The sequence below is a fragment of the Notothenia rossii genome, assembly GCF_949606895.1.
Source record: "Notothenia rossii genome assembly, chromosome: 4".
Classification (NCBI taxonomy): Eukaryota; Metazoa; Chordata; class Actinopteri; order Perciformes; family Nototheniidae; genus Notothenia; species Notothenia rossii.
The window spans coordinates 94,038,392-94,182,570 of NC_136902.1; the positions used below are offsets into that span (position 1 = coordinate 94,038,392).

Consider the following 144,179-nt stretch of genomic DNA (forward strand, 5'->3'; position numbering starts at 1 on the left):
TACATGGTGGGGCCAGAGGTTACATGGTGGGGCCAGTGGTTACATGGTGGGGCCAGTGGTTACATGGTGGGGCCAGAGGTTACATGGTGGGGCCAGTGGTTACATGGTGGGGCCAGAGGTTACATGGTGGGGCCAGAGGTTACATGGTGGGGTCAGTGGTTACATGGTGGGGTCAGTGGTTACATGGTGGGGCCAGAGGTTACATGGTGGGGCCAGAGGTTACATGGTGGGGCCAGTGGTTACATGGTGGGGCCAGAGGTTACATGGTGGGGCCAGAGGTTACATGGTGGGGCCAGTGGTTACATGGTGGGGCCAGAGGGCCAGTGGTTACATGGTGGGGCCAGAGGTTACATGGTGGGGCCAGAGGTTACATGGTGGGGCCAGTGGTTACATGGTGGGGCCAGAGGGCCAGTGGTTACATGGTGGGGCCAGAGGTTACATGGTGGGGCCAGAGGTTACATGGTGGGGCCAGAGGGTCAGTGGTTACATGGTGGGGCCAGAGGTTACATGGTGGGGCCAGAGGTTACATGGTGGGGCCAGAGGGCCAGAGGTTACATGGTGGGGCCAGAGGTTACATGGTGGGGCCAGAGGTTACATGGTGGGGCCAGTGGTTACATGGTGGGGCCAGAGGGCCAGTGGTTACATGGTGGGGCCAGAGGTTACATGGTGGGGCCAGAGGTTACATGGTGGGGCCAGAGGGTCAGTGGTTACATGGTGGGGTCAGTGGTTACATGGTGGGGCCAGAGGTTACATGGTGGGGCCAGAGGTTACATGGTGGGGCCAGAGGTTACATGGTGGGGCCAGAGGTTACATGGTGGGGCCAGTGGTTACATGGTGGGGCCAGAGGTTACATGGTGGGGCCAGTGGTTACATGGTGGGGCCAGAGGTTACATGGTGGGGCCAGAGGTTACATGGTGGGGCCAGTGGTTACATGGTGGGGCCAGAGGTTACATGGTGGGGCCAGTGGTTACATGGTGGGGCCAGTGGTTACATGGTGGGGCCAGAGGTTACATGGTGGGGCCAGAGGTTACATGGTGGGGCCAGAGGTTACATGGTGGGGCCAGAGGTTACATGGTGGGGCCAGAGGTTACATGGTGGGGCCAGAGGTTACATGGTGGGGCCAGAGGTTACATGGTGGGGCCAGAGGTTACATGGTGGGGCCAGAGGTTACATGGTGGGGCCAGAGGTTACATGGTGGGGCCAGTGGTTACATGGTGGGGCCAGAGGTTACATGGTGGGGCCAGTGGTTACATGGTGGGGCCAGAGGTTACATGGTGGGGCCAGAGGTTACATGGTGGGGCCAGAGGGTCAGTGGTTACATGGTGGGGCCAGTGGTTACATGGTGGGGCCAGTGGTTACATGGTGGGGCCAGAGGTTACATGGTGGGGCCAGAGGTTACATGGTGGGGCCAGAGGGTCAGTGGTTACATGGTGGGGCCAGAAGGTCAGTGGTTACATGGTGGGGCCAGTGGTTACATGGTGGGGCCAGAGGTTACATGGTGGGGCCAGAGGTTACATGGTGGGGCCAGTGGTTACATGGTGGGGCCAGAGGTTACATGGTGGGGCCAGAGGTTACATGGTGGGGCCAGAGGGTCAGTGGTTACATGGTGGGGCCAGAGGTTACATGGTGGGGCCAGAGGTTACATGGTGGGGCCAGAGGTTACATGGTGGGGCCAGAGGTTACATGGTGGGGCCAGAGGGTCAGTGGTTACATGGTGGGGTCAGTGGTTACATGGTGGGGCCAGTGGTTACATGGTGGGGCCAGAGGTTACATGGTGGGGCCAGAGGTTACATGGTGGGGCCAGAGGGTCAGTGGTTACATGGTGGGGCCAGTGGTTACATGGTGGGGCCAGAGGTTACATGGTGGGGCCAGAGGTTACATGGTGGGGCCAGTGGTTACATGGTGGGGCCAGTGGTTACATGGTGGGGCCAGTGGTTACATGGTGGGGCCAGAGGTTACATGGTGGGGCCAGTGGTTACATGGTGGGGCCAGAGGTTACATGGTGGGGCCAGAGGTTACATGGTGGGGCCAGAGGTTACATGGTGGGGCCAGAGGGTCAGTGGTTACATGGTGGGGTCAGTGGTTACATGGTGGGGCCAGAGGTTACATGGTGGGGCCAGAGGGCCAGTGGTTACATGGTGGGGCCAGTGGTTACATGGTGGGGCCAGAGGTTACATGGTGGGGCCAGAGGTTACATGGTGGGGCCAGAGGTTACATGGTGGGGCCAGAGGGTCAGTGGTTACATGGTGGGGTCAGTGGTTACATGGTGGGGCCAGAGGTTACATGGTGGGGCCAGAGGGCCAGTGGTTACATGGTGGGGCCAGAGGTTACATGGTGGGGCCAGAGGTTACATGGTGGGGCCAGAGGTTACATGGTGGGGCCAGTGGTTACATGGTGGGGCCAGAGGTTACATGGTGGGGCCAGAGGTTACATGGTGGGGCCAGAGGTTACATGGTGGGGCCAGTGGTTACATGGTGGGGCCAGAGGTTACATGGTGGGGCCAGTGGTTACATGGTGGGGCCAGAGGTTACATGGTGGGGCCAGAGGTTACATGGTGGGGCCAGTGGTTACATGGTGGGGCCAGTGGTTACATGGTGGGGCCAGTGGTTACATGGTGGGGCCAGTGGTTACATGGTGGGGCCAGTGGTTACATGGTGGGGCCAGAGGTTACATGGTGGGGCCAGAGGTTACATGGTGGGGCCAGTGGTTACATGGTGGGGCCAGTGGTTACATGGTGGGGCCAGTGGTTACATGGTGGGGCCAGTGGTTACATGGTGGGGCCAGAGGTTACATGGTGGGGCCAGAGGTTACATGGTGGGGCCAGTGGTTACATGGTGGGGCCAGAGGTTACATGGTGGGGCCAGTGACATTTCACCGGCCCGTACCCTTAATGTCTACCCCTGCATGGGCACTGAGGATCTAGTCTATGGCTAAACCACCGTACTGTGGCCTTTAGACGAGCTGTAAACGTGCGTGTCTCTGTCTCTGTCTCTCTCTCTCTCTCTCTCTCTCTCTCTCTCTGTCTCTCTGTGTGTGTGTGTGTGTGTGTGTGTGTGTGTGTGTGTGTGTGTGTGTGTGTGTGTGTGTGTGTGTGTGTGTGTGTGTGTGTGTGTGTGTGTGTGTGTGTGTGTGTGTGTGTGTGTGTGTGTGTGTGTGTGTGTGTGTGTGTGTGTGTGTGTGTGTGTGTGTGTGTGTGTGTGTGTGTGTGTGTGTGTGTTCAGGACGCTTCAGGGGAGCCGCTGGTCGTCCCGTGTTCCGGCAGCGAGGATCTGATCCAGGGTTACCTCTTCAAACGCTCCCGCAGGAAAACCAAGACCTGGAAGAGGTTCGCACACACCTAGATATATATTCAAATCTGCAACTACTCGTTGTGTGTGTGTGTGTGTGTGTGTGATCACAAGGAGATTTTATTTCTTAACATTTTTGCTCTAAAATATCTTTTATCTGGAGATTTCCCCACTTTTTTCTAATTATTTTCTATGAGATATTACAAATGCTTTCTTTTTAATATAACGACTCCTTCTTGGAACAAATCAACTATTTATAAACATTTCTGCAGTTTTTTCTAAATTGTACCTACTTTATTTTTTACAAGTGAGTGTGTGTTCGGGGCCTTTCGATGCCGTGCATAACCCCTCTGTAACATGTATAATATTAGTATATTGCAGTATTTAACCCTTTAATGCAGGGGTGTCAAACTCAAGGCCCGGGGGCCAAATCCGTCCCGCGACTTCATTTTATGTGGAACCGCAAGAGCTTGCAAAGAATATAACACGTATATTACACGGTTGCATGCCACTTTACAGAAGCAGGTTGCCCATAAACTACATGTCCCACAATACATCTCGTTTTGTGACATGCACCCTGAAGAGACTTGCAATTATTTGCCCTGGACTTCTGCTTTCAGACGTAGTTAATTACTAAGTTATTATCCTATCCAATAATAAACCAATTCAGAGGCAATAATGTAATTTATTGTAATTATTTTATATATATATTATATATTTATATATGTATATTTATATAGTTACAACCGGCCCTCTGAGTGCAACCTTTATGTGAATGTGGCCCGCGATGAAATTGAGTTTGACACCCCTGCTTTAATGTACCGTTTGAACTTTCAGATGCTGGTTTTCCATCAGAGACAACCAACTGATTTACAGAAAGTCACACAAGGTAAGAAGACCAGTTTATTTTCTGTCTCTTGCTTTGATTGTTTCACATCAATAAGAGAGAACTCGGTCACTACTGTGTGATATCCTCATCTATCCGTGCTGTGGATCGTCTCTGTACGTATTTGTATAAATAGTTCTCACCGCAATCATTTCATTCTGTCTTAATGTACATTATTTAATTTCATATTCTATTCACATGTGTATAGACTTCTTGCACTGTTTTGTATTCACTCTTTTGTGTTTTATCATATATGTTGCATTGTTGGAGGAGCTCAGGTCAGAAGAGTTTCATTTCCATTTCTACCCTGAAGCTGCTGAGCACATGATGATCACACCTTTGAGTCTTGAGTCTTTAGCTCCTGTGGTCTGTTCTGCAGGAGGCGTCGGTGGTTTTGTTCGAGGATCTGCGACTGTGTGCCGTCAAATCTCTGGAGAACATCGACCGGCGCTTCTGCTTGGATCTGCTCTCTGTGCAGAAGTGAGTCCTGATGATCAACCAGCTTTAAAAATAACATGTTATTATTATTAGAAAAGTCGGTACCACTTTACAATCAGACTACCCGTATAAAGGGCTTACGAATAGTTTGTAATTCATTTATTAATTAGGTTGTGAACACTTTATAAATCATGAATAAGCTTTTATAAGACGTGAGATAAACAGGGCAACTGTGACTGGTCGCTTGCCAAATAGTGAGCACACATCTATCTGTACTGCTCAGCCTTATATTGGCTACCTAGCTTACTTCGTCTCCTTCACCAGCTAGCATCCTTGGTATCTGTTGTTCACCGAGTTGATTCTCGCTAGGTAGCCAATAGAAGGCTTAGTCCTCTTGCCAAATAGTGAGCCTGTGTTGATGAAGAAGACGAAGTAAGCTAGGTAGCCAATAGAAGGCTTAATCATCTTGCCAAATAGTGAGCCTGTGTTGATGAAGAAGACAAAGTAAGCTAGGTAGCCAATAGAAGGCTTAGTCATCTTGCCAAATAGTGAGCCTGTGTTGATGAAGAAGACGAAGTAAGCTAGGTAGCCAATAGAAGGCTTAGTCATCTTGCCAAATAGTGAGCCTGTGTTGATGAAGAAGACGAAGTAAGCTAGGTAGCCAATAGAAGGCTTAGTCATCTTGCCAAAGAGTGAGCCTGTGTTGATGAAGAAGACAAAGTAAGCTAGGTAGCCAATAGAAGGCTTAGTCATCTTGCCAAATAGTGAGCCTGTGTTGATGAAGAAGACGAAGTAAGCTAGGTAGCCAATAGAAGGCTTAGTCATCTTGCCAAATAGTGAGCCTGTGTTGATGAAGAAGACGAAGTAAGCTAGGTAGCCAATAGAAGGCTTAGTCATCTTGCCAAATAGTGAGCCTGTGTTGATGAAGAAGACGAAGTAAGCTAGGTAGCCAATAGAAGGGTTAGTCATCTTGCCAAATAGTGAGCCTGTGTTGATGTATGAAGACTGTTAGAACTGGTTTATAAATGGTTCCTAATGATTAATAAAGTCTTTACAGCCTAATTCATAACCTCATGATGAACCCTTTATACACACTTCTTCTCCCTGGCCTTCTAGTCAGAGCGGAGCACGACTCCTGACTCCTCCCTGTGTTTTTTATATATCTGTTGTAATGTATTGTCTTTTATTGTGATTGTAGTAATGTGTTTTTATTACATGTAAAGCACTTTGGCTCCACCAAAAATCGCTTTTAAATGTGCTTTATAAATAAAACTTGATTTGACTTTATGAATCCCTTATAAGGGTAGTCTTATTGTAAAGTGGTACGTAACGTTTTACATGCAAGGAATCTGCTCTGGTGCACGGCAACGTCACAGAAAATGCAAAATAAAAGCAAGTATTGCAAAGAAAAATCTAGAAACACAAATAAAAAAAATCAATAAATTACAAATTAAATAATAATTAATGCTAATCAGAGAGTTTCATTTAATTTATCATTATTATTATCACAGCTGTTATTATTGCTTTCATTAAATTTAGGAAGATATTTATTATTATTTATTTTTAATTGTAATGGTTTTTATTTATTGTACACTCTTTTATTTTCATGTTAGACATAATGCATAATATACACATTTATTTATTTTGATTCAACATCATTTCTATTGTTGTTGTTGTTGTTGTTGTTGTTGTTGTTTGATTGTGCATCTCTTGTATTTGTAATGTATAGCTATGATGCTGTTATATTGTGTTTTCTCAGGAGCTGTGCTCTGCAGGCGGACTCTGAGGAGGTGAAGCAGTCGTGGCTCGAGGCTCTGCAGGGGAGCATCGACCTCGCCTACAGACAGGTACAGACAGACAGACAGACAGACAGACAGACAGACAGACAGACAGACAGACAGACAGACAGACAGACAGACAGGTACAGACAGCTACAGACAGACAGGTACAGACAGCTACAGACAGGTACAGACAGACAGCTACAGACAGGTACAGACAGAGAACAGACACTCAGGTACAGTCACTCAGGTACAGACACTCAGGTACAGACACTCAGGTACAGACACTCAGGTACAGACAGACAGGTACAGACAGCTACAGACAGCTACAGACAGCTACAGACAGACAGACAGACAGGTACAGACAGCTACAGACAGGTACAGACAGACAGCTACAGACAGAGAACAGACACTCAAGTACAGACAGAGAACAGACACTCAGGTACATACATTCGGGTACAGACAGAGAACAGACACTCAGGTACAGACACTCAGGTACATACACTCAGGTAGAGACAGAGAACAGACAGGTACAGACACTCGGGTACAGACAGAGAACAGACACTCAGGTACATACACTCAGGTAGAGACAGAGAACAGACACTCAGGTAGAGACAGAGAACAGACAGGTACAGACACTCGGGTACAGACAGAGAACAGACACTCAGGTACAGACACTCAGGTACATACACTCAGGTAGAGACAGAGAACAGACACTCAGGTACAGACAGAGAACAGACAGGTACAGACACTCAGGTAGAGACAGAGAACAGACACTCAGGTACAGACAGAGAACAGACAGGTACAGACACTCGGGTACAGACAGAGAACAGACACTCAGGTACATACACTCGGGTACAGACAGAGAACAGACACTCAGGTACAGACACTCAGGTACAGACAGAGAACAGACAGGTACAGACACTCGGGTACATACAGAGAACAGACACTCAGGTACAGACAGAGAACAGACACTCAGGTACAGACAGGTACAGACACTCAGGTACAGACAGGTACAGACAGACAGACAGCTACAGACAGACAGAGAACAGACACTCAGGTACAGACAGAGAACAGACAGGTACAGACACTCAGGTACAGACACTCAGGTACAGACAGAGAACAGACAGGTACAGACACTCGGGTACATACAGAGAACAGACACTCAGGTACAGACAGAGAACAGACACTCAGGTACAGACAGGTACAGACACTCAGGTACAGACAGGTACAGACAGACAGACAGCTACAGACAGACAGAGAACAGACACTCAGGTACAGACAGGTACAGACACTCAGGTACAGACAGGTACAGACAGACAGACAGCTACAGACAGACAGAGAACAGACACTCAGGTACAGACAGAGAACAGACAGGTACAGACACTCAGGTACAGACAGGTACAGACACTCAGGTACAGACAGGTACAGACAGGTACAGACAGGTATTGTATCCTCTGCAGACCATTAACATGCACTGAACCTATAACTCACTACAGGAGAGGGGAAACCAAATGAGAACAAGATGATGGCCTCTTTAAAAAGTTCCTAAAGTAATGAAACGTCCCTCCCACGTGTTCCTCTCCAGCCTAAAGAGGCTCCTCCCCCTCAGGGTGGGGGCGACTCCTCCCCCGGCCCCCCCCCTCAGAGGCAGTCTGTGCTGGGCGAGGCGTTCAGGGCCCCCGGGAACATGCTGTGCTGCGACTGTGGAGAGGAGGAGCCTCGCTGGGCCTCCATCAACCTGGGGGTCACCGTCTGCATCCAGTGCTCCGGCATTCACCGGTCTGTATACTTTATATTATATAGAGTTTAATATTCACTATATACACCGGTCTGTATACTTTATATTATATAGAGTTTAATATTCACTATATTCACCGGTCAGTATACTTTATATTATATAGAGTTTAATATTCACTATATTCACCGGTCAGTATACTTTATATTATATAGAGTTTAATATACACTATAGTCACCAGTCTGTATACTTTATATTATATAGAGTTTAATATTCACTATATACACCGGTCAGTATACTTTATATTATATAGAGTTTAATATTTACTATATACACCGGTCTGTATACTTTATATTATATAGAGTTTAATATACACTATATACACCGGTCTGTATACTTTATATTATATAGAGTTTAATATTCACTATATACACCGGTCTGTATACTTTATATTATATAGAGTTTAATATTCACTATATACACCAGTCTGTATACTTTATATTATATAGAGTTTAATATACACTATATACACCGGTCAGTATACTTTATATTATATAGAGTTTAATATACACTATATACACCGGTCTGTATACTTTATATTATATAGAGTTTAATATTCACTATATACACCAGTCTGTATACTTTATATTATATAGAGTTTAATATTCACTATATACACCGGTCTGTATACTTTATATTATATAGAGTTTAATATACACTATATACACCAGTCTGTATACTTTATATTATATAGAGTTTAATATACACTATATACACCAGTCTGTATACTTTATATTATATAGAGTTTAATATTCACTATATACACTGGTCTGTATACTTTATATTATATAGAGTTTAATATTCACGATATTCACCGGTCTGTATACTTTATATTATATAGAGTTTAATATTCACGATATTCACCGGTCAGTACGATATTATATTATATACATAAAAAAACATATACTATTATTATATTATCATGTTTGATACACACAGTAAAAGAAACATGGGACTACTTTGGGTGAAAAAGTTGGTAAAAAATGAATATTTGGTTAAAAAACTTTGATATTCGGGTAAACATTTCAATACATCTCAAGAACATGTCTATAAATATGCAGATCATGTTAAATGTGTGAATTTCAAAAGTAATCAAACAAAATATGTCGTGTTTCCAGGAGTCTGGGAGTTCACCTGTCCAAGGTGAGGTCTCTCACTCTGGACTCCTGGGAGGCAGAGCAGCTGAAGGTAACACACACACACACACACACACACACACACACACACACACACACACACACACACACACACACACACACACACACACACACACACACACACACACACACACACACACACACACACACACACACACACACACACAATATGAAAACAACACACTTAATGTATAATTTAATTTGAATCTTCCCATTCCTCTTCCTCCTCCTCCTCTTCCTCCTCAGCTGCTGTGCATTCTGGGTAATAACGTGGTGAACAGGATCTACGAGGCTCGATGTATGGATGAAGGACGAGTCAAGCCCCGATCCGACAGCTCGAGGTGAAACAAACGTCTCACCGTGACATCCCGTGTGTTTGAGTCTCCGCTCCAGAGGCTCGTCTGTCGCTATGCATTCAACCCTTCAGGGCGGGTTCGTGAGACGATGAGTTTTCAAACTAAATGAATAAGATGAATGTTTTCTTGGTTCCAGATCAGAGAAAGAGGCGTGGATCAAAGAGAAATATGTGGAGAAGAGATTTGTGCAGAGCAGCTCAGAGGGAGCCGGTGAGTGCAGCAGGAAGGAAACTCATTAAAGGGTCATTCGTTTTATTTAGTGTTCAACAATCAACACCGTTTAATCCAGCAGAGGAGAAGAGACGGACATTCTTCACAAATGCTTTTTTTTTTTAAAATAACTTAATATTCGGAAAAAAAGTATTTTATGAGAAAAATAATCTGAATATTTTTTGGATAACATTTTGAATACTTTAAGAAAATAATATTTTTTTGGGAGAAAAGTTGCGAAATATTTTGTTAAACTCAGAAAAAAGAACTTGAATATTTTGAGTAGGGGAAAAAATCAATATTTTGGGGATATTTTTCTTGAGTGAAAATAATGAGATTAATAATCTAAATATATATTTTTTTAAATAAATCTTTGGGACAAAAAATATTCAGAAAAAGAAAAAAGCTGAATATTTGGACTGAACATTTCATTTGAAAAAATCTCAAATATTTTGAGACAAAAAATTCACTGAAAAAAACTTTGGACTAATAACAAAAACAAATTTCTCAGGTACAAAAAAAAGACATATTTTAACGAAAAAAGAGCGAAAATATTCTCAATACTTTTTGAATAAAAATATGTTTGAATACTTTAAGAAAGAAAAAAATCTCATTAATTGTTTTGATATTTTTCTTGAGTAAAATAATCTAAATATATATTTGTTAAATTAATCTTTGAGTCAAAAAATTCCAAAAAGCTTAATATTTTGACAAATATTTTTGAACTGATAACAAAAGAAGGTTTTCTCAGGAAAAAAAACTATATTTTAATGAAAGAAATAAACTTTTGAGACAGAAATATTCTTAAGTCTGCCCTCAGTGTCGCTGCCCCTCCCCTCTGGAGCTCACCCTCCGTAACGCCCCTTCTCTGAACATCTTCAGATCAACCCTGAAAACTCATCTGCTCAACATTAACTCACTCCCCCCCCCCCCCCCCCCCGCAATGCAACACTTCCATTCCTGCCCCCTGTTTCACGTCTTGTCCTTATATGTTTCTTTGTCAAGCGACCTTGGGTTAATGAAATGCGCGATATAAATTAAAGTTATTATTATTAATACTTTAAGGAAAAAAAGTACTTTTTTGAGAGAAAATGGCGAAATATTTTTGCTAAACAAAGAAATACAAAAATAAAACATTTGAATATTTTGAGGAGGAAAAAGATAAATGTATTTTTTTTATATTTTGACCAAAAAGGTTTTGGACTGATAACAAATACAAGTTTTCTCAGGAAAAAATTGAATATTTTGAGGCAAAACTATTCTCAATTTTTAAGTTAAAATATATTAAGTGGAAAAAAGTGTTAGAAAGAAAATAAAGGCTTAGTATTTAAAACACTCTCTGTGCTCTGTATGATTTCTAAGTGCATTTATAGTTTACTCTGGATGGGCGTCAGTGATAGCGATGATCTTTAAAGGCTCAACAATCCTCCAGTCACATTAAATCCAGTCATAATCTCTCGTCACGCTGCAGGGAAGGCGGAGGCCGGGCGGCGTCTGTACCGGGCGGCCATGGCGGGGGATCTGGTTGCCATGGCAGCGGCGTTGGCCGAGGGGTCGGAGGTCAACGGGAGCATCGGCGAGGAGGGGGGGGGGGCGTACCCCGCTGATAGGAGCCGCTATCGGGGTGAGCAGGAAATATATATGAATATACAAGTCCTGGATCCAATACCCAACTAATGTAAAATATATGATCATTAAAATGTGTATGAAGTGTTGATATCTTACTGTGAGGAAAATCTCACTGGTCACTGGCTTGAGCTTCAATCTCACGATCCATTAGCCTCTCAAGAATCGAAGCATTCATCCAAAATCTCCACATTCTGACTTTTCTTCAAAATCTCAAAATCCTGACTTTTTCTCAAAATCCTGACTTTCTCAAAATCTCAAACATCTGATTGTTAATAATCCCTGGTCCCCGGCTTGAGCTTGAATCTCAGGATCCATGTATCTGTGATCCTCTCCAGAATGGAAGGAGTCATCACATACAGAGCATCAACTAGTTCCTGAACAGTGTCCTTCACATGCTGATATCCAAGAGAGGGAGATACACAGTCACTAGATGGAGGAATAGAAAGCAGTATTCAATGTTTAGTGTCTTAGATATCTTCAAATGTATGTTTGACTTATTTGTTTATTTATGTTCTAAATAAATATCGAGTATGTTTCAAACATGTTTTTCAGATGTTATTTTACATGTTTTTAAGAATGATATTCAGAAGTGTTATTGTGTGTGTGTGTGTGTGTGTGTGTGTGTGTGTGTGTGTGTGTGTGTGTGTGTGTGTGTGTGTGTGTGTGTGTGTGTGTGTGTGTGTGTGTGTGTGTGTGTGTGTGTGTGTGTGTGTGTGTGTGTGTGTGTGTGTGTGTGTGTGTGTGTGTGTGTGTGTGTGTGTGTGTGTGTGTGTGTGTGTGTGTGTGTGTGTGTGTAGGGCTCTCTGCTGGCCTGTGAGTTCCTGCTGCTGAACGGAGCCAAGGTCAACCATCGAGACCTCCGAGGACAAGGAGCGCTGCATGCTGCTGCCACCGCGGGACACACCGGGTACACACTCACTCACACACACACTAGTGCTGCACGATTCTTGCTCAAATGTGAATCCCGATTTTCCTCCATAAGAATTGAGATCACGATTCTCATCGTTTCAATGAAAATATTTATTGCACTCTTACTCTTAGACGTCACGTGAGTACAATGAATTGAAACAGACAACATTTGTCTCTCTTGTAACAAAAACATAACTTTGTCTTTAGTCTGTAGTTGCTGAATACTGAACAAACATTACTACTCTCAAAATGTGGCACCTGGAGCCAACTACTGTGTCTTTAAACTAGGGGTGCACCGAATGGGAAAGTCTTGGCCGAAACCGATACCGAAAATAGGAAACAGTTGGCCGAAAACCGAATGCCGAAAGGCCGAAAATGATTAATAGAAATATATATATATATATATAATGTATACATTTTTTTACCAATGTTGTTCAGCTGCCTGATTATGGAAAAAGACATGATTATGGCAAAACTTAACTTAAATAATAATCACTAGTATGGGTCCATAAAACATTTATTCAGCACTTTTGAATGCATACAGTACATTCATTCCAAGTCAAGTGAATTTTCTTTTCTCTGTAGGATAACTAGAACAAAGTGCATTCAGAACAAAGCCAAGGTGCTTTAAAATAAACATCTAGGCCAGGAGGCCTACAACAAAATAGTGTAAATAAAGACTGTAACAGCCAGGCCTTCAACAACAACAAATGCACCTATAAGTGCATGCATACAAATGTGCAAACTGGATAAATCCACACTATTTACAAATGAAATTACAATTGAATTTCAAGAATCTGTAAATAAGGCTGTCTGTCCTCATAAGCAAAGTAGTAAACATTGTATAAAGATACATAAAGTGAAAACTGGATACAAAATCCACAATCAATTACAAATTAAATTACAATTTCAAGAATCTGCAAATAAGGTGGTCTGTCCTCATGAGCAATGTAAACAACATTGTATCATTTAGATACCGAAAGTACAATATATTGAACAGTGTGCTGCTGTCATTTCCCCCTAATGATAACCTGAGATGGTGAATTATAACTCACAATGAAATTGTTCAGGAAAGTGGGTATAGAGTAGACATGTAGAACTAGATAAGCTTATGATAAGCCAGCCTTGTCTACTTATTAAGGAAAAGTGGGAGGTTCTTTTTAATGAACAGTAGCTTCTCTGCTTTATCAGCCATAAGTCTGTTCCTCTTCTCATCAAGCACATGAGAGGCAGCGCTGAACAGTCTCTCGCTGTCAGTGCTTGTGATTTGATCTTACTCCGCATATTTGTCCGGGTGTTTTGATTTCAAGTGGTGGAGTAATCCCGAAGTGGTGAAAGTCTTTGCAGTTACACCCCCTCGAGAAATGTCAGCTGAACACGTTTTACAAATCGCAATCCGCGCCTCTTTCTCTGATATTTTTAAATATCTCCAAGCGGCAGACATGTTGGCTGTGAGCCAGCCGCGAGCATGGTCGCGCGCCGTGCTTGTCGCCGCGTTTTGATTACGTCATCACAACAACACGTTAGCTTACCAACGTAACCCTGTTCCCTGACATTCTGTGATATTTCTTCGGTGCCAAAACCCTTTCAGCCGAAAGGGCCTTTTTAACCATTTTCGGCCGATAATTTTCGGCGGCCGAATATTCGGTGCATCCCTACTTTAAACCGAGACCATCAAGATCAAAGTGCTTGACTTAAATCCAAGTCTCAGTTTCTTGGAGCAAAAACATAGAGTAACTCAAATGAATTTGACAGCCAACTACTGTGGCTCTAAACAAAGTGCTTGACTTAAACTCAAGTCTCTCAAAACATACAGTAACTCAAATAAAGATATTGTTGCTGCCTGAGTGCTGAACATACAAAATATAATGTTTGCAGCTTTATAATAACAAAATGTAAACTTTGCAGGAGCAGCTGTCCACAGTGGACACCCAACTACTGTACAACAACACCAACCTGTTTGTTACAGGGAGGAAGGCACTTACTCAAAATACCTCACCACACACAGTGCTGAATATAAAAACAAAACAGTCACAGCTTTAGAATAATAATATTAAAAAAAGCCTAGCCGGCTAGCACCCAGTCCATCTACTGCACTTTAAGGTTCGTGTACTGGAGAAAACATAAACTTAAACAAAGTGCTAGACTCCACTGAGTAGTAATGTCACTGAATCAAAAGGATTAACTTAAATACTGCAGTCAGTACTGAATATAAAAAGGGAACAGAACATGAAGTTACAGCTTCTGAATGAATGTGAGTAAAGCCTAGCTGCCTAGCTGCCTAGCTGCCTAGCTGCCTAGCTACTAGCACAGTCCATCTACTGCACTTAAAGGTTCGTGGCTAAGAACACCCACATGTCGACATTCTGAGGTTTCAGGGAGGAACGCTGGCAAGTTACGATGTTCCCCCCTGGACTGAAAGTCGTTGTCTGGGGGTTTGATTTTTTTCTTTTTTCTTTGCTAACGCATACTGTATCTTATGGAGACGTTGCAGGTGATTTAATGGTTTGTGGTGTTACCTGACGTCGTTGCGACGATGCGAGAACAATGCTTACAGTGGACGACTTTTTGTAAGTCATCATCAGGATCAAATCCCCAAAAGCTCCACACACTGGATGAATGTGGTCCTTTGTTCTGCACAAGCACAACTTCCCTCTCACTCTCGCCAGAGTCGCCACCGGGATTTTCATCGGTGTTGTTGTCATTGTCCTCGACCTCCTCGTCACTCATCTCTGTTTTTCTTGTACTACTAGTCGCTCTCGTCACTCTTTGCTAATCAGTGCTAATGCTAACGCTTCTGTAAACATACTGCCGGCTCCTTCCCTCACGTGCTGCAGTCAGTGAGTGTTGCCAGGTATACTTATTATAAGCCACATTGGGCTTATCTTCTGTGAAGTTGCTTGGTAGTAAGTAATAATGGTTGTTGCGGTTGTGAGCTTGTAGATATTTATTTACAAATAGCCGACCCGACATTATAGGTTTAAAGTGCTCATGTTCTTTTGCGCTTGTTTTCATAGACCTGGTTGCTTATTCCTTCCGCAAAAACTGGCAGCGCTAGTGGCTGCAGCGTTAACACTGCATGAGAGGAGGAGAGACAGACAGAATGCATTTGCATGCCATCATGGTACTTTAATGTTAAATGTATAGAGTATATTTGCTTTACATCGTTTAAGTATGATTGGCATTGCAAGTTGGTATTATTCAAAAGCAAAATAATAAAAAAAATAAAAATCAGCATGACGTCATAGTATCGCCGTAATTTAGAAATGAGATCGCATAGGTGTCTGAATCGAGATCACGATCTTTTTTGGATTAATCGTGCAGCACTAACACACACACCAAACAGCAAACTAGAAACAATTTAGATGTGACATCAAAGGCAGGAAATTGAGCCTTAAAAGTGTTTGAATGTACCGTACTCTTTAAATGCTGTATACACACACACTCTGAATAAAGTGTGATAACCTCCTCTGTTCTGATTGGCTGCTGCAGTCAGGTGTGTCTGCTGCTGAAGAGAGGAGCCAATCAGTACGCGGTAGACGAGAGGGGGCAGGACCCATTGGCCATCGCCGTGGAAACAGCCAACGCTGACATCGTCACGCTGTGAGTCATCGCCCTGAAAGTATCAATAAAAAGAGTTAGTTAGCGTGGTTAGCCTAGCTTAGCATGAACACTGGGAGCAGGGGGAGACGGCTAGAGCAGGGTACTGCAGGTGGTCCGTGGAAAAAAGCGAAATAAAATCCACTTTTTATTATCAAGGACTTTCGGGGACCACCTCATATGTGACTTTCTCTATCGAAATCAGTCGCATTGACCCCAAGACACATTTTGAGTTGTATGCCCTGTTGGAGAGAGGAGATTCCTAGCTTTCTAATGATATCAGGCACTGGGGTAGTGGTCGTTGGGCTTATCGGACATTTGAACGGGACGGAGCAAAACGAGAAGCATCCGGACTTACTGGAGACGGAAGGAACGAGGTATTTGCGGTCCACAATGACAGAGAAGAGACTGTCAGTGTGGCTGTACTGAGCATTGAATCAAAACGCACTAAAGCTTTGGATCTGGATCAGTGTGTGAGGCGTTTCTCTGAACAGATGGTAATCGCTGCATCATAACAGTGATTGACAGCTGATAGGAATAATATGATTGTTAATATTATCATATTAATTCAGACAAACATCGATGAGACAGTTAATGAATGTACTTATTGCAGCAGTCTGCATAGATTTGGTACCCCTGCTGGTCCAAGAGTGAAACAAACTCATTCAGTTATTGTTCAGTTAAAATCCTTTAAATGACGTCTGCCACCTTATATATTTATATTTAAGGCTTTACTGATGTTCCACAATAATGTCACCAAATGTTATTCAGTTAAAATATGAATATTGTGGCTTTCCAAGTTAACATTGATTGATATGACTGAGATTAAATCAGCATATACTTCTGCCAGGGGAAGCCACCCCTCAACATCTCCTGCCCCCCTCTGGCCACCCCATGCATATGTTTCTAGATCCGCCCCTGAGTAGGCTATATTTTTCATTTTGTTTATTTAATAAGTTAATTTCAGGACAACTTTGGGAATTGTGTTTGTTTGTTTTGAGATTTAAATAGATTTTGAAAGTGGAGATAGAGAGAGAGAGAGAGAGAAGCGGCGCTGTCTGCTTAGTTGCAGCACAGTAACTAAAGTAGGTCTAAGCATAGCGGTAGTTTGTAGTCTGCCCGTTTTGTGCGTGCACTGCACGTGCACGCTTGTGCCATTGTTTGGGATGACCTCATTAAAATAGCGTCCGCCGTCCTCTTTGAGAAACATACACAACGCAGACAGACACCGCTCACAAAAGCATCAGATGGGCTTCAATTTACTTTTGATTGTCTTTAATTAACTATAAAACAATATCTGCGTTTTAACACTACGTTTATAAATGTAATTATTTTCACGGTTTGCATAAGAGGTGGTCTGCATAAACAAAAGGTTTGAGAACCCCTGGGCTAGAGCACTTGGTGACATGAATTAATATTTGATGACTTTAGGAAATCATTAAATCCATCTTTCTTTATAAATGTTAACTTCCAGACGTTACTCCTATGTTTCAGACTTCGGATGGCCCGGATGAACGAAGAGATGAGAGACTCAGAGGGAGTGTTTGGAGCTATACGTCAGTACACACACACACACACACACACACACACACACACACACACACACTATCACTCTCTCTAGTTGATTTAGCACGGTCAGTACACACACACTGACACTGACACTGACACACACACACACACACACACACACACACACACACACACACACACACACACACACACACACACACACAGGCTCACACACTAACACACTCAGGCCCATTCCCAAACTACCCCCTACACCCTACCCCTACACACTCCCCCTCCGTTTGTGCGTTCACGCGGAGGGTCCGCCATATTGAGGGCTGTTCCAAACCAACGAGTGTGGAGCGGTGTGGAGGGGGAGTGGGCTATCAAGCCCTCAAACAGCGAGTCTGCAGCAGTGCTGACTTGAGACCGGTCTCTACCTGACCGGAGTCACGCTGTGTGTGTCCGTCAGGAAACAAGCTGTTAACAAGTAGTTCCAGCAAACATCCACTGATAAACTGCGATGTTAACAACCTCATGATAACCTCATATGTTTTAACTTAGGATCATACCTGTGTTTAGTCTAGAAAAAGGTAAATGTGTGCATTTTATTATAAAGTTGGTTATATTTACAGACTGTTGCAAAAACTAAGAAGCTTATAAACATCAGGTTTAAAACTAAAAGAGCTTTACAAAAAAGTAACACAATGAAAGATGTTTGGAGTTTTATTTGAGTTATTCATTTAAACTTTTTGTCTAAGAGATGCTGATTTGAAACCGTTGTTACATACAGTTACGGCATTTCCTGTTTCTGCCGGAGAGAGGGGAGGCCGTCCCAAAGCTTGCTGCTGTATTTACTCCCTCCATCTGACAGGAGGGAGCCTCGTTGAGCTGAGTGTGGCTACAGACGGAGTTCACTCCGTCACGGAGGGGGAGTGTGTAGGGTTTGGAATTGGGCCTTACTCACTCTCACTTACATTATATCCATAAATCTGTGTTTGTTTTCTCAGGGGACGACGAGACGTTTCAGGATATTTTCCGGGACTTCAGCGACATGGCGTCCCACGACCCCGAGAGGCTCAGCAGACGGAAGTTCAGCCGCGAAGGACAGGAGGAAGAGGAGGAAGAGAAGAGAGGAAGACGAGGAGAAACGGTGAACAGTGTTAAAAAGACGACGCAATGACAGAAACTTGAAGCCCGACAGAATGCAGACCCGAAAACAGACGAGTCGTTAACAGACGAGTTGATAACAGATGGCTCGTTAACAGATGGCTCGTTAACAGACGGGTCGTTAACGGACGAGTTGATAAGAGACGGGTCGTTAAGAGACGTCTCGTTAAAAGACGATATTCATATTGACGTTTAGAAAAGTTGACTGACAGCTACACGTTTCTAAAATGCAATGCTGAAGATAGTGCTGTGTAGTATATTCTTTCACACCGTGTTCTGTACGGTTGGTCCTGGGTTCATCAGCTCAGACATTCATTTCATTATCTGCATTTCCTGTTACTCCTGTGTTCTGATGAGCATCACTAAGGTCATGTTTCCATTCAGTTTGAGTCATTGTTTTGCAAAAAGGAAAGGCTAACGGAGCGCGCGTCCATCAAGTTCCATGGAGCTAATGAACTTGGTTACAGCCGAGTCTCGTCTGAAGGTCTCGCTGTAAACAACTGTTTATATTTGAAGACAAAAGACAGTCTCACTTTAAATGGCGTTTTACAAGCGGACGACTTTTGGAGAAATGTTACTTTGTTCGAGACCAATTTGTGTGATTCTCCAGATGTGGAAACACAGAGGGTCAGCCTGTGTCAGAGCTTTAAGATACCGTTAGCAGGCGCCGAGCTAACTTATAAGATGTTCGTTAGCTGTATAAATAAAAAGCCACTTGGTTGTTACGTATGTAGTCAAAAGAAGATAAGAGTCTACACATCCCACGGCTGCTTCGACGGATATCGTGTGGAAGACGTCGACGAGACACAAAGATAATCTCAGTTTGATAAATGTTTCATTTGTTGTTTTGCCTCTTGTGAAGGCATCTCTTCGTTGAGTGTGATCGGAAACCACTTTTTGATCTGATTCACCGTCAAGTTGGTGTTTGAAGTGTCTGCATTACGAGGCGTCTGAAGAGGCTTGTGGAAGAAAATGGAAGAAGACAATTTTCATCGCTAAATATTTTATGAATCAGAAATTTCAAAGCAAAGAAATCCCCAAACTGGGATCAATAAAGTGCTTCTGATCTTAACGAGGCCCTGTTCTGCTTTAAGGCGCGTTCCCTCTCCTGTAGTTCTGTAGGTTTCATGTCAATGGTCTGCAGAGGCTAAAATCCCTGTGTTTCCTCCAGAGGGAGTCCCCCCCCCTGCCTGATTGGACTCCTTTGTTTACCTCCTGAACACAGTGACATCACTATGTAACACTCACGCTCCTATTGGCTGGTGCTCTTAACACATTGTACGTGATAAGGGGCGGGACATATCTTAGTGTATCACAACAGAGCCGGCCAGCTGACCAATCAGAGCAGACTGGGCCCATCTTGTTACATTCCAGTTGATGTACTAAGTAACCATACATGACATGAACGTGACATGCTAGCTGTTTCCCTTTACTTCCAGTCTTTATGCTAAGCTAGGCTAACACGTCCTGACTCCATGAAAAGCATATTAACTAAAAACTATTCCTTTATCCTGTCTTTTGAACACAGTTACTGAAACCCCTCACAGCTGTTTGTTGTTAATGTTATTTAAAATATGAGTAACTCAGGTCAGTAAGAACCACTTCTGTCTGATTAGATCAGCTCTCAGTCTGTAGGGACTTGAACCCGAGGGTCGCCGGTTCACGAACGCCCCCCCACCGCAACACACTGTACAATGGCTGCCCACTGCTCCTAGTACTAGGATGAGTTAAAGGTCTCCTATCATGCAACATCCACTTCTTCATGTCTCTTCTACATCAACACGTGTCCCCTCTTCTTCATGTCTCTTCTACATCAACACGTGTCCCCTCTTCCAAGGTAACCCCCCCCTTATCACCTGAATCTCCTCCTAGAGCACCATTGAGTTCTTTGTAACCAAATCTCTCTCAGAGGGGCGTGGGGAGGGGCTCCTTATTTTCATCTAAAGTAACAGACAGAGAATCAGCACTTTGGAAACAGGGCTGAAACAGAGGGGATTATGGGTAATGCTGCAATGATCTGTTTGGTGTTTCAGCCAATCAGAGACAGGCTCTGGATATATCTGAGAGCTGATATATTGATGAAGAAGAAGATGGTAGGGGACCTTAAAGTCCAGAGGGTCCCATGGTGTGAGTGCTACTGAGTACATGATAACAATAAAGAGGGTTTGAATTCCTCTTTTAGCTTTTATTCAATATATTTCACGTAGAAACTCGTCTCAAAGAGGCTCTGACTGCTGATCACTGGAACCTTAAGGCTGTCAGGTGTATTGTTTGTGTTGTCTTAATAACAGCCAGATGTTTATTTAGTTTTATTTCATGTTTTCTTTGTCTTGTGTTCAGAAAGGGATCTAATGTGTGGAGTTGTGTTCATGTTTCTCATGGATTGCAGACGCTATCAGTGTGTTTTACAGAAACAGAATAACGGGAGGCCATTTCCACCTCGAGAAGATCCCGTTCTCCAAACACTGATTTGGTATGAAAACAATGACTTCTCAAAATGATGTCAAAATAATCACTAAAACGTCCAAATTTTGACTTGAATTTGTATGAAAACCATATGTTCAGATATCAATTCATTATCTGGAGAAGGTTTGTCACGATAAGGATCTCTTTCTCTCTAAATTGGTGGAAATGGGCTTAAAAAAAACTTTCTTTGACTGAAAAATGTTCTTATTTCTGTATTTGTAATAAAGACTGAAGAGGAAGGACAGACTCTGGACCAGAGCTGATCTCACAGCTGCTGCTAAATAACCTGAACATAATAACACATCTTATTTATTAGTAAATGTTCATGTTTAATTCCTGACTGTTTCTAATGTGATGCTTAATAAAACCTTAATACGTCCTGATGTCTGTCATTCATTCAGTGTCCAATATATATAGGTAACGTAACCTGTAAGAAAGAACACTCAATTATGTTCAATTTGATAAATATACAACATAATAAGCCATTATTTCAATTATATTTGATGCATAATATATATTAATTGTTAATTCATACATTTATATAAATTAAAGGGTTGTCAACAAGTTAATTTTGATAACTGAATATGAGAGTAATAAATGAACACATAAAAGGCCTTATTTAAGAGTTGTATGCTATATCAGGGTGTCCGCGGGGTCTTAAAAAGTATTAAAAGTTGATAAATCAATTTAGCGAAAATTAAGGCTATTAAAAAGTATTTAAAAGTATTAAACGGCATTTTCCAAGGTATTAAGAAGGTTCAAAGCAACGACAACATGAAACACCCTTTAATTTACTGAAACGACATGTCGGGAAACCCCCCAAGGCGGCTCCATGCATAGCGCGCCGTAAAATGCTGCTTATTATTTTAAGTTTCGTTGCCTTGCTCCGCTCTGTGTAGGGGGGGGGGGGGGGGACTAAACGACTACGGTAACGGGTCCCAAGGTGGGTAGACCGGCATACGCAACGCTCTGGGGGTCCAACGGCTCCGTGTGTGCCCTATATGATCATTTTCTGATAACGATGAAATAGCCCGCCTCCCTCTCCCCACGTCTCCTGCTGCCGCTGGGCTGTCAGAAGAGCGGGAGGAAAAGAGAGGCAGTCACCGTTTATTAAATGTTCTTATATTATTATACAGAGAACAGAGTCGTTATCAATTTGTTTTCAAGCTCAATAAATAACAAAAAAGACCTCTGACCGGCACTTTTCTAATTTTGTACGGAAGATTTAAACTTTAACGGACATGTTGACCGGCAGAACATTTTTTTGACGGAAACTGCCTTACGGTCCCCTCGTTCCTTGGAAGAGGCGGAGAGGTGGGTGTTTTTCATCTGCCGGTGGACTACCTGAGAGATACAGCAGGAGAACACGCCGTCCACCGCGGAGAATAAACAGAAGGGCAACCATGGCAACCATGCTCCGGGGTCTTCTTCGCTGCTTTTGGTGTATTTCGGGTGGCAGCAGCGCCACTTACAGGCCTGACATATGTACTACATCGTTTCCAGCATTTCCAGCTATCTAGTGTGAACGGACACGTTAATTAATCGAATGCGTGTGAACGGAAGCCTTTTTTGCGCTTGCGTATGCGTTTTACCGTATGCTTCCTCGTGGGGCCGGGGTCTAAGCCAAACTATATCCGGTCACAGAGATCTGCTATTTTAAAGTAAAGTCAACACATATAGACCCTAAATATAGTCTATATTAAGAACGAGAAAATTCTTAACATATATATCCTTTTTTGTAAACATATGACAAATGTGTGAGGGTGATGACGTCAGAGCATCGTCCTATGTGCCAGGGCTTAGCCCCGGACAGCCCCAGCCCCAATCCAATGTAACTGGTTAGAACTCAAAGTTGCGATGAGGTCTTAAAATGTATGGAAAGGGTCTTAAAAAAGGTCTTAAAAGGTATTAAATTTGACTTCAGGATTCCTGCATATACCCTGTATATATAGATATTTTATTAAGGTTAGGGTTATGATATTAATTATTTAACAAAAAATAACACAAAGTCCTATTTAATATTTGTTTCATACATTAAATATATATTACTATAGTTATATATTCAGTACAATTATAAGGTTGTCGAATTAATGTGTTAATTCTGATTAAAAGAAGGAAATAAAGCGTAAAAACCCACTAATGAACAAATAATAGGCCTTTTGTTTAGATGTTTTATTCTATATTTATATATATTATTAAGGTTAGGGTTATAATATGAATTATTAAAATACATTTAAAAAATAACACAAACCCCTATTTATTTATTTTTTACATTAAACGATATATTACTATAGTTATATATTCAGTACAATTATAAGGTTGTCGAATTAATGCGTTAATTCTGATTACATGAAGGAAATTCAGTGTAAAAACAAAACCCACTAATGAACACAATAATAGGCCTTTTGTTTAGATGTGTTATTGTATCTTTTTTAGGTTGTAATTTTACTTAATCTTTACTAATCATTAAAGTTAAAAAAAACATTAACACATGGCCCTAATTAAAAAAACACCCACTAATGAACACGTTTTTATTTTAATTTAGATCAATCTACCTGTTCTGATTCTAGCGTCTGAGCAGTGTTGGGGTAGTCCTTAACAAAGTGAATACTTAGTCTTACTTTACTAAATGACTCCCTGCTTCGGTTATCTCATCTATGGCTTACGGTTAATACTGATTTATGATTTGATATGGCTGTGGTTCAGTTCTCGTCTTCTAGCCTCTGCTCTCAAGTCTTTAACGCCCCCCCCCCCCCCCCTCCAAAACCGTGTATTGGTACGACCAAGGGTGTAACTTTGGTTTAAGAAGTGGGGGGGACACAAAACAGGGGGTCCTCTGCAATGAAACATTGTTCTCGATTTAATTCCATTTCCTGCCTTTCTACAAATATATATTAGGGACTATGGTGTTAACTAATCCAAGAAAAATGTGTAGTTTGTATAATGAGTAGTGCTGCGTACCGGTACGCCGAACCGGTACTGGACTTGTAAAAAGTTTCGGTTCAAGTCCGGTTAAAACCGGAACGTCAGGAACCGGTACTTACTTATATTCTCTTTTGTGTTCTAAAACATCTAAAACCTTCCATAGATCGAGAAATTTGCGCTGAGAAAAGACGAAAAACATTGTTTTGGCTTCTGATATGGCGGCCATTACTGAGCTCACGAAGTCTCGCAAAATATCGCAACTGCTCGCGAGATCTGTGTGATGTCAAGGGAAGCTGGCTTAGACATAGTGGACACTGACAGCGTGGGATGCTGGTTGCCATATTTGGTAGTGTAGCTAAGCTAACTCCTTTCTATGTATGGTGATATAGTGTCTGCCGAAAGAGCAACACTTCACCCAGACAATGTCAATATGCTGTTGTTCTTGAACAAGAACACACAGACTTGTACTCTTGCATATTGAGTCTTGTATGTACATCACTATGTATGTAGTTGTGTTGTGTAGTTAGTAACACATGTAGAGTTCTAGAAAAGACATGGTGTAGACACAAGTTGGAAGGGGGCACAATAAACCTGACGAGTTTGAATTTGAGTTGATTATGAGTTTATTTTCAATTGATAATTAGCTCACAATAAGTTCACTTTAGTTACTCACACCACTTGACGCAAGTCCGGACTTATAAGTCCGGACCTGAACCTGAACCTCTGGACTTGAGTCCGGACCTGAACCTGAATGTGAGTCCAGGTACACAGCACTAATAATGAGTGTGCAAACTTATCTATCCATGAACCTGTTTTATTTGTGATGACCTCACATCCTATAGGGGGGTCCGGGGGCATGCACCCCCGGTAAGATTTGTTTCTTTAAATTGAAGTTAAAGGCATCAATCTGGTGCACAAATTAAGAGATTTATGGATACAGCTCTCTCAACACTCATATGAAACAGAACTGTATATATTTCAATACTCCAAAAGCCATAATATGCTCACAACCAATAACACATCATTGATATACTCCTCTCTCCTATCTTTATCTTACCTAGTCTGCATTCTTTCTTTTTATTTATGCATATTTTACTAATCACTTCCCTTTCAAACTGTGTTTTAAATTCTTTACTGACATTGGAATTATTTTTTAACTTATTTTGAACAACTATATTAAATAGATGGAAATATTTGTTTAGACCAAACCGTTTGAGACCCGCTGAGATAACTTAGACTAAAGTTTACAACATAATCACTCAGCGAGTCCTTTACCTCCCTGAGCTGACGTTATCTCAGTCCGACAGGAGAGGACTCTCCCTCTCCTTATTGTTGAAACAGCTTCTAATCTCCGTTAGCTCCGAGCTAGCACCAGATGCTAACAACAACCCCCGTAACTCTCTCTGTCTCTCTCTCTGTCTCTCTCTCTGTCTCTCTCTGTCTCTCTCTCACACACAAAATGCGCTCCTGCCACACACACACACAGACGCTCCTCCGTGACGATGACCACAAAAACACATTTGAAAAGTTGGGGGGGACACAAACGGGATTTTGAAAAGTGGGGGGGACATGTCCCCAGTGGAAATTACGCCTATGGGTACGACCCAGATCTAGCTTTCCCAAAACATCCATAAAACAATCTCTGCTTCCGATAATGAAGGACGAATCAAATCATCATCGAACCAGTCCAGGGCCGTAAAGAGGGGTCAGATTAAAATGCTCTTTATATTGAGATCGACCTCTCTCTGTGCTTCATGGCTGAGGTAAGACGCCCTGCTGCACTCAGCTCGAGGAGCTTTAGTTTTGTTCCCAACAAAGTGTTCTGATAGAAATGTATATTACGTGTCTCCAGCACATGGCAGTTTTATCCAGAAAATGCTCATATTTGTACTCTCTGTGGGCTGGTTTTGATTACCATGAGTAGAGATTGGATACAGAGAACACAAGATGAACATTATTACCTCAACTGTGGACAATTTATTTTCAAATAAATAAGAAATCTGTCCAATCCAAATGATCCAGAGTCCCTTAAAACTTCCAAATCAACCCAAAATTCATCACAATCAGCCACCAGAGAGCACAGATATAGCCACTTTCTGGGTTAAACTGCAACCCTCAGCGTCCTCAATGACCAAGCGATTTCATTTGGCTAAAATGCCATGAATGGTATTTAACACGAATGATGCTAATTGTGCAAAATCCCCAACATGTGCAGGTTAGCATCCAGAAGTTTCTATGTGCTGGTACTTCTTTAACCCACATGGTGAACTGCCCCCCCCCCCTCCTGTTCCCACTCTAATTGGTCCGATCAGGACTTGAACCAGTGGGGAGACTTTTTTCCCAGGGAAGTATTCAGAAGTCCAAAAGACTCTGAACGCAGCATCTTGTTGAAACTTGAATTGCAATCTATATCTATAGACTCAAAAACACGTAAATCAGTGTAAAGCAAAACGTTGGGGTTGTCAACATCTCGGATCACTTCAGGACTCTATGATAAGCTTTGGATCCTTAACATGTACTCAATGTAAACAGGAATGTTGTCGACTGTAATAGAAACATTTTGTTTCAGTCCTCATAAAAGTAGATGGATTTATGGGTCCAGATTTACAGTCTTATCATATCATCAAAACTTTTAGTATTCAAGACTGTAAAGTTTATGGAGGGACTGTGTCTGGGAAGTCATCTTTTGATGACTTCCCAGACACAGTCCCCCCCCCCACACCTGCTGATATTAAGAAAACGCTGCCTGATCTCTGCCTCCTCATCCTCAGAGACCAGCAGCACAGGTAGGAACTCTTTGAAACAGGAGTCATGGAATATATCTGAGATGTAAGGCTGAATGAATATGCCACAGCTCGACTGAGCCTTCTATTCCCATAGCACTCAGTAGGAATGATTTTATGTGCTTTTTTAATGATAAAATTGTTACTCTTAGAAACAAAATGAATGACCTCTTGCCTTTGACCAGTATAGTGTTATCAACAGCTCCCGGAAACGTAAGTTCTAATATTACACTAGATAGTAAACTAGAATGCTTTTCAGCCATAAACCTTGAACAATTAAATTCAATGATTCTCTCTTCTAAACCATCAACGTGTATCTTAGACCCGATTCCAACTAAGCTGTTAAAAGAAGTTTTTCCATTAATTAGCACTTCTTTATTAAATATTATGAATATGTCTTTATTATCAGGCTATGTTCCACAATCATTCAAAGTAGCAGTGATAAAACCGCTTCTTAAAAAGCACAACCTCGATCCAGAGGTTTTAGCCAACTATAGACCTATTTCTAATCTTCCGTTCCTCTCAAAGGTTCTTGAGAAAGCAGTCGCAAAACAGCTGCGTGATTACTTAAAAAACTATGATTTATTTGAAGATGTTCAGTCTGGCTTTAGAACACATCATAGCACAGAGACAGCTCTGGTTAAAGTCACAAATGACATTCTAATAGCCTCAGACAAGGGACTTGTCTCTATTCTTGTCTTGCTCGATCTTAGTGCTGCATGTGATACTATCGACCATGATATCCTATTGCAAAGACTAGAGCACTTAGTTGGCATACAGGGAACTGCTTTAGGCTGGTTTAGGTCCTATCTATCTGAACGCTCTCAGTTTGTACGTGTCAACGATGAATCTTCCATGCAAACCAAAGTTATCCATGGAGTGCCACAGGGCTCAGTGCTCGGACCTATTTTGTTCACATTATGTATGCTTCCGTTAGGCAATATTATAAGGAATCATTCTGTAAACTTTCATTGTTATGCGGATGATACTCAACTATATTTATCAATCAAGCCTGATGAAATTAATCATCTAAATAAAATTCAAGACTGCCTCAAGGACTTAAAAACGTGGATGACCTTAAATCTTGTGATGTTAAACACGACCAAAACTGAAGTTATTGTACTTGGCCCGAAGAATCTACGAAACAAATTATCTAAAGATATACTAACTATGGATGGCATTAATTTGGCCTCCAGTGAGACTGTAAGGAATCTTGGTGTTATATTTGATCAGGATTTATCCTTTAACACCCACATAAAATCTATTTCAAGGACAGCCTACTTCCATCTACGTAACATTGCAAAATTCAGGCATATCTTGCCTCATAACGATGCAGAGAAACTAGTCCATGCATTTGTTACTTCAAGGCTGGATTATTGTAACTCCTTATTATCAGGGTGTACCAAGAAGTCAGTCAAGTCGCTTCAGCTGATTCAAAATGCTGCAGCTCGTGTACTAACCAGAGTTAGGAAAAGGGACCACATTACTCCTGTTCTGGCTGCCTTACACTGGCTCCCTATAGAACACAGGATAGAATTTAAAATTCTTCTTCTCGCCTACAAAGCCCTTAATGGGCAGGCGCCATCTTACCTTAAAGAACTCATTATACCCTATTGTCCTACTAGGGCATTGCGTTCCAAGAATGCAGGGTTGTTGGTTGTTCCTACAGTCTCTAAAAGTACAATGGGAGCCAGAGCCTTTTCTTATCAAGCTCCACTTTTGTGGAATCAGCTTCCAGTTTGTGTTCGGGCGGCAGACACCCTATCCGTTTTTAAGAGTGCGCTTAAGACCTTCCTTTTTGATACAGCTTATAGTTAGGGCTGATTAGATTCAGCCCCTATTTTTGCTGATATAGGCTTAGTTTGTCGGGGGACATCTTACTTCTTCCTTCTCTCTGTCTATACCTGTGTACTCTCATGTTCCGATTAACCCAGCTTCCCCACATTTCTTTCTTTTTGGTGTCTATATACGCCGGGATCCGGAGTCATGGATGATCCTGCGGTCCTGTGTCATGGATCGCGAGTCCTGGATCTTGAGTCGTGGCTGTGGTCCTGGATCATAAGTCCTGGATGGATATCCTCGTGGATTCATCTTCCTATTATACACACATGCATTTCCAAACATTTGGACTACCTATGTTGCAAATGTATTATCTTTTCAATTTATACACGGAATCTATTGCACGTCTGTCCATCCTGGGAGAGGGATCCCTCCTCTGTTGCTCTCCCTGAGGTTTCTCCATGTTCCCCTTTAAACTGTGGGTTTTATCTGGAAGTTTTTCCTTGTACGATGTGAGGGTCTAAGGACAGAGGGTGTCGTATTGTCATACTGATATTCTGTACAAACTGTGAAGTCCACTGAGACAAATGTAACATTTGTGATATTGGGCTATATAAATAAACATTGATTGATTGATTGACTGAATTCTGTGGAGAGAATCTGACTGCAGAAATGAGAGATGTTTAAATTATACTGCTTTTATAATATTATAATATTTCTTTATGTGTACTAAAACATTTTTATTCCATCCAGAAAACTCCTTGGACGCCCCATCTTAAAGCTCCTGTAAACCAGTCGCCATGGCAATGTGAGTAAAAATAAATTGTGCTAAATACCATTCATGGCATTTTAGCCAAATGAAATCACTTGGTCATTGAGGACGCTGAGGATTGCAGTTTAACCCAGAAAGTGGCTATATCTGTGCTCTCTGGTAATAATAATAATAATAATTTTTATTTGTATTGCACTTTACATTTGAAACAAACCTCAAAGTGCTACAGTACATAATAAAAAAAGATAAAGAAAACCATTTGCAAGAGTCAAAATGTATAAACAGGTTAAAAAACAAGTTTAAAAACACGTTTTAAAAAGGAGAGGCAGGGTTATTAAAACTGGCTTAAGAAGCTAACCAAATGCTTTGTTAAAATGGTAGGTTTTTAGTGCTCTCTTAAAAGTGTTCACAGGTTGAGGAGCTCTGAGATGGTCTGGGAGTGAGTTCCACAGCCGGGGGGCAGCTGCACAGAAAGCTCGATCTCCCATAGTGCGGAGGTTGGTGTGCCGTTCCTTCAGCTTGTTAGTATTTCCCGAGCGGAGGCTGCGGGTGGCGGCTTGTGGTTCAATCAATTCCTTGAGGTAGGGGGGGGCATTTCCGTGGCTGATTGTGATTAATTTTGGGTTGATTTGGAAGTTTTAACCCTCCGGTACCACTCATTTTTCAATGATGGCAAATGGCTATTTTCTCGATCTATTTTCGATTTCCAATTTACATTTTTCAAATGGGTCTTTAATTCACTGTGTAAAATAATCGACACTTTTGGAAGTGGACAAAAATGTCCACTTCCAAAATCTGCTATACAATGATAACAGATCAATATTTAAAAAAACCTTTTGGGGTTAAATCTTTCAATCCACTTAAGTCTTATTTGCAGGATGTCCTTTAGCCAGTTTGAAAACATGATTTCAGGCATGAAGTTAAAATAAAGCACCTTCTATATTGCAAAACACGTACAGTGGCAAAAAAACAGGGCTTTTATTAGTTTTATTTAATTGTTAAAACAAATGTACAAAGATTTCAGACATGCACTTAACATATTAAGAAAAATATAATCAGGGGACATCTGTGGGTTATTTTCTCCCCACTAAAAGATACATCTTCAAGTGTTTAAATAAACAAGCTGAGAAATGGTTGGTATTTAGCTCGTAGCTTCCCCGTTTCGGAGTTCACTGTGAAAACACTTTTTTTAAATCTATAAGATGAAACTGTTTTATTAAGTTTTTTTTCCCCACACTAGAAGAGGTACAGACCCAATTTGAGATTAAATTATACATTGTGCGTATCTGTAAAGCACAAAGCAAAATGACACTGAAACAATACAATTTAACAAGTTTTATTAAACATTTTTACAACTGATATAAAAATACAAGAGGTTAGTTAAACAAAACAAGAAGAAGCTGCTGTCTTTCAGTAGACCAAAACAGTCTACTTGTTTTTATTCATTTAAATTATAAAGATGTGCCAATGATACGAAAGGATAAAGGTTATTAAATGATAAAGCTGAACTAAACTGTTGTACTTTTTATTTTCAAATCAAAGCAATCAGTGATGAATATATAAAAAGCTATAATCTTTTCTTTCAAAGCTATCTCCACTACCACCTGTCTTTGATAACATATGAGTACTGTGATTAAAAAGAAAAACTAAGCTACAGGCTTGTCCTCAACATATTAGATATGAGTACACACACAATATGGTATAAACACTATAACACAATACTTCAGTCTCAAAATAAAATCAATCGATGATGAATATAAAAGCACTCTTTAAAAAAGACCAGAAAAGGAGGCTTGTCTGTTTCTTCTCAGAACACACACATCAGCAGATAATACAACACTATTACATTTAGTCATTTTAGACATTTCTACTTTTAAAGAAACCTCCTGTATATGTGGAACTTTATAATATATGAATTAATGCACAGTTACCTGTAGACAGGTACAAGTTGCCTCTACACGGCAGCTGCCCAGTCTTTCTGCAGAACGGTCAATCCAACATTTAAAGGATTTGTCTTAAGCACAACAGTACAGCTTAGTTTTTCCAATAACATCTTAAATCCCATGCTCAACATGCAATATACTTAACTTACTCCATGTCTTCATTAAACAAGGACCATGCATTCAAATACAGTAAACGTGAAAGATGTAAAAAAGAGAGATAATTGATGCCAGATTTGAGCTAAAAGCTCATTTCCATCTGCATTCCTTTGTCACATAAGATACGTCTTTACATACTTTGTATATAGAGGGAGGGTGCTGTTTAAACAGCAGGGGGCGTTCCTCACTCAATTTAAAACCAGAACAACGATTCAGGATCCGCATCAATCTGGCGTTCCACAAATGTTCTATCTTCGATCCACATTATACACTACAAGGTTTGTCAGGAGTTTAATGTTTAACGTAAGTTGGTACTTGAGTTGTTTTACATTTTGGGCTGCATTTGGAAACTCTACGAGTAAGGAACTTGAGTCACGAAGCACAAAGCCTGAATCGTCCTTAATGTGCAGTGAAGTGAGAATTGATTATTAAGAACCATGGAGCGCGCTGTTTCCAGGAAACATGCCATTTCAAAAGGTGATTAAACATGAATGTTCCTATGAAGCCACTATATCAACATCACACTTGGTTGAATGAAATACATTTCATCCACAGTGCAGAGCTCGTTTTCTACACTTCTGTGTTTTTTAGAACTTCTTTCATGCTTTACCAAATTCTGCTGTTTTGTAGCTCAGTGCTGACATGACTCTCTCATTTTTATCCATTTTTATTTTCATCTCCTCCAGTTTCATTGCCTTCTCTGTTTCTCCCTTCTCCTTCATCTTCTCGATCAGGAAGTCCAGGTGAACATGAGTGGCCAGGGAAACAACTTCCAGGGCGATCTCCTCCAATCTGACAACATGTTGGAAAGACTCTTCCAGAAACTGATCTTTTTCTTTCTGCAGGTCTTCAATGATCTTCTGGAGAGTTTCCAAGATACTCGTTGACTCCTCACTGCCTTCTCTACCCTTCTCATACATCTCTTTCATCTCTTCTTCTGTCTTCTTAACTCTCCTGGTCTTACTCTCATATCTCCAGTGTGTTTTCGGATGATTTGGATCACTGCACTCATCCTCACATTTAGTGCATTGTTCTTCTTTCAGGTGTTTGGATACATGACACTTCCCAGTACACACCGTGCAGTAGAGCTCATCTTTTCTGTATTGCATGACCTCACAGTGTTCTGGATACCAGGCCACTGTGCATGGATAGTGACAGTTCTCCTTACAGACTTCACAACAAACAGCTCCTCCATAGTTTAACCCTAACGCCCACCACCTACTCTCATCAACAGGTACTTTAATCTTGAAGGTTTCATTCACTTCTATTTCATACTTATCGTTATTCTTCATGTCTTGTTCGTGTTTCTTCAGAGCTTCCTGAGTCTGTCTGATCTCTCTCTGTTTCTGTTCAATGAACTGAACTCTCTCCTGCAGGTTGTGGATGCATGCTGTCAGGCCGATGCGTGAATTCAACACTTCAACAGTTTCTTTCAGGTCCTTAGGTTTGGTCCTTTTCAGGAAATCTGCGAAGTTACAGATTTCATCTTTTGTTGATTCCCATGCATTCTTTAGAGCACATTCATTTCTCTTATTTCTCTCTGTTTTCTGCTTGTTGTCAAACATGAAATGAACAGACTGATCCTTCTCGTCTTTTGCACACCTGATTTTTGCATCTTCCAGAGCTTGTAGAACATTTTTAGGTGTCATAAAATCTGAGTGTGTGATGAGGGCAATGATGTTCTCCTCTATGTCTTTTCCAAACAGAGAAACCACTGAATCAAAGACGTACATCAGTCGGTCACTCAGTCGACAGTCACTCGCTCTCAGCACCAGACACACTGCATCGATCTCATGAACTCCTTCTGTTGAGCGGAACAAGTCCAACAATCTTTCGCTGACGAGGACATTTCTCTCATTCCCTTTGGTGTCTCCAAACCCGGGAGTATCGATGATGGTCAGAGAGAAGGGCAGAGTTCTGTCTTCAAGACCAAAGACCTCGTACACGATCACGTCTGACGTCTGACTTTCTGTTTGACTTCTCTTTTCTTCCTCTACGATCTGATACCAGACATCGTCTTCATACTTCACTCCCATGGCGTAGTTAACCAGAGCGTTGATCAGAGTGGATTTTCCTGTGCCTGTTTCACCAACAAGCAAGATGGTTTTGTTTATCTTTGTTGGATCTCTTTCCCCGAGAGTCAGTCTTCTTATAGATCCAATGTTCTCTTGTTTTGGTATCAGCCGATAGACAGAAGGAGATCCTGGAGTGGTCTCAACTCTGTATTTGGTGTTATCATGTTTGTATGAGATGTTCCTGTAGAAAAGTACAAATATTATCTCCAAACTACTGAACATAGAATTAAAAAATACCACCTCACAAAAAGCGGTTACGTGTCTGTATACCTTAATCCTCCAAGAACTTTCAAATATGATTATTATATATGTTTATATATGAATTATATATTTGAATATTAATTACTCAAAGGCCACAAACTAGTTTACCTGGAACATGTATTAATGTAATAATGTTGTGATGTTATAGGTTAAAGTATTTATGTCATAATGTATTAATGTAATGATGTGAAAAAGTAGTTAGGGTAATAATGTGATTATGTAGTAATGTTATACAATGTAGAGATTTGCATTTTAGAGTGAAATCTGCAGTAAATATAATCAAATATAGTATTTTAGAGTCCACAATGTAAAATGCATTGTATTTCACATAGCTCTATACTTTGCAAATGCAAACTGTCTGATCGGCTGGAATTGAAAAGCTTAAGGGTTGTTATGTCTTATCACTATCTGAGTCACTATTTAGCAAGAAAGTGTTAGAAATTAAAATCAATGTTTTGATGGCATAATTTAGTTAGAACATACCGTCAGTTTAAATGCTATTTTATTCTGGAAAAAAACGGAAGTTCTCAATACCAAGCTTTTATTCTGAAGATTCCTTCATGACGACATCCGGGACTACCGTCCATTAGTATCATTAAAGTGGCTATTGACGCCGTTAACATGTGTTACATATAAAGTTATGAAAGAGATAAGGAGGAGAAAAGGCATGGGGAAGTAAGCAATGAATGTAAAATGTTGAAATCCTCTGTTTAACACAACAACGGACATTAAAGACGTGGAGGGCTGGCCCCCAGCAGCGCCAACCGGCCCACAGGGAGGAGCCAGCAGAGGATATTTAACAGCTGAAAAAGTGTTTTCTCTGCCCTTTGCATTTGCTCTCGAGAGCCTGGGTAGACACCTGTTTCCTTTCTCTGAACCATCGTCTGTTTGTAACATTACCGCGCCATTTTAATTAAAGTACCCATTTTAACCTTAAAGAGCAACTTCCAGGTTAAAGACACCTGTGAATAAATGTGTAGGAAAATGATGAATACACTAGATTTTCTAAAAAATATACAGAAATATACACTCCAGCGTCGTTTTTGTAAGAAATGTTCACTTCCGCATAAAAAAGCCTCGGCACGTGACCTCCCGCGTGTGACGTAACACGGGGGACACAAGGGGGAGAGCGGCCGGTGTAACGTATTAATAAACATGGATCCCAATGCTAGTTTCGACACAGAAGACACAGAAGAAGTTGAACATGAATATTCGAATGCATATGACGGACCACAACCTTATAATGATGAGCCTGCTAGGCGTCCAAGAGACCAGGAGCAGCCAAGGATTAGAAGAAATAACGGCCATCGGAGAGAAATGGAGCTGTGGTGTGTGGAGAACCAGTGGAGAACTGGGAAGCTATCTTGGTCAGTCACCGGCGTTAGCTACAGAATGTTAGCTAACGTCACATCACAACATTGTGAAGTTAGCTATCATATATCAGGCTATAACTAAAGTAGCATTGATAATATAGTAACGTTACTGGCAGGACTGTTGATACTGATCAATAACAGAAACTAATGCGCAAGTATCAGCCGTATCTCGCGTTACCTAATGCAAATCCACACTACGTCTTACGGTGCCGTGTACCGGAGGGGAGAGAGAGAGAGCAGCGAAGGGGGGGGGGGAGAGAGAAGTAATACGGTTTCCTGATAAAGCTGTGGAGAGTATGTGCTGCAGGGAGGTGGATGCACAACGCACCCAGGAAAGAACGCAAGCTCCGGTCCTTTTTACTGTGGACTCGATGTCCTGACAGGCTGGAGTTTGTGCAACCTGCACAAACACAATACTGCACCATGATTACAAATCAATACAATGTAAAACTACAGGAAAATACCAGCTCACTAAATCACAACCGCTCAACTCAACGCAACTACTAACTATACCCGCGGTCAGAGAGCAGAGATGTTTACCCTGTGTGATGTAATATGACGCGTTTGACGTATGACCTTAAAAAAAAGCAGTTTTTAAGAGCAGAGCTCAAAATTGCTCCTTTTCCTCTGAATTCCTTATGTCTCGTAAAACATATCAAATCCTACATTCACTTTTTTTAATTGTAATTTTCAAGCAAGTTTAAGCATAAATGTAGAAAAAATAAAAACCTGCAAGATGCTCTTTAAGCCAGAGACTCAATTAGTCTCATTTTTCCTAAGCTTCTCTCCTGGACGCGAGAATAACGAACAAAGCTAAAAAAAAGACAGCTTCACTCTCACAGCAGGCTGAAAGCAGGAGGCCTCTACATTCATGGGAAATTACTGTATGCGTTCACTTTCACTTTCATAAAAGTGTACTTGTACAACGTGAGGCTAGTCCAGACATGTCAAGTCTTTGACTACAAAGGAATAAAATGACTTATACACATGTATGGGTATAAATGGACATGTCTTTGCTTCTGCTTCTAATGGAAAATATAAAGTCAGCCTTTAGTGAGACACAGGAGTAGAAATGTACCGGTGGCCTGAGGAATTTACCTCAAAAGAATGATCGGAGGGAAAATGTACCGTAATTTTCGGACTATAAGCCGCGCCTTTTTCCCTATTTTTCGACGCTGCGGCTTATATAACGGTGCGGCTAATCTATGGATTTTTACAGCTAACAGCCAACACCTTTAACTCTATGGGCTCTATGGCCGGTCCGCGGACCCCCACCTTTAAGCGGCGGGTTCCAGCAGGAAAAGCTGGAGGCCGGAAAAGAGTGAGACAGGTAGCGCGCAAAAGTAAAAGTGGAACCGAGAGTGGTATGCCGCTGCTGCGGCTTATATTCAGGTGCGGCTTATAGTCCGAAAATTACGGTAATTAACAGCTGGAACTAATTTTAAACTGGTGATTTAAGAATATACTTTAAAGTTCACCCAGTGTATCTAATCTGTGTGCTGAGATAAAGACAGGGGCACTCAATGGTGCTTTCTGCTGAAATGACTTAACAGACGAACGTCAAGACAAAAACTACCATTAATCATGACTATCCCATCAATTGCAGATCAAATGAGGAGGTTAACCGTACAAGGGAAACTCACTGTTTTTTATCCTGTTCAACTTCTATTTTTTCCCCTACTCTATATTTCCCATGAATGCCACGTCTTATCTCCGTCACACTCTCTGCCCTTCATTTTAGGGCATTTTTTAACCGGTGACGTAATGACTATACCTAAAGTTTTAATGGTGGGTCAAAATTAAATAACATGCTAAAGCTTTTTACTTTTTAACCAGTGAATTAAAGGTGGGGTAGGTAAGTTTGAGAAACTGGCTCGAGATGCACTTGTTGTTATATTCCATGGAATACTCTTAACATCCCGATAGCAATGAATATCTGAAGTGCTTTGACAACAAATCCATAAAAAAATATCATCTGTGGAAGCCGTGGTGCTGTAAAAAGCTCGACCAATCATCTGAGCCGGCTAAAGTAACTGGATGGCCTACCTGCCTCTCAGCCTTCCATCTGTGCACAAACTTATCTCGTGCCCTCATTGGTCATGTGCGCGTTCGTGTGTGTTGGAGGAGGGGCTCTGTGAGGAAGTGGCAGATATGTCCGGCTGTGTATTTTCAAATTCTAGCGCACTCGAGCCGGTTTCTCCAAAATGACCTACCCCGCCTTTAAGAAATGCACCTTAAAAGTTTATATCGGAGGGAAATAATTGTCACATTGTTATGAGAAAGGTAAAAACCTTTTTCATGACACATATTTCAAAAAGATAAACTGAAAAATAAAAAAAATTCAAACATGAAATCATTCTTGTGTGGAACAAAATATGATATTATACGAGTAACTATTCTTAACCAAAGTGACACAAATGGCATAAAATCATGTGCTTCTTATATGGGTTATTGCTGACCCACCTATGTGAGAGTGTAGAGTCCAATCACTCGTGCATCTAAGGGTTAAACTGTTTCATTATGTTGTCTGCTTTAAAACAGCAGTTCATTGAACCTGGTTCTCCAGAAGTTAGTCGAGGTAAGACCTTTCAGAGGTGGATCTGAGCCTGGTGGTAAACTTGCAGAGACTCAATAGCTTCTGATAGGTCAATCAGTAGGTCTGATTAATAGTCAGAGATTAATACAGGTCCCCGACGCAACAACAGGCTGTGTATTACAGGTCTCCTATTATGCTATTTTTAGGCATATATTACGGGTCTCAGATATATAAAAATATATGTTTTGCTCAAAATACCAAACAGACCATGCATTTTAGAAATCCCTCATACCCCTCTATTCCAGCTGTTAGAGAAACGCTGATTCTGGGTCCTTAGCTTGAACAAAAAAAAAGAGGAGGGGGAGCTTGTGCCTGCTCAGAATTCTACCGAGATACTCAGCTAAATGCTGCCGGGTTAAACGCCATATCATGTTCCAAACCACATCAAGGATTATTTCTGAAACAGTATGGAGCTCCATATTACGTCCAAAACAGTCGGGCATTGCTTCTGATATCAACGTTTCTGATAGGGCCGCGGGTCCCCATTTCAGATATTAAGTCATATCGGACGCAAATCTGGATCAGCTCCGTTTTTCCCCCGTTTTTAGAGATTTGGGTACGGAGGAAAAGAGAGGACACTTTATGAGTCTCCTGACACACCGGGGACACACCGGGGACACATCTTTATGTATAAAAGACATCGAAAAGTGCATTTTGCATGATAGGTCCCCTTTAAGGCATTCTTTTAAGGCAAGTTGTGAATTGAATCAACATGTCAAAGAACATTTTATAAAGGAGCATTTTATTGTTTTTTTAGAATACAATTTTAAACATTTTAGTATTACTCACGTTGCCATGGTGACTGGTTTACAGGAGCATGAGGATGGATTACCTGATGAGTTTTCTGCATAGAAGAAAACATGTTTTTAAATTACACAGGCTTTAAAATCACACGTATTGAGAGAAAGTGATATTTAAAACGTTTTTATCAAAATCATCAGATTTCACAGTTAAATCTGCCGGAGTTACAGCAGAAAATCAGTCTAAGAACTAAAAGATGTTTTATTAAAAATGATAAACTAAAACACACATAGGCAAGGCAAGGCAAGTTTATTTATATAGCACCTTTCAACACAAGGCAATTCAAAATGCTTTACAAAAAATGAAAGACATTAAGAAAATGGCATTTAAAATCATTCATTAAAAAGAAAAGATAATAAAATAAACATTAAAAGAAAAAATACATGGATAAAAGTTACAGTGCAGTCTAAGATGTGAATAGTTCAATTAAAAGCAGCGACAAAAAGAAAAGTCTTCAGCCTGGATTTAAAAGTAGTCAGAGTTGCAGTGGACCTGCAGGTTTCTGGGAGTTTGTTCCAGATGTTTGGAGCATAATAACTGAACGCTGCTTCTCCATGTTTAGTTCTGACTCTGGGGACAGAAAGCAGACCAGTCCCTGAAGACCTGAGAGATCTGGATGGTTCATCATTTAGCAGGAGGTCAGAAATGTATTTTGGGCCTAAACCATTCAGTGCTTTATAAACAGCAGCAGTATTTTGAAATCTATTCTTTGACTCACAGGAACCAGAGTAAAGACTTCAGAGCAGGAGTGATGTGATCCACTTTCTTAGTGTTAGTGAGGAACCAGAGTAAAGACTTCAGAACAGGAGTGATGTGATCCACTTTCTTAGTGTCAGTGAGGAACCAGTGTAAAGACTTCAGAACAGGAGTGATGTGATCCTCTCTCTTAGTGTCAGTGAGGAACCAGTGTAAAGACTTCAGAACAGGAGTGATGTGATCCACTTTCTTAGTGTCAGTGAGGAACCAGAGTAAAGACTTCAGAACAGGAGTGATGTGATCCACTTTCTTAGTGTCAGTGAGGAACCAGAGTAAAGACTTCAGAACAGGAGTGATGTGATTCACTTTCTTAGTGTCAGTGAGGAACCAGAGTAAAGACTTCAGAACAGGAGTGATGTGATCCACTTTCTTAGTGTTAGTGAGGAACCAGAGTAAAGACTTCAGAACAGGAGTGATGTGATTCACTTTCTTAGTGTCAGTGAGGACTCGAGCATGACTACACCTAGATTTATGGCTCTCTCTGTTATTTTGAACATTGCAGACTGAAGCTCAGCGCTAACTTTTATACGTTCTGCCTTGGCTCCAAAAACCATTACCTCAGTTTTATCTTTGTTTAATTGGAGAAGGTTCTGACACATCCAGTCATTGATTTGTTCAATGCACTTACTCAGTGTTTGAATTGGAGCATAGTCTGGTGAAATTGTTACGTAAATGTGTGTGTCATCTACATAGCTATGGTAACTTATTTTGTTGTTCTTCATTATCTGAGCCAGTGGTAGCATGGAGATGTTAAAGAGAAGAGGCCCCAAGATGGAGCCCTGAGGAACCCCACATGTCATATTTGTCAACTCAGATGTGTATTTACCTATAGAAACAAAGTTGTTTCTGTCCTTTAATTAGGATTCAAACCAATGTAGAACTGTTTCCGAAAGTCCCACCCAGTTTTCTAGTCGGTCTAGTAATATGTTGTGGTCAACAGTGTCAAACGCAGCACTGAGATCTAATAATACTAACACTGAAGTTCTGCCACTGTCTGTGTTTAAGTGGATGTCATTGAAGACCTTTACAAGAGCAGTCTCAGTGCTGTGGTTTGGACGAAAGCCTGACTGGAACACATCCAAACAGTTATTTAAATGCAAGAAGTTACTCAACTGTTGAAAAACAATGTTTTCAATGATTTTATCTAGAAATGGGAGGTTTGATATGGGCCTGTAATTGTTCATTACTGAAGCATCTAGATTATTCTTTTTTAAGAGCGGTTTAATGACTGCAGTTTTCAGGGCCTGTGGAAAAATACCCGAGTGAAGAGATTTGTTTACTATATGAAGTAGATCTGAGGCCATGCAAGGAAAAACATATTTGAAAAATCCTGTTGGAATAATATCAAGGCAGCAGGAGGAGGATTTCAGAAGTTGAATAATGTCCTCTAGGTTTTTATCATTAATCTGATGGAATTGTGTCATGATGTCTGAATTGATATTAGGTGGACACAGGGACAACACATCTGCTGTACCTGATGCAGAGGCACTGACTGCTTGTCTGATTTTCGCCCTAACTGAAAAGAGCTGTCAAAGGACACCAGAAACTAAATTGTAGACCTGCACCAGGCTGGGAAGACTGAATCTGCAATAGGTAAGCAGCTTGGTGTGAAGAAATCAACTGTGGGAGCAATTATTAGAAAATGGAAGACATACAAGACCACTGATAATCTCCCTCGATCTGGGGCTCCACGCAAGATCTCACCCCGTGGGGTCTAAATGAGAAACAAGAACGGTGAGCAAAGATCCCAGAACCACACGGGGGGACTTAGTCAATGACCTGCAGAGAGCTGGGACCAAAGTAACAAAGGCTACCATCAGTAACACACTACGCCGCCAGGGACTCAAATCCTGCAGTGCCAGACGTGTCCCCCTGCTTAAGCCAGTACATGTCCAGGCCCGTCTGAAGTTTGCTAGAGAGCATTCAGATGATCCAGAAGAGGATTGGGAGAAGGTCATATGGTCAGATGAAACCAAAATATAACTTTTTGGTAAAAACTCAACTTGACATGTTTGGAGGAGAAAGAATGCTGAGTTGCATCCAAAGAACACCTACTGTGAAACATGGGGGGGGGGACATCATGCTTTGGGGCTGTTGTTCTGCAAAGGGACCAGGACCACTGATCCGTGTAAAGGGAAGAATGAATGGGGCCATGTATCGTGAGATTTTGAGTGACAACCTCCTTCCATCAGCAAGGGCATTGAAGATGAAACGTGGCTGGGTCTTTCAGCATGACAATGATCCCAAACACACCGCCCGGGCAACGAAGGAGTGGCTTCGTAAGAAGCATTTCAAGGTCCTGGAGTGGCCTAGCCAGTCTCCAGATCTCAACCCCATAGAAAATCTTTGGAGGGAGATGAAAGTCCGTGTTGCCTAGCGACAGCCCCAAAACATCACTGCTCTAGAGGAGATCTGCATGGAGGAATGGGCCAACATACCAGCAACAGTGAAAACCTTGTGAAGACTTACAGAAAGCGTTTGACCTCTGTCATTGCCAACAAAGGGTATATAACAAAGAATTGAGATGAACTTTCGTTATTGACCAAATACTTATTTTCCACCATCATTTGCAAATAAATTCTTTAAAAATCAGACAATGTGATTTTCTGGATTTTTTTTTTTCATTTTGTCTCTCATAGTTGAGGTATACCTAGGATGAAAATTACAGGCCTCTCATCTTTTTAAGTGGGAGAACTTGCACAATTGGTTGCTGACTAAATACTTTTTTGCCCCACTGTATATAGTCATTTAAAGAAAGCAACATCAAACAGTATGAAACAGCCCAAATAGAAAGACCCAAGGCAAAAAGGTGATTCCGTCTCCTAATAGCAGTGATACGTTGTGTTACAGGAAGAGACTGAACAGACTGGTTAGAAGGCCAGCTCTGTCCTGGAGAGTCATCTGGACTAGGGGTGCAACAACTAATCAACTTGATCAATTCAAATTGATGACCAAATTAGTTGCCAACTAATTCAGTCGCCGATTAGTTGGTGACGTCTTCACGTGTGTTTTATGCGCCGTTAAGCTCCAACGTTATTGGTCTTTTTATCAGTAGGCTACTGGAGACATTTAAAACATATATGTCATATGTATTATTGCTACATAAACATTATATTGTTTATAATATGCAAAAAGACAAAAAAATGCGTCCATGAATTTACGATATTTCCAATCCAGACGAGAGATCTCTCTACTCTCTGTGTGCGAGGGGGCGGGGCAGTTTATACACACACACACACACACACACACACACACACACACACACACACACACACACACACACACACACACACACACACACACACACACACACACACACACACACACACACACACACACACACACACACACACACACACACACACACACACACACACACACACACACACACACACACACACACACACACACACACACACACACACACACACACACACACACACACACACACACACACACACACACACACACACACACAGCGGGGATGGCAGAGAGAACTAAGCCTCTGAGGTGTGGTTAAATGTCTCAATGCTCGTTACCAAAAGTGCAATAAGAGTTTAGCATGTAAGGGCGGTTAACACGAGCAATTTGTCTAAACATTTATCAAAAGTGCTCCACATCCAGACGGAGGAATGCACCGGGTTCGACTGTCTTTCTAGCAGCTCTGTAGCCCCATCCACGAGTAACGTTTCCACGTCAGGTGTTATGTATGCTAGCAGCAACACACAGAGTTAACCTCTTAGTCCCCATGGACCCGGTTCCGGGGCCGAAATAGCGTCATTTGCAGGAAACAACGTCTAAGGAACCTTAATATTTAATAAACTATGAACATTTTATATCCATATAACAGGAAAAACTAATTTAACTGATATTTTTCATTTTTTTCCTCTAAAAAAAAAAAACACACAATGCTAACAGTGAGCCTCTGAATTATCCTAGAGCGAAAAATGCTAACCTATTACTGCACCGAAAATCACTTCTAGCTCCCTTATTACTTATCCTAGCTGCAAATCGTTTATGATCGTAAAGACACAGAATCTAACGGTGCACACCTCAACACTGAAAGATACAAACTTGCAATGTTATCAACAAAAACGTACATCAAAACAAGTGGCGCTATGTAGCCCACAACGCTAACATGGCTTACATTTGTCTTTGTCTGGTCTAAACTGGTCTTCAATGGCATTAAAACGATAACAACGATGATGTAGTTAATCCATAGGTTAATATCCAATGTGGCTGTGTCCCCTTTGAAATGTTCTGATAATCTATAACAGGGGTCGGCAACCTTTTTGATATGAAGTGCCATTTAAAAAAAAAATTGTTATCAGCGTGCCAACGATCGAGAATTAACGGGGGAGGGGGTTGAGGAGCTTGACGCTCGTCAACTATCAGCAGGAGGGCGGGTGAGCCTCGCTGCGGGGAAGCAGTGTGTGGACCTGTCAGCGCAACTTACATGATGCCGAATTTAACAAACACATTTAAATAATTGGTTTAAACGGCATAATAATAAGGACGATCGTCCGTTCTGTGATTCTCCAGAGCACACATGTTATGATATTAGGGTCATGCAGAGAGATCGCTGTCCCTTTAAGAGAGAGAGAGAGAGAGAGAGAGAGAGAGAGAGAGAGAGAGAGAGAGAGGGGTGTGGCTTGTGCATGTGTGTTTATGGATGGTAGAGCGACAGTGAGAGAACCTATGGAGAGAATGTGTGTATGTTTCTGGAAGTGAAACGAGGAAGCAGAAAAACAGAGGTCTGTGATGTATTTTGTGAAACAGAAGAACAGCTAAATAAATGCAACGGCCTCCCAAGAAGAGCTCGCCTCTCTCCAGTCATTTAAGCTAAAGTGGGTTATTGAACCTGAAGCTTGTTGCTTCTGCCCTCCTCGACTACGGTCTGGGAGCCGACAGGAAAGTTCAACACACAGATGGCCAGTCCGCCCCTTTGTAGCATATTATTTCGATGAGAGATGAGCAGATCGCCACTGGGCTTTCAACTAAAGACACAGCCACGCAAAAACTGCGGCATTTGTACAGCTCCTTATGGGTACTGCAATTTGTGAAGTGCTTTCCTCTGTGGTGAAACGATCAGCACTGCACCACGGAGGAAAGCGGCAGAAAGTCGCCTGAAGATAAAGAGAGTGGGGCTGCGTTGCGTGCATGGCTTCCTTCTGCAGGGAACGGGGAGACGCTCTGGCGGCGGTCTCGGTCAGGATCCGAAAATACCATTTAAATATTTAGCACACTTATTCCACTTATTCCTGGTGTGCCACTGGTTACGGTGCCGCGTGCCAATGCTGGCACGTGTGCCAGGGGTTGCCAACCCCTGATCTATAAGTAATAAAACTGCAATTCCGTTTTAAAATAGTAGAGCAGGCCATTCCTACGCTCTGTAGCTTCATTGAATTCGCGAAGACCCCATCTTTGTTTTTTAACATGAGTGTGTGCGGGACGATTTCCCTTCGATTATATTGGCTCTAACGGTCAGAAAGAGATGTCACATGTCAAAATCGAAGAAGGGGAGCCAGAGATATGGAAAATCCAACCAAATGGCCCCAGAAGAGGGTTTTTTTGCTAAATCTGTCTAAAAAGGTCAAATATCACTTTTTTTGCATCAATCTTGATAAAGGGTACTGCTTATATGTTGTACTTTGGATTCCTAAAGCTTTCAGTCTACTAACCCATCATCCAAGGTTAGTTTTCACTATAAGTACAAAATATGTTTTGGACGGACACTATAATTTACAGTTTTCTGTAAATGTTCAACCATGTTCAATCTGAATTTTCTTTAAAATAAAAAATATCTATATTGATTCTGACTCTTCTACATCCAACTCACAGGTTTATCATTACTTTGAGAAAAAAGATTATTAAATTTACCCCCTTTAGAAGGGAGGATATGGTCATTTGTTCTGGGAATGTCATTTTTGAGCCTGAAACCTGAAAAACAGGCTTGGGGCTCTAACTCAATGATACAAACATGGGTTAATGATTAGAGGTAACTGAGTTATTTATATTGTTAAAGTTTCAGCTATTCTGTTTACAGTTCTGTCATCACATTATTTAATATAATTACAACACGTTCTCACTCCCAACCCGTCACATGTTGACGGACGGTCAGGGCCCCTCCCCGTCACTATTACGTACAGGCTACCCCTTGAGAGTCAGTTTTCAACGGGCAGGGAGTCTCATTGACTTGCATAGAGCTCCCTGAACGTTGGTAATAGAGCAGTTGGGATCGCGGTGAAATGCTCTCCTCAGATCCATTCTCACAGCGTTTATCAACCTTTTTCTAACTCAATATCAAGCCACACTTATTGTTTTTACTTCTTTATTTTAATTGAATAATTTCGGACTTTTGTTTCCGTCAGTTATGGGGAGAGTAGGGGCTCAAAACTGAAATCTGTATTGTTTCATCGTTTTTTCCTTCTAATTTTGTATTCTTTTCTAAACCACACACTGTTATTTACTCAACAATAACCAGTGATGGGCAAGTTACTTTTAAAAAATAACTAGTAATAGTTATAGTTACTGCTCTCAAAATGTAACTAGTTACTTTATTAGTTACTAAATTATAAAAGTAACTAGTAATAAGTTACTTTACTTTACTTTAAAAATAATAACAATACAAATACAAGTTTTTGTGTTGTTTTTTGCTGACTAGTTATCTGAAGGGTCAGACTCGACCGTTGCGATGGGCAGCATGTCCTCAACAACATACCTGGCAATCAATCTGTTTAGTTGACTCTGGGTGACATGTGGCGATTTAAAAAAATAGTTTTTTGGTTGTTTAGATGGTGTTGCTTCATCTGGGTCACTGCCGGTGGTTGAGACGGTGGGGTCTTTGGCGACTAGTTTTATAGCCCCATGTACATTAGTTAGGTGCTTCAGGAGATTGGCATTGCTGTTTTTCGATGTGGACAATGTTTTCTGTCCTGCACACAGTGGTTATATTTCCAAGTTGCAAATGCGCTGCTGCTCTCGCTGATACTTGCATCTGCCACTGTGTATGTGTGTGTGCTGGTGGTGAGCGTTGCCGTGTGTGTGTGTGTGTGTGTGTGTGTGTGTGTGTGTGTGTGTGTGTGTTAGCATTAGCAAGTGTTCGTGTGTGTATTTTCCTATGGTATTTTCCCCATAAGGCAAGATCCGCCCAACTCTGTCTCTGATTGGCTTACCCTGAAATGTTACCCCACGTTAACCAATCATCACTCCTCTCTGGTCACTTTCACTTTTCCATGGTGCTGTGAGAGGACATCGCTGTATTCGCCTGTAAGTTACATCCGCAGGGAGATTCGGTTCAGTTCCATCACATAATGTAACGCAGTAACGCACCCATTTAAATCACAGTAACTATAACGGCGTTACTTAATGGGAATATGTAACTAGTAATGCTATTAGTTACCGCAAAGAGTAGTTAAGTTACAGTAACGCATTACCTTGTAACGTGTTAGCCCCAACACTGACAATAACACATAATTATCCTTGTGTTTATTTATTTGTTTGATTAATAAACACAAGTTGGAGTCCGTCAGGACCGAGGGTCGGAGCAGCTCATTTGCTTTACAGAATTTTACACCCGGAAGTAAGTATTCTCTCCGCTTCGCTTGACAAACCCTGTGATAGTCCTCAAGCTCTGTGATTGGATGTTTGAGTGTGCTCCGAGGGTTACGCCGAGCGGTGAAGAGCACTTGAAATGGGATGGAACCACGGCAGACTGTCCAAAACTGGATTTGAACGGGTCCACCCCGTCCCCCCCTCCCCCACCCCGTCCCCAGAACTACATATGCTGGCTATTGTGTGTTTCGCAACATGTTCTCTATCTATGGCACGTGTCTACTGGGAGTTGTAGTTTTAAAAGACGTTTTGGTATTTCCCATAATAAGAAGTTGCCAGTATTAAACTGTGAACATCCCTGGAGGTTTAGGGGATAGGAAACACTCACATTTAAAACATATCATTAATAAATGGGTGAAAATTGCTTGTGCCCATAATGGGCAGCATTAATATATACCCACATGCCAGCTAAGGTCAGAAGAGCTTTATTTAACAGCTGGTCTTATGTCTGTGTCCTCCTCAACCGGTTTAGCCCTGAGCCTGTTTTTCAGGTCTCAGGCTCAAATATGGCATTCCCTCTAAAAGGGTTAAATTAATAATCTTTGTTCTCAAAGCAAGGTTACATCTGTGAATTTGTTGTAGAAGTGTCAGAATCAATATAGATGTTTATATTTTAAAGTAAATTCAGATTGAACACAGTAAAAAAAAATGTAAATTATTGTGTCCGTCCAAAAAAAAAGAAATGTTTAAAAGAAGCGTGACACATGGCTCGACTTATGTCAACGAAGCACAGCTCCCCAAACTGTTCCCGTTGTGATTATAAGTTATTTGAGATGATCAAATGTGCATCAGACTTTCTGCCCTTTACCGTTTGTTTACTCACTAATCACATCTCCCCTGAATGTTAGGCTATTTATTTTTTTAATACAACTGCTTTCATTGTGACGCCATGTTTACAGTGAGAACAGCTGCTGAGGCCAGTGCAGAAAGCAGAACAGTGTGTATAATATATATCACTCAATAATATAAGTAACAGGCCGACTTTACACACTTTATTTGTATGCTTTAGTAAATATCTACAAATAAACAGTAGATATTTTTCAGGAAACCAAATAGTGCTTCACATCCTACCATATACATGAGCTGTTGCCTGATATATATTACATGCTTTAAGAGCTGTATGTGTGTGTTATGGAGTGTATGTGTCTGTTGTAATTGCATGTGCCGCCAGCAGCATGTAAATATCCCCTCTGTGCAGTGGCGGCGCCAGGGTATGGCTGGGGTAGGCTACAGCCATACCAAGAAATGGCTTAGCCCCACCATGAAAAATGATGTTAAAGTAAGCAAAATAAAGTCTGCCAACTCGCGCCGAGTAAATTGCACAGACAGCAGTTAGTAAGACTGATTTCAGTAGCCACTTGTCTGGAAATACTGAAGACTAGAAACGGTTTTGAAAACTTTTGTCACGTAGTGATCGTCTTCTCAATAGAACATCTTTGATAATGTCTTCTGGCCAATCAGAATCAAGATAACGGCGTGGTGTTGTTGCAGGAAGTCCCGACGGAGAATAATTTTGCTGTAGTAGGCTACATCTCTAACATCACGTGTTGGTAGAAATCAACACGTAATGAATTAAGACCCCACGGTTTGATGATTGATAGGTGTGTGTGGGCTGTCTTTCATTTTGACTCACAGAACAATGGGGGCTATCCACCCTTATCCACAATGTAAAGTAATTCACACAGTCTCTTCCCTCTTCTCTCTGTGAGGAGCAGCAGCTTCAGCTTTCAGAGCAAAGTAACAAAAAACTAAAATGGCATTCATTTTTTAAATGTGTCGTGTAGTAATAGATTAATTTATTTTTCTTCTTAAGAGAGCACCAGAATGTGTATTTTATGTTAGTATTTCAAAAAATCTCCTGGGGAGAATCCCCCCAGACCCCCCTGCAGGGGTTGGGTTTTCAGCATGTCAACTCTTTCACCTGTGGGGAAATTGCTGGATTGGCTCCAGGTCGCCCTTTTTATTTACTACAAGACAAATGTGCCTTTTTATTTCATACAGTTCAATTTGGATTGAGACAGGGAAATAATCTAAACCTCACGCGTGGCGTTTCACTGTCAAGGGGAGCGTGTATGTAATTACATTGCAAATACTGATTTGAGCCCCACCACTGTTAGCCCTACCATAGATTACCCAACAAAAATACTCTGGAGCCGCAACTGCCTCTGTGGGACAAATAAAGCAGGGCTGCCAACATTTCAGTTCAGCTTGGAGTGAGATTTTTTTTGGTGAACCGAAAAAAGAAACGTTCATGTGTACAGTGTTACAAACTAGGGTTTCCCATTAATGTACCGGGGCTACAGTAGAATGCGCACATACACAGTGTACCCGCAACTCTTACAATGAAGGCTCGATAATCAGCTCACAGCATATAAAATGGCATATAGGTGTAAGCAGAGGTAAAGTGCTATTTTACAAGTGGGGGAAGATTATTTTTTTTAAATATTGAAGTTAAATGCATCAATCTGGTGCATTTTCAGAGCAAAAGGAATTTAAGGATACATCTCTCAACACCCATATGAAACAGAACTGTAAACAGATTTTCTTTTTCTTTATGGATATTTAACAAATCATTCACCTTTTAAACTGTATTCTTGTTTTACTGTCATAGCATTTCATAACTGTTTTTCATTTATTCTCATAAATGATGACCAAACCGTTTGAGACCCACTGAGATAACTAGACTAAAGTTAACTATCTAAACAGAGTCCCTTACCTCACTGAGCTGCAGTTATGTCTCTCAGTCTGACAGGACAGAGCTCTCCCTCTCATTGTTTTAGAAACAGCTTCTAATATCCGTTAGCGTAGCTAGCTAACCAGATGCTAACAACAACAATGCAAATAGAGAGTTTGGTAGAAATGCTGTATAATAGTAAAGTTTTACATTATAAATATTCCCCAAAATTATTCAAAAGCATATTCTTCCAAACTCTCTGCTGTAGTATGAGCACCAGGAGACTATTGATGTGTGTGGTGAGTTTGGTAGTGATAAGCTGTATAATAGTGATTGAATATGATTGTTTTCTCTTTTTTCGGAGTTGCACTTTGCAGACGGTCCCTGAGCACTCGTTCCTTCTCCGGCTGCGGATAGAGACCAATGTAATGTGTCCAGCTCGGAGGACGGCGCGTATTGGCTTTTTTTTAAATCAAAATGTGATTGTAGTTCGTTGTCAACCTTACCACAGAACTTAGGAGACGTCATTTGTGTCTGAATAACGTTTTGTTCATGAGTTATTGATCTGTGAAATCAGAATCTCCCAATATCGTTCCAACTTTACTGAACTAAGCCAGAAGACCGTCTCATTTCGTAGACCGCTCAGTTTGCTGTTCCTTCACTTGTTTTTATATACATTTATTTTTGGACGAAAACTTAGCGTGAGGAAAGGCATGTGTGGCGTGAGTGCGTGAGATATGGGTTAATTGCGTGACTCTCACGCTCAATGCGTGAGTCTTGACAGCCCTGAATAAAGGGATTTTGATTCTGATTTATATTGCGTTATAATTATGAGATAAAAGTGAAAAACGTTCTTCTGCAAAGTTTGGCTTTAATCTCAGAACTCCGACATAAATCCTGCTTCCTGCTTCCTGCTCTAAAGTGTTCTTACCTTTGTCGTTGTTCTCTGAAGATGAGGAAGCAGAGAGCAGGGAGCGTTTTAAATACCAGTGGGAGGGGCAGGATTCTCTTTGGTCACATGATTTCACAGAAACAAACTGTTTCTGTGAAATCATGTGACCAAAGACCTTCCTGCCCCCTCCCTCCATAAACTGTTTTATCTTAAAATCTATTTGTTAAAGATGTGATTGTGTTGCAGGCTCAACAAGCTAGTGAGGAAAACACCCTTTGAGAACATTTCCCCACAACATGAACTGGAAAGCTGAATAAAAATATCTCCTAATTATTTAACACAATGTTTTTTCCGGTATTTAGCAGGTGCTGCTTTACCTGTGTCTGTTTATTCAATCAATCAAATGTTATTTATCAAGTCTATTGTCAGAAATGACACATAAGTCTCAGGGGCTTTACAGCACTATACCCTCTGACCTTAGACCATTACAGCAACAAGGAGAACCTCCCAAAGAAACCCAGCAGTTAACGGGGAAATGGAAGAAACCTTGGGGAGAACAACACGTATACATATCATTATAAATGATTATTATAAACTCACACAGTTATCACTGCTAGAGCAGCAGCTGTTACCTGTTTAACACACGTGATGAACACCCTGCTGCATCCTGTCTTCATGCTGGGCCTTAGAGGCCCGGGAAGCATTACTGACTACGGTACAACAGCACCCTCCCTCCCTCCTCTACATACAGTACAAAGAATCGAAAGTCAATAAATGCACTATTTTATGACTTTTTTCTTTTTAAGTGAATTGTATTGTGCTTCCTTTTTGGAGGTGCCTTAAGATTTACCAAAGCTAAGCTGTATGTGATGTACATGAGCCAACAAAGCCTTTCCATCTTTGAATTGACAGTCCTGCAGAAAGACTGAGCAGCTGCTGTCTCAGAGGCATGTTTCTGACGTGAAGAGGGAACTTTGAACTTTTGTGTTTGGTGTAAAAGATGACATGTGTATTCACCATCAGGATGTTACTTAGCTTAGTTTGTTCAAATCACACTCATCACATGTATATCAAAGAGAGGAGGCTTTCCTTGTTCTTTAAAACACAAATAACATCAATTATTTTACTGTAAGTTCTTTAACTGCATTTCATTGATACACTTTACTAAAGTAAGGTTTTGAATGCAGGACTTTTACCTGCAGTATTTTCATAGTAAAGTTTAAGTACTTTTCCAGCTGTTAATAATTATTTGAAATCAAAACGATATATTTAAAACAGGGTGAGCTTCATCGTGAGGAAGATCTGACATCCTGTTTGAATCCAGGAGAGGGCAGTAGTGCTACATTAAGGATGGAGGCTGCAGTAACAACCCACTTTGGAAGAAGAGTAAAATATGAAACTGTATTTAACGTATGTTTTATCTCCAGGAATTTAGCGAGCAGCACATCATGTCATGGAGGAGAACCACAGCCAGGAAGCAGGTAGAAACCATCTGTTAGAGCCACAAAGTTATTATTTCGATTCATAATTTGATAAAAGATTTAATGATGGAAAATGATTTATATTGCCATGGTGAATATGTTTAGTGATTGTTTAATTTTATATCGTAAATATGATCTGTTTCCTTGTACCTTCCGGTGTGTATTTAAAGAGCCTGTGACATTTAATGTATCATATGTTCGCCGAATTGACATGAAAGCACTAATAAATGTAGTTTCATCCACTTGAGTTTACAAAAATAATCGTTTTTTTTTTAATATCACATCCGACGGGAGGAAATTCAGCAGCTCTCACTACCGATTTGTAATCCTAATTTAATCATCATCTTCACCACGATCATCTATGTTTATGTTCGCCGAATTGACATGAAAGCACTGACAAATATGAATATACTGTAGTCAACTTCATTAAAACGTTATTAACGTGCCTAAACTCAGTAATTCACCATTTCTACGCATGACAACACACTTTGTCCGTGTTTGGCTCTCTCGCCGCACAGTGAAGCGTTCCCGCATTGATGTCACTTCCGGCTTCCCCCAAAATGTTCCCGCGATGTTCGAAATTATTGATATTTATCGGAACGGTATCGCTTTTTCTTTTTTAAACTGACGGTTCGAGATTACTAGTAGCCCACTATTTCATTGCACAACAGTTGTTGGGTTCGTGTCACAGGCTCTTTAAGTGAGGTGTGTATTTAAGTGAGGTGTGTATTTAAGTGAGGTGTGTATTTAAGTGAGGTGTGTATTTAAGTGAGGTGTGTATTTAAGTGAGGTAATTGAAGACAGCCGGCGTGCTCGGAGACCTGATGAGACGGGGAGCGGAACAGTTTTTTGACCGCAAATTGCCGACAGAAACTAGTGTTGCAAATTGGACTGCAAACAAAGTATAGTTTAGTTTATATAGGAAAGCATACCGCCGAAATATTGTTTAAAGATTTGTTATTTTGAGACTATTTAAGTCAATACTTCTTTGTTAATAAATTACATATTTTTGACTGAAAACCTTCGGCTGCTTATTGTTTTGGATTGCGTGTAGTCAACCCCGCTCTATAGTGGCAAGAGGATACCCTTGATGCCATTACACCATCGGATCACCGACACACAGGTCAGTGTTCTTTAATTAATAAAAGAACTGGATCTTCTTGACATCAGGAGAATACATATTATTGGTTTTAACGATAAATAGGCAATGTTTTTTATTAAAGTACTAACACCTCACTGTGAAAATACTATATGAAGGGAAAAGTCCTGCATTTAAACCTTAAAGTATCAGAAACATGTAGTTAAAGTAAAAGTATTGATTATGCAGTAAAATCTAGTTAGAGTAATCCACACATCTGGAGAAACATGGCTGCTCCATTTGAAGTCTCCTCCAAACGCGTTCAACCAAAGCGACCTTCATCTCCCGGAGTCAGACGACACAGCTGATGGATCCTTCAGCGTATCCCAGAATTCATTGCGCCGGTGTCCAGTGAGTTTTGACGTCCGTCGACTCAGAGGAAAATACTAGTAAGTATTGTTTTTTAATTCACTCAAATATTAAACAACACAAACGTCAAACCCAATAAGGGCCTGGGGGCGTACGTTTTTAATAACATAATAAATATGTGATATATGTAATGCTAGCTAGCTAGCTAGCTGGAGATGCTGCACTATCCTGTTAGTAGACTAGTGCCGTTTGTTTAACTGTTTATTAACCTAAGGGGGCACGATCAATTATTTTACTTTAACTGCATTTCACTGATACACTTTACTAAAGCAAGGTTTTGATTGCAGGACTTTTACCTGCAGTATTTTCATAGTAAAGTTTTAGTACTTTTCCAGCTGTAAATAATTAATTGAAATCAAGATAATATATTTTAAGCTGGGACAATTATTCCCTAACATGGAGTTACTCTGAATGTTTCATATTGATTCAAATAATGAACCAAACTTGTGCTCTTATATTAAATATTCATAAACTTGCACATGTCTAATCTAATCTAGAATGAAACTTCAGGAGACGTAATGAAATGTCTACTTTAGCATATTTTAAAAACATTTATTTAAATGTTTTTGAAACATATCTTCAGGAGAAACAAAATCACCTGCTTTGGATATTTATTACTTTTTGACCAAAAACTTTCCCAATAATCAGAGAACCATGACTGTTTCTGTTTTTAAGAAAACTAAATATCTGTGGAGAGGATTTTTAATTAGGGTCAACACCTGATTTCCATCTTTCTGATAACTTTGAAAGATTTGAGTGATTCAACATCAAATGTATTTCTAATGTAATTATACATTCATCAAAACCCCAAGAGGCCGCATCGAGCTTTGCTCAGAAGTCACACGATCACAGAAGAAGCTGCTGTCTTTCAGTCGACCACAACAGTCTACTTGTTTTTATTGATTCACTTGATATATGGTTACAAATGATTACACATGATAACAATGATTACATGATGAAGAAAAAGAATCTGAACTAAACTGCTGAAACTCAAGTCTCAAAATAAAACCATAAATGCTTCATATCTAAAAAGGTCAAATGCAAAGTAACTGAATGCAAATCTTAAAAACAGGAGACGTTTCTTTCAGCTCTGTCGTCACTGACACCTGTTTCCTAAACAACACAATCAAGGTGATCATCATCATACATGGTTCAAGAAACACCACAAACATCAGCTTTTTATGCACAAATGATCAAATGATGAAGAAAAAAGATGAACTCAACCGACAACAATCAAGTCTCCAAATAAAGCAACTCAAGATGAACATCTAAAAAGTTATAAATGCAACTCATAAAAAACTAGAAACGGAGTTTTTTCTTTGTTCTACTTTCCAGCAGAAAGCTGCGTCTCTTTTATATGCAGGACATGTGATGAGTGTGATTTGAAGAAACTGAGCTGCAGGTTGAACATCCTCATATGTGGAGAATACACAATAACATCAGAACAAATGATTACACATCGTCTTTTACACCAAACATAGTTTAAAAACCAGTCAAAAGCCTCAAGAGCTGCAAATTCTTTCTGCAGAACTGTCAACTAAAGATTCAAAGGCATCATTTTCTTATTCCAAAAGTATATCAGTCAATTGACTTTACATGAAAAGAACAAGTCATCAAATCATGCATTGCTTTATTTGCCATGCTTTGTATACAGAGGAGAGAGAGAGCTGCTGTAGCTAACATTGAACAGCAGGGGGGGCTCTTTCCTCCATTTGAAACCAGAGCAACAATTGAGGGTCTGTGTTCGTCTGGAGCTCCACAAACTCTCTCAATGATATTCATGCTGGTAACGACGAGTCTCCTCATCCAACATCTCTTCCTAACCATCCTTCACTTTGTGTTCTTCTGCTCGGTAACCAGCTGGAGGAGCATGCACAGTCGGCACGTTACCAAGGCGTACAGTCCTCACGGAACTACGCTGACATTGTGAGGAGGGACTTTGGGTCACAAAGGACAAAGTGAACCCACAAGGTTGAAGATATGAATGATATAACGTAATAACGTGAAGTAAGGATTGGTTATTGAACGGTAAACCACAAAGGGCGCTGTGTCCAGGAATTAAAACATTTTAAAAAAGGTGAACACACGTAAAATATGAAAACATTATATCAACATAACACTTGGTATAATGAAATACCTTTCATCAAAGTGTAGAGCTTGTTTTCTACTCAGCTTTGTTCCCTCTACCAATAGCTGCTCATTTACCAGACAAGTAGCCCCACACTGATTTGGCTCTCTGGTTTTATTTCAGTTTACTTTTCATCATTTCCAGTTTCTTGACCTTCTCTGTTTCTCCCTTCTCCTTCATCTTCTCAATCAGGAAGTCCAGGTGGACCTGAGTGGAGAGTGAAAGACCCTTCAGGGCGATCTCCTCCAGTCTGACAACATGTTGGAAAGACTCTTCCAGAAACTGATCTTTATCTTTCTGGAGGTCTTCAATGTTCTTCTGGAGAGTTTCCAAGAGGCTAGCTGACTTCACACTATCATCTTTACCCTTCTCATACATGTCTTTCATCTCTTCTTCTGTCTTCTTAACTTTCGCTGTCTTGCTCTCATATTTCCAGTGTGTTTTTGGATGACTCTTTGGATCACTGCACTCATCCTCACATTCAGTGCATTGTTTTTTTTTCACATGTTTGGATACATGACACTTCCCAGTACACACCGTGCAGTACAGGTCATTTGTATGGCCTTCTTCTGATACACTACACCCTTTGTTGCATATTGTGCATTTGTATTGCATGACTTCACAGTTTCTTGGATACCAGGCCAGTGTGCATGGATAGTGACAAGTCTCCTTACAGGCTTCACAGCAGACAGCTCCTCCATAGTTACCTCCGAACGCCCACCATCTCCACTCATAGACAGGTTCTTTAATCTTGAAGGTTTCATCCACTTCTATTTCAAAGTCCTTGTTGTTCTTCATGTCTTCTTCGTGTTTCTTCAGAGCTTCCTGAGTCTGTCTGATCTCTCTCTGTTTCAGTTCAATGAACTGAACTCTCTCCTGCAGGTTGTGGATGCAGGCTGTCAGGCCGATGCGTGAATTCAACACTTCAACTGTGTCTTTCAGGTTCTGTGGTTTTTTCTTTTTCAGGAAATCTGCAAAGTTACAGATTTCATCTTTTGTTGATTCCCATGCATTCTTTAGAACACGCTCATTTCTCTCATTTCTCTCTGTTTGCTGCTTGTTGTCAAACATGAAATGAACAGACTGACCCTCCTCGTCTTTTGCACACCTGATTTTTGCATCTGTCAGAGCTTGTAGAACATTTTCAGGTGTCATAAAATCTGAGTGTGTGATGAGGGCAACGATGTTCTCCTCTATGTCTTTTCCAAACAGAGACACCACTGAATCAAGTACGTACATCAGTCGGTCACTCAGTCGATATTCACTCGCTTTCAGCACCAGACACACTGCATCGATCTCATGAACTCCTTCTGTTGAGCGGAACAAGTCCAACAATCTTTCTCTGACGAGGACATCTTTGTCCTTCCCTTTGGTATCTCCAAACCCGGGGGTATCGATGATGGTCAGAGAGAAGGGCAGAGTTCTGTCTTCAAGACCAAAGACCTCGTACACGATCACGTCTGGCGTCTGACTTTCTGTTTGACTCTTCTTCTCTTCCTGTACGATCTGAAACCAGACATTTTCCTCAAACTCCACCCCCATGGCGTAGTTCACCAGAGCGTTGATCAGAGTGGATTTTCCTGAACCTGTTTCACCAACAAGCAAGATGGTTTTGTTCTTTGTTGGATCTCTTTCACCGAGAGTCAGTCTTCTTATAGGGCCAATGTTCTTTTTTTCTGGTTTCAGCCGGTGGACAGAAGGAGATCCTGGAATGATCTCAACTCTGTAGTTGGTGTTATGTTTGTATGAGATTTTCCTGTAGAAAAGCACAAATATTATCTCCAAACTACTGAACATAGAATTACAAAATACCACCTCACAAAAAAGCGGTTACGTGTCTGTATACCTTAATCCTCCAAGAACTTTCAAATATGATTATTATATATGTTTATATATGAATTATATATTTGAATATTAATTACTCAAAGGCCACAAACTAGTTTACCTGGAACATGTATTAATGTAATAATGTTGTGATGTTATAGGTTAAAGTATTTATGTCATAATGTATTAATGTAATAATGTGATTATGTAGTAATGTTATACAATGTAGAGATTTGCATTTCAGAGTGAAATCTGCAGTAAATATAATCAAATATAGTATTTTAGAGTCCACAATGTAAAATGCATTGTATTTCACATAGCTCTATACTTTGCAAATGCAAACGGTCTGATCGGCTGGAATTGAAAAGGTTAAGGGTCGTTATGTCTTATCACTATCTGAGTCACTATTTAGCAAGAAAGACAGCTTCACTCTCACAGCAGGCTGAAAGCAGGAGGCCTCTACATTCATGGGAAATTACTGTCTGCGTTCACTTTCATAAAAGTGTCCTTGTACAACGTGAGGCTAGTCCAGACATGTCCAGTCTTTGACTATAAAGGAATAAAATGACACATATGGGTAAAAATGGACATGTGTTTGATTTCCTGAGGAAGAATGATTGGAAGGTCAAAAACTTAAGGAGCGAAAACTTAACTTAAAAGGGACCTATTATGTAAAATCCACTTCTTCATGTCTCTTCTACATCAACATGTGTCCCCTCTTCTCCATGTCTCTTCTACATCAACATGTGTCCCCTCTTCTCCATGTCTCTTCTACATCAACATGTGTCCCCCTCTTCTTCATGTCTTCTACATCAACATGTGTCTTCTTCATGTCTCTTCTACATCAACATGTGTCCCCTCTTCTCCATGTCTCTTCTACATCAACATGTGTCCCCTCTTCTCCATGTCTCTTCTACATCAACATGTGTCCCCTCTTCTCCATGTCTCTTCTACATCAACATGTGTCCCCTCTTCTTCATGTCTCTTCTAAATCAACATGTGTCCCCTCTGTGGAAAGAGACTCTGAAAGTTTCAGGAACAAAGATTCTCTCTCTTTTTGTCCTTTCTATAAAAACCTGTCTGAAAATGAGCTGATCAGATTTTGGCCACTTTATGATGTCATAACGATGTTTTGTCTTGTGTAACCATTAGCCAATCAGCAACCAAGGTAACCCCCCCTTATCACCTGAATCTCCTCCTAGAGCACCATTGAGTTCTTTGTAACCGAATCTCTCTCAGAGGGGCATGGGGAGGGGCTCCTTATTTGGGTAGGTTTTAACACATCTTATGCATTACAGTGGAACTACTTCTGTGTCTTTGTGTGTCATTGTCATTCAAGCTTGGCTGTGTGTGTGTGTGTGTGTGTGTAGGCCCGGCTCTAGACAATTTGCTGCCCTGGGCGAGATTTTAGCTGGCGCCCCCCGGCCAGAGGATCGTACAATAACGCCCATATGAAAAAGATTGGTTTACATTTTAATAATCAAACAAGTATATGAACATAAACAATTTCCTACAATAGCCAATAAAAAATAAATGTAACTTATTTATTTTTTGTTGTTCATTCATATCTTGAATGAATCTTGAATCGCCAGCTTGAACGCCTAACCATGAAATCATCCCTCACAGTTCACCATGAATCCTACAAGCTCCATCTCACTACCTACAGAGACGCTCTCACTGCCGCAACAAATGCTTACCTCTCCACCATCTTTACCGACCCCTCCCATAATCCCAGGACCCTCTTTTATTTGTCATGTTTTATTGGGTTTCCGTTAGCCGGTAATTACCGGTTTTTAGCTGGTCAAATTAATAAAAAACCGGTAAATTCAAAACATGCCGGTCAAAATGTCCGGTAATAATTAGGGATGCTCCGATCAATTGGCCGCCGATCATTATCAGACGATATTATATATATATTCCTATCTTAATAGTTTGATCGGTGCCCCCCGTAACCCGAGGACCCTCTTCCCCACCGTAAACAAGCTCCTCAAACCCCGTGCTTACACCCTCCCTTCCTCCACTTCCACTTTATGCAGTTCATTCCTCCAGTCTTTTTCTGACAAAATCACTGCCATGAATCTCTCCCTATCCGCTGCATCTGACACACAAACATCTCCCCCAACATCCACCGCCACAATTTCTCCCTCCATCTCCCTTGACCTCCTGACTCCTCCTCCCCACAGCCGCCTCTCCCAGTTCACAGGTTACCTCCCCTGAAATCATCAAACTGATCAGCTCCTCCAAACCCACAACCTACTCCCTTGACCCTCTACCCACCCCTGTACAGACAGATCCCACTTCATCTCCCTCAACAACCACTCCTCTGCCACAGCTTCAGTCCCCAAGGTGTTCCCCAAGGTTCAGTACTCGGCCCCCTCCTCTTCATCATCTACATCCTCATCCTCCTCGACCTGAGTGCAGCCTGCGATACCGTGAGCCACACCATCCTGCTTACCCGACTCCAGGACATCGGTATTGAAGGTATTGCACTCAGATGGCTCCAGTCCTACCTCTCAGACAGATCCCACTTCATCTCCCTGGACAACCACTCTTCTGCCACAGCTTCAGTCCCCAAGGTGTTCCCCAAGGTTCAGTACTCGGCCCCCTCCTCTTCATCATCTACATCTTCCCCCTTGGTCAGATTCTCCGCCATTATAACCTTGACTTTCACTGTTACGCTGACGACACACAGATTTACCTCAGCACCAAATCCCCCCACAGCCCCTCCCTCACCCACATCGACTCCTGTCTGACTGCAATAAAGTCCTCGATGCAACACAACTTCCTCAAACTCAACAGCAATAAAACTGAACTCCTCCTCATCGGCTCCAAATCCACCCTCAGCAAAACCTCCAACCTGACACTCACCATTGATGGCACCCCTGTTCCCCCTCCACCCAGGCACGCAACCTTGGCGTTATATTTGACCCCACCCTCTCCCTCGAGCCCCCCATCCGTCAAGTTGTAAAAACCTAATTTTTCCACCTCCGCAATATTGCAAACTCCGTCCCTCTCTCACCCGCCCCGCAGCTGAGCGACTCATTTACGCCTTCATCTCCTCCCGCCTTGACTACTGCAACTCACTCCTCTTCGGCATCAGCACAACAACCCTCAGTGTCAGTGGACTCCAGCGTGTCCAGAACGCAGCCGCCAGACTCCTCACCCACACCAAATCATGGCATCACATCACCCCGGTCCTCAAAGAACTCCACTGGCTCCCCATTTCACACCACACCAACTACAAACTCCTGGTCCTCACTTACAAAGCCCTCCACCATCTGCCCCCCCCCCCCCTACCTCACTGACCTCCTCATCCTCTACCAACCACCCCGGTTCCTCAGATCCACCTCAGCCGGTCTGCTTTCCATCCCCAAGGCCAAACTCCGGAGCTTCGGTGATAGAGCCTTCTCTGTGGCAGCCCCGAAGCTCTGGAACTCCCTCCCCCAAGACCTCCGTAAGTCTGAGTCCCTCACCCTGTTCCAGTCCCGCCTCAAAACCCACCTCTTCAACTGTGTTTCCATAAGCCCCCCCCCCCTCTCAACCAACTTCCTCCTGACTGCTTTTCTGTTTTGTTTATTTTTGGTTTTGTTTTGTTTGTCTACCCTCCCTCCCAAATGTAAAGCGTCTTTGGGTTCATGCGCTATAGAAATATAATTTATTATTATTATTATTATTATTATATCTTATTTTACCTAGTTAACATTTATTTATTTATGCATATTTTTGTATATCTCCAGTTTTAAACGATATTTTTGGTTACTGTCCTATAGTATACATTGGAATGATTGCAAACCTGTTTTATCTCAATAATTATAAAGGAGTGCCTTGGAAATATGTGTTTACAAAAATTGGGATCAAAACGTTTGAGAACCACTGAGATAACTTATGGCGCATTTCCACTACAGCGCGGAGCGTGGTTTAAGCGTGCCATGCCCGTCCCGTTTTTGGTTGCGTTTCCACTTGGCGTAGTTCTGGCTAGCGGCTAATATTTCACAGCTTTTCTGGCCCCATAAAATCGAGGTTCTTTCCGGGACAACAACCGGGCTGAGTCGGGCTGAGTATTCTAAACTAGAGAGAGAATCGCTGGCAAGGGGGCTACAACTACAACAACATGAACACATTTGACCGTGATTTAATTGTAATACACATTTCAAAATGATTCCGAAGTAAGAACATACTGATACCGGATAGTAAAAACCATTAATTAATGCTTTGACCAGTCTGCAGACAGGCGGCAGGCGAAAAACCTTTTAAAATGCGTGTTTTCTAAATGGAGATAGGCTAAGCCAGGGGTGGGGAATCTCTGGCCCCCGGGCCGTATACGGCCCACGAAACAATTTGGTACGGCCCTCGAGGTAATTTATAAAGACACGCAAAAAATAAAAAAATAAAGAAATCTAGACTGCAAAAAGATTAAACAAGCGAGTGCCTGTTTTTCCTGGCCAAGGTCAGGGTGCTTGAACACAACACGAGCCTAACGTGTCATCACGTGGTATATGTCTCGTCTGACAGGGGAGCAGTTCTGACGGAGAGCACCAGAACCCACTCCGGCACTTCCAAAAATGTCAGTACCCACAAGGAGCCGTACACATACCGCATTTTTTTGCGTGGCTGTGTCTTTAGTTGAAAGTACAGTGGCGATCTGTTCATCTGTCATACTGATCATACAGTCAATAACTTTGTTGTTATTAGCATCTGGTTAGCTAGCTATGCTAACGAATATAAGAAGCTTTTTCTACAACCAGTGAGGTAAAGGCACATCTTTATATGATCATTATAGTTATAAAAAAATAAGAGAATAAAGTAAACAGGTATAAAATAGCTACTATATGACAGTACACATCTTGTGTTCATATATTTCTGTTTTGGTGGTCGCATGCATGCGCGAGTCATGGTGAGATGTCTGGATTCAGAGGTTGATTTTTCTTTGCACAGCATGAAAGAAAGGCGAAATGAATGGGCTGTGATTTTAGTTTTTTTAAGCAGAGGTCAATAATTTGTACGGCCCTCGGAGGATGTTGAAAAAATTGAAACGGCCCTTCAGAGGAAAAAGGTTCCCCACCCCTGGGCTAAGCTAACGCAGTATATGCTCCGACCGTCCAGACTCACAACAACGGCCTACAGACATAAATGAACCGGCGACTGTGACAGCGACCGTGACACAGTCTGTGGTTTGTACAGGTTTAACTTTTGTCTAGTTTCTGAACAGATATGAGGAGCTGTGAGTGCTAACAGCTAACGGCTGATGTTGTTCGCATTGAAGATGACGTCACGGCTCCGCCTACACTGCGTTACTATAGTTACTGCCCCAGCTACTAAACTGTAATGGAAATGCAGCATAAAGTGAGCCAGTCCTAACAAGGCCTAACCATACCGTACAAAGCCGAGCGAGGCCCTGCAGTGGAAATGCGCCATTAGACTAAAGTGAACTATCTAAACACTGAGAGAGTCCTTTACCTCACTGAGCTGTAGTTATCAGCCTCTCAGTCTGACTGGAGAGGACTCTCCCTCCACATCATTGTAGAAACATCTTCTTCTAATATCCGTTAAGCCCCTGTCACACTGTCCCGAAATTGACACCCGATGGACAGACGATTAAGGAAATGTTCAAATTCGGCTCTGATCGTAACAACATCGGGCCATTGGTGAGGGCATCTTAAGCCATCGTATGACCGCCGGTGGAGTTTCTCGGGCTCCGGCAGCAACTTCGGGAGCGGTGGCAAAATGTTTGTCATGCCAAAGATGGCTTAAGATGCCCTCAGGAATGGCCCGATGTTGCTACGATCAGAGCCGAATTTGAACATTTCCTTTATTGTGTGTCCATCTGGTTGTTTTATTGCACGACAAAATCATGTAAACATATTATGTAAATAACCCAATTTGTGTTCTGTGAAACTAAAAAGGATATAATATATTATTTTGAAGGCGAGGAAGTTGTTGTTGCTATGGAAACAACATGACGGAGAAAACTTAATATCTTCTACATATAAAGACGGAGAAAGTAAAGAAAAAAGTCGGAAAATATCAGTACAGTATCATAATACTTTAACATAATCGTTTTTGTTACTTTCGTTGCAGTTGTATGTCTTAAATGTAATGTAAATATTGCCTTCGTGTGGTTCGGGGCCATCTTCGTGCAAAATTCACAATTCCATATTCGTGTGTCCATCGGGTGTCAATTTCAGGACAGTGTGACAGGGGCTTAAGAGCAGCTAGCACCAGATGCTAATAACAACAGCGCCGATACCGGTGCGCTCTCCCTCTCTCCCTCGCTCGCTCCCACGCTCACTCGCCCTTAGGCTGTGAGTTTAAAACTTTTTTTCAAAATGTTAAACCGTGACCTTTTTTTTCAATTTCAAACATGAAATCATTTTTGTGCGGACCAAAATACAATACGAATTATTATACAAGTGACTATTCTTCACCAAATTTGACCCACCTATGTGAGAGTGTAGGGTCCAATCACTCGTGCATCTAAGGGTTAAACTGATATATTATGTTGTCTGCTTTAAAACAGCAGTTAGTTGAACCTGGTTCTCCAGAAGATAGTAGAGGTAAGACCGGTGTTTCCACCAGACCAGGGCTGACAGGGACACCGCTCCTGGCATGGTTATTGGGAAATGCGGCGTTGTGTTTCTGCTCAAAACTTTTTATTTTTATCGTTTTGTCATTTAAAGCGATAAAAACTCTGGATCTTCTTTCACATTTTTTATTTTATTTGGACGCCCTCGGCTCGAGTTCAGCCAAAGCCAAATGACGGCAGTGGAAACGCTGGGTAGACCTTTGAGAGGTGGATCCCAGCCTGGCGGTAAACTTGCTAGACTCATTAACTTCTGGTTAATCAGTAGGTCTGATTAATAGCCAGAGATGAACTCAGGCCCGCCCACGCAACAACAGGCTGTGTATTAAGGCATTTTTCAGACACTTTAAATCCTCAATTCAGTTGTCAATAGAATCAACATGTAAAGGAACATTTTATAAAGCAGCATTTTACTGTATTTTCAGAATAAAATGATCAAATGTTTAGTATTACTCACATTGCCATGGTGACTGGTTTACAGGAGGATGAGGATGGATCACCTGCAGAAAAGAAAACTTATTCTTAAACTAACAGATTTTAAAATCACACTTATTGAGAGAAAGTGATATTTAAACCTTTTTATCAAAAACCATCAGATGTCACAGCTGCTGGAGTTACAGCTGAAATCTGTCTGGAAGGAAGAACATCTATCTAATGCGGGGTCTCCAACCTTTTTTAGGATGAGCGCTAAAAATGTATTCAATTTAATTATTTTAACCTTCTTTATTTGGGGGTGGACCTCACATCCTTAAATGTTGAAGTGAAATGCATCAATCTGGTGCACTTTGAGCACAACATGAATGTATGGATACAGCTCTCAACACTCAGATGAAAGAGAGCTGTATACTTTTCAATAATCCAAACATCTTTAGAATAAGATCACAACCAATAACAAATCATTTAAACTTGTTTATTCTTATCTTATGTTACCTAGTTAGCATACTTTATTTTATTTATGCATATTTTACTAATCACTCCCCTTTTGAACAGTTGTTACTGTCCTATAGTACATACTGGAAAGATTTCTTACTTTATTTTGAACAACTATATTAAATAGATACATTTGTGCTCTCCTCTCTCGCTCTCTCTCTCGCTCTCGCTCTCGCTCTCTCTCTAGGAGCTCTCTCTTTTATAGGAAAGGTCACCCTCCTTATGAAGTGTGCGGTGAGCTGCCGCTCCACATTGCTTTTCTTCCCGACTGCAACGCTGGTCCCGCAAATCAAGCAAGAACATGATTGGTCAATATTGATTGTGGGGGTGGGCGGAGGAGGGGTGTTAGATAGATATAGAGTTGTAGTAAGTAGATAGAGTTCGCTATGATTGAGGTTTCGTTTATGAATAGTGTAGATTATTTTAATCAAATGTCCTTTTTTTTGGTGTGTATTTTTCACATTTTGGATTTGCTTGGCGAGCTATTTATTGAGGGATAGCGAGATACCGGTAGCTACCGGTAGCTCGCTATCGACGTGTTGGAGACCCCTGATCTAATGCAGTGTTTCTCAAACTTTTTCATACGAAGGACCAATAACCAATAAAAAAACCTCGCGGACCACCTGACTCCATAAATGTCCAAAAACAAAAGGGCTGCTCACCACTCCAACTTTATATATCAAAGTACAGCCTAATAATGACAGCTTAACCTTCCCCATATCGCCTCGTTCACACAATAAATACAAATAAAAATACAACTACAGATTATATAAGCATTTCGTTCAAATTTATTACAGAGTTTATGTCTGAGCCAACAGACTCAGAGATCGTTGGCTACTGAAAGATATGCAAAATGCACCGCATGTTGTACGACACAAACCTCCGTTGTGGATTTTCAAAACAAAATACAGTACATTTTTTCACATGTTAGGCTCGCGTGGGCTTTTAAAAAAAAATATGCTATTAAAACATGAACCTTGGTAACCATCGGGCTGGCCTGCATGGTCTGCCTTCAAAACTAAAATAAAAAACCGTTTTTGCAGCGCCAACAACAACCTCGCGGACCACACTTTGAGAAGCACTGATCTAATGGCACGTTCACACCGGACGCGATGCGAATATGTCAGCTGGCTTTACTTGTGTAACTGTCTTCACTCTCTGTTGTTTATTTTGTTCCACGTTGTATTTTTGGTTCCTACCTTTTATGTGCAACATTAATAGGGGCGGAACTAATCTGCAGTGTTTTGTGTTACACCTGTTTGTTTAATCGACGCACTTGATAGTCGCAACTGCAGAGCAACGCAGAATGTAAAGAAAATCTAAGGAAACTAAGGGAAAAATGCAGTTAAAGATATCAGCCTCTCTAGATGACTAGCAGCCTACGAGGTACGCTTTTGTGCTGGTTGTTTGTCTAAATGTGTGCGGTTGAGCTGCAGGTTATATGTATGTATGCTATGCGCTAGCTTGTGCTACATGCTATTGTTAGATGTGCTACATGCTGTGTGGGTTATGTGTGCCGTTTATTGTTTTATTTAGCGGCATTAACAGTGATGACGTGCATATATTCCATATTTATTTATCGTTTAGTTTTTATATTTGTTTTGTCTTACAACCCAGTTCTCACGGGTTGGAATAGGTCCCACAAGAATAAACCCTGTATTTAATCAAGACCTCAGCCGTCCCCTTGTGTGTTATGTAGCTTTTTATGCATATGAACGGTCTACAGGGTCACAAACCCTCAAAGTACACCCTGTAGCGAGTAAAACTCTAAAACAGAAAATACCTGTCTATGCTGCCCCAGAACGCCTCGTTGGACATTTTTCTTTTTCCATTTTTTTCTTCCTGGTCGCAGGAACCTGTTAGACTTGGACCAATCTGTGGAGCTCCTCACACACCAGGATCCCTTGGCGTCACTATCAATGTGCGGAAGGGGGTGCTGCAGCCACCTCAGCACCCCCCCTTCCCGCGTCCATGCCCCACGCAGCATTCTCATCTGTTTGTCATTACTGGTGTCATTTTGTGGTTGCTAACAAACGCCATTGTAAAACATACACACACATCAGGGCACAGTGGGCTCATAGGGAGGGGGGGGCAGGAGCTCCAACAAGGCGTTTAGGACAGAGAGTGAATACACAAACTATACAGAGAGGCTTGATGAGAAAAAAAATGTGAATTTGGAACATTGAACAATGTAAGTATATTCTACTAGTTAAACTAATACGTTTGCGCTGTGGACCAACACTATACGTTGACGGGGAAGGGGGTAACAATAAAGATAACACCATTAAACAGTTACACAACATAACATAAATAATATCGATAGCAGCGTCCCTAGCAACCACCTTTGTAACAAAGAAAATGTTGTATAGACACCATTTCCTGAAGTAATCTTCGTAATAACTAGCAAACTAAAGATCATGTGCATCCACTGCACACATAATCTGAAATAACAACTCATATTTCTCACATCAAATGACATCAAAACGCATTTTAATGGACAAACTAACTTTAAAATAGGCATTTTACACCGAGAATAAAACGAAGTTCGGCCATGTTTTTTTTTTCTGCGGGGAGAAATGTGAAGATCACGTGACATAGACGCCAGCCATTGGAATGAATGGTGAAAAAAACGTAGGGATCTTACAATTTCAGAGACGTTTTTGTAGAAACACTACGTCCTACGTTGTGGACCAACGTAGTTATCACACGTTTTTTTATGAGACTGGGTTGTCTTAGCTCCGGAATCCGGTTTGTTTCAAGCACCAACATTTTTTCCAGTTAGAGCAAAAGCACCACATACGTCACGCTTACGTCGAGGCGGGGGCGGGGGCTGGATCAACTCCTGAACAACAACAAAAAGCCGGTGTTTTATCCAGTTTGTACACAACGATGGAGAAACTTAACAAGCAGCAGCGGTCCACTGAAGAGACCAGCTACCTACTGGGGATCTGGTCTTCCGAAGAGGTACAGAGGAAGCTGGAGCACAATCGGCCATTGTTGTTGCTGTCGGTGTCAGCTGTGAGGGGTTTCCGCGCGGTTTGGCTTTATGAAGCAGGCACGCAAACGGTTACGCAGCACCAGTCGGACTCTGGGCGGTGTGAAAAGAGCCGGAGCTAAACCGAAGAGCCGGTTCTGAACCTAACAAGCTCTAGCCTGGAGCTTGAACCGGAGTTGCGCTGGTGTAAATGAGGTATGTGTGGTACGCCAGCTGCACTGAGGCCGACAGGATGAGGTTCCAGAGAGTCGTAAAAGCAGCACAGAGGATCATCGGCTGCCCTCTCCCCTCCCTGATGGACATTTACACCTCCCGCTGCCTCAGTAGAGCCATAAACATGGTCAAGAACAGTTCACACCCGGCTTTCACCTGTTCGACCTGCTGCCCTCCATATACATCATTATTATTATTATTATTATTATTATTATTATTATTATTATTATTATAAATACATACCTACTATTATTATTTATTACATTTCAGATTTTGTTTTTGTGTACCCCTGGAAATAATTACTGCACTTTATTCCTTATTCCTAAGTATGTATGCTGCGTGTATTCGTTGTCTTATGTTGTGATGTTTTTTGTTTTGATGGCACCTTTTGAAATGGAGAAGCATTTATTTCTCTCATTGTACATGTATAATGAAATTAAATGATTATATTCTATTCTATTCTAGTTGTTTTGTATCTACTAGTCTACTACACAGCGAGTCTCATAGACATTGTAATGCTTGTTATTAACGATCTAAAAATGCATGAAAATATGTTTAGGATGATTTAGTTTTATTTTTTGTCTAACTTTCTATTGCTGGAAATGAGGGTTGAAGTGAACCCCTCAATAATAGTGAAGTCACGTTGTAATAACAATAACTCGTCTCTCTCGTTTTTTTTAGTTTTCTTTGTGTGCTTTGCAAAACGCGACTGTGTCAAGTGTCCTATTAGAGTTGCCGTATGGAGTTGTCCAATATGGCGGACCATCTCACACATGCGCACTGCAGATCGGGTAGTGCCAACAGGCACTTCTGCTCTGACAGCCAGGCATGATGGGTAATCTGTGACGTTTTGCTCTCGAAAATGTCAGGCCATTTTGTCCTCATGAGCCAATGAGCAGCTCTCATACACACACACACACACACACACACACACACACACACACACACACACACACACACACACACACACACACACTGCAGGCCTACTTCTGTCAGAAGCAGTTTGTAAACTGAGGGAGATTCAGAATTGATCCTTTTGATTTTACCTTTCAGGAATCCTGTGAGAAGTGAAGGTTTTTTTGTGCTGACATTAACAGCAATGCTTTCTTTGCTTCTTCCAGCTGCTCCACAATCACACCTGACCCTGACAGCGTATTCTGTCTCTGGCTGAAGTCCTGAAATTATCGCCTTCTCAGCTCTTGCCTTCATCTGCTCCCAGTGGAGATCTTCCTCTTTCACCTGGTGGTCTGGTTTGGCGTACTCCACGATGTAGCTCAAAACGTGGACATCTTGTCCGAGCTCAGCAGGTTTCTCCCAGCTGACTGATATCTCACGTGAGTAAGATTCAACGTGGAGTTTTCCAGGAGGGCTGCAGGGTAAGGTTTGAATGGATCCACCGACTTCATTGGCTGGCCCGACACCAACTGGTGTCTCTGCCCTGCATCTGAACATGTACTCTGTGTTAGGACTCAGGCCGCTCACTGTGACTTCTTCAGCTTTTGATGCTGTCTTTTGTTTCCAGCCGTCCTCTCCACTGACACAGTACTCAACAGAGTAGGAGGTGATGTCCTCTGCTCCAAATCTGGGTGGAGAAATGTTCAACGTCACACTGTTGTGGTTTATATCACGTTCTGTTACTGCTGCAGGCTTTGAAGGCGGCTCAAAGTTCTCATTGACAGAAAGGCCGTCTGTATAAAGGTAGATGCTGGCTCCTTTCTGTGTCTCGTTTGTTAAACCCACTGTCAGAAATGTGATGTTCTTCTTCTCCTCGTTGGTCTCTGCAAAATCACTGAAGAGCTTTGCTTTATGCAGCACTGCTTCCCTTTCTTCTCTTGAGTTGTACCATTGATCTGGAGGGTGTGGATCTTGGGCGTCGTCTGGTTTGGGTGTTTGTTTAAGGTAGTTTGATAAAGTTGAGAGGTACGGTTCATCACTTCCCAGCGAGGTGAAGACAAAACACACAGCATGCTCTGCTTTGAGAATTTCTTCATTCAGATCGTTTTCACATGGAACGATCTTGGTGTTTTTCATCATGTTGATGTATGACTTTAAACAATGAATTTCTCTGACCTTACCGTCCATCCACTCGTTCAGGTCCTTGCTGTTGAAAGGAGAAGAACATGTCTTCCTCAGTTCCTCTGCGAGCACAGCTTCTTCTTCTCCTCCTCCTCGGATTGATGGCAGTTTCTTTGCCAGGGTTCGTTGGAATTCCAGTTTGAACACAGAGCACAGCTTTTTAAAGGTTTTGAGTTTTTTTCCAATCTGTGGAAACTGCTGTGTGGTTTGGGTTCTCAGTGCATCGTTGAACCTCATGTCCAGGTCACTGAAGTCCTCCAGGACATTCTGACATTCTTCAACTAACCCTATACTTATCTGACGGACAAGTTTAGCGGCAGTAGAATCTAAACATGTCAGAGGCAACAGCCAGACCTTCACTGGTACTGCGTTTTCCCCGCCCTCCAGCAGCTTTGGCAGACTTTGGTACACCTCTACGGCCTCCTGAAAGGATGTAGGAGGTTTCGGAATGAAAAAGTCGCCAATGAATCTGCAGGAGAATTTCTCAACGTTTTTTCTTTCATTGTCTTCCATTTTCAGCGAGCCTTCACCATCTATTGAAAGGGAGGTCATTTTATTGACCATCACCTTCAAGTTGCCCTGAATGTCTTGAAGGTTCTCGTTGACAGACACCTCACGGTCAAAGACAAAGAAGGCTTGTGCGCCATAAAGGATACCTGTGACTACATGTGTTGCTGTTCCTTCTTCAAACACAACCGGATGTTTCTTAACATGTTCTCCTCCAAGATGATTCATGGACAGTTCTTTGAACTTTGTGGTAGCTTGGTACTTCAGTATTACTATGGCATGATTTTTGGAAGTCTTAGTATCGTTCAGGTATTTGGCTGATCCTCCAACATCTACCATTCCACTCAGGAAACTTGCCTTCAGTGATGCTTCAACATTCAGGGCTGAAGATTTGTCCTCAATTGATTCAGAAGCAACTATTTCAAAATTATTATATTTTTGTTGTCTTTCTCTAATATGATTTTGAAGGTCATCACAGTCCCACAAAGTGATTCCTGCAAAAGAAGAACCAAAGATCAATCTAGAACCAAAGTAAATGTTAATACACACTATAACTTTAAGGGGAATCAAAGCATCGTCCTTCCAGTAATTGTAGTTTTCCTGTTGTTAGGAACTGAAATATAGAATGATTTGTTCAGTGATGCAATTCCTGAGAACCTTTATGATAATAGAGAAAGCGCTTCCTGCTTACAAGACAAAAATACACAAATCAATAAATCTACCTTCCATTGTTTCCCCACACCACACTGATTTGATATACAAATAATCTCTACTCTAATGTCAAGCATTCCTCAGATCCCAATCAAGCATGACTCATGGCGTTTGAGTTGATATGGGCAACCTATTTCAAAGTTTAGAAGGATTTGGAATTGTTCCAAAAGAATGACCTGATCTGCCCCTTTACTCTGTGGAGTTCCACAGGGATCAATCCTTGGCCCCAACACATTTTCTTTATACACTTTACCTCTAGGTAACCGGCTCAGTCAGTTTCACTCTATCTCTCACCTCTGTTACGCTGACGACGCGGAGATTTACTTTAAAGTTTGGCTAAATGTGATGGGTAATATTAGTACTCTCCATCAGTGCCTTTATGGATATCACTTAACTTCCTTAATTTAAATTCATACAAAACCTTCTTAGTGTTCCCGGTAATTTTGTCTCTGACATAAACCAACACCCTGGCCCTCAATGTATGGAATGTCATTTAAGCCAAAATTAAATAAATACATAAATAATTAAATAAATACATATATAAATATATATATATATATATATATATATATATATATATATATATATATATATATATATATATATATATATATATATGCATATGAAATAAATTCTAAAATAAATAAATGAGGCAATAAATACATATACATGTACATTTAAATACACATTTATTTATTTATTGGGACTTTTATTTCATAATGACACATTTATTTATTTCAGGGGATTTGTATTTCATAATGACACATGTATTTATTTCAGGGGACTTGTATTTCATAATGACACATTTATTTATTTCAGGGAACTTTTATTTCATAATGACACATTTCCATTTCCTATATGCAAATGAACGGGGCGTGGTTAGCTCACAGATCCAGACCAAAGCAACAGCACCACAACACTGACTCAATAGCTCTTGTTTCACACTCCAGTACTCTTAAGTGGTTTGCAAACTGCCAATAAACCAAACCGGTTCCGATTCAAGAACCGTTCTTGTGCTTTTCTGGTGCTTAACTGGTTCTTCTATGGTTCTGCCCCTTTTCCACCAAACCGGTTCCAGAGCCAGTTCCGGGCTACAGCCTGACTTAGCTCTGGTTCTTCCTGTTTCAGCCGCAGCGGAGCCGGCTCTAAATACCGAAAACCGGTTCTTAGCTGACCACACTTGGCTGCCCAGCAAGAACCAAGAACCAAGAACCACGCTCAAGTTGGAGGGAGGCGAGATTAACCTGAGCCATAATAACAGTTTATGGCGAGTACGGAAAATTAAAGTTGTAACAAGCAGTAGTATTGAGCAAAGTGGCTAGAAGGCACCCACACACTTGTAAAAAAAAAACACAGTTTATAAAGTCAGGCAACACTAACCAGGCTTCATGTGATTCTGTTTATTTGTACCTTACTTTGACCATCCGTTCGATGTTATTGATCATTGTGGAGGGCAGGCAGAAGTTTTGTTTTGTATTATGGCAGCTATCAGATGGAATCAATACATGGGCTGCACAGGTTGTCATGTCCGACTATCACAAGTAGATTCATAATGAAAAGGTAAAATGTGCCTGTAGAAAACAGCTAATGCCACAATAGGATAGCAACAAGTAGTCAAGATAGTCAGTTTAGCTTCGGTTGCTGTTGCATAACTGCGGCCAGAGGCGCAGGAAGGTATTTTGAGTGGGGGTGCTGAGGTGCTGGACTCCAGTGAACACTATTACGGGCACTATAGAGCACGCACAAAAGCGCAAGCACTAGGGGCACTACAGTGGAATGTTCTACTGCAACACTCCCCACACGCAAACACACAGTACACCCGACTGTCACAATGAAGGCTCGATAATCAGCTCACGGCATATAGGCAGGGGTAAAGTGCTAATTTTTACGAGTGGGGAGCGGACCTCACCTCCTCTAGGGGGGCCCGGGAAGATTTTTTTTAAATATTGAAGTTTAAAGCATCAATCTGGTGCACTTTGAGAGCAACATGAAGAGATCTATGGATACATCTCTCAACACCCAGATGAAACAGAACTGTAAGCAGATGTTCTTTTTCTTTATGGATATTTTACAAATCACTCCCCTTTCAAACTGTATTCTTGTTTTCCTGCCATATAGTATTTCGTAACTTTTTTTTTCCTTTTTTTTTTATAACTATAATGATCATATGAAGGTGTGCCACGGAAATAATCTTTTGAATAATTTGTGACCAAACCGTTTGAGGCCCACTGAGATAACTAGACTAAAGTGAACTATCTAAACCAAGGGTGGGGAACCTCCGGCCTCCGGGCCGTATACGGCCCGCGAGACCATTTGGTACGGCCCTCGAGGTAATTTATAAACACACGCAAAAAAGAAAAAAATTCAAGAAATCTAGACCGCAAAATAATTAAATAAGCTTGTTTTTCCTGGCCAAGGTCAGGGTCCTTGAACACAACACGAGCCTAACGTGTCATCACGTGGTATATGTCTCGTCTGACAGCAGTTTAGTTCTAACGGAGAGCACCAGAACGCGGCTCCGGGCCGGGACTTCAAAAATTGCAATACCCATAAGGAGCCGGACACATGCCGCAGTTTTTGCGTGGCTGTGTCTTTAGATGAAAGCCCAGTGACGATCTGTTCATCTGTCATACTGATCATACAGTCAATAACTTTGTTGTTATTAGCATCTGGTTAGCTAGCTATGCTAACGAATATAAGAAGCTTTTTCTCCAACCAGTGAGGTAAAGGCACATCTTTATGATCATTATAGTTATAGAAAAATAAGAGAATAAAGTAAACAGTTATACAATGCTAATATGACAGTAAAAAAAAGTTGTGATTAATAAACAAGAATACAGTTTAAAAGGGAAGTGATTTGTAAAATATCCATAAAGAAAAAAATCTGCTTACTGTTCTGTTTCATATGGGTGTTGAGAGATGTATCCATAGATCTCTTCATGTTGCTCTCAAAGTGCACCACATTGATGCTTTTAACCTCAACATTTAAATGCATGCCCCCAAACCCCCCTAGATGAGGTTAGATCCCCCCCCCCCCCCCCCCCCCACACACACACTTAAATCATGTCCACATGGATAGGAAACTAAATACATTTGCACACATCTTGTGTCCATATCTTTCTGTTTTGGTGGTCATGCCACGGTGCATGAATGCGTGGGTCATGGTCAAATATCTGGATTAAGAGTTTGCTTTTTCTTTGCACAGCATGAAAGAAACGCGAAATGAATGGGCTGTGATTTGAGTTTTTTAAGCAGACGTTGAGTTCAATAATTTGTACGGCCCTCGAAGGTTGTTGTACAAATTGAAATGGCCCTTGAGAGGAAAAAGGTTCCCCACCCCTGATCTAAACACTCAGAGAGTCCTTTAGCTCACCTGAGCCTCTCAGTCTGAGAGGAGAGCTCTCCTCCAGCTTGTTGTGGAACAAACAGCTCTTTATGTCCGTTAGTGCAGCTAGCTAACCAGATGCTAACAACACGGTCCCTGCTGCTGGCACCGGTCTCTCTCTCTCTCTCTCTCTCTCTCTCTCTCTCTCTCTCTCTCTCTCTCTCTCTCTCTCTCTCTCTCTCTCTCTCTCTCTCTCTCTCTCTCTCACACTAAATGCGCTATTTCCACACACACACACACACACACACACACACACACAAAGCCGACCTTGAATGACACAAGCACACTTTTATTTCCATGCAACTCTCTGATTGGTCTTGTGTCTTGCCTCTGTTGCATTCACTGAACACTGGAAATTACAGTCCTTCCGTCCTCTCTAGTGTCATGATGAGGTTGACGTAAAGCACGGTTAATGTATTATATTATTGAGGTAGAATTGTCTGGGACTACAGAATTGTAGCCAACAATGTGGAATTTATTGGCTACATATTTCACAGATTATGCACAGCAGGAGCAGCAATAACCGTCAAATAATAATTCAGACAGGGGAGCTCCGCACCCCCTGCCTGCCGCTAGGGGCAGTGCCCTTAGCACCCCCCTTCCCGCGCCCATGACTGCGGCCAACTCAGCCGTCTCTCGCGTTCGCTTGGTCAAATCAGCAGCTATGAAATACAAGTCCCCTGATATAAATAAACGTGTCATTATGAAATACAAGTCCCCTGATATAAATAAACGTGTCATTATGAAATACAAGTCCCCTGATATAAATAAATGTGTCATTATGAAATACAAGTCCCCTGATATAAATAAACGTGTCATTATGAAATACAAGTCCCCTGATATAAATAAATGTGTCATTATGAAATACAAGTCCCCTGAAATAAATAAACGTGTCATTATGAAATACAAGTCCCCTGATATAAATAAACGTGTCATTATGAAATACAAGTCCCCTGATATAAATAAACGTGTCATTATGAAATACAAGTCCCCTGATATAAATAAACGTGTCATTATGAAATACAAGTCCCCTGATATAAATAAATGTGTCATTATGAAATACAAGTCCCCTGATATAAATAAACGTGTCATTATGAAATACAAGTCCCCTGATATAAATAAACGTGTCATTATGAAATACAAGTCCCCTGATATAAATAAATGTGTCATTATGAAATACAAGTCCCCTGATATAAATAAACGTGTCATTATGAAATACAAGTCCCCTGATATAAATAAGTGTCATTATGAAATACAAGTCCCCTGATATAAATAAGTGTCATTATGAAATACAAGTCCCCTGAAATATATAAACGTGTCATTATGAAATACAAGTCCCCTGAAATAAATAAACGTGTCATTATGAAATACAAGTCCCCTGAAATAAATAAATAAATGTGTATTTAAATGTACATGTATACATATTTATTGCCTCATTTATTTATTTCAGAATTTATTTCATAGGCATATTTATTGAATGTATTATTATTTATTTATGTATTAATTTAATTTTGGCTTAAATGGCATGCCATATCAATGTTGACCCATACACAAGAAACCTGGGTGTTATCTTTGACCAGAATCTAAACTTGAGCCTCAAATACACAAGCTAGTCCAAACCTGCTTCTTCCAACATCACAACGATCGAATCCATGCTATAAACAAACGACAAATCTTATATAACTTATTTATAACTTTTCATCTGTGTTTTTCGTTCCTGGCAAAAAGAAGATCTGTTTTTAAAGGTGATGATTTTTCCTTACCAGGGACGAGTGAGTCGTTGCGGCAGTCGTACAACATCCCGAGGCTGAAAGGCCGTCCGAGCGCCGCCACCTCTATCGTCCCGCTGCCTTTAGAGGTCATCGCTTTGAAGGAACAGAAAATAATCAGCTTGTTAGTTAACTTCGAGTATTTGGTAATATCATGTCCAACCATGCTCACATTTTGATTTTAATTAGACCTTAGTAGTAGTAATGATGCTGTTTCAATCACATTAGTATGCACACACACACACACCACAGAGATATATTTTTAGCTGACAATATAGATGTTATAAGGTTAAAATAATATATATATATATACAGTATATATATATGTTTGGGTGTTTATGATGAGCGGGGGTCCAAGACTCTTGCTGTATCAGGTTATGCGCCATTTTTTCTTTTTTTTAGAACTATCTAAAACCCTTTTTGACAAATTGTAAATCTATCTTTTCTTCTTTTTAATGTGTATCTACATATTTTTAATGTGTATCTGCAAGCAAAAATATGTAATTTGTTAAACTATAAGGATGACTGTAAACCGATTGGTTCTGAGGTTTTTTTGAGCCATTGACCTGCCTATTGTTATCAGGGGGCTGTTTCAGTGAGACAATGCAGTTTTGATCATTTTAAGTTTCAAGTTTCAAGGCTTTATGTCATATGCCCATTGTAGATATGTCAATGAAAAACACAGGTCCCAGGCTCCTCCATAAGTGCAATATATATATGTATATGTGTATATATATATATATATATATATATATATATATGTATATGTATATGTATATGTATATATATATATATATATATATATATATATATATATATATATATATATATATGTATATGTATATGTATATGTATATATATATATATATATATATGAGCACATAAAACAGATAAAATACTGCAATAGAATGTTTTGATATGACATATTTGCGCGTAATTCTCTCAGAAAGGAACTGTAAGGATGCGTTCACACCTGCCTTGTATAGTCCGGTTGAATCGAACCCTGGTGCGTTTAGCCGCTTGGTGCGGTTCATTTGGGTCGGTGTGAACACAATCCGAGACCTCTGAAGTGAACTAAACAACCGGACTCTGGTCCGCTAAAATAGGTGGTCTCGGAGCGCTTGCTAGTGAACTCTGGAGCGGTTCATCGCTGGTGTGAACGCAGTCCGCACCAAAACATAGGAAGCGTAGTATTTACGTGTCACAAGAACGAGGATGTCTTCAACATCTTTAACGAAAGAGTCTTTCAAGACATCCGCGGTTGTTTAGTTAAAGAGTAAAGCAGAATTAAGTGTTGAACAGTGTCGTGTAAAGTAAAAATTCTCCGTCAGCTACATAAAAGTAAGAACAGCTGTCGTCGGTGAAACGCCCCTCCTTACTGCAGAACGTCTCTCGTGAACAAGAACATGCGGATCTAGATCCCTCCGCTTCGCGTTGGGCTCCTGATCAGCCTGTCGGTGTTATTCTCCCCATAGTGACCGCGCCGCTGCAAATTATCCCGCTTATTACATGGCCACATTCTCAACAAAGTAACGACATGACTCCCAATATTAATTGAAATGCTTTTATGGATTTAGAAAATGATTTTATTGATTTAAAAAATAGTTGTATTTATTGATTTAAATTGACATGCATCCGCTAAGAAAAATAGTCCGTTGTTACTGTTTGAACTAACGTAGCAACGGCAGGAACTGCTTCGATAGCGTTTTTGCTGACCTCTATGATTACAGATTTGAAAACATCGTTGCTTGCTTTAAAAGTAGCAACATTCATTATGTCAAACCTTGGAAAGTATCTAGATATCCCTGCCCTAATGGTGCCGATGCTCCATGGCAGAGGCTCCGCTAGAAATTGCCGGGATTTGCGTTTTTACCCCCTTAATGTCTGACCAATGGTTGAACAGCATTTCCGAGCACATGACTTGTGTTTAAAGTTTATAGTCTGTTTGAGTTTTGTCCGTGTGAACGCAAACCGAACCTTCTGAAAAATGAAACATTGTAACAAACTTTGGTCTGGTGCGCGCCAGAGAGCGGACTATTAGTTGTGAATGCACCCTTAGATACACTTTGATATATGCAAAAAGTTAAAACTAGAAAAAATGAAATACTTTCTCTAAATAGATGTTATTTAAGAATGTGACTCTTAATGGCAGCTTTTGATTTAAGTAAAACAATCCAGTTAAACAATGTTGTTTTTGATGACTTTACTGAGTTTTGCTTTTTTTCTGCTACCAAGATACTTTTAGATATTAGTTTGTTGTCTGAAAACTTTACAACTGGTAGAATGTCAATCACTTTGTAACACATTTATTTTCTTAAAGACTGTGACTCAAAAAGGCAAGTTTGTGATTTTAACACTTTTTACTGACACTAGGCAGATTTGTGTGTAATTCTCTCACAAAGGAACTGTAAGATACACCTTTATGTTTGCAAAACCTTAACAATTAGAAAATAAAATACTTTGTCTGAATACATTTTCTTTAAAGGCATTTTAACATCAATGCTTTTTTTCTCTTTTCTTGTGTTACTAAGATACTTTTAGACACACTTTGACAGAGGCGCGGGAAGGTATTTTGAGTGGGGGTGCTGAGGTGCTGGACTCCAGTGAACACTATTACGGGCACTATAGAGCACGCACAAAAAAACTCCCCACACGCAAACACACAGTAAACCCGCGACTGTTACAATGAAGGCTCGATAATCAGCTCACGGCATATAGGCAGGGGTAAAGTGCTATTTTTTACGAGTGGGGAGCGGACCTCACCTCCTCTACGGGGGTCTGGGGGGATGCTCCCCCGGGAAGATTTTTTTTAAATATTGAAGTTAAAAGCATCAATCTGGTGCACTTTGAGAGCAACATTAAGAGATCTATGGATCCATCTCTCAACACCCAGATGAAACACAACTGGAAGCAGATGTTCTTTTTCTTTATGGATATTTTACAAATCACTCCCCTTTCAAACTGTATTCTTGTTTTACTGCCATATAGTATTTCATAACTGTTTTTCCTTTATTATCTTATTTTTTTTATAACTATAATGATCATATGAAGGTGTGCCGCGGAAATAATCTTTTGAATAATTTTTGACCAAACTGTTTGAGACCCACTGAGATAACTTAGACTAAAGTTAACTATCAAAACACTCAGAGAGTCCTTTAGCTCACCTGAGCCTCTCAGTCTGAGAGGAGAGCTCTCCTCCAGCTTGTTGTGGAACAAACAGCTCCGTATGTCCGTTAGTGCAGCTAGCTAACCAGATGCTAACAACACGGTCCCTGCTGCTGGCACCGGTCCCTCTCTCTCTCCCCCTCTCTCACACACAGTAAATGCGCTATTTCCGCACACACACAGAGCCGCGAGCTTGAATGGCACAAGCACACTTTTATTTCCATGCAACTCTCTGATTGGTCTGGTGTCTTGCCTCTGTTGCATTCACTGAACACGGGAAATTACATTCCTGCCGTCCTTTCTAGTGTCTTGATGAGGTTCACGTAAAGCACCGTTAATGTATTATATTATTGAGTTAGAATTGTCCGGGGCTACAGAAAAAACATTCGGGGCAGGCCAAAATATTATTTTACCAACAATGTGGAATTTATTGGCTACATATTCCACAGATTATGCACAGCGGGAGCAGCAATAACCGTCAAATAATAATTCAGACAGGGGAGCTCCGCACCCCCTGCCTGCCACTAGGGGTTGCTGCAGCGCCCTCAGCACCCCCCTTCCCGCGCCCATGCACTTTGATGTATGCAACACTTAACAACTGGTAGAATATGAAGTACTTTGTAAGGAATTTGTTTTCTTTTATTGGCCGGTTCTTTTTAAACACTTGTTCAGTTGAACAATGTGGGTTTTCTTTTTCGTATGTTTTTTTCTTTTTCTGATAACCTTACATATTTTAGTTATTTTCTGCTACCAAGATACTTTTAGATACACTTTGATGTATGCACCACTTAACAAAGGGTATAATATGAAGTACTCTGTAAGGAATGGGGTGTCTTTAATACCCATTTTTTGTTTTTTTTTAACACTTGTTCAGTTAAGTTTTCTGAGCCCCTACTCTCCTCCTAACTGACGGCAACTAAAGTCCTACATTATTCAATTAAAATAAAGAAGTAAAAACATTAAGTGTGGCTTGATATTGAGTAAGAAAAAGGTTGATAAACGCTGTGAGAATGGATCTGCGGAGAGCATTTCGCCACGACCCCAACTCGTCTATTACCAACGTTCAGGGAGCTCTATGCAAGTCAATGGGACGCCCTGCCCGTTGAAAACTGACTCTCAAGGGGTACCCTGTCCGTAATAGAGTGACGGGGAGGGGCCCTGACCGTCCGTCAACATGTGACGGGTTGGGAGTGAGAACGTGTTGCTATTTTGGCCTAGTAGAACAATAAGCAGCAGACTTTGACTTTTTTATAATTTTTACTGGATCTTAGATCTGCGCATGCACAATACGGGTTGGGGATTGCCCAACCGGCACCCACTGCTGTGCTGTCTGTTAACGTTGTTAAGAGTGGTCGGGGCGGATCGACAGCTTGAGCAGCTGTCAACTCAACATTGTAAATAACAAACCAAAAACGATCGTCGGTTCATCTTGTTTTTGGCGTGAGAATAGTTTGGGCAGCGTGAGATTGAGAGTGAAAGCCAGTGAGAATAAATTAAAAGCAGTTATGAAATACTATATGACAAAACAAAACTGCTTCCAGTTCTGTTTCATACGGGTGTTGAGAGATGTATCCATAGATCTCTTCTTGTTGCTCTCAAAGTGCACCAGATTAATGCTTTTAACTTCAATATTTAAAAAAAAATCTTCCCGGAGGAGCATGCCCCCGGACCCCCCTAGAGGAGGTGAGGACCCCCTTAGAGGATGTGAGGACCCCCCTGGAGGAGGTTAGGTCCACGGTGTTTACATGCTTATTTATATAATATGTGTGCTTATGCTAACATCATAAGACAAAAGTTGGTTCCGTGTTGTGTGTAGTGAGAACGCGCTAGAGTGAGGGGGGCCCCCAAGCCAAAGCTTGCTTAGGGCCCCCAAAAGTCTAGGGACGGCCCTGTATTTACTAACAGTCATTGATATTTTTTTCCAAAAAAGCCTATGTGAGAGCTCTGAAGCAAAAAACGGGTAAAGAAGTGGCTATAGCATTTGATACAACTCTAAAAGATAGTCAGATGCCTAAAAAGTTACAAACGGATGCTGGAAAAAAATTATTTGTTTCTTCAGCAAGGCTTCAAAATTCTGAATTATTTTCTAGCATCTGGACACTGTTTAGGTGTTGGGAAAGTGCTGCACCCGCACTGTCTCCCGGAGAGAGACCTTCTTTCCTGCAGCAGTCAGACTATACAACGACCACGGTCCCTGGTACCCCCCCCCCCCCCCCCCCCCCCCCCCGCCACAGACACACATAACAAACAACAAAGACTGTAACATTCCTGTTGTGCAATAATACTTTTGTACAACATATACAGGGTTGGGTTGTAACGGAATACATTTAACGTCGTTACGTAATCAGAATACAAAGATCAAGTAACTCTATTCAGCTGGCGTTACATTTGAAAAACGAGTAATCTGATTCCAGTTACTTTCGTAACCTGAAGTGAATACATTTTGGATTACTTATTGGAATTATTGGTGGAAAGATTTCCGAACAACATTTAATATTCATTACTAAAGGTACAGCCGAATCATCACAGCGCACAAAACCTATCACAGCCGCAGATGGACCAAAAAAGGGAGCGTTTGAAATAAATGTGCGGGTCCGCTCAGTGAGACAATAACAACGAAACATGGAGGAACAAAAGTCTGCGTTGAAATCGTGTGTGTGTGTGTGTGTGTGTGTGTGTGTGTGTGTGTGTGTGTGTGTGTGTGTGTGTGTGTGTGTGTGTGTGTGTGTGTGTGTGTGTGTGTGTGTGTGTGTGTGTGTGTGTGTGTGTGTGTGTGTGTGTGTGTGTGTGTGTGTGTGTGTGTGTGTGTGTGTGTGTGTGTGTGTGTGTGTGTGTGTGTGTGTGTGTGTGTGTGTGTGTGTGTGTGTGTGTGTGTGTGTGTGTGTGTGTGTGTGTGTGTGTGTGTGTGTGTGTGTGTGTGTGTGTGTGTGTGTGTGTGTGTGTGTGTGTGTGTGTGTGTGTGTGTGTGTGTAGGTAGAGGTGTGTGTGTGGTTAAAACACATCGCTCTTAGCCTTTCTAATGATTCTGAAGGTAAACACAGGGAAAGGCACTGCGCGCTCGTCTTCTCAGAGGCTGAGTTAACCCTCCCGCTGCTTCCTGGTGCCGCAGAGATTTCATGAAGTGAAGGAGGTTTTCCTTCCATAAAACAGCTGCGGGCAGCAGATACTGCGAGCGTCACGGACATTAATTCATAGATCAAGGCAGATTGGTGCACAAACTTGTTTTGCCGATCCGGTGCTTAAACATCAGCCCACTCTCTTCAGTCTGCGTACAAATGACACGACTTTGCAAAGGCGTGCAATATATATGCGGAAGTCCGATTTTGCGTACATATGATACTCCCACGTTACGTTTGTTATGAACGTATGTCAAATACGGTTTTTTTCTACAATTTTTTCCCACGTTACGTTTATTATGAACGTATCTCGAATGCGTTTATTTTCTACATATCTTTGCCATTTATTTAACCCTAACCCTAACCATAACCCAATAAGCTGCTGTGTCGTTTATTGCACCCCAAACATTAAAACTGTCATTGGAACGGCGATCAAGCCTGAAGCCTCAGAGCTCTTTGTTTTAATGTTTGAGGTGCAATATCTGCGTATCTATTGCACGCCTTTGCAAAGTCGTGTCATTTGTAGGCAGACTGTGAGACCGGGTTGTATAGCTCTACACCCCTGGCCGAAATGTCCTTAAAATGAAGTCCGAGTTCGACATTTTAATTCATGTCCTGCCAACACTGGCAGGACAGAAGGTGACACGCCCGTTCTAAGCCGTGTCCCTCCTCACATCCCAAGCTACATCGTTTCAGATGTTATGTTTCAGTTGTGCTCTTGATAAGCCATTAAAACAGTAAAAACACGTTCAGTTTCATTTTGCTTTTTGTGTCTCCTGTTCACCAAAAACATACCATCTGTGATGGAAAAATAAAATAATCCAAAAGTAATCTAAAATTAATCTGATTACGTTTTTAAGACACGTAACTGTAACTGTATTCAGATTACTTTCAGAGCCATGTATTCAGTAACTGATTATATTTAGAAAGTAACCCTCCCAACCCTGAACATATATTTACCGTAAATAGTTGTGCAATTTATACTACCAACTTGTTTTACTTTCACCTGGCTGCTATGGAGCTATTTCAGGGTCATACGTTTTGATCATTCAAAAAAATTAAATGTATTTGAAAGATCAAGTTTTATCCTGAAGTTGAAAAATACAATGATGTATTCAAAATTTAAAAAAGTATTTGAAATAATTTTTCAGGTTGAATATTATTTTTGATTCAGTTCAGCAATCTTTTTGAATAATATATTTATTTTCAGATTTCACTTTTATACATATTTTGATATTTGAATCCTTATTTTTTTCAGCACAGATTTTTCGTTTTCAGATTCAAAACAATAATTTTTTCAGTTTCAAATCTTGTTTTTTCAGGTTTCACATTGCTTTTCACCTTCGGATCGTTTTTCACTTTCCGATCTTTTTTTTCCGCTTTCAGATCTTTTTTTTTCGCTTTAAGACTTTTGGCCCTGATATTGCTTGGGGGGGCGGGGCTTGCCAAAGAGTAGTTTGGCATCCTGAGTGACAGGCCTCCCTCTGTCATGTTGCCTTCATGGATGTTAGGAAACTGAGACCAGTGTCAAAGTTCCGTTAAGCGAGCTGTTGAGCATCGTAGTTGGCAACAATCAAGTACAAAGAAACTGTGTTAGAATGTGAAATTACGTATCCGCAACGAGCCAGCAGGTTGCTCTGGTGGACCTGACGCCATCCCCCGCTGTCTCACGGAGAGATACCGCAGGCCCTTCCTTCCTGCAGCGGTCAGACTATACAACCAGCACAGCCCCTAGTAGACCCCGCACAAAACAACACAGACTATAACACCTCTTGTTGATGAATACCAACTATGTGCAATATTTGCAGTATGTGCAATATATATATATATATATATATATATATATATGCCGTTAAAAACTGTGCAATATATACCTGGCTGCTAAATCTGCAGAACTGTCACAGGGTGTGTATTATGTAAAATGTGTAACTTTAAAAATATATATAATTTCTTTTTTTAATCTTTAATACTTTTTGTACGCATGCTTTAGGTAGCATTAAGCTGTCTTTGGCTCTTCTGCTTTAACAATGTAAATGTATCCCCTGTGGGACTAATAAAGGTATTCTGATTCTGATCACAAAAACCAAGCCAACACTATGCTGCGTTCATGGGGCTACGTGGAAGTGGGGAAGGACAACGCTTGATTGCGGATACGTGATTTCAGATTCTAGCACAGTTTATTGCTCTTATACCTTGATTGTTGCCAACTACGATGCTCAACAGCTCGCTTAACGGAACTTTGATGCTGGTATCAGTTTTGTTTACCACCAATCACGGGAGTATTGTGTTTAGAAAGTGTGAAGTTGTATTTCTTGCGCTACCTAACATCCATGAAGGCATCATGACAGAGGGAGGGCTGTCGCTCAGGGTGCCAAACTACTCTTTGGTAAGCCCCGCCCCCTGAAGCAACATCAGGGCCAAAAGTCTGAAAGCGAAAAAAAAGATCTGAAAGCGAAAAAAAAGATCTGAAAATGAAAAACGATCTGAAGGCGAAAAAAAGATTGAAACCTGAAAAAAAAAGATTTGAAACTGAAAAAATAATTGTTTTGAAACTGAAAACGTAAAATCTGAAACTGAAAAAAACAAGTATTCAAATATCAAAATATGTATAAAAGTGAAATATGAAAATAAATATTTTATTTAAAAAAATATTCAAACTGAAAAATGATTTCAAATACTTTTTTTTGTTTTGAATACAACATTGTATTTTTCAAAGTTCAGGATGAAAACTTGGACTTTCAAATAAATTCATTCATAAGTTCATCAAAACTTATGACCCTGAAATAGCTCCATAGGCTGCTACATACTGGTACTGGATGTGTATTTTGTAAATTGTGAAATGTCTAGTTTTTTATCTGTAATATAGTTTTGATGCATACTTCTTGAGTGATATATAAAGACATTAAGCTGTCTTTGGCTCTTTGCTTTAACAATGGTAAATATCCCCTCTGTGGGACAAATAAAGGGATTTAGATTCTGATTTATATTGCGTTATAATTAAGAGATAAAAGTGAAACACGTCATAAATCCTGCTTCCTGCTCTAAAGTGTTCTTACCTTTGTCGTTGTTCTCTGAAGATGAGGGAGCAGAGAGCAGGGAGCGTTTTTAAATACCAGAGGGAGGGAAGGGCAGGATTCTCTTTGGTCACATGATTTCACAGAAACAGACTGTTTATGTGAAACCATGTGACCAAAGAGAATCAGTTCTGTCTTCAAATCTATTTGTTAAAGATGTGATTGTGTAACAGGCTCAACAAGCGAGTGAGGAAAACACCCTTTGAGAACATTTCCCCACAACATGAACTGGAAAGCTGAATAAAAATATCTCCTAATTATTTAGCGCAATGTTTTTTCTGGTATTTAGCAGGTGCTGCTTTACCTGTGTCTGTTTATTCAATCAATCAAATGTTATTTATCAAGTCTATTTTCAGAAATGACACATAAGTCTCAGGGGCTTTACAGCACTATACCCTCTGACCTTAGACCATTACAGCAACAAGGAGAACCTCCCAAAGAAACCCAGCAGTTAACGGGGAAATGGATGGACAATACAAATACAACATGTGTTTTAACTAGATTGTAAATCAGAAAATAACTAAAATACAACCCTTTAGAGGGCTGCACTTATTTATTTATGTAATCGTTTATTTGGCAGAGACAATGCACATTCATGAACACTCAAAACTAAAATATGCTTCAAGTGTAAATATGCCGGATTTTAGCTTGGAGCTAATTTCACTCACATAAAACATTTAAGAACATGACAATCATACTTGGACATTTGTGGAACTCCAGACAAACACAGACCCTGTTGCTGTAGTTTTAAAGTGAGTGAGGAACCCCCCCTGCTGTTGAATGGCAGGTACTACAGCACCCTCCCTCCCTCCTCTATATACGGTACAAAGAATCGAAAGTCAATAAATGCACTATTTTATGACTTTTTTCTTTTGAAGTGAATTATATTGTGCTTCCTTTTTGGAGGTGCCTTAAGATTGACCAAAGCTAAGCTGTATGTGATGTACATGAGCCAACAAAGCCTTTCCATCTTTGAATTGACAGTCCTGCAGAAAGACTGAGCAGCTGCTGTCTCAGAGGCATGTTTCTGACGTGAAGAGGGAACTTTGAACTTTTGTGTTTGGTGTAAAAGATGACATGTGTATTCACCATCAGGATGTTACTGAGCTTAGTTTGTTCAAATCACACTCATCACATGTATATCAAAGAGAGGAGGCTTTCCTTGTTCTTTAAAACACAAATAACATCAATTATTTTACTGTAAGTTCTTTAACTGCATTTCACTGATACACTTTACTAAAGAGTTTACTAACAGAGTGAGCTTCATCGTGAGGAAGATCTGACATCCTGTTTGAATCCAGGAGAGGGCAGTAGTGCTGCATTAAGGATGGAGGCTGCAGTAACAACCCACATTGGAAGAAGAGTAAAATATGAAACTGTATTTAACGTATGTTTTATCTCCAGGAATTTAGCGAGCAGCACATCATGTCATGGAGGAGAACCACAGCCAGGAAGCAGAAACCATCTGATCACCGACACACAGGTCAGTGCTCTTTCATTAATAAAGAACTGGGTCTTCTTGACATGCTCCATCAGGAGAATACATATTATTGTTTTAAACGTTAAATATGCGATGTTTTACTACAGCTATTAACGTACTAACACCTCACTGTGAAAATAATATATGAAGGGAAAAGTCCTGCATTTAAAAACTTTCATGTAAAATTATTAATTGAGCAGTAAAATGTAGTTAAAGTAAAAGTGATCAATACATCTGGAAATACATTTTAACTGGACAGGAAATATATATATATATATAGATATAGTTCCATCAGTACTGTAACTAAATATAAAGTAGCAGTTCAGAAATACTGAAGTAAGTAAGTATTGTTTTTAAAGTGTTAGTACTTTTCCAGCTGTAAATCATTATTTTATAACGGGTGACATTGTGATTAAATCCAGGAGAGGGCAGTAGTGCTGCATTGAGGATGTAGGCTGCAGAAACAACCCACATTGGAAGAAGAGTCAAATATAAAACTTGTGTTTAATCTCCAGGAACCGATCAGCTGGAGGAAAATACTTTAAATGTAAGTATTGTTTTTAATTTACTCAAATATTTTACAACACCTACGCCAAACTCAAGAGGCCTTAAAGCGTGCATCTTTAATAAATATATATAAAAATGACTTTCTAAACTATTTAATAAATAAATAAACGTTTTAATATAAATGATTTACATTTCCATACAAATCCTTTTTATCAGCGGATCATCATCGCCTCAATCATATTTAACTTTACAATAAAAGTGTTCCCTGCTTCTCTCTCAGAGCAACTCCACAAACTAGCTTACACACACACACACACACACACACACACACACACACACACACACACACACACACACACACACACACACACACACACACACACACACACACACACACACACACACACACACACACAAACATAGTACTCAATGCTTTTATGAAAAGTCCTTTAATAAAACTTGAACTGGGATTGGAACCAAGCAATAGCATTATTCGTGTGTTCTACAAATACATTTCTTACTAACAATGATATATTTAAGCAATAGCTCACTTCAGGCCGTGATATATGCTCATTATATCACAGCTGTGATATAATGAGCATATATCACGGCCTGAAGTGAGCTATTGCTTTTATAAAACGGTTACCAAGTGTGGCAATATGAAAGAAAAATACACACTCTAATTTAAATAGTTTTTATAAGTAAATAATGATGTTCAAAATAAAATAGCGCCTCCGTTGCCTTCTGCACAAAACATAGTGCAAGGTGGTTGCTATGCAACAACACTAACAGCAAGCGAACATATTAGACGGAGAGCGTTGATCCATTATTTGGCTGTTTATTTACATTAATGTGTATGTTGCTGTTTATTGTGCAGCCACTGAAAACCTGTCCAGCATCAGTAGCATGGCTTACGTGGTTACTTGTATAGGTTGAGGTTGTTCGAGGCTGTTGCTTGGCGTGGCGAGAATATTGCTCCACTTTCTCCGGTCCCCGAGATTGGGCTTCCAGTAGCTCTGGAGAGAGCTTTCGCACCTGTGGCCACTAACGGTCATAATGTCTCTGCTTTGTTTCAAGACCCGCATCAGAAAGCTTTTGAATGGTGGTACTTTTCCAGTTGGTCTACCTGCTCTTCACGTAGCTCTGCATGTCGTAGTTTAGGTGCTTTTTTTTTCTGGAGATAGGCACTGCTCAATCCACTCATCCATACTATAGTAAGACCCCCCCCCGGAGGTCCAAGTTAATCTTAAATGTTTCCATTTTATGCTTTGTAAGTTTGTTTCGTAACGGAAGAAATGTAAATATATTTATAAAACTGACAAGTCAAATCAAGCAATCTGATTGGTCGATAGCGTTTTTGCGGACCTCTTTCATTACAGATTTGAAAACATCTTTGCTTGCTTTAAAAGTAGCACAATTCATTATGTTAAAGCTTGGAAAGTATCTAGATCAGTGGTTCCCAACCTTTTTTTTACCAAGGCACCCCTGAAAATATTTCTCGACCCCAAGGCACCCCAACTTTTTGTAGATTTAAAAAAAAAAAAACACTTTAGAGCTTAAACTAAAAACCATAAATACACCATAAATTGGTTTTCAAATGTGTATTTAATAGAATAGAACATTTTATAGAACAAATAATATATTCACACATAATAACAAGAACCAGACTAAAAATGTCAACACCATTTCTATGATGAATTCAATATTATAAAAAGGCCTACTAAGTAAGCTCTTTTGTTTTGGCTGAAAATAGTAGGCCTACCTGTGTAAAAACACGAATACATATCAATACAGTTATTATTTTACATTTGGATTTCAAAAGAGGCAGGCCTATGATCACTTAGATTAAATAATAACTTAATAGAATTGGAGGGATGAAACAATGCCCTCTGACCTGACTGTGGTCATGTGACTCATCAACCACATCCCAAATATGAAACATTCTGCATTTCGCTATCCAGATAATACTGATTGACAAAATCATAAATCATACATTTAAAAGAAAGGCACACAAATTAACATCCAAACATAAACATTTCTCAGACCGTTACACGGTGCTAGTGCGACACTTGTGCCTGCTTTTGTGAGCAGAGTCTCTTGATGCGTGGGGGGATAGTGGACAGCGCAACGCGGAGGTCCTGCTCCACTGACAGCCGGGTCCGGGTCTTGTTTTCGACATATGCGAGGGAGGAAAACGCCAGCTCGCACAAGTAGGAGGTTGGAAACTGTAAAAGCACCTTGATGGCACTCTCTGAGAGGGGTGGATACGCGTGTCCCACAAGCAGCCAAAATATATCCAGACACAAGCTGTGTCCCAATTCAGCGGCCGCATCCTCCTGAGGATGCATTCGGAGACCGCATACGTCACTTCCGCCAAACGAAGGCTGTCCCAATTCAAAAAAAGACAAGACTCCTCCGAAGGCGGCCCGCAAATGCAGCCTTCTTTCCCCAGATTTAGAGGATACATCTGATGTACACTCCGCGGTCTACCATATCCCAGGATGCAACGGGTGACGGTGACGAATGAGTTTTAAAAAAAATATACGGCTTGTAACGTCCCATCAACGGCTACAACGGTTTCAGCTGGATTCGTTTTTAAATGTACTCACCCAAATAGTAAACGACATGAAAGAAAAGTAAACCTATTTAATTTGTGTATTTAAATATACGGGCAATTGGAGATGTCTTCTTTATATTAGATACATAAAATAATATGAAGTGAAAATATTTCTAAACCCTGTTTGGTTTTCATATTGTTGGGATTCATTATAAAGCTAATTTATTTATTTAACTGCTTTTGTTATACAAATCTTACTGCAACAATTTTGTTTTGATAGTGAGCAAGGAGCAGACTGCGCAATTTATCCAGATGCGCGGGGAGAATGAAGCCCTCTTCACGGGAGGCTGTTGCGACCTCGGGAAAATAATTTAAACATAACACCAAAATAAGTACAGCTAGATCTGACTCCATATTGAACAGTTTTGAAAACAGTTTTGAAAACAGTTTGAAAACAGTTTGAAAATATTTTGCCTAGTGTCAGAAGTTATGACCGGCACTTGTGACTGCAGCTGGTTGCTAGGTGACGGGGGCGGCAAAATGTAGGGGTAACTGCCGGTGACGTACAAGGACATGCTCCGTAGACCGTCTCATTTCGCAGTCAGCGGAGGACCCAAGCTGGGTCCTCCACGGACTGCGAGACCCAGCCTCTGAATTGGGACACAGCTGTAGTTCCCCGTGCTTCAGTTTCAGGGAGCGGTCCATAGATAACTCTGGGAGTTCATCCTGAGCTCTGCTGTTTAAACTTGTGGCTGATATTAATCTTATTTTAGACTTCTTTTGCACTGCTGTTCCATCATGTTCTGTCATCCCTGCCTGTGTTGTTGAGGGCTGGGGTGCTTCTTTATTTATTGTCACTACGTAACGATCCATCTTGAAATTATTTGGCGCGAGGATAAAAAGCTGCTCTGCACACCATAAACAATGACGGCTGACGTAAATCATGAGAATTTAAGCTGTTTAATATTTCTAAATCTGAGCAATATATGTTTTATTAGCTTATGAACTCCATTGTACATGTAATAAAATAAAGTGTATATGAAGTGAAGTTTATTAAGTGAGAAAAAAAATTGGAACATAAAAATACGTTTTTTTGCGGCACACTTGGACAGTGCTCGCGGCACCCCAGTGTGCCGCGGCACACCGGTTGGGAACCACTGATCTAGATACCCCTGCCCTAATGCCAAAGGAACTGCACACTGAATATCTTTTGCCGTTTGATGTCTATGTCTGGACCGCTGCGTAAAAAGGAGGCTTTCTGCCCCGTTACTTCGCCGCTGCTTTCTTGTTCCAGTATGAAAAGGCAGTTTGCTTTTCGACCCAACGGTATACTGTCTTTCTCAGACGCGGAGGGATACTGACTTGTTGTGAAAAGTAACTTACAATTCTACCCGTGGTATACGCGCAGTATATCACGGCTAAGAACCAATCAGATTGCTTGATTTTACTTGTCCGTTTTATAATTAAGATGCAATAACTTGTATTTAGTTATTTAATTACAGCACTACATGGAGCTAGTTACTCTGAATGTTTCATATTGATTCAAATAAAGAACCAAACGTGTGCTCTTATATTAAATATTCATAAACTTGCACATGTCTAATCTAATCTAAAATGAAACTTCAGGAGACGTAATGAAATGTCTACTTTAGCATATTTTAAAAACATTTATACATGTTTTTGAAAAATATCTTCAGGAGAAAGAAAATCACCTACTTTGGATATTTACTACTTTTGGACCAAATGTAAAAAATGAGGAAATATTTTAAATAATATTTTGCTTTTTTTAACTAAATATCTATGGAGAGGATTTGTAATGAGGGTCAACACCTGATTTCCATCTTTCTGATAACTTTGAAAGATTTGAGTGATTCAACATCAAATGTATTTCTAATGTAATTATACATTCATCAAAACCCCAAGAGGCCGCATCGAGCTTTGCTCAGAAGTCACACGATCACAGAAGAAGCTGCTGTCTTTCAGTAGACCACAACAGTCTACTTGTTTTTATTGATTCACTTGATATATGGTTACAAATGATTACACATGATAACAATGATTCCATGATGAAGAAAAAGAATCTGAACTAAACTGCTGAAACTCAAGTCTCAAAATAAAACCATAAATGTTTCATATCTAAAAAGGTCAAATGCAAAGTAACTGAATGCAAATCTTAAAAACAGGAGACATTTCTTTCAACTCTGTCGTCACTGACACCTGTTTCCTAAACAACACATTCAAGGTGATCATCATCATACATGGTTCAAGAAACACCACAAACATCAGCTTTTTATGCACAAATGATCAAATGATGAAGAAAAAAGATGAACTCAACCGACAACAATCAAGTCTCCAAATAAAGCAACTCAAGATGAACATCTAAAAAGTTATAAATGCAACTCATAAAAAACTAGAAATGGAGTTTTTTCTTTGTTCTACTTTCCAGCAGAAAGCTGCGTCTCTTTTATATGCAGGACATGTGATGAGTGTGATTTGAAGAAACTGAGCTGCAGGTTGAACATCCTCATATGTGGAGAATACACAATAACATCAGAACAAATGATTACACATCGTCTTTTACACCAAACATAGTTTAAAAACCAGTCAAAAGCCTCAAGAGCTGCAAAGTCTTTCTGCAGAACTGTCAACTCAAGATTCAAAGGCATCATTTTCTTATTCCAAAAGTATATCAGTCAATTGACTTTACATGAAAAGAACAAGTCATCAAATCATGCATTGCTTTATTTGCCATGCTTTGTATACAGAGGAGAAAGAGAGCTGCTGTAGCTAACATTGAACAGCAGGGGGGGCTCTTTCCTCCATTTGAAACCAGAGCAACAATTGAGGGTCTGTGTTCGTCTGGAGCTCCACAAACTCTCTCAATGATATTCATGCTGGTAACGACGAGTCTCCTCATCCAACATCTCTTCCTAACCATCCTTCACTTTGTGTTCTTCTTCTTCTGCTCGGTAACCAGCTGGAGGAGCATGCACAGTTAGCTACATGTTGGGCTGCATGCCGAACTTCACGGACATTGTGAGGAGGGACTTTGGGTCACAAAGGACAAAGTGAACTCACAAGGTGGAAAATAAGAATTGTCCATAACGTGTTCCGTGAAGTAAGGATTGGTTATTGAACGTTAACCACAAAGGGCTGTTTCCAGGAATTACAACATTTAAAAAGGTGATCACACATAAAATATGAAAACATTATATCAACATCACACTTTAATGAAATACCTTTCATCAAAGTGTAGAGCTTGTTTTCTACTCAGCTTTGTTTCCTCTGAGGAGATTCATAGCGGCTTTACCCACTTTGTTACCACAAGCTGCTGTTTTACCAATTGCTTTATACATGTAGCTCAGAGCTGATTTGAATCTTGGATTTTCATCCATTTTACTTTTCATCATTTCCAGTTTCATGGCCTTCTCTGTTTCTCCCTCCTCCTTCATCTTCTCGATCAGGAAGTCCAGATGGACATGAGTGGAGATTGAAACAACATTCAGGGCGATCTCATCCAGTTTGACAACATGTTGGAAAGACTCTTCCAGAAACTGATCTTTTTCTTTCTGGAGGTGTTTCATTTTCTTCTGGAGAGTTTCCAAGAGGCTAGCTGATTTCTCACTTTCTTCTCTACCCTTCTCATACTTGACTTTCATCTCTTCTTCTGTCTTCTTAACTCTCCTGGTCTTGCTCACATATCTCCAGTGTGTTTTCAGATGACTTGAATCACTGCACCCATCCTCACATGCAGTGCATTGTTTTTCTTTCACGTGTTTGGATACATGACACTTCCCAGTACACACCGTGCAGTAGAGCTCATTCTTTCTGTATTCCATGACTTCACAGTTTCTTGGATACCAGGCCAGTGTGCATGGATAGTGACAGTTCTCCTTACAGACTTCACAGCAGACAGCTCCTCCATAGTTACCTCTGAACGCCCACCATCTACTCTCATCAACAGGTACTTTAATCTTGAAGGTTTCATCCACTTCTATTTCATACTTATCGTTATTCTTCATGTCTTGTTCGTGTTTCTTCAGAGCTTCCTGAGTCTGTTGGATATCACTCTGTTTCAGTTCAATGAACTCAATCCTCTCCTGCAGGTTGTGGATGCAGGCTGCCAGTCTGATGCGTGAATTCAACACTTCAACAGTGTCTCTCAGGTTCTGTGTTTTGGTATTTTTCAGGAAATCTGTGAATTGACTGATTTGATATTCTGTTGATTCCCATGCCGTCTTTAGAGTACGCTCATTTTTCTTATTTCTCTCTGTTTGCTGGATGTTATCAAACATGAAATGAACAGACTGACCCTCCTCCTCTTTTGCACACCTGATGTTTGCATCTTTCAGAGCTTGTAGAACATTTCCAGGTGTCAAAAAATTTGAGTGTGTGATGAGGGCAACGATGTTCTCCTCTACGTCTTTTCCAAACAGAGACACCACTGAATCAAGTACGTACATCAGTCGGTCACTCAGTCGATTGTCACTCGCTTTCAGCACCAGACACACTGCATGGATCTCACGAACTCCGTCTGTTGAGCGGAACAAGTCCAACAGTCTTTCACTGACGAGGACATCTCTCTCATTCCCTCCGGTGTCACCGTATCCAGGGGTATCGATGATGGTCAGAGAGAAGGGCAGAGTTCTGTCTTCAAGACCAAAGACCTCGTACACGATCACGTCTGGCGTCTGACTTTCCGATTGACTCTTCTTCTCTTCCCGTACGATCTGATACCAGTCATTGTCCTTGAACTCCACCCCCATGGCGAAGTTAACCAGAGCGTTGATCAGAGTGGATTTTCCTGATCCTGTTTCACCAACAAGCAAGATGGTTTTGTTTTTCTTTGTTGGATCTCTTTCACCGAGAGTCAGTCTTCTTATAGTTCCAATGTTCTCTTGTTTTGGTTTCAGCCGGTGGACAGAAGGAGATCCTGAAGTGGTCTTAACTCTGTAGTTGGTGTTATCATGTTTGTGTGAGGTGTTCCTGTAGAAAAGCACAAATATTATCTCCAAACTACTGAACATAGAATTACAAAAATACCACCTTACAAAAAAGCGTGTCTGTATACCTTAATCCTCCAAGAACTTTCAAATATGATTATTATATATGTTTATATATGAATTATATATTTGAATATTAATTACTCAAAGGCCACAAACTATTTGACCTGGAACATGTATTAATGTAATCATGTTGTGATGTTATAGGTTAAAGTATTTATGTCATAATGTATTAATGTAATAATGTTAAAAAGTAGTTAGGGTAATAATGTGATTATGTAGTAATGTTATACAATGTAGAGATTTGCATTTCAGAGTGAAATCTGCAGTCAATATAATCAAATATAGTATTTTAGAGTCCACAATCTAAAATGCATTGTATTTCACATAGCTCTACACTTTGCAAATGCAAACGGTCTGATCGGCTGGAATTGAAAAGGTTAAGGGTTGTTATGTCTTATCACTATTTGAGTCACTATTTAGCAAGAAAGACAGCTTCACTCTCACAGCAGGCTGAAAGCAGGAGGCCTCTGCATTCATGGAAAATTACTGTCTGCGTTCACTTTCATAAAAGTGTACCGGTACTTGTACAATGTGGGGCTAGTCCAGAAATGTCCAGTCTTTGACTACAAAGGAATAAAATGACTTATACACATACAGTATATGGCAGGGTTTCCGTTTGCCGGTAATTACTGGTTTTTAGCTGGTAAAATGTATAAATGAACATGTGTTTGCTTCTGCTTCTCATGGAAAATATAAAGTCAGCCTTTAGTAAGACACAGGAGTAGAAATGTACCGGTGGCCTGAGGAATTTACCTCAAAAGAATGATCGGAGGGAAAAATGTAATTAACAGCTGGAACTAATTTTAAACTGGTGACTTAAAGGTCCCATGTCATGGCCATTTCCACTGATCATAATTCCATTGTTGAGGTATACTAAAATAGAAAAATACTGTGCAATTTTCCAAACTCACATTGGTTTCGCATACAGCATCTCTGTAAAGTATGTGTATTCACTCTCTGTGCTAAACGGCTCGTTGGACCTCTTGCCCCCCCTCCCTGTGAGCCCAGTGTGCTCCGATTGGTCAGCTCGGCCACTGTTCTGATTAGTCAACCACCAGAGAGGCTCCGCCCATGTCTAACAGTGCTTTTTTCAGTTCGCTCTGAGCGGAACATCCGTATATTTTATACGCTAACTAACCGAACTGTACCTACAACTGTTGTTATAGAAGATTAAGTTATTTTTACCTGTAATAAACTACTTGATAACTCAAATCATGGTTTGCTATATATGAATGATATTTTACAGGAGCAAATGATTCAGGGAAGAAAGGCTACTAAGTATTTCCATCAAACTTTATTTTTAGAAATGTACAAAATGAGCATGTGTAAATATACATATATAAACTGTATATCATCCATTCCCCCCTGATAGGCGTTTTCGGAATCTTGCCTATCGCAGCTTTGTAAGCTGTTGCTGGGGCTTTTTCGGACGAGGCATCAGAGTGGTCATCCCGTGTGTGTGTGTTGTCCGCCTTACGGCGTCTGTGTGTGTGTGTGTGTGTGTGTGTGTGTGTGTGTGTGTGTGTGTGTGTGTGTGTGTGTGTGTGTGTGTGTGTGTGTGTGTGTGTGTGTGTGTGTGTGTGTGTGTGTGTGTGTGTGTGTGTGTGTGTGTGTGTGTGTGTGTGTGTGTGTGCGCGTGTGCGTGTGCGTGTGCGTGCGTGTGCGTGCCGCCAGATACGCCTGGAGTTTCCTGATCTGGCTGGACAAAATCAAAAGCAAATCACAAAATATTAGAAAAACTTAGTTGTTTTAGATTTGTCAGTAGTAGTTGTGGTAGGAGTGTGTATCTATCTAATCTATCTATCTAATCAACACAGTTAGCTTGCCAGCTAATATGCTAACCTACGTTTGCTAGTTATTCAGTGTAACATGCCAACCTACTATGAACGACAGCTAGTCTAGGATAGCAAGAACATGTTTACAATTGCAATCTTATGCGGATAGTCTGCTACGTTCGGTCATTCTTTGTAGCTGGCATGAAAACAATGTTTTCCCTAGCTGTCTAGCTCTAGGTAGCCTTCTTGTTTAGCTATGTAGCATACACGCTATGAACGGTAGCTCACACGCCAGGAACGCCAACTATAATGCACTGACCGTACAGTAAATCACCCAGAGCATACTGTCTATGAGTATGTTGTGTGAATGCAGACATTCTCCTGCTATGAGATACATGTAAGGCATTTGCTGACATTGGAGTTGATATATGGAAACGCTAGCAACTTAGTTAGCCCTGTTAGCACTGTGTCAATGGCTTAGCAGCCAGAAAAAACGTTTACCCATTTACACAGTCGTGGTAGATATACCTTGTTTGTTTTAAACATCATAAATACACAAACAACAATGAATAGTTATAGGTTGTCTACCCGAATCTCCCGCTGGTCCAAACAAAGTACAACCAGCATCGTCCTTCAGTGCCCTACGCTGTACATATCCGGCATGAATCGCTCCATGTTTTTGTGAAGCTATGCTCCGTGAAATGCCGTGCACACAGTAAAATACCGGCTCGAACATCTGAAGGAACAGTGTTAAAAAGGAATGTCAACCACTGACTGGATACAGTTTTGAACTGAACCTGAGATTCCAACAGTATATATGCTAGGCTGGCAGAGGGTGCGGCTATAGCTCTGGGCGTGGCTACTGGGTGCTTCTATGACACATGAAGGATTATTTGAATTATTTGAAGTATTAAAGTACCGTGTTATGGCATGAAAGTTAAATCTGGTATATTCATTTTAATGTCACCTTATATATATATATTCATGTGTGTTAAATTTGAAGGGACAAAGTATATTTTCCCTCCCCAATATATTGAGGTGAAGTCTTTGTGTTCAGAGAGGGATGTGAGCAGGGGACATCCTAATTTGGGGATAGCTCCAAAACTCTGGAATGTTTCCCTCATAAAAGAAGAGTGTGCGTTACACATGCTTAGGGCAAATGTGTGTGTTTTCATTGCAGTAAATATATGTGCTGCGTGATTACTGTTCAACTATACCTCTGTTCTTATTCTTTCATGTGTGGGTACTAAATGGCTACAAACATTGTGGAGAAATTAGCTTAAACATGTTTTATTACTCTATATGAAATGGAAGCAGCTTTTATGACAGGGACGAGAGAGCTGGGGGAGGGGACATTCTTCTTGAGATTTTCAGCATGTCAAATTATCAGGGAAATCTACTTGTTTTCAAAAGATGTGTTTGGTTAATTACTTTGTATTAATAATAACAGTATGTGTAAAGGAAGCTGGAAATATGCAATGTGAAACCTTTTATTTGAAGTAGAGATGTGAACAATAGCTCAAATGGCTGGAAAGACAACAGGACAGATAAGTGCGTTCTCTATATTGGGCCTGTGTGAAGTTTGACTATTTGAAAAGCATCTCTAATACTGCTTAAGAGCATAGGTAATGTGTTCCTCGTTATTATTGATATGAAAGTAATTTACATGTATTACGTATATTTAGCCAACTATAACAACTATATCTTAAAACATACTTTTAACTTGTGTGTGGTAACCTGAGGGGGGAGGATGGACTCAGGGACAAAGGGCCATAAAGGGGATGTGTGTGTGCTGGCTGCAAGATGTGAAATAAGATAAGGAAACTTGTTATTTAGAGCAGGTTCGTACCAGACACCAAAAGGTATCTGTTCTTCGTCAAACTGAAAGAGACTTTTTGTTTCCGGGTTTCTTCTGCTGTGTCGCACTGATTGGGTGCGACAGGCCATGTGTTGGTCTCTCCCAATAAGATGACCTCTGGGGGAAAGCACGCACACACCTCCTCCTGTGTTTTAGTATGAAAGCCTGTGTTTTCCTTTGGTTCGCGCTCTTGTTTTTGACCGGCCGTTCCTGAGACTTGTCTCACACGTGGTAGAACCTGAGCCCGGAGTACTCTGCAGAGTGCTTCGTGATTCGGTGAGGTATTTGTATTGTTACTTTGTATCATTAAAACAAGATTATTGTTTAACTTGTATTCTGGTGTTTCTTAATCCCTTCCTTTTTACGAATTTACCCAGTTTACCAAACGACACGCGGAGACGAGGTTGGTTTTAAACATCCTCCAAATCTCCAACACACAGCACCCAGGAAGTAAACAATGGACATGACGTTTCACCAACGAGGCGTTTTGGGGAGGTATTTTCTGTTTTAGAGTTTTACTCGCTACAGGGCGTACTTTGAGGGTTTTGACTCTACAGACCGTTTACATGCAGAAAAACCTTCATAACACACAAGGGGACGGTTAATAACCGGAAAAGCATGACATGTGTCCTTTAATAATATACTTTAAAGCAGTGTTTCTCAACTGGTGGGTCGCAACGAACCCGTTTCAAGTGGGTTGCAGATGTGTGAGAGAAGAACAAAAATAGGAAAAAATATATATATATTTTTTTTTTTAAAGTCAAACTTTTATTTTGAAAGCCCGATGTTCCAACGCTGTGCATGCAGTAGGCGTTGGACTGGAAGTACCGGAGACCATAAACGGTGTTGAAAACTTCTGTCACGTAGTGATCATCTTCTCAATAAAACATCTTTGCTGATGTTTTTTCGAGTCTTCTGCCCAATCAGAGTCAAGATTGTTTCCGGAAGTCCCCACGGAGAATAACTTTAGGGTAGAACTATTCTTTATACATCCATGGGTACAACTTCAGATACAAATGAACACATAATGAAATATGACCCCCGGTTTGATGATTGACAGGTCACAGAACAATGGGGGCTATCTACCCTTACCCACAATTTAAAGTAATTCACACAGACTATCTCCTCTTTGCTCTTCTCTCTGTGAGGAGCAGCGAGATGTCAGAACAAAGTGAAAAACAAACAATGGCATAAAATATTATGAATATGTCGGGTAGTAATAGATTTATTTATTTTCTTCTCAGAGTGTACCAGAATGTGTAGTTTATATGTTAGTATTTCTAAAAATCTCCTGGGGGAGAATCCCTCCAGACCCCCCTTCTGGTGTTGGGTTTTCAGCATGTTTGCCTTTTTATATAGTTCAGCTTTGATACCATCATCTCATTAAATCTTTTAAAAGCATACTTTAGTTCTGTGAAGGGATATAAGGGATATAAGCACTGTACTTCACTTTAATTAATATTGTATGCTGGAAAGCGTATATATTACAGCACGATCTTTTGTTGAATAGATTTGAGTTGTTCAAAATGTTGGGTCTCGATTTATTGACAAAGGAAAAAGTGGGTCCTGAGGCCTGACCAGTTGAGAACCACTGCTTTAAAGTTCATACCAGAGAGCATTTTTTAACCGGTGACGTAATGACTATACCTTTACAGTTTTAATGGTGGATCAAAATGAAATAACATGCTAAAGCTTTTTACTTTTTAACCAGTGAATTAAAGGTGGGGGAGGTAAGTTTGAGAAACCGGCTCGAGATGCACTTGTTGTTATATTCCATGGAATGCTCTTAACATCCCGATAGCAATGAATATCTGAAGTGCTTTGACAAAAGATCCATAAAAAATGTCATCTGTGGAAGCCGTAATACTGTAAAAAGCTCGACCAATCATCTGAGCCGGCTAAAGTAACTGGATGGCCTACCTGCCTGTCAGCCTTCCATCTGTGCACTAACTGATCTCGTGCCCTCATTGGTCATGTGCGCGTCCGTGTGTGTTGGAGGAGGGGCTCTGTGAGGAAGTGGCAGATTTGTCCGGCTGTGTATTTTCAAATTCTAGCGCACTCGAGCTGGTTTCTCCAAAATGACCTACCCCGCCTTTAAGAAATACACCTTAAAAGTTTATACCGGAGGGAAATAATTGTCACATTGTTATGAGAAAGGTAAAAAGCTTTTTCACAACGCATTTTTCAAAAAGATAAACAGTGGGAACAAAAAAAATGTAAAACATGAAATCATTCTTGTGTGGAACAAAATATGATATTATACGAGTAAATATTCTTCACCAAAGTGACACAAATGGCATAAAAACATGTGCTTCTTATATGGGTCATTGTTGACCCACCTATGTGAGAGTGTAGAGTCCAATCACTGCATCTAAGGGTTAAACTGATATATTATGTTGTCTGCTTTAAAACAGCAGTTCATTGAACCTGGTTCTCCAGAAGTTAGTCGAGGTAAGACCTTTCAGAGGTGGATCTGAGCCTGGTGGTAAACTGGCAGAGACTCAATAGCTTCTGATAGGTCAATCAGTAGGTCTGATTAATAGTCAGAGATTAATACAGGTCCCCGACGCAACAACAGGCTGCGTATTAAAGGTCTCCTATTGTGCTATTTTTAGGCATATATTACGGGTCTCAGATATAGAAAAAGTGTTGCATTTTAGAAATCCCTCATACCCCTCTATTCCAGCTGTTAGAGAAACGCTGATTCTGGGTCCTTAGATTGAACTGAAAAAAAGAGGAGGGGGAGCTTGTGCCTGCTCAGAATTCTACTGAGATACTCAGCTAAATGCTGCCGGGTTAAACGCCATATCATGTTCCAAACCACATTGTGACGGAGCGGATCACAGAGTGACTGACTCACACACCAAAACATTTCCTGCTCTCTTCCGTTGGTCAATAAATAAATCATCACTAAAACGTCCCTTTTCCCCTCCCTTTCTGTAGCGCGACCAGGGACTTGCACAGACATTTGGAGGGGCTATTGCTTTAAATTAGAAAAATCTGGATCAGCTCCGTTGTTCCCCCGTTTTTAGAGATGTGGGTACGGAGGAAGAGAGAGAGGGTTTTGTTTTCTGACACTTAGTGAGTCTCCTGACGCACCGGGGACACACCGGGGACATACCGGGGACACACCGGGGACACACCGGGGACACACCAGGGACACACCGGGGACACATCTTTATGTATAAAACACATCTAAAAGTGCATTTTGCATGATAGGTCCCCTTTAAGGCTTTCTTTTAAGGCAAGTTGTCAATTGAATCAACATGTCAAAGAACATTTTATAAGGAGCATTTTATAGTTTTTTCAGAATACAATTTAAAACATTTTAGTGTTACTCACGTTGCCATGGTGACTGGTTTACAGGAGCATGAGGATGGATCACCTGATGAGTTTTCTGCATAGAAGAAAACATGTTTTTAAATTACACAGACTTTAAAATCACACGTATTGAGAGAAAGTGATATTTAAAACGTTTTTATCAAAAACCATCAGATTTCACAGTTAAATCTGCCGGAGTTACAGCAGAAAATCAGTCTAAGAACTAAAAGATGTTTTATTAAAAATGATAAAGTAAAACACACATATATAGTCATTTAAAGAAAGCAACATCAAACAGTAAGAAACAGCCCAAATAGAAAGACCCAAGGCAAAAAGGTGATTCCGTCTCCTAATAGCAGTGATACGTTGTGTTACAGGAAGAGACTGAACAGACTGGTTAGAAGGCCAGCTCTGTCCTGGAGAGTCATCTGGACTAGGGGTGCAACAACTAATCGACTTGATCGATTCAAATTGATGACCAAATTAGTTGCCAACTAATTCAGTCGTCGATTCGTTGGTGACGTCATCACGTGTGTTTTACGCGCCGTTAAGCTCCAACGTTATTGGTCTTTTTATCGGTAGGCTACTGGAGACATTTAAAACATATATGTCATATGTATTATTGCTACAAAAACATTATTTCGCAGTTTTAGTGTCGCCAACTCGTTTATAATATGCAAAAAGACAAAAAAGATAATCTATGATGTATTTTCGATCTTCCCAATCCAGACGAGAGATCTCTGTGTGCGAGGGGGCGGGGCAGTTTACACACACGCAGCTGCTACATGCAACACACACACACACACACGCACACGCACACACACACACGCACACACACACACACACACACACACGCACACACACACGCACGCACACACACACACACGAATACACACACACACACACACGCACGCACGTACGCACGCACACACACACACACACACATGCGGCTGCTACATGAATGCGACACACACACGGTGGAGATGGCGCAGAGAACTAAGCCTCTGAGGTGTGGTTAAATGTCTCAATGCTCGTTACCAAAAGTGCAATAAGAGTTTATCATGTGAGGGCGGTAACACGAGCAATTTGTCTAAACATTTAGAAAAAGTGCTCCACATCCAGACGGAGGAATGCACCGGGTTCGACTGTCTTTCTAGTAGCTCTGTAGCCCCATCCACGAGTAACGTTTCCCCGTCAGGTGTTTTGTATGCTAGCAGCAACACACAGAGTTAACTACATTATACAAACATGGGTTAATGATTAGAGGTTACTGAGTTATTTAGTTTATTAAAGTTTCAGCTATTCTGTTTACAGTTCTGTCATCACATTATTTAAGACCATTTGATAAAACATTGTTTCTTTTGATGTGAAATATTATTTATTTACTTTAAATAAAAAGCAATGTTAATTTTGTTCACAATGTGTTAATTTAATAATATATGTATTTTTGAATCAAGTATTCATCTTTATTGTCTTCATTGTTAGTTTCCACATGCCTAAAACAACCTCAAGCTAAATCTAAAAGTTGATGGCTAAATCAGAGCGTTTGAGAAATTGTGCAAGGCATAATAGTCCGAATAGTCGATTAATCGTTTCATTAATTGATAGATTCATCGATTGTCAAAGTAGTCGTTTGTTGCAGCCTTAATCTGGACACTGGTTAGGTGTTGGGAAAGTGCTGCACCCTCAGTGTCTCACGGAGAGACACTGCAGGTCCTTCTGTCCTGCAGCGGGCAGACTTTACAACCACCACGGCCCCTGGTAGACCCCCCCCCCCCCCCACACACACACACATATAACAACAAAGACTATAACATTCCTATTGTGCAATAATACTTTTGTACAACATATATTTACCGTAAATAGCTGTGCAATTTATACTACCAACTTGTTTTACTTTCACCTGGCTGCTACATACTGGTACTGGATGTGTATTTTGTAAATTGTGAAATGTCTAGTTTTTTATCTGTAATATAGTTTTGATGCATACTTCTTGAGTGATATATAAAGACATTAAGCTGTCTTTGGCTCTTTGCTGTAACAATGGTAAATATCCCCTCTGTGGGACAAACATCCTGCTTCCTGCTCTAAAGTGTTCTTACCTTTGTCGTTGTTCTCTGAAGATGAGGGAGCAGAGAGCAGGGAGCGTTTTTAAATACCAGTGAGGAGGGAGGGCCAGGATTCTCTTTGGTCACATGATTCCGCATAAACAGTTTGTTTCTCTGAAACCATGTGACCAAAGACCTTCCTGCCCCTCCCTCCATAAACTGTTTTATCTTAAAACCTATTTGTTAAAGATGTGATTGTGTTGCAGGCTCAACAAGCGAGTGAGGAAAACACCCTTTGAGAACATTTCCCCACAACATGAACTGGAAAGCTGAATAAAAATATCTCCTAATTATTTAACACAATGTTTTTTCCGGTATTTAGCAGGTGCTGCTTTACCTGTGTCTGTTTATTCAATCAATCAAATGTTATTTATCAAGTCTATTATCAGAAATGAGACATAAGTCTCAGGGGCTTTACAGCACTATACCCTCAGAATTTAGGCATCTATTACACTATTTGTTCCCCTCTCATATTCACAGGATGGATGATTAGGGACTTTGGGGAAAACCTCAGCTTTATGAATGTCCTGTCTGTTGGTTTGGCCAGAGAGGGCTGAGGGTCTTTCCCTGCAAGGAGGACCAGGCCTGAGGGAGGAGGACCAGGCCTGAGCGAGGAGGACTAGGCCTGAGGGAGGAGGACCAGGCCTGAGGGAGGAGGACCAGGCCTGAGGGAGGAGGACCAGGCCTGAGGGAGGAGGACCAGGCCTGAGGGAGGAGGATTAGGCCTGAGGGAGGAGGACCAGGCCTGAGGGAGGAGGACTAGGCCTGAGCGAGGAGGACCTACACCAGCTGCACCTACAGAACTTAGCCCATGCTGGGCATAGCTGTTACCACCTGCACAGGCCAAGCCTGTCAATTAACAGATTAACATTTAGTGTCACTTATGTATATTATTTCGTTTTTATTTAAAAACAAATGGTGATGGTTCATGCTTGATAACTTTTAGTTCACATTTCAAGTAGTGTTCAAGTAGTGTTCTCCTCATGAGCTGAGCCCCTGTAGCATCACGGAGCCAATGGAGCTAACGGAGCTAGCAGTGACACAGAGGAGCTAGGAGCAGCAGTCCCGTTGTCATGAAGGGGGAATCTAACTATATACAGAATATGTTTTTGTGGATCCAGGCTAGAAACATGTTCATTTTCTGATGTTAAGTTGGACATTTTAACATAGGGTCTACGGGAATTGCTCCATCGCCTACAGTTTGCAGCATTGGGCTTCACCGCACTGTCCCGGGGTTCGCCGCTTGGCTCTGATAGGCCAGAAGTCGGTTTGATTGCATTCAGGCTCGATTGCTTATCCTGTCTGAGTAGCCCGGATGATGCTGCATCGCAATTTTTGACGTCGAATTTTATACACCGAATTTTTTTCTCTGTGAATGTACAGAGGGACCAACAAGCTCTCCTGTCTTCACAGTAACTCGCAGACGGTATTTAACCCTTCACATTCCAACAGAAACTGAACAGGCAGATTCAAAGGATTTATTTCTTTGGAAATGTTATTTTAAATACAATTAAATCAAGTTATGTTGGTAAAACTAATGAAAAATGTAACAAAAAAATATTTAAAAAGAAAATGTCTTTTTTTTATGTTTTCAAATATTATTTTTTTGAATATCTTAGGAAGGCCCTGACGGCTTGCTACTGGTGAAATGACAAGGACTGTTTATAACTGAAGACACACTGAATGTAATGAATAAATGGCAAGACTCAAAAACAATACTGTACATATTAAAGGTGGGGTAGGTAAGTTTGAGAAACCTGCTCGAGATACACTTGTTGTTATATTCCATGGAATGCTCTTAACATCCCGATAGCAATGAATATCTGAAGTGCTTTGACACAAAATCCATAAAAAAATATCATCTGTGGAAGCCGTGGCGCTGTAAAAAGCTCGACCAATCATCTGAGCCGGCCCGGCTAAAGTAACTGGTTGGCCTACCTGCCTGCCAGCCTTCAATCTGTGCACAAACTTATCTCGTGCCCTCATTGGTCATGTGCGCGTTCGTGTGTGTTGGAGGAGGGGCTCTGTAAGGAAGTGGCAGATTTATTCTGGCTGTGTGTTTTCTAATTCTAGCGCACTCGAGCTGGTTTCTCCAAAATTACCTACCCCACCTTTAAAGTTGATATATTACTGTTGAATATTATGTATCATATTATATATATATTATTAAGACAGAAATCACTTTCAAAAATGCAAAAAAAATATGTTTACTGTTCATATTACTGTTTAATATTTTGTTAAGAATATTTCTAACAGAATACACAATGACTGTAATGAATGAAAAACAAAAGATAAAAACATTTCTTTTTTTACTGTTAATAGAAGAATAACTGATTATTAATGATTAATAAACATATATATTAAGAACATTTATTAAGAAGCTGTATGTTTAATTTTTTTATATTTGCCATCATAATGTACACATCATTTAAAAAAGAATTGCAACAGGGGGGTCCCTGCCAGAGGATAATGCTATATGGGGTCCTTGGCATGGCAACGTTTGGGAACCCCTGCGTTAAAGAACGACCACAAGAAGGTAAGGAGATGTTCTTATCAATGTTATTCAATTCAAAATGCAAATACACCTCGTAGTAAACATTGCACACATTTTGATGATTACTAACTTCCCTCACTGCTGCCACCTGCAGTCGTTCACATTTTTGTTTGACAGTTCCCTTAAATCTAGGATCCTTTTTAGCGGCCTCCTCAAGAAATGCCATCATTTTATCATCATGTACTCAAGAAGATAACAAAACTTAACTTTACAATAAAGGTATAGTGTCACTCATTTTAAGGGAAGAATATGGAGGCGTACCTGTTAAGGTTTGAATGGGTCACCCCAGGTTGTTCTTTAAAAGTGGCCCCAACGTTTGAATTCTCCTCTTGAACTCTGAAGTAGTTCTTCTGGTTCTAAAGGATAGGGAGAACCGGTTCAGATAGTGTGTCTGTGAACTCACACGAAGTACATGAGTAAAGTATGCGTGCCAAATTAATGAAATCAAATGAGCAGACGGGTAAAAATGTACCAGGATTTTTGTGTAATTACAGTTTTAGGTCTGTTTTAAAGACAAATAAAGAGTGTTTTTTCACAAAAAGGCTTCTGTTATGATGAACAAAATCAAGTGGATCCCAGTTTCATTAAGCTTGTCTTAGTAACTAACTTGTTTTTTAACTTAGTTTATAAATTACAATAACTTAATCTTGTGAACTAAGGTACGAGATGAACAGGGACATAAACCAAGTTAATGATTAGACACAATAATGTCTCCACTGAGTAAACCTGAAAGTGAAAGAAAGATTGCTGCTTTTATCACATTTATAACCGCCCTAAAACTCAAAGTTCTTTAACTCAATATGTTTTATCAAGATGACCTGACTGTTTTACACCAATATAAAGCAATGTCTTTATCTGTGTCGCTACGCAATACACGTTTATCTATTCAGCAGATTTCAAGGACATTCAAAGTGCTTTTCAAATGTTTTCCTTTCAATCATTTATTACATCATCCTCTATCTGTGCTTCATGGCTGGGATAAGAAGCCCTGCTGCATTCAGCACCCAACTAGGTTTAAAACTACGCTGTAACTGTTGTGCGGTATCACAGCAAGACGTGAACATGTCACTATGGTCTACGCTGGGAGACGTCAGGATGATACGATTGAACCCCCTCAAAACGCCACAGTTACTTGGGATTGTTGACATGGCCCACCAGTGGAGAAATACCCGGACGTTAACAAGCTCTATCACGACTTCTGATCTCCTATTACACTTCTCTTTTTTTAGAATACGAAGATTTGTTCAGGTCTTGCCAGGAAAATGTATACATACTGAGTATGTTACTAGAGAGGTTGCTATGCGCGCATTCCCTGACATTGTGAGATTGCTACGTCGTTCCCCCTTTTCATTTAGATTGGCCAGTGTCCATGGAAAGTTATCTTCATCTCTCTCTGCCTGAAAACAGTATTTCCGGTGTCGGTGTTTTCATAGTAACGTGGTTGCTATGGAAAACCCAGTCTCATGGTATTTCGTGTTCACAAACACGATTTTCTCCTTTTTTTCGTGTTGCACAGCACGATTTTAAAAGAAATGTATTTCTACTGGTAATGTATTTCGTGCCTGCAGCACGTCTTTTTCTCCGGTCGGGTCGTGGAAGACCGGAAGCTGTGTGGTTCATAAAAACATGTTCTTACCCAATATCAAGCCACAATTATTGCTTTTATTTTAAATCGTATAATTTCGGACTTTTGTTTCCGTCTGTGAGGAAAATAAATGGGGCTCAGAGCCTCAGGATACTGACATCTGTATTTTTAAATGTTTCCTTCTAATTTGTTATTCTTTTCAAAATAACACACTGTTATTTACTCACCAATAACACACAATTATCCTTGCTTTTATTTATTTTTTTAATTCCATAATCTCTGGCTTTTTTGGCGTCCGTCAGGAACTGAATTTCAAAATAAAAATAACCGGAAACAGAGTAGGCCTCTAGGAGTTTAGGATGGACGAAGACACTACACTACCCATAATCCCCAGCTATCGTTTAGGACTACAGTCCCCGTGATTAATCTTCAAGCGCTGGGATTGGATGTTGGAGTGGCAGTGCGCCAAAGTTACGCCGAGCGTCAAACAGCGGTTTGAAATGGAACAAAACCACGCCAGACTATCCAAAACTGGAATCGAACGCCCCCCCCAAGAACTACACATGCTGGCTATTGTGTTTCGCAAAATGTTCCATGGGACGTCTCTGCTGAACGTTTTCGTTTTTCCCACAATTAGAAGTTGCCAGTATTAAACACATTGGTGTTATCAAATGTAAAACATATAATTAATAAATGGGTGAAAATCGCTTGTGTCCATAATGGGCAGCATTAATATATACCCACGTGACAGCTCATTGTTACTTTGTAATTCTACTCCACAATTCAGAGGTTAACCTGATTGCCAAGTGCCAACAATCAGGAGAGATATTTGATAGTTGGTGCTTGAGAAGACTAAACATTTATCTGCAATTGACATGAATGGAAACGAGTAATAAATATTCATTACTCGTTATTCTCTACTAATAGTTCATTAAAGACTGTATAATTGCTATTTTGCACATCCCTTTCAAGATTTCAAGATTTTCAAAGGTTATTGACTTATCATATACAAAACTACGGTGTAGTTATGCAATGAATGAAAATCTTGGGTCACAGGTTCCTCAACAGTGCATTACAAGACATCTATCAATATGAATGTGTACCTCCACCATTAAACTGTCATATTCTGCACATTTCTTATTCTATCTACATAAGAGTATAATTAATGTGTATAATATCAGTTAAAATAAGTGCTTCAACATAGTTAACATTGCAGGAAAGCAATATATTAGACGTTAAGTACTTTGTCAGGCTTAATATTTATCTGTAGATACCCCAAAGTTTTTTTCTTATTTAAAAGAGGACCTTAATCTAAAGTATTATTTAATGTTTAAATAAAGGTTAATTAGTTTGTCTGTTTTGCACCTCCTCATATTAATATCTTTGTACATCCAGCACTAAACTGTATTATTGTAGAGATCACTTACAGTATCTTCTTGATTTTTTATATTCTATATTTCTATCACAGTCCTTCTGCTTTCCCCCTATGAAAGTTTGTACTCTTAATATTTTTGTAATCAAATATAACACATAAAAACAATAATTAAATAACGTGCTTTAACCACTAGGCGGTGCACACAAGGTCCACACAGCTATAATAACTTTGTATTATTAGTGTAGGACACTTATGTATATGTACAACATCTGAAGATGTTTAGTTTTATTCATGTTTTCACATAATTTTGTAGCATATTGCTATACTATTTCAGACTCAGTATTTACATTCTTATATTCAAAGAAAAGTCCTTTTCTATCAGCTGTGCACCGTTATGGTGTAAATATAACCTATCTATGAATTAGATCAAAAGTAAAAGTCAGCCGAGTTAGTGTTGATACTGCTAGGAGACGTGTTGTGTGAAGAGAAATTGAAGATGTTGTTTAATTGTTGATATATTTATGATCCACGTCAAGTTTTCAGTTTCGGCGGCATTTCTTCCAGTTTGTCCAAAGGTCTTCTCATCAGGGCTCTATAAATAAAGAACTACGGCAGATCTGTAATATGTAATGCAGCCGAACCGTGTATTACAATGCCGTTATGTGATGACCTCCAAAGAGAAAAGCAAGAACACTCGGAATTAAGTATTATTTTATTATTTTAAAATGTTTTCCGGATTTCATATCATATAAACACCAAATCCCAGCATGCATTGTGGCTAAACCATCCAATCAGCGGGCTTAAACCATAGCTGAGGATCTTGGGTAATCACTCGAAATGCCTACGTCTGTTTCCGGTTATTTTTATTTTGAAATTCAGTTCCTGACGGACGCCAAAAAAGCCAGAGATTATGGAATTAAACAAATAAATAAAAGCAAGGATAATTGTGTGTTATTGGTGAGTAAATAACATTGTGTTATTTTGAAAAGAATAACAAATTAGAAGGAAAAAAGATTTGAAAAATACAGATTTCAGTATTCTGAGGCTCTGAGCCCCATTTATTTTCCTCACAGACGGAAACAAAAGTCCGAAATTATACGATTTAAAATAAAAGCAATAATTGTGGCTTGATATTGGGTAAGAACATGTTTTTATGAACCACACAGCTTCCGGTCTTCCACGACCCGACCGGAGAAAAAGACGTGCTGCAGGCACGAAATACATTACCAGTAGAAATACATTTCTTTTAAAATCGTGCTGTGCAACACGAAAAAAAGGGGAAAATCGTGTTGGTGAACACGAAATGCCATGAGACTGGGTTGCTATGGACGCAGCTCTCGCTGCATCTACCCGGAATGAGTAATCTTGTCACTGTGGATTGATTTTACAGTGACATCTGCAGTACTCATCAACTAAAAAACACCAGTGTTTCTAACATTCATTTGTTTTAATTGTGTAAATACTTTTTTGAGAGACACATTTGTTTTTTCAGCGTTTTGGATAGCCGAAAACGTTACACTACCCCTGATCCCCAAGTAGTATTGGAGCTCGGAGATAGATGTTTTAATCACAATGCATTATGGGAGACGTAGTTGAAACGATAAGAACAAATTGTAAATGTTGTTTTTTTTAAAACATACTTTAATCTGCCTGCTGCTTTTCTCTTTGACAGTCATCACATAAATGCATTGTAATAATATATTATTGTTCCTTGTGCCAATCTTAATCAAATACTTTTGAGTGTTTTTTTTAACACAATATATATATATATACAGTTATACAGTTTGTCACAATCCAAATGTCTTGTCACGTTTTTAGTTTAGTCTGAACTCGTCATAAAGTCCGCAAAAATAAAGCCCACCCATTTAGAGTGAAGATATGATGGGTCACTTGTACTGTCATTTGACATTACTCTCTGAGTTACTTTAGCGGGCCCTCTGTGAATGTAGAGAGGGACCAACAAGCTCTCCTGTCTTCACAGTAACTCGCAGAAAGCATTTAACCCTTCACATTCCAACAGAAACTGAACAGGCAGATTCAAAGGATTTATTTCTTTGGAAATGTTATTTTAAATACAATTAAATCAAGTTATTTAGGTTAAACTAATGCAACATTTAACAAAAAAGAAATATTTAAAAAAATATTTAAAAAGAAAATGTTTTTTTTTTAATGTTTTCAAATATTATTTTTTGGAATATCTTAGGACCTCACAGAGGGCCTAGAGGGCCCTGACGGCTCGCCACTGGTGAAATGACAAGGACTGTTTATAACTGAAGACACACTGAATGTAATGAATAAATGGCAAGACTCAAAAACAATACTGTACATATTAAAGGTGGGGTAGGTACGTTTGAGAAACCGGCTCGAGATACACTTGTTGTTATGTTCCATGGAATGCTCTTATCATCCCGATAGCAATGAATATCTGAAGTGCTTTGACACAAAATCCATCAAAACATATCATCTGTGGAAGCCGTAGCGCTGTAAAAAGCTCGACCAATCATCTGAGCCGGCTAAAGTAACTGGATGGCCTACCTGCCTGTCAGCCTTCCATCTGTGCACAAACTTATCTCGTGCCCTCATTGGTCATGTGCACGTTCGTGTGTGTTGGAGGAGGGGCTCTGTGAGGAAGTGACAGATTTATTCTGGCTGTGTATTTTCAATTTCTAGCGCACTCGAGCTGGTTTCTCCAAAATGACCTACCCCACCTTTAAAGTGGATATATTACTGTTGAATATTATGTATAATATTATATATATATTATTAAGACAGAAATCACTTTCAAAAATACTAAAACGATATGTTTATTTTTCATATTACTGTTTAATATTTTGTTAAGAATATTTCTAACAGAATACACAATGACTGTAATGAATGAAAAACAAAAGATAAAAACATTTTTTTTTTACTGTTAATAGAAGAATAACTGATTATTAATTATTAATAAACATATATATTAAGAACATTTATTAAGAAGCTGTATGTTTAATTTTTTTATATTTGCCATCATAATGTACACATCATTTAAAAAAGAATTGCAACAGGGGGGTCCCTGCCAGAGGATAATGCTATATGGGGTCCTTGGCATGGCAAAGTTTGGGAACCCCTACGTTAAAGAACGACCACAAGAAGGTAAGGAGATGTTCTTATCAATGTTATTCAATTCAAAATGCAAATACACCTTGTAGTAAACATTGCACACATTTTGATGATTACTAACTTCCCTCACTGCTGCCACCTGCAGTCGTTCACATTTTTGTTTGACAGTTCCCTTAAATCTAGGATCCTTTTTAGCGGCCTCCTCAAGAAATGCCATCATTTTATCATCATGTACTCAAGAAGATAACAAAACTTAACTTTACAATAAAGGTATAGTGTCACTCATTTTAAGGGAAGAATATGGAGGCGTACCTGTTAAGGTTTGAATGGGTCACCCCAGGTTGTTCTTTAAAAGTGGCCCCAACGTTTGAATTCTCCTCTTGAACTCTGAAGTAGTTCTTCTGGTTCTAAAGGATAGGGAGAACCGGTTCAGATAGTGTGTCTGTGAACTCACACGAAGTACATGAGTAAAGTATGCGTGCCAAATTAATGAAATCAAATGAGCAGACGGGTAAAAATGTACCAGGATTTTTGTGTAATTACAGTTTTAGGTCTGTTTTAAAGACAAATAAAGAGTGTTTTTTCACAAAAAGGCTTCTGTTATGATGAACAAAATCAAGTGGATCCCAGTTTCATTAAGCTTGTCTTAGTAACTAACTTGTTTTTTAACTTAGTTTATAAATTACAATAACTTAATCTTGTGAACTAAGGTACGAGATGAACAGGGACATTAACCAAGTTAATGATTAGACACAATAATGTCTCCACTGAGTAAACCTGAAAGTGAAAGAAAGATTGCTGCTTTTATCACATTTATAACCGCCCTAAAACTCAAAGTTCTTTAACTCAAAATGTTTTATAAAGATGACCTGACTGTTTTACACCAATATAAAGCAATGTCTTTATCTGTGTCGCTACGCAATACACGTTTATCTATTCAGCAGATTTCAAGGACATTCAAAGTGCTTTTCAAATGTTTTCCTTTCAATCATTACATCATCCTCTATCTGTGCTTCATGGCTGGGATAAGAAGCCCTGCTGCATTCAGCACCCAACTACGTTTAAAACTACGCTGTAACTGTTGTGCGGTATCACAGCAAGACGTGAACATGTCACTATGGTCTACGCTGGGAGACGTCAGGATGATGCGATGTAACCCCCTCAAAACGCCACAGTTACATGGGATTGTTGACATGGCCCACCAGTGGAGAAATACCCGGACGTTAACAAGCTCTATCACGACTTCTGATCTCCTATTACACTTCTCTTTTTTTAGAATACGAAGATTTGTTCAGGTCTTGGCAGGAAAATGTATACATACTGAGTATGTTACTAGAGAGGTTGCTATGCGCGCATTCCCTGACATTGTGAGATTGCTACGTCGTTCCCCCTATTCATTTAGATTGGCCAGTGTCCATGTAAAGTTATCTTCATCTCTGTCTGCCTGAAAACAGTATTTCCGGTGTCTGTGTTTTCATAGTAACGTGGTTGCTATGGACAACCCAGTCTCATGGTATTTCGTGTTCACAAACACGATTTTCTCCTTTTTTTCGTGTTGCACAGCACGATTTTAAAAGAAATGTATTTCTACTGGTAATGTATTTCGTGCCTGCAGCACGTCTTTTTCTCCGGTCGGGTCGTGGAAGACCGGAAGCTGCGTGGTTCATAAAAACATGTTCTTGCCCGATATCAAGCCACAATTATTGCTTTTATTTTAAATCGTATAATTTCGGACTTTTGTTTCCGTCTGTGAGGAAAATAAATGGGGCTCAGAGCCTCAGAATACTGAAATCTGTATTTTTAAATGTTTCCTTCTAATTTGTTATTCTTTTCAAAATAACACACTGTTATTTACTCACCAATAACACACAATTATCCTTGCTTTTATTTATTTTTTTAATTCCATAATCTCTGGCTTTTTTGGCGTCCGTCAGGAACTGAATTTCAAAATAAAAATAACCGGAAACAGAGTAGGCCTCTAGGAGTTTAGGATGGACGAAGACACTACACTACCCATAATCCCCAGCTATCGTTTAGGACTACAGTCCCCGTGATTAATCTTCAAGCGCTGGGATTGGATGTTGGAGTGGCAGTGCGCCAAAGTTACGCCGAGCGTCAAACAGCGGTTTGAAATGGAACAAAACCACGCCAGACTATCCAAAACTGGAATCGAACGCCCCCCCCAAGAACTACACATGCTGGCTATTGTGTTTCGCAAAATGTTCCATGGGACGTCTCTGCTGAACGTTTTCGTTTTTCCCACAATTAGAAGTTGCCAGTATTAAACACATTGGTGTTATCAAATGTAAAACATATAATTAATAAATGGGTGAAAATCGCTTGTGTCCATAATGGGCAGCATTAATATATACCCACGTGACAGCTCATTGTTACTTTGTAATTCTACTCCACAATTCAGAGGTTAACCTGATTGCCAAGTGCCAACAATCAGGAGAGATATTTGATAGTTGGTGCTTGAGAAGACTAAACATTTATCTGCAATTGACATGAATGGAAACGAGTAATAAATATTCATTACTCGTTATTCTCTACTAATAGTTAATTAAAGACTGTATAATGGCTATTCTGCACATCCCCACAGATTTCAAGATTTTCAAAGGTTATTGACTTATCATATACAAAACTACGGTGTAGTTATGCAATGAATGAACATCTTGGGTCACAGGTTCCTCAACAGCGCATTACAAGACATCTATCAATATGAATGTGTACCTCCACCATTAAACTGTCATATTCTGCACATTTCTTATTCTATCTACATAAGAGTATAATTAATGTGTATAATATCAGTTAAAATAAGTGCTTCAACATAGTTAACATTGCAGGAAAGCAATATATTAGACGTTAAGTACTTTGTCAGGCTTAATATTTATCTGTAGATACCCCCAAAGTTTTTTTCTTATTTAAAAGAGGACCTTAATCTAAAGTATTATTTAATGTTTAAATAAAGGTTAATTAGTTTGTCTGTTTTGCACCTCCTCATATTAATATCTTTGTACATCCAGCACTAAACTGTTTTATTGTAGAGATCACTTACAGTATCTTCTTGATTTTTTATATTCTATATTTCTATCACAGACCTTCTACTTTCCCCCTATGAAAGTATGTACTCTTAATATTTTTGTAATCAAATATAACACATAAAAACAATAATTCAATAACGTGCTTTAACCACTAGGCGGCGCACACAAGGTCCACACAGCTATAATAACTTTGTATTATTAGTGTAGGACACTTATGTGTATGTACAACATCTGAAGATGTTTAGTTTTATTCATGTTTTCACATAATTTTGTAGCATATTGCTATACTATTTCAGACTCAGTATTTACATTCTTATATTCAAAGAAAAGTCCTTTTCTATCAGCTGTGCACCGTTATGGTGTAAATATAACCTATCTATGAATTAGATCAAAAGTAAAAGTCAGCCGAATTAAGGTTGATACTGCTAGGAGACGTGTTGTGTGAAGAGAAATTGAAGATGTTGTTTAATTGTTGATATATTTATGATCCACGTCAAGTTTTCAGTTTCGGCGGCATTTCTTCCAGTTTGTCCAAAGGTCTTCTCATCAGGGCTCTATAAATAAAGAACTACGGCAGATCTGTAATATGTAATGCAGCCGAACCGTGTATTACAATGCCGTTATGTGATGACCTCCAAAGAGAAAAGCAAGAACACTCGGAATTAAGTATTATTTTATTATTTTAAAATGTTTTCCGGATTTCATATCATATAAACACCAAATCCCAGCATGCATTGTGGCTAAACCATCCAATCAGCGAGCTTAAACCATAGCTGAGGATCTTGGGTAATCGCTCGAAATGCCTACGTCTGTTTCCGGTTATTTTTATTTTGAAATTCAGTTCCTGAAGGACGCCAAAAAAGCCCGAGATTATGGAATTAAACAAATAAATAAAAGCAAGGATAATTGTGTGTTATTGGTGGGTAAATAACAGTTTGTTATTTTGAAAAGAATAACAAATTAGAAGAAAAAAAGATTTGAAAAATACAGATTTCAGTATTCTGAGGCTCTGAGCCCCATTTATTTTCCTCACAGACGGAAACAAAAGTCCGAAATTATACGATTTAAAATAAAAGCAATAATTGTGGCTTGATATTGGGTAAGAACATGTTTTTATGAACCACACAGCTTCCGGTCTTCCACGACCCGACCGGAGAAAAAGACGTGCTGCAGGCACGAAATACATTACCAGTAGAAATACATTTCTTTTAAAATCGTGCTGTGCAACACGAAAAAAAGGGGAAAATCGTGTTTGTGAACACGAATCAATAGATTAAAAATCGTGTTGGTGAACACGAAATGCCATGAGACTGGGTTGCTATGGACGCAGCTCTCGCTGCATATACCCGGAATGAGTAATCTTGTCACTGTGGATTGATTTTACAGTGACATCTGCAGTACTCATCAACTAAAAAACACCAGTGTTTCTAACCTTCATTTGTTTTAATTGTGTAAATACTTTTTTGAGAGACACATTTGTTTCTTCAGCGTTTTGGATAGCCGAAAACGTTACACTACCCCTGATCCCCAAGTAGTATTGGAGCTCGGAGATGGATGTTTTAATCACAATGCATTATGGGAGACGTAGTTGAAACGATAAGAACAAATTGTAAATGTTGTTTTTTTAAAACATACTTTAATCTGCCTGCTGCTTTCCTCTTTAGTCATCACATAAATGCATTGTAATAATATATTATTGTTCCTTGTGCCAATCTTAATCAAATACTTTTGAGTGTTTTTTTTAACACAATATATATATATATATATATATATATATATATATATATATATATATATATATATATATACATTTATACAGTTTGTCACAATCCAAATGTCTTGTCACGTTTTTAGTTTAGTCTGAACTCGTCATAAAGTCCGCAAAAATAAAGCCCACCCATTTAGAGTGAAGATATGATGGGTCACTTGTACTGTCATTTGACATTACTCTCTGAGTTACTTTAGCGGGCCCTCTGTGAATGTAGAGAGGGACCAACAAGCTCTCCCGTCTTCACAGTAACTCGCAGACGGCATTTAACCCTTCACATTCCAACAGAAACTGAACAGGCAGATTCAAAGGATTTATTTCTTTGGAAATGTTATTTTAAATACAATTAAATCAAGTTATTTAGGTTAAACTAATGCAACATTTAACAAAAAAGAAATCTAAAAAAAAATATTTAAAAATATATATATTTTTTTTTAATGTTTTCAAATATTATTTTTGGGAATATCTTAGGACCTCACAGAGGGCCTAGAGGGCCCTGACGGCTCGCCGCTGGTGAAATGATAAGGACTGTTTATAACTGAAGACACACTGAATGTAATGAATAAATGGCAAGACTCAAAAACAATACTGTACATATTAAAGGTGGGGTAGGTACGTTTGAGAAACCGGCTCGAGATACACTTGTTGTTATATTCCATGGAATGCTCTTAACATCCCGATAGCAATGAATATCTGAAGAGCTTTGACACAAAATCCATTAAAAAATATCATCAGTGGAAGCTGTGGTACTGTAAAAAGCTCGACCAATCATCTGAGCCGGCCCGGCTAAAGTAACTGGATGGCCTACCTGCCTGTCAGCCTTCCATCTGTGCACAAACTGATCTCGTGCCCTCATTGGTCATGTGCGCGTTCGTGTGTGTTGGAGGAGGGGCTCTGTAAGGAAGTGGCAGATTTTTTCCGGTTGTGTATTTTCTAATTCTCGCGCACTCGAGCTGGTTTCTCCAAAATTACCTACCCCACCTTTAAAGTTGATATATTACTGTTGAATATTATGTATAATATTATATATATATATATTAAGACAGAAATCACTTTCAAAAATGCAAAAAAAATATGTTTACTGTTCATATTACTGTTTAATATTTTGTTAAGAATATTTCTAACAGAATACACAATGACTGTAATGAATGAAAAACAAAAGATAAAAACATTTGTTTTTACTGTTAATAGAAGAATAACTGATTATTAATTATTAATAAACATTAAGAACATTTATTAAGAAGCTGTATGTTTAATTTTTTGATATTTGCCATCATAATGTACACATCATTTAAAAAAGAATTGCAACAGGGGGGTCCCTGCCAGAGGATAATGCTATATGGGGTCCTTGGCATGGCAACGTTTGGGAACCCCTGCGTTAAAGAACGACCACAAGAAGGTAAGGAGATGTTCTTATCAATGTTATTCAATTCAAAATGCAAATACACCTTGTAGTAAACATTGCACACATTTTGATGATTACTAACTTCCCTCACTGCTGCCACCTGCAGTCGTTCACATTTTTGTTTGACAGTTCCCTTAAATCTAGGATCCTTTTTAGCGGCCTCCTCAAGAAATGCCATCATTTTATCATCATGTACTCAAGAAGATAACAAAACTTAACTTTACAATAAAGGTATAGTGTCACTCATTTTAAGGGAAGAATATGGAGGCGTACCTGTTAAGGTTTGAATGGGTCACCCCAGGTTGTTCTTTAAAAGTGGCCCCAAAGTTTGAATTCTCCTCTTGAACTCTGAAGTAGTTCTTCTGGTTCTAAAGGATAGGCAGAACCGGTTCAGATAGTGTGTCTGTGAACTCACACGAAGTACATGAGTAAAGTATGCGTGCCAAATTAATGAAATCAAATGAGCAGACGGGGAAAAATGTACCAGGATTTTTGTGTAATTACAGTTTTAGGTTTGTTTTAAAGACAAATAAAGAGTGTTTTCTCACAAAAAGGCTTCTGTTATGATGAACAAAATCAAGTGGATCCCAGTTTCATTAAGCTTGTCTTAGTAACTAACTTGTTTTTTAACTTAGTTTATAAATTACAATAACTTAATCTTGTGAACTAAGGTACGAGATGAACAGGGACATAAACCAAGTTAATGATTAGACACAATAATGTCTCCACTGAGTAAACCTGAAAGTGAAAGAAAGATTGCTGCTTTTATCACATTTATAACCGCCCTAAAACCCAAAGTTCTTTAACTCAATATGTTTTATCAAGATGACCTGACTGTTTTACACCAATATAAAGCAATGTCTTTATCTGTGTCGCTACGCAATACACGTTTATCTATTCAGCAGATTTCAAGGACATTCAAAGTGCTTTTCAAATGTTTTCCTTTCAATCATTTATTACATCATCCTCTATCTGTGCTTCATGGCTGGGATAAGAAGCCCTGCTGCATTCAGCACCCAACTACGTTTAAAACTACGCTGTAACTGTTGTGCGGTATCACAGCAAGACGTGAACATGTCACTATGGTCTACGCTGGGAGACGTCAGGATGATGCGATGTAACCCCCTCAAAACGCCACAGTTACATGGGATTGTTGACATGGCCCACCAGTGGAGAAATACCCGGACGTTAACAAGCCTCGATCACGACTTCTGATCTCCTATTACACTTCTCTTTTTTTAGAATACGAAGATTTGTTCAGGTCTTGGCAGGAAAATGTATACATACTGAGTATGTTACTAGAGAGGTTGCTATGCGCGCATTCCCTGACATTGTGAGATTGCTACGTCGTTCCCCCTATTCATTTAGATTGGCCAGTGTCCATGTAAAGTTATCGTCATCTCTCTCTGCCTGAAAACAGTATTTCCAGTGTCGGTGTTTTCATAGTAACGTGGTTGCTATGGACGCAGCTCTCGCTGCATCTACCCGGAATGAGTAATCTTGTCACTGTGGATTGATTTTACAGTGACATCTGCAGTACTCATCAACTAAAAAACACCAGTGTTTCTAACATTCATTTGTTTTAATTGTGTAAATACTTTTTTGAGAGACACATTTGTTTCTTCAGCGTTTTGGATAGCCGAAAACGTTACACTACCCCTGATCCCCAAGTAGCATTGGAGCTCGGAGATGGATGTTTTAATCACAATGCATTATGGGAGACGTAGTTGAAACGATAAGAATAAATTGTAATTGTTTTTTGTTTTTGAAAACATACTTTAATCTGCTTATAGTTGCTTTTCTCTTTGACAGTCATCACATACATGCATTGTAATAATATAACATTGTTCCTTGTGCCAATCTTAATCAAATACTTTTGAGTCTTTTTTTAACACATTATATATATATATATATATATATATACAGTTTGCCACAATCCAAATGTCATGTCACGTTTTTAGTTTAGTCTGAACTTGTCATAAAGTCCTCAAAAATAAAGCCCACCCATTTAGAGGGAAGATATGATGGGTCAATTGAACTGTCATTTGACATTACTCTCTCATTGAGTTACTTTAGCGGGCCCTCTGTGAATGTAGAGAGGGACCAACAAGCTCTCCTGTCTTCACAGTAACTCGCAGACGGCATTTAACCCTTCACATTCCAACAGAAACTGAACAGGCAGATTCAAAGGATTTATTTCTTTGGAAATGTTATTTTAAATACAATTAAATCAAGTTATTTAGGTTAAACTAATGCAACATTTAACAAAAAATAAATATTTTAAAAAATATTTAAAAAGAAAATGTTTTTTTTTTTAATGTTTTCAAATATTATTTTTTGGAATATGTTAGGACCTCACAGAGGGCCTAGAGGGCCCTGACGGCTCGCCACTGGTGAAATGACAAGGACTGTTTATAACTGAAGACACACTGAATGTAATGAATAAATGGCAAGACTCAAAAACAATACTGTACATATTAAAGGTGGGGTAGGTAAGTTTGAGAAACCTGCTCGAGATACACTTGTTGTTATATTCCATGGAATGCTCTTAACATCCCGATAGCAATGAATATCTGAAGTGCTTTGACACAAAATCCATAAAAAAATATCATCTGTGGAAGCCGTGGCGCTGTAAAAAGCTCGACCAATCATCTGAGCCGGCCCGGCTAAAGTAACTGGTTGGCCTACCTGCCTGTCAGCCTTCCATCTGTGCACAAACTGATCTCGTGCCCTCATTAGTCATGTGCGCGTTCGTGTGTGTTGGAGGAGGGGCTCTGTGAGGAAGTGGCAGATTTATTCTGGCTGTGTATTTTCTAATTCTAGCGCACTCGAGCTGGTTTCTCCAAAATTACCTACCCCACCTTTAAAGTTGATATATTACTGTTGAATATTATGTATCATATTATATATATATTATTAAGACAGAAATCACTTTCAAAAATGCAAAAAAAATATGTTTACTGTTCATATTACTGTTTAATATTTTGTTAAGAATATTTCTAACAGAATACACAATGACTGTAATGAATGAAAAACAAAAGATAAAAACATTTTTTTTTTTTACTGTTAATAGAAGAATCACTGATTATTAATTATTAATAAACATATATATTAAGAACATTTATTAAGAAGCTGTATGTTTAATTTTTTTATATTTGCCATCATAATGTACACATCATTTAAAAAAGAATTGCAACAGGGGGGTCCCTGCCAGAGGATAATGCTATATGGGGTCCTTGGCATGGCAACGTTTGGGAACCCCTGCGTTAAAGAACGACCACAAGAAGGTAAGGAGATGTTCTTATCAATGTTATTCAATTCAAAATGCAAATACACCTTGTAGTAAACATTGCACACATTTTGATGATTACTAACTTCCCTCACTGCTGCCACCTGCAGTCGTTCACATTTTTGTTTGACAGTTCCCTTAAATCTAGGATCCTTTTTAGCGGCCTCCTCAAGAAATGCCATCATTTTATCATCATGTACTCAAGAAGATAACAAAACTTAACTTTACAATAAAGGTATAGTGTCACTCATTTTAAGGGAAGAATATGGAGGCGTACCTGTTAAGGTTTGAATGGGTCACCCCAGGTTGTTCTTTAAAAGTGGCCCCAACGTTTGAATTCTCCTCTTGAACTCTGAAGTAGTTCTTCTGGTTCTAAAGGATAGGCAGAACCGGTTCAGATAGTGTGTCTGTGAACTCACACGAAGTACATGAGTAAAGTATGCGTGCCAAATTAATGAAATCAAATGAGCAGACGGGGAAAAATGTACCAGGATTTTAGTGTAATTACAGTTTTAGGTCTGTTTTAAAGACAAATAAAGAGTGTTTTCTCACAAGAAGGCTTCTGTTATGATGAACAAAATCAAGTGGATTCCAGTTTCATTAAGCTTGTCTTAGTAACTAACTTGTTTTTTAACTTAGTTTATAAATTACAATAACTTCATTTTGTGAACTAAGGTACGAGATGAACAGGGACATAAACCAAGTTAATGATTAGACACAATCATTTCTCCACTGAGTAAACCTGAAAGTGAAAGAAAGATTGCTGCTTTTATCACATTTATAACCGCCCTAAAACTCAAAGTTCTTTAACTCAAAATGTTTTATCAAGATGACCTGACTGTTTTACACCAATATAAAGCAATGTCTTTATCTGTGTCGCTACGCAATACACGTTTATCTATTCAGCAGATTTCAAGGACATTCAAAGTGCTTTTCAAATGTTTTCCTTTCAATCATTTATTACATCATCCTCTATCTGTGCTTCATGGCTGGGATAAGAAGCCCTGCTGCATTCAGCACCCAACTACGTTTAAAACTACGCTGTAACTGTTGTGCGGTATCACAGCAAGACGTGAACATGTCACTATGGTCTACGCTGGGAGACGTCAGGATGATACGATGTAACCCCCTCAAAACGCCACAGTTACATGGGATTGTTGACATGGCCCACCAGTGGAGAAATACCCGGACGTTAACAAGCAAGCCTCGATCACGACTTCTGATCTCCTATTACACTTCTCTTTTTTTAGAATACGAAGATTTGTTCAGGTCTTGCCAGGAAAATATATACATACTGAGTATGTTACTAGAGAGGTTGCTATGCGCGCATTCCCTGACATTGTGAGATTGCTACGTCGTTCCCCCTATTCATTTAGATTGGCCAGTGTCCATGGAAAGTTATCTCTCTCTGCCTGAAAACAGTATTTCCGGTGTCTGTGTTTTCATAGTAACGTGGTTGCTATGGATGCAGCTCTCGCTGCATCTACCCGGAATGAGTAATCTTGTCACTGTGGATTGATTTTACAGTGACATCTGCAGTACTCATCAACTAAAAAACACCAGTGTTTCTAACATTCATTTGTTTTAATTGTGTAAATACTTTTTTGAGAGACACATTTGTTTTTTCAGCGTTTTGGATAGCCGAAAACGTTACACTACCCCTGATCCCCAAGTAGCATTGGAGCTCGGAGATGGATGTTTTAATCACAATGCATTATGGGAGACGTAGTTGAAACGATAAGAATAAATTGTAATTGTTTGTTTTTTTAAAACATACTTTAATCTGCCTGCTGCTTTTCTCTTTGACAGTCATCACATAAATGCATTGTAATAATATAACATTGTTCCTTGTGCCAATCTTAATCAAATACTTTTGAGTGTTTTTTTAACACATTATATATATATATGTATATATATATATATATATATATATAATTAACGCGTTAATTAAGATTAATTAATTACACAAAAATTAACGCGTTAAAAAAATTAACGCATTTTAATCGCACTTATTTTTGCATCGCGGAACGTTTCTCACTGGATGAGTTTCAGGGGTACCGATTATACTGGAGCACCAACTAACGTTCATGACTTCAGACAACAACCAACCACAGTGAACAATAGTCAAACGTGAACGAAGAAGCTGATGAGACCGCTTTGGTTGGCCCCGTGGATGGGACATTTTGTTTTTAAAAACGGACGGATGGAAGTGTCGATAGGAGCACGGTTGTTTGCAAATTATGCAAAAAGGAATTTGCATATCACCGCAGCACATCAAGCCTCAAGTATCACCTCAATGCAAAACATATAGCAGCTAGCGTGGAAGCTAGCGTGGACGTTAGCCCGACTCGGAGTAGAAGGACCCACACCCAATTCGCGTTGATCAAACAGTGGCCGATGCAACAGAGAGATTTTATTTTTCATCAGGATATTGGAAGAATAGGAGGGATTGAGGTCAATCACTGGCACTTTTTTATTTTTATTTTAAATGGTACACTTTATGTTGAACTATTTATTATGTTGTTGGTGCAACTGGCACTTTATGTTGAACTGTTTATTGTTTTGGCCAAGGTTATTGAGAGAATTGGACTGAAATGTATTAGATTTTTTAAATCAACTGTTGGTAAATCAACAAAGTCTGTTACGGCCTCTGAAGCAACAGAGAGATGTTTTCTAATAGTCAGGGTTTCCAATGTTCTGAATGTACTTGAAAGTATTGTGTTTTACTTCAAAAACAAAGTGTTATAGTTTACAGAAGGTCTACCTACCTATAGGCTACCTGAATCTCTGAAATGTACTATATTCCTAAATATGCTATTGCTACACTTTATGGCAAAAATTGCACTTTTCTGTTGGTCTTGGTTAAGAACCACCTTGAAAAAAATAAACAATGTTTTGTTGCTTAAGCTTATGTATTCAGTCATTATTCAATGGTATACTAAAATCCATGTGAAAAAAATTGCTTCTCACTGTTCTCAGGTCAAATATTTATATGTGATTAAAAATGCGATTAATTGTGATTAATTAATTACAAAGCCTGTAATTAATTAGATTAATTTTTTTAATTGAGTCCCGGCCCTAATATATATATATATACATTTATACAGTTTGTGTGCGTGTGTGTCACACAAATGTTTAATCTAGTTCTATATAATATCAAAATAATAATATCAAAAATAATTCAGTTTAAATCTTGTTTATATCAGGGATGCCAACATTTGAGTTCAGCTGGAGTGAGATTTTGTTTTTGGTCAACCGAAAAAAGAAATGTTCATGTGCACAGTGTTACAAATGTATTGAACATGTAAAAACTGGGTTTCCCATTAATGTACCGGGCGCTACAGTGGAATATGCACATACACAGTGTACCCGCGACTCTTGCAATGAAGGCTCGATAATCAGCTCACAGAATATAAAATGGCATATACTGTGTAAGCAGAGGTAAAGTGCTATTTTACAAGTGGGGGGGCGGGTCCTCACCTTCTCTAGGGGGGTCCGGGGGCATGCTCCCAATCAATCTGGTGCACTTTGAGAGCAAAAGGAATTTATGGACACATTTCTCAACACCCATATGAAACAGAACTGTAAACAGATTTTCTTTTTCTTTATGGATATTTTACAAATCATTCACCTTTTAAACTGTATTCTTGTTTTACTGTCATATAGTATTTCATAACTGTTTTTCATTTATTCTCATAAATGGTGACCAAAACGTTTGAGACCCACTGAGATAACTAGACTAAAGTTAACTATCTAAACAGAGTCCCTTACCTCACTGAGCTGTAGTTATCTCTTTCAGTCTGACAGGACAGAGCTCTCCCTCTCCTTGTTTTAGAAACAGCTTCTAATATCCGTTAGCACAGTTAGCTAACCAGATGCTAACAAGAACAATGCAAATAGAGAGTTTGGCAGAAATATACTGTATAATAGTAAAGTTATTTAAGATGATGCCATATTTATTGAAGATTTTACATTATAAATATTCCCCACAATTATTCAAAGCCATATTCTTCCAAACTCCTTGCTGTAGTATGACACACAGGAGACTATCGATGTGTGTGGTGAGTTTGGTAGTATGCTGTATAATAGAGAACCGCAGTGACACGTCGTAAAACCCGGAAGCAAACTCCTTCCGGTTCCTTCGTCAAAAACCAATGCAAATTCTCCATAGGATTTTGGAAAATAGCTCGAAATAAGGTCTGTGGTTGACACACATTTAAGAGATGGATCACGTTTTGTTCAGCCGGATAATCTCCACAGGTCAACCCTACTTTTATAATTTTTGAATCATAAATCTAGTCGCCAGAAGCAAAATGCTAACGCTATGCTATAAACGAACTACAAGCCAGTACAGCAGCAGGGTCGCACGACTTCAACGTCACGCCAACTTAAGATCGTTTCAACTGACTTGCACTGAAACTGCACTTTGAACACTTTAAATATATTAACATTTTAAACTGTATACCCCGGTTATCTAGGCCCGTTTTGTTTAATGTATACCACGTTTATCTAAGCCCTTTTTGTTTTATGTATACACAAGTTATTGAGCCGTTTCCGCTCTACATCCTGAACTCCTCCCTTCGATGCAATGCACTTCCGTATTGGCGGACTGGGTTTGTTTTGCTAGCTAGCTCCGTTGTGCCGACAAAGCACTGATATCGCAGAGACAAAGAGGATATAACAATTACAACATGAAGAAAAGTGGTTCGGGAACTACGTGTGCGGTAGTTGGTTGCAATCACTCGAGAAAGCACCTGAACGAGTGGTTAGATAGAGAGTGCTACGACCACAAACCAGCACCCAGCACCCAGCCATGTTGTTCATTAAATACAGATAAACACAACAAATACTGCATGCATTGTATTTTTTAATATTATATATGAATATTTTCATAGTGATGTAATTGTGTGGGCTGCTTTTATATTTTAATTTGTAATACCTGTTAGGATTAAACATGTGATCTTTCTTGTTGAAGCCATTTCTTTAGTTTCCTCTCAACAATTCATTAATTCAGTGTTATTTATGTACAGTATGAGCTTAATATGAATGATGAACTGTGTTAAAAGAAATTGTAGCACTCTAAGGAACATATGAAATGCAATAATGCAATAACAGTGCAATAATGAAATTAAATTACATCAAACTTTATTTTCACTCAAACAGTACAGGCACATATGATATATTGCACAGCATAAAGGGATCATGTAAATTGTGCATTATGTAAACAACAGACAACTGTTGGCTCCTGTGGGCATGACCTAAATAAGGCAGTTTATTTTGGTTTTATGCTGGGCCACGTCGTCATGTTATCCTCCCAGTTTTGCACTGAATTCGGGTGGGGGAGAGTAACGCCATCTCCAGTCAAAGAAGTAGAATCGTGGTCCCAAGCTAGCATCACTGTTAGCATCGAAATCGCTGTGTTTACACCAGTGCCCGTCTGACTGTTTACATCGGTTTACACCGACAGACGCTGTGCAAAAGACTTCCGGCGGAAATGAAGTGCATTTGTGTAGTGTCATGGCGCTACCCGTGTTTTGGCGCGTAAACTTGTCTATACATGTCACACTGTGGGAAACGATATTTCAATATTTCTGGATGTATAACACATGTCGAATTTTTCACAATAAAGCTGAATTTGACTTTCGCGTGTTTGCATATTTTAACAAAGCTTTTCATTTTAGCCACACTGAATTGAACTAGAAGTCATGGCTGTGTCAATTACCAGTCTGATATCGTTTTACAAAGATGACAAGAAGAGTGTAGATAGAGGAGAGAACCACTACAAGTCAGGACAAGTTACAGTGCAGCCTAGATGAAGGTGTGCTTACCGGTGTTGTCAGGGCTAGCATGAGGGACAAGGTTTATAGTGTCGGTGAGTAGTGATAGCAAGAGTACCGTTAACCTTTTAAGACCGAGTTAATCTATTCACATTAATTCCCATCAACAAATCAATTTTATGTGTCACATGAAATCTTTATTAGGCAAGGCAAGTTTATTTATATAGCACTTTTCAACACAAGGCAATTCAAAGTGCTTTACAAAAAATGAAAGACATTAAGAAAATGGCATTTAAAATCAGTCATTAAAAAGAAAAGCTAATAAAATAAACATTAAAAGAAAAAATACATGGATAAAAGTTACAGTGCAGTCTAAGATATGAATAGTTCAATTACAAGCAGCGACAAAAAGAAAAGTCTTCAGCCTGGATTTAAAAGCAGTCAGAGTTGCAGCGGACCTGCAGGTTTCTGGGAGTTTGTTCCAGATGTTTGGAGCATAATAACTGAACTTCTCCATGTTTAGTTCTGACTCTGGGGACAGAAAGCTGACCAGTCCCTGAAGACCTGAGAGATCTGGATGGTTCATCATTTAGCAGGAGGTCAGAAATGCATTTTGGTCCTAAACCATTCAGTGCTTTATAAACAGCAGCAGTATTTAGAAATCTATTCTTTGACACACAGGAAGCCAGTGTAAAGACTTCAGAACTGGAGTGATGTGATCCAATTTCTTGGTGTCAGTGAGGAACCAGAGTAAAGACTTCAGAACAGGAGTGATGTGATCCACTTTCTTAGTGTCAGTGAGGAACCAGAGTAAAGACTTCAGAACAGGAGTGATGTGATTCACTTTCTTAGTGTCAGTGAGGAACCAGAGTAAAGACTTCAGAACAGGAGTGATGTGATTCACTTTCTTAGTGTCAGTGAGGAACCAGAGTAAAGACTTCAGAACAGGAGTGATGTGATCCACTTTCTTAGTGTCAGTGAGGAACCAGAGTAAAGACTTCAGAACAGGAGTGATGTGATCCACTTTCTTAGTGTCAGTGAGGAACCAGAGTAAAGACTTCAGAACAGGAGTGATGTGATCCACTTTCTTAGTGTCAGTGAGGAACCAGAGTAAAGACTTCAGAACAGGAGTGATGTGATCCTCTTTCTTAGTGTTAGTGAGGAACCAGTGTAAAGACTTCAGAACAGGAGTGATGTGATCCTCTTTCTTAGTGTCAGAGAGGAACCAGAGTAAAGACTTCAGAACAGGAGTGATGTGATCCTCTTTCTTAGTGTTAGTGAGGAACCAGTGTAAAGACTTCAGAACAGGAGTGATGTGATCCACTTTCTTAGTGTCAGAGAGGAACCAGAGTAAAGACTTCAGAACAGGAGTGATGTGATCCACTTTCTTAGTGTCAGTGAGGAACCAGAGTAAAGACTTCAGAACAGGAGTGATGTGATCCACTTTCTTAGTGTCAGTGAGGAACCAGAGTAAAGACTTCAGAACAGGAGTGATCCACTTTCTTAGTGTCAGAGAGGAACCAGAGTAAAGACTTCAGAACAGGAGTGATGTGATCCACTTTCTTAGTGCCAGTGAGGAACCAGAGTAAAGACTTCAGAACAGGAGTGATCCACTTTCTTAGTGTCAGTGAGGAACCAGAGTAAAGACTTCAGAACAGGAGTGATGTGATCCACTTTCTTAGTGTCAGTGAGGAACCAGAGTAAAGACTTCAGAACAGGAGTGATGTGATCCACTTTCTTAGTGTTAGTGAGGAACCAGTGTAAAGACTTCAGAACAGGAGTGATGTGATCCTCTTTCTTAGTGTTAGTGAGGAACCAGTGTAAAGACTTCAGAACAGGAGTGATGTGATCCACTTTCTTAGTGTCAGTGAGGAACCAGAGTAAAGACTTCAGAACAGGAGTGATGTGATCCACTTTCTTAGTGTTAGTGAGGAACCAGAGTAAAGACTTCAGAACAGGAGTGATGTGATCCACTTTCTTAGTGTTAGTGAGGAACCAGAGTAAAGACTTCAGAACAGGAGTGATGTGATCCACTTTCTTAGTGTCAGTGAGGAACCAGTGTAAAGACTTCAGAACAGGAGTGATCCACTTTCTTAGTGTCAGTGAGGAACCAGAGTAAAGACTTCAGAACAGGAGTGATGTAATCCACTTTCTTAGTGTCAGTGAGGAACCAGAGTAAAGACTTCAGAACAGGAGTGATCCTCTTTCTTAGTGTCAGTGAGGAACCAGAGTAAAGACTTCAGAACTGGAGTGATGTGATCCACTTTCTTAGTGTCAGTGAGGAACCAGTGTAAAGACTTCAGAACAGGAGTGATGTGATCCACTTTCTTAGTGTCAGTGAGGAACCAGAGTAAAGACTTCAGAACAGGAGTGATGTGATCCACTTTCTTAGTGTCAGTGAGGAACCAGAGTAAAGACTTCAGAACAGGAGTGATGTAATCCACTTTCTTAGTGTCAGTGAGGAACCAGAGTAAAGACTTCAGAACAGGAGTTATCCTCTTTCTTAGTGTCAGTGAGGAACCAGAGTAAAGACTTCAGAACTGGAGTGATGTGATCCACTTTCTTAGTGTTAGTGAGGAACCAGAGTAAAGACTTCAGAACTGGAGTGATGTGATCCACTTTCTTAGTGTCAGTGAGGAACCAGTGTAAAGACTTCAGAACAGGAGTGATGTGATCCACTTTCTTAGTGTTAGTGAGGAACCAGAGTAAAGACTTCAGAACAGGAGTGATGTGATCCACTTTCTTAGTGTTAGTGAGGAACCAGAGTAAAGACTTCAGAACAGGAGTGATGTGATCCACTTTCTTAGTGTCAGTGAGGAACCAGAGTAAAGACTTCAGAACAGGAGTGATGTGATCCACTTTCTTAGTGTCAGTGAGGAACCAGAGTAAAGACTTCAGAACAGGAGTGATGTGAGCCACTTTCTTAGTGTTAGTGAGGAACCAGAGTAAAGACTTCAGAACAGGAGTGATGTGATCCACTTTCTTAGTGTCAGTGAGGAACCAGAGTAAAGACTTCAGAACAGGAGTGATGTGATCCACTTTCTTAGTGTCAGTGAGGAACCAGAGTAAAGACTTCAGAACAGGAGTGATGTGATCCACTTTCTTAGTGTCAGTGAGGAACCAGAGTAAAGACTTCAGAACAGGAGTGATGTGATCCACTTTCTTAGTGTCAGTGAGGAACCAGTGTAAAGACTTCAGAACAGGAGTGATGTGATCCACTTTCTTAGTGTCAGTGAGGAACCAGAGTAAAGACTTCAGAACAGGAGTGATGTGATCCACTTTCTTAGTGTCAGTGAGGAACCAGAGTAAAGACTTCAGAACAGGAGTGATGTGATCCACTTTCTTAGTGTCAGTGAGGAACCAGAGTAAAGACTTCAGAACAGGAGTGATCCTCTTTCTTAGTGTCAGTGAGGAACCAGAGTAAAGACTTCAGAACAGGACTGATCCACTTTCTTAGTGTCAGTGAGGAACCAGAGTAAAGACTTCAGAACAGGAGTGATGTAATCCACTTTCTTAGTGTCAGTGAGGAACCAGAGTAAAGACTTCAGAACAGGAGTGATCCTCTTTCTTAGTGTCAGTGAGGAACCAGAGTAAAGACTTCAGAACTGGAGTGATGTGATCCACTTTCTTAGTGTTAGTGAGGAACCAGTGTAAAGACTTCAGAACTGGAGTGATGTGATCCACTTTCTTAGTGTTAGTGAGGAACCAGAGTAAAGACTTCATAACAGGAGTGATGTGATCCTCTTTCTTAGTGTCAGTGAGGAACCAGAGTAAAGACTTCAGAACTGGAGTGATCCACTTTCTTAGTGTTAGTGAGGAACCAGAGTAAAGACTTCAGAACAGGAGTGATGTGATCCACTTTTTTAGTGTTAGTGAGGAACCAGAGTAAAGACTTCAGAACAGGAGTGATGTGATCCACTTTCTTAGTGTTAGTGAGGAACCAGAGTAAAGACTTCAGAACTGGAGTGATGTGATCCACTTTCTTAGTGTTAGTGAGGAACCAGAGTAAAGACTTCAGAACTGGAGTGATGTGATCCACTTTCTTAGTGTTAGTGAGGAGCGAGAGTAAAGACTTCAGAACAGGAGTGATGTGATCCTCTTTCTTAGTGTTAGTGAGGAGCCAGTGTAAAGACTTCAGAACAGGAGTGATGTGATCCACTTTCTTACTGTTAGTGAGGAACCAGAGTGAAGACTTCAGAACAGGAGTGATGTGATCCACTTTCTTAGTGTTAGTGAGGAACCAGAGTAAAGACTTCAGAACAGGAGTGATGTGATCCTCTTTCTTAGTGTCAGTGAGGAACCAGAGTAAAGACTTCAGAACAGGAGTGATGTGATCCACTTTCTTAGTGTTAGAGAGGAACCAGAGTAAAGACTTCAGAACAGGAGTGATGTGATCCACTTTCTTAGTGTCAGTGAGGAACCAGAGTAAAGACTTCAGAACAGGAGTGATGTGATCCACTTTCTTAGTGTTAGTGAGGAACCAGAGTAAAGACTTCAGAACAGGAGTGATGTGATCCACTTTCTTAGTGTCAGTGAGGAACCAGAGCAAAGACTTCAGAACAGGAGTGATGTGATCCACTTTCTTAGTGTTAGTGAGGAACCAGAGTAAAGACTTCAGAACAGGAGTGATGTCATCCACTTTCTTAGTGTCAGTGAGGAACCAGAGTAAAGACTTCAGAACAGGAGTGATGTGATCCACTTTCTTCGTGTCAGTGAGGAACCAGAGTAAAGACTTCAGAACAGGAGTGATGTGATCCACTTTCTTCGTGTCAGTGAGGAACCAGAGTAAAGACTTCAGAGCAGGAGTGATGTGATCCACTTTCTTAGTGTTAGAAAGGAACCAGTGTAAAGACTTCAGAACAGGAGTGATGTGATCCACTTTCTTAGTGTTAGAAAGGAACCAGTGTAAAGACTTCAGAACAGGAGTGATGTGATCCACTTTCTTAGTGTCAGTGAGGAACCAGAGTGAAGACTTCAGAACAGGAGCGATGTAATCCACTTTCTTAGTGTCAGTGAGGAACCAGAGTAAAGACTTCAGAACAGGAGTGATGTGATCCACTTTCTTAGTGTCAGTGAGGAACCAGAGTAAAGACTTCAGAACAGGAGTGATGTGATCCACTTTCTTAGTGTTAGTGAGGAACCAGAGTAAAGACTTCAGAACAGGAGTGATGTGATCCTCTTTCTTAGTGTCAGTGAGGAACCAGAGTAAAGACTTCAGAACAGGAGTGATGTGATCCACTTTCTTAGTGTTAGTGAGGAACCAGAGTAAAGACTTCAGAACAGGAGTGATGTGATCCACTTTCTTAGTGTCAGTGAGGAACCAGAGTAAAGACTTCAGAACTGGAGTGATGTGATCCACTTTCTTAGTGTTAGAGAGGAACCAGAGTAAAGACTTCAGAACTGGAGTGATGTGATCCACTTTCTTAGTGTCAGTGAGGAACCAGAGTAAAGACTTCAGAACAGGAGTGATCCACTTTCTTAGTGTTAGAGAGGAACCAGAGTAAAGACTTCAGAACTGGAGTGATGTGATCCACTTTTTTAGTGTCAGTGAGGAACCAGAGTAAAGACTTCAGAACAGGAGTGATGTGATCCACTTTCTTAGTGTCAGAGAGGAACCAGTGTAAAGACTTCAGAACAGGAGTGATGTGATCCACTTTCTTAGTGTCAGTGAGGAACCAGAGTAAAGACTTCAGAACAGGAGTGATGTGATCCACTTTCTTAGTGTTAGAGAGGAACCAGAGTAAAGACTTCAGAACAGGAGTGATGTGATCCACTTTCTTAGTGTCAGTGAGGAACCAGAGTAAAGACTTCAGAACAGGAGTGATGTGATCCTCTTTCTTAGTGTCAGTGAGGAACCAGAGTAAAGACTTCAGAACAGGAGTGATGTGATCCTCTTTCTTAGTGTCAGTGAGGAACCAGAGTAAAGACTTCAGAACAGGAGTGATGTGATCCACTTTCTTAGTGTCAGTGAGGAACCAGAGTAAAGACTTCAGAACAGGAGTGATGTGATCCTCTTTCTTAGTGTCAGTGAGGAACCAGAGTAAAGACTTCAGAACAGGAGTGATGTGATCCACTTTCTTAGTGTTAGTGAGGAACCAGAGTAAAGACTTCAGAACAGGAGTGATGTGATCCACTTTCTTAGTGTCAGTGAGGAACCAGAGTAAAGACTTCAGAACAGGAGTGATGTGATCCACTTTCTTAGTGTTAGTGAGGAACCAGTGTAAAGACTTCAGAACAGGAGTGATGTGATCCACTCTCTTAGTGTTAGTGAGGAACCAGAGTAAAGACTTCAGAACAGGAGTGATGTGATCCACTTTCTTAGTGTTAGTGAGGAACCAGAGTAAAGACTTCAGAACTGGAGTGATGTGATCCTCTTTCTTAGTGTCAGTGAGGAACCAGAGTAAAGACTTCAGAACAGGACTGATCCACTTTCTTAGTGTTAGAGAGGAACCAGTGTAAGGACTTCAGAACAGGAGTGATGTGATCCACTTTCTTAGTGTCAGTGAGGAACCAGAGTAAAGACTTTAGAACAGGAGTGATGTGATCCTCTTTCTTAGTGTCAGTGAGGAACCAGAGTAAAGACTTCAGAACTGGAGTGATGTGATCCACTTTCTTAGTGTTAGAGAGGAACCAGAGTAAAGACTTCAGAACTGGAGTGATGTGATCCACTTTCTTAGTGTCAGTGAGGAACCAGAGTAAAGACTTCAGAACTGGAGTGATGTGATCCACTTTCTTAGTGTTAGAGAGGAACCAGAGTAAAGACTTCAGAACTGGAGTGATGTGATCCACTTTCTTAGTGTCAGAGAGGAACCAGAGTAAAGACTCCAGAACAGGAGTGATGTGATCCACTTTCTTAGTGTTAGTGAGGAACCAGAGTAAAGACTTCAGAACTGGAGTGATGTGATCCACTTTCTTAGTGTTAGTGAGGAACCAGAGTAAAGACTTCAGAACTGGAGTGATGTGATCCACTTTCTTAGTGTTAGAGAGGAACCAGAGTAAAGACTTCAGAACTGGAGTGATGTGATCCTCTTTCTTAGTGTTAGTGAGGAACCAGAGTAAAGACTTCAGAACAGGAGTGATGTGATCCACTTTCTTAGTGTTAGTGAGGAACCAGAGTAAAGACTTCAGAACAGGAGTGATGTGATCCACTTTCTTAGTGTCAGTGAGGAACCAGAGTAAAGACTTCAGAACAGGAGTGATGTGATCCACTTTCTTAGTGTTAGTGAGGAACCAGAGTAAAGACTTCAGAACAGGAGCGATGTGATCCACTTTCTTAGTGTTAGTGAGGAACCAGAGTAAAGACTTCAGAACAGGAGTGATGTGATCCACTTTCTTAGTGTCAGTGAGGAACCAGAGTAAAGACTTCAGAACAGGAGTGATGTGATCCACTTTCTTAGTGTCAGTGAGGAACCAGAGTAAAGACTTCAGAACAGGAGTGATGTGATCCACTTTCTTATTGTCAGTGAGGAACCAGAGTAAAGACTTCAGAACAGGAGTGATGTGATCCACTTTCTTAGTGTTAGTGAGGAACCAGTGTAAAGACTTCAGAACAGGAGTGATGTGATCCACTCTCTTAGTGTCAGTGAGGAACCAGAGTAAAGACTTCAGAACAGGACTGATCCACTTTCTTAGTGTTAGAGAGGAACCAGTGTAAAGACTTCAGAACAGGAGTGATGTGATCCACTTTCTTAGTGTCAGTGAGGAACCAGAGTAAAGACTTCAGAACTGGAGTGATGTGATCCACTTTCTTAGTGTCAGAGAGGAACCAGAGTAAAGACTCCAGAACAGGAGTGATGTGATCCACTTTCTTAGTGTCAGTGAGGAACCAGAGTAAAGACTTCAGAACAGGAGTGATGTGATCCTCTTTCTTAGTGTCAGTGAGGAACCAGAGTAAAGACTTCAGAACAGGACTGATCCACTTTCTTAGTGTTAGAGAGGAACCAGTGTAAAGACTTCAGAACAGGAGTGATGTGATCCACTTTCTTAGTGTCAGTGAGGAACCAGAGTAAAGACTTCAGAACTGGAGTGATGTGATCCACTTTCTTAGTGTCAGAGAGGAACCAGAGTAAAGACTCCAGAACAGGAGTGATGTGATCCACTTTCTTAGTGTCAGTGAGGAACCAGAGTAAAGACTTCAGAACAGGAGTGATGTGATCCACTTTCTTAGTGTCAGTGAGGAACCAGAGTAAAGACTTCAGAACAGGAGTGATGTGATCCACTTTCTTAGTGTTAGTGAGGAACCAGTGTAAAGACTTCAGAACAGGAGTGATGTGATCCACTCTCTTAGTGTTAGTGAGGAACCAGAGTAAAGACTTCAGAACAGGAGTGATGTGATCCACTTTCTTAGTGTTAGTGAGGAACCAGAGTAAAGACTTCAGAACTGGAGTGATGTGATCCACTTTCTTAGTGTTAGTGAGGAACCAGAGTAAAGACTTCAGAACTGGAGTGATGTGATCCACTTTCTTAGTGTCAGTGAGGAACCAGAGTAAAGACTTCAGAACTGGAGTGATGTGATCCACTTTCTTAGTGTTAGAGAGGAACCAGAGTAAAGACTTCAGAACAGGAGTGATGTGATCCACTTTCTTAGTGTCAGTGAGGAACCAGAGTAAAGACTTCAGAACAGGACTGATCCACTTTCTTAGTGTTAGAGAGGAACCAGTGTAAAGACTTAAGAACAGGAGTGATGTGATCCACTTTCTTAGTGTCAGTGAGGAACCAGAGTAAAGACTTCAGAACTGGAGTGATGTGATCCACTTTCTTAGTGTTAGAGAGGAACCAGAGTAAAGACTTCAGAACAGGAGTGATGTGATCCACTTTCTTAGTGTCAGTGAGGAACCAGAGTAAAGACTTCAGAACAGGAGTGATCCACTTTCTTAGTGTTAGAGAGGAACCAGAGTAAAGACTTCAGAGCAGGAGTGATGTGATCCACTTTCTTAGTGTTAGTGAGGAACCAGAGTAAAGACTTCAGAACAGGAGTGATGTGATCCACTTTCTTAGTGTCAGTGAGGAACCAGAGTAAAGACTTCAGAACTGGAGTGATGTGATCCACTTTCTTAGTGTTAGTGAGGAACCAGAGTAAAGACTTCAGAACAGGAGTGATGTGATCCACTTTCTTAGTGTTAGTGAGGAACCAGAGTAAAGACTTCAGAACAGGAGTGATGTGATCCACTTTCTTAGTGTCAGTGAGGAACCAGAGTAAAGACTTCAGAACAGGAGTGATGTGATCCACTTTCTTAGTGTTAGTGAGGAACCAGAGTAAAGACTTCAGAACAGGAGTGATGTGATCCACTTTCTTAGTGTTAGTGAGGAACCAGAGTAAAGACTTCAGAACAGGAGTGATCCACTTTCTTAGTGTTAGTGAGGAACCAGAGTAAAGACTTCAGAACAGGAGTGATCCACTTTCTTAGTGTTAGAGAGGAACCAGAGTAAAGACTTCAGAGCAGGAGTGATGTGATCCACTTTCTTAGTGTTAGTGAGGAACCAGAGTAAAGACTTCAGAACTGGAGTGATGTGATCCACTTTCTTAGTGTCAGTGAGGAACCAGAGTAAAGACTTCAGAACTGGAGTGATGTGATCCACTTTCTTAGTGTTAGTGAGGAACCAGAGTAAAGACTTCAGAACAGGAGTGATGTGATCCACTTTCTTAGTGTTAGTGAGGAACCAGAGTAAAGACTTCAGAACAGGAGTGATGTGATCCACTTTCTTAGTGTCAGTGAGGAACCAGAGTAAAGACTTCAGAACAGGAGTGATGTGATCCACTTTCTTAGTGTTAGTGAGGAACCAGAGTAAAGACTTCAGAACAGGAGTGATCCACTTTCTTAGTGTTAGAGAGGAACCAGAGTAAAGACTTCAGAGCAGGAGTGATGTGATCCACTTTCTTAGTGTTAGTGAGGAACCAGAGTAAAGACTTCAGAACTGGAGTGATGTGATCCACTTTCTTAGTGTCAGTGAGGAACCAGAGTAAAGACTTCAGAACTGGAGTGATGTGATCCACTTTCTTAGTGTTAGTGAGGAACCAGAGTAAAGACTTCAGAACTGGAGTGATGTGATCCACTTTCTTAGTGTTAGAGAGGAACCAGAGTAAAGACTTCAGAACAGGAGTGATGTGATCCACTTTCTTAGTGTCAGTGAGGAACCAGAGTAAAGACTTCAGAACAGGAGTGATCCACTTTCTTAGTGTTAGTGAGGAACCAGAGTAAAGACTTCAGAACAGGAGTGATCCACTTTCTTAGTGTTAGTGAGGAACCAGAGTAAAGACTTCAGAACAGGAGTGATCCACTTTCTTAGTGTTAGTGAGGAACCAGAGTAAAGACTTCAGAACAGGAGTGATCCACTTTCTTAGTGTTAGTGAGGAACCAGAGTAAAGACTTCAGAACTGGAGTGATGTGATCCACTTTCTTAGTGTTAGTGAGGAACCAGTGTAAAGACTTCAGAACAGGAGTGATCCACTTTCTTAGTGTTAGTGAGGAACCAGAGTAAAGACTTCAGAACAGGAGTGATCCACTTTCTTAGTGTTAGTGAGGAACCAGAGTAAAGACTTCAGAACAGGAGTGATCCACTTTCTTAGTGTTAGTGAGGAACCAGAGTAAAGACTTCAGAACTGGAGTGATGTGATCCACTTTCTTAGTGTCAGTGAGGAACCAGAGTAAAGACTTCAGAACAGGAGTGATGTGATCCACTTTCTTAGTGTCAGTGAGGAACCAGAGTAAAGACTTCAGAGCAGGAGTGATGTGATCCACTTTCTTAGTGTTAGTGAGGAACCAGAGTAAAGACTTCAGAACAGGAGTGATGTGATCCACTTTCTTAGTGTTAGTGAGGAATCAGAGTAAAGACTTCAGAACAGGAGTGATGTGATCCACTTTCTTAGAGTTAGTGAGGAACCAGTGTAAAGACTTCAGAACAGGAGTGATGTGATCCACTTTCTTAGTGTTAGTGAGGAACCAGTGTAAAGACTTCAGAACAGGAGTGATGTGATCCACTCTCTTAGTGTTAGTGAGGAACCAGTGTAAAGACTTCAGAACAGGAGTGATGTGATCCACTCTCTTAGTGTCAGTGAGGAACCAGAGTAAAGACTTCAGAACTGGAGTGATGTGATCCACTTTCTTAGTGTTAGTGAGGAACCAGAGTAAAGACTTCAGAACAGGAGTGATGTGATCCACTCTCTTAGTGTTAGTGAGGAACCAGTGTAAAGACTTCAGAACAGGAGTGATGTGATCCACTCTCTTAGTGTCAGTGAGGAACCAGAGTAAAGACTTCAGAACAGGAGTGATGTGATCCACTCTCTTAGTGTCAGAGAGGAACCAGAGTAAAGACTTCAGAACTGGAGTGATGTGATCCACTTTCTTAGTGTTAGTGAGGAACCAGAGTAAAGACTTCAGAACAGGAGTGATGTGATCCACTCTCTTAGTGTCAGAGAGGAACCAGAGTAAAGACTTCAGAGCAGGAGTGATGTGATCCTCTTTCTTAGTGTCAGTGAGGAACCAGAGTAAAGACTTCAGAACAGGAGTGATGTGATCCACTTTCTTAGTGTCAGAGAGGAACCAGTGTAAAGACTTCAGAACAGGAGTGATGTGATCCACTCTCTTAGTGTCAGAGAGGAACCAGTGTAAAGACTTCAGAACAGGAGTGATGTGATCCACTTTCTTAGTGTTAGTGAGGACTCGAGCAGCAGTGTTCTGAATCAGCTGCAGCTTTCTAATAGATGTTTTAGTGAGACCTGTGAAGACACCATTGCAGTAGTCCAGTCTACTGAAGATAAAAGCATGGACAAGCTTTTCCAAATCCTGCTGTGACATTAATCTTTTAATCCTAGATATGTTCTTTAGGTGATAGTAAGCTGATTTAGTAACTGTTTTAATGCGACTGTTGAAACCAATAACTAATTTAACCCGCTGACAAGAGAGCCCACCTCCGAAGATCGTGACTGGCTGAGGGACAGACTCGGGGGCAGGTTCTCAGGAATTTCTTGGCTTCTCTCCCCCGAGCCAGAAGAGGAACACTGCAGCTTGGAAACACTTACTGTTCCTGAAATTATCAAATCTGTTGGGCATCAGGGACCTGAGGCAATTGTGGCAAGCATGGCATTGTCTGAAGAGCAACAGAGGGCAATTCAGGTGGCTACCACTGGTCAGCGAACCAGCCCAAACTGGCATTTGTTCAGGAAAGGAAGGTTGACTGCCAGCAACTTTGAAGCTGTCCTGAGGTCAAAGCGTGTGACTGCTTCCCTTATTGCCAGGGTGCTAGGGCAACAACAGACCCTTGATGGTGTTTTGTCTGTACAGTGTGGGACTATGAATGAATGTGAGGGCGTCAGGGCATTCACCACTGCAACCCAGATGCAGGTCCATGAGTCAGATTTGTGGCTCTCCCTATCAGGATTGTTGGGGGCATCTCCAGATGGTCTGGTAGGGTCTTCCGCTGTGCTGGAGGTAAAGTGTCCCTACAGAGCGAGGGAAATGACAATTAGTGAAGCATTGCAAATCAAGGGCTTCTGTGTCAGTAAGGAAGGAGAAACATTCAGCCTGCGTGAGGAACATCCTTACTGGCACCAAGTGCAAGGTCAGCTTCACCTCACTGCAAGGAAGAAGAAGAAATAATAAAATGTGTGAATTGTTTTTAATTTACATTTACTCGCCTTTGCAATGTTGTGGTTGAGTGTTAGGTTTCCTGTCAGCTCGTCTGTTGGGAAGATATAAAATATAGTTTCATGGAAGTCACACCGTCACATATAAGAGCATTAAGACATACAGTACATAGGCTAAAACAAAACATCTAAAGATATAACCTTGCACTTTGATAAGTCTCGTGAACATTTTCACTATTTTGACATTTTTATAGATGAAAATTGAACTAAAGAAATAAATGGTAGATTAATCCATATTGAAAATAGGTGTCAGCTGCTACACTAATTATAATAGTTATATTTCTTAATTAATTAAGATAAGATATGACTGTATTGATCCCAATTTGGGAAATGTTTGTGTTGCAGCAGCATAACAAGAAAAACAAAATATAAGTTATTATATATACAAAAGAATGTGAGGGATGGGATATTAAATAGAATATAAATGTAAAATGTACATGTGATTTTACGTCCAAGAGAAGCTATGGAGCAGAGAGTTCTCTGTCAGCCAGAGGTGATTTGTTATTAGTTCAATATGTCAAACTGATTTCCCTGACTACAATCTTTAGTTACATGGTGAAACGTTATGCTGCTTGTACTTATAAGACTTATCATATAAGCCACACAGGTTTTAATAGGATGTATTCATTATCTTTACTTATGTTGCGGTCTTTTCAGCAGCGCCATCTCTATAACGGCGATACAGTCACTACCCATTATTTACATTTCACCGTGACATGGACAAAAATGTAACGTCAGCTTACCTCATAGCACGAATCCAGACTCTCCTTTGGAAAACATCGGCCGGGAAACGATAGAACAAGCACGTTTCATGCGAAGACCTGTGGCTGCAACCCGGAGCAAAGCAACAAACCATTGCGTAGCTAACTAGTAGCGCTAGCTTTAGCTAACGTTAGCCAACGAAACGAACTATCGAGTAAAATTGGAAAACACTGGTAATTAATTATTCTATCATTTGTAAAACCACGGTGTTAAAAACGACAATTTCAAAAATACAGATTCTAATGGTCAGATATAGATATACAGATACTAAAGATAGGCAGGTACTTGCTTTCAAGCAGAACACAGGGGAAAACAAACTTAGCGGGAGTGTTTATGTGTTCGGCGTAATGACGTACAACGGCCTCGACAATTTCTGTAGTCCTATTCAGCCACTCGGTAACAACCATCGTTTTTCAGACACGTAAACTCTTCAAAAATCCCCAGTGGGGTCACTGCTGATGTATTTAATGTCGTAGAACAAAACGTCAATTACCTCTTAAATTTGTGTCAACCACAGACCTTATTTCGAGCTATTTTCCAAAACCCTATGGAAAAAATGCATTGCTTTTTGAGGAAGGAACCGGAAGTGCTAAAAATGCTAACTTACTTCCGGGTTTTACGACGCGTCACTGCGGCTCTCTATTTGGTCTCTTGTCTTCCTTGTATTATTTTTCATGTCCACTAGATGGCGATCGGTAGGATTAAAGCACTGATATTCAGGATCTAGTCATCTTGAAAAATCGTAATCTGGATCAGGCTGATCCTATCCTGAATTGCTTTGAACTCCAGGGACAACATTTGGCCGACTTGTCTGATCCTGGATCACAAAAAATGGGATTTCAAAATCTGATCGGATCTGATTGAGATTAAAAGTTTTGAACTCCTGGGCCCAGGAGACGTAATGAAATATCTACTTTAGCATATTTAAAAAAAATGTTTAACACTTTTATGAAACCTATCTTAAGGAAAAACAAAATCACCTACTTTGCATATTTACTACTTTTGGACCAAATGTAAAAAATGAGGAAATCTTTAAAATAATATTTTGCTTTTTTTAACTAAATATCTGTGGAGAGGATTTGTAATTAGGGTCAACACCTGATTTGCATCTTTCTGATAACTTTGAAAGATTTGAGTGATTCAACATCAAATGTATTTCTAATGTAATTATACATTCATCAAAACCCCAAGAGGCCGCATCGAGCTTTGCTCAGAAGTCACACGATCACAGAAGAAGCTGCTGTCTTTCAGTAGACCACAACAGTCTACTTGTTTTTATTGATTCACTTGATATATGGTTACAAATGATTACACATGATAACAATGATTCCATGATGAAGAAAAAGAATCTGAACTAAACTGCTGAAACTCAAGTCTCAAAATAAAACCATAAATGCTTCATATCTAAAAAGGTCAAATGCAAAGTAACTGAATGCAAATCTTAAAAACAGGAGACGTTTCTTTCAGCTCTGTCGTCACTGACACCTGTTTCATAAACAACACATTCAAGGTGATCATCATCATACATGGTTCAAGAAACACCACAAACATCAGCTTTTTATGCACAAATGATCAAATGATGAAGAAAAAAGATGAACTCAACCGACAACAATCAAGTCTCCAAATAAAGCAACTAAAGATGAACATCTAAAAAGTTATAAATGCAACTCATAAAAAACTAGAAACTGAGTTTTTTCTTTGTTCTACTTTCCAGCAGAAAGCTGCGTCTCTTTTATATGCAGGACATGTGATGAGTGTGATTTGAAGAAACTGAGCTGCAGGTTGAACATCCTCATATGTGGAGAATACACAATAACATCAGAACAAATGATTACACATCGTCTTTTACACCAAACATAGTTTAAAAACCAGTCAAAAGCCTCAAGAGCTGCAAAGTCTTTCTGCAGAACTGTCAACTAAAGATTCAAAGGCATCATTTTCTTATTCCAAAAGTATATCAGTCAATTGACTTTACATGAAAAGAACAAGTCATCAAATCATGCATTGCTTTATTTGCCATGCTTTGTATACAGAGGAGAGAGAGAGCTGCTGTAGCTAACATTGAACAGCAGGGGGGGCTCTTTCCTCCATTTGAAACCAGAGCAACAATTGAGGGTCTGTGTTCGTCTGGAGCTCCACAAACTCTCTCAATGAT

The 144,179-nt window shown here is 40.2% G+C and overlaps 5 protein-coding genes across 5 annotated transcripts in view; 1 reads left to right on the forward strand and 4 right to left on the reverse strand.

The window, feature by feature from the left end:
• The window catches only part of LOC307037553 (arf-GAP with coiled-coil, ANK repeat and PH domain-containing protein 2), a 25,776-nt gene extending 4,208 nt beyond the window's left edge, over positions 1 to 21,568 (forward strand). Inside the window, 14 exon segments of the mRNA XM_079678553.1 lie at positions 3,222 to 3,325; positions 4,125 to 4,176; positions 4,553 to 4,653; positions 6,371 to 6,458; positions 7,978 to 8,171; positions 9,306 to 9,375; positions 9,591 to 9,685; positions 9,837 to 9,910; positions 11,382 to 11,493; positions 11,495 to 11,534; positions 12,337 to 12,446; positions 15,941 to 16,051; positions 17,543 to 17,604; positions 18,565 to 21,568. Coding sequence (XP_079534679.1) covers positions 3,222 to 3,325; positions 4,125 to 4,176; positions 4,553 to 4,653; positions 6,371 to 6,458; positions 7,978 to 8,171; positions 9,306 to 9,375; positions 9,591 to 9,685; positions 9,837 to 9,910; positions 11,382 to 11,493; positions 11,495 to 11,534; positions 12,337 to 12,446; positions 15,941 to 16,051; positions 17,543 to 17,604; positions 18,565 to 18,737 — 1,386 coding nt within the window. The 3' untranslated portion in view covers positions 18,738 to 21,568.
• A 9,203-nt stretch (positions 21,569 to 30,771) lies between these two features.
• Positions 30,772 to 50,677, reverse strand: LOC307037560 (uncharacterized protein). The gene is made up of 3 exons (XM_079678569.1): positions 50,630 to 50,677; positions 38,643 to 38,697; positions 30,772 to 33,804 (listed from the first exon to the last, which is right to left on the reverse strand). Exons 2-3 carry the CDS (start codon positions 38,648 to 38,650, stop codon positions 32,148 to 32,150), a joined length of 1,665 nt encoding a protein of 554 aa, XP_079534695.1. The 5' UTR covers positions 38,651 to 38,697; positions 50,630 to 50,677; the 3' UTR covers positions 30,772 to 32,147.
• A 3,763-nt stretch (positions 50,678 to 54,440) lies between these two features.
• Positions 54,441 to 103,277, reverse strand: LOC307037542 (uncharacterized protein). Its single transcript, XM_079678522.1, has 5 exons — positions 102,637 to 103,277; positions 76,691 to 76,792; positions 69,295 to 71,325; positions 64,568 to 64,610; positions 54,441 to 57,462 (listed from the first exon to the last, which is right to left on the reverse strand). Exons 1-5 carry the CDS (start codon positions 102,707 to 102,709, stop codon positions 55,821 to 55,823), a joined length of 3,891 nt encoding a protein of 1,296 aa, XP_079534648.1. The 5' UTR covers positions 102,710 to 103,277; the 3' UTR covers positions 54,441 to 55,820.
• Positions 92,569 to 98,268, reverse strand: LOC307037562 (uncharacterized protein). Its single transcript, XM_079678571.1, has 2 exons — positions 98,025 to 98,268; positions 92,569 to 95,581 (listed from the first exon to the last, which is right to left on the reverse strand). Exon 2 carries the CDS (start codon positions 95,359 to 95,361, stop codon positions 93,862 to 93,864), a length of 1,500 nt encoding a protein of 499 aa, XP_079534697.1. The 5' UTR covers positions 95,362 to 95,581; positions 98,025 to 98,268; the 3' UTR covers positions 92,569 to 93,861.
• Positions 103,278 to 143,265: 39,988 nt separating the features above from the next.
• The window catches only part of LOC307037558 (uncharacterized protein), a 12,950-nt gene continuing 12,036 nt past the window's right edge, over positions 143,266 to 144,179 (reverse strand). The window contains exon 3 of the mRNA XM_079678566.1: positions 143,266 to 144,179. This exon is cut by the window's right edge and continues 2,172 nt beyond it. The gene's annotated coding sequence lies outside the window, so the exon portion shown is untranslated.

Bases quoted from the DNA above. Each gene is read 5' to 3' on its own strand.
- LOC307037562 (XM_079678571.1), bottom strand. From the start codon at position 95,361: ATGGGGGTGGAGTTCAAGGACAATGACTGGTATCAGATCGTACGGGAA.
- LOC307037542 (XM_079678522.1), bottom strand. From the start codon at position 102,709: ATGTTTTCTTCTATGCAGAAAACTCATCAGGTGATCCATCCTCATGCT. The intron at 71,326-76,690 runs GTAAGGAAAAAT...CTTCTTTTGCAG, and splicing joins CAACGACTCACTCGTCCCTG to GAATCACTTTGTGGGACTGT. The intron at 64,611-69,294 runs GTAAAATCAAAA...TCTTTTCTGCAG, and splicing joins TCTCACAGGATTCCTGAAAG to GTGATCCATCCTCATCCTCC.